Source organism: Gobio gobio, assembly GCF_949357685.1.
Source record: "Gobio gobio genome assembly, chromosome: 6".
NCBI lineage: Eukaryota > Metazoa > Chordata > Actinopteri > Cypriniformes > Gobionidae > Gobio > Gobio gobio.
Window position 1 is genome coordinate 21,664,446 of NC_137102.1, and position 121,896 is coordinate 21,786,341.

Sequence of the window (121,896 nt, forward strand, 5' to 3'; positions counted from 1 at the left end):
GGGTTCGCATCCTGAATTACCTCGACGACTGGCTCATACTGGGTCACTCTCGAGAGCAGGTTTGCGGACACAGAGATTTGGTGCTCCATCACCTAGCCCGTCTGGGCCTTCGGGTCAACTGGGAGAAGAGCAAACTTTGCCCCGCGCAGAGGATCTCTTTTCTCGGTATGGATATCGACTCGGTCGCCATGTGCGCGCAGCTTTCGAGCGAGCGCGCGCAGTCTCTGCTGACTTCCCTTCGTCAAATCGAGGGCAAGAGTGCGGTTCCACTGAAACTATTTCAGAGGCTCCTAGGGCATATGGCATCTGCAGCCGCGGTGACGCCGCTCGGATTGCTTCATATGAGACCGCTTCAGCACTGGCTACGCGATCGAGTCCCGAGATGCGCATGGCGGTCTGGCACGCTCCGGGTACAAGTGACTCGGGCCTGCTTACAGACGCTCACCCCGTGGTCGAACCTCAGCTTTCTACGGACCGGAGTGTCCTTAGAACGAGTTTCCAGGCATATTGTTGTAACAACAGATGCATCATCCACGGGCTGGGGTGCCATGTGCAATGGACAAGCAGCCGCGGGCTCCTGGATTGGACCCCAGCGCCTTCTGCATGTCAATTGCCTCGAGTTACTGGCAGTACGGTTCGCCCTGCACCGCTTCCGAGCGTTGCTGAGGGGTCAACATGTACTAGTCAGGACAGACAACACGGCCGTAGTAGCGTACATCAACCACCAGGGCGGTCTACGCTCCCGCCGTATGTCTCAACTCGCCCGCCATCTCGTTTTGTGGAGTCAGAAGCACCTGAGGTCCCTTCGTGCTGTCCACATCCCCGGAGACCTGAACTGTGCAGCCGACGAGCTCTCACGGTTTCAGCCTCTCCCCGGAGAGTGGAGACTCCACCCCCAGACGGTCCAGCTGATATGGGAACGGTTCGGCGACGCACAGGTAGATCTGTTTGCCTCCCAGGACTCTTCCCATTGCTCCCTGTATTATTCCCTGACCAAGGGCACCCTTGGCACGGATGCACTGGCGCACAGCTGGCCGCCAGGGCTACGCAAGTATGCGTTTCCCCCAGTGAGCCTTCTTGCACGGGTACTGTGCAAGATCAGGGAGGACAAGGAGCAGGTCATGTTGGTCGCCCCGTATTGGCACGGCCAGACCTGGTTCCCAGAACTTTTACTCCTTGCGACAGCCCCTCCCTGGCCTATTCCTCTGAGACCGGACCTCCTCACTCAGAGACGGGGCACCTTTTGGCACCCGCGTCCAGCGCTCTGGAAGCTCCACGTGTGGCTTCTGGACGGGACGCGGCAGGTTTGAGTAGCCTTCCACCTGCGGTGGTCACTACCATCACTTCCGCTAGAGCTGAGTCTACGCGACGTCTCTATGTGTTGAAGTGGAACCTCTTCGTCACATGGTGTAAAACAAGAAGACCCCTGGAAATGCCCGATCGGGTCCGTGCTATCGTTTCTCCAGGAGGGGGTGGAGCGAAGGCTGTCTCCCTCCACCCTTAAAGTGTATGTGGCCGCAATATCTGCCTACCACGATCTCCTGGGAGACAAAAAGGTAAGTCAGCACGACCTGATCATCAGGTTCCTGAGGGGGGCGAGGAGACTGAATCCTCCTCGCTCTCCTCTCGTTCCCTCTTGGGACCTCTCAGTAGTCTTAAGTGCTCTGCAGAGGCCTCCCTTTGAGCCTTTGCGGTCGGCTGAGATTAAGTTCTTGTCTATGAAGACGGCTCTGCTGACCGCATTGGCCTCGCTTAAGAGGGTCGGGGACCTGCAAGCATTTTCGGTTGACGAAGCGTGCCTTGAGTTCCGGCCGGCTAACTCTCACGTGATCCTGAGACCCCGGCCCGGATATGTGCCCAAGGTTCCCACTACTCCGTTCCGAGATCAGGTGGTGAACCTGCAAGCGCTGCCTTTGGAGGAGGCAGACCCAGCCTTGGCATTGCTCTGTCCAGTACGCGCTCTCCGCGCTTACGTAGACATGACGCAGTGTTTCAGGACCTCAGACCAGCTCTTTGTCTGTTATGGTGGAGAGCGGAAGGGAAGTGCTCTCTCAAAGCAGAGGTTGTCTCACTGGATAGTGGACACCATTGTTTTGGCTTACCAGCAGCAAGGTCGACCATGTCCCCTTGGTGTGAGGGCACACTCCACCCGGAGTGTGGCCTCCTCTTGGGCTCTAGCGCATGGCGCCTCGCTAATAGACATCTGCAGAGCTGCAGGCTGGGCGACACCCAACACATTCGCCAGATTCTACAATCTCCGAGTGGAGCCAGTGTCCGACTATGTACTCGCCCCTACGGGTCGCCGGTAATGGGCCAGGCTCAGGTGTCTTCGCTTGCTCGCCATTCCACTCCAAGGACTGGATACTTGCAATATTTTCCCTCAGGTGAGCTCCCCGAGAGCCCTGAGCTCCTCCAGCACTGCTTACGCCGACATCAGTTCAGTCTGCCCTTTCGAGCCCAGACCCTCATGTCCGGCCAGGTGCTCCGTGTGCATGGTTCCCCTCCGGCGACCCCCACACGAGTATTTCCACCGTAAGCCTCCTCAGCGAGCAGGTGTCTTTCCCTTGGCAAGTCCCTGCCGCCCCTAGGGTTAAAAATCCACCTTCGGCTGGTACCCTAGAGATCTTCCATATGCAGCCCTTAGCGGGTCATATGTGTATTCTCTAAGTCCTCCCCACGGGTAGGCATCTTGGCATTCCCTCACTGGGATATGCTTCCCAGTGTACCTTGGTAATCCTGTGATAAGTGGGAGTCCTTCGTCCGTACTAGTCTTACGACAGGGTACTCACACTTACGCAGGGCACTGGATGACAGCTGAGTGGCGTTGTTGTATTGGAACCCCCATTCGTTAGTCACTAACGTACGTCGTAGTGACTGAACGAAAGGGAACGTCTCGGTTACGTATGTAACCCTCGTTCCCTGAGGAGGGAACGGAGACGTACGTTTCCTTTGCCACGTCAGCTGTGCTGTCTGGAACGCGGAGTTCAGTCTTGGCTCCTGCAGCAGTAACATAATGCGATGTTGCCAGCGTACTTCCTTATATACCCACGAGGTGGGGCGGAGTTACGCATGCAAATTCCGCATGCCCATGGCATTGGCACTGCCATTGGGCGCTGTTGAATACTCGAAGATGATTGGCTTCTAAGCGAAACCCCCATTCGTTAGTCACTAACGTACGTCTCCGTTCCCTCCTCAGGGAACGAGGGTTACATACGTAACCGAGACGTTTTTATTTTTATTTTACAGCAGCAGCATGTCTTGCTCACATCAGCGTGTCATGTATGTATTAGCAGTAGCAACTGCGGTACATGCTCTGCAGCAACAGCAGCAATAGCCAACAGCAGCAGCTGCAATAATCAACAGCAGCAGCGTAGCAGATCTATTCTGCCAAGACCAAATATATCAACATTGTCATATCCATTACCATGCCCAAAACTCAGAGAGTTGTCATGACAGAACTGTATTTATTTTGGTACAGACTACCTATATGAATGGTATGGAGCCCATGATAATGGAAAAAATATGAGATGGGAGAAAAAAAATATTTGCATTCTCTCACAAACATTTTGTGTTTCCCCGAGAAACTTTGCTTTCTTTCGCAAAACCTTTGCGTTCCCTCGCAAAAACATTTGCGTTCCCCAGAGAAACTTTCCCTCACAAAGAACTCAACGCAAAACATTTTGTGAGTGAACACAAAGTTTCTCAGGGGAATGCAAACATTTGCGAGAGAATGCCAAAGCTTTTTTCCCCCATCTAATTCCCCCACCACCACAATGTCCCTTTAGGGGCTCTGCAGTAGTTTTCACAGATGCCAAAGTTACTCAAGGACAAAATGACTTATTTATATTAGATATTAAAACAAGAAAAATTATATTTACAAAATGTAATTTAATTCGATTTTCTTGTTTTAAAAGTACACAATCATGTTTTTCAAATAAATGTGTCTTGTTTTTAAGGATGTTTAATAATTGTTATAAACAAGACTTTATAACAATTATATAATTATTTATAATTATCAAGAAAATTATGTTCCCATTCAGTCAGTCACATTCGACGCCATGTCGATGACCAATGAATAGGAATCTCGCTAGAGAGGCCAATCTACTTAGAGTGTAGCTAAAACAATGCATGCGATGATTGCATCAGCTGCTCTGCCTCACAGTGCAAGTATATAACCCTTTGACCAACCATGGAACCAGGTAAGTGTTGCACAGCACACTCAGACCCAGCTGCGGTCCATCTCCAAAATAGAGCCCCCCGATCTAGGTCCCTACATTCCACCTTGCTGCTCCACTGCAGGTACGCCTGTGGTCCCATTTGCACGGTCTCTGCAAGCCTGGCTAGTGCCCCCCAGTCCATCTCGCTGGCTTATTCGGACCATCAGGCTCGGCTATGGGATTCAGTTTGCCCGGCATGCCCCCAAGTTCAGGGGCATCCAGTTCACTCCAGTGAAAGCTGTCAATGCCCATGTCTTGCGAGCAGAGATTGCGGCCCTACTGGCGAAGGACGTGATAGAGCCAGTCCCTCCAGCCGATATAAAGACAGGGTTTTACAGCCCTTTATTGTATCCAAGAAAAGCAGTGGGTTACAGACAATCTTGGACCTGCAAGTTTTGAATCTGAGCCTTCACAAGCTACCATTCAAAATGCTCACGCAGAAACGCCTTTTTGAATGCATCCATCCCTGATATTGGTTTGCAGTGATAGACCTAAGGAACACGTACTTTCATGTCTCAATTCTCCCTCGACCCGTTTCTGCACTTTGCGTTCGAGGGTTGAGCACATCAGTAAAAAGTCCTGCCCTTCTGGCTTTCCCTATCTCCATGTGTCTTCATGAAAGTCGCAGAGGGGGCCTTTGTTCCCATGAGAAAACGCTGCGTTCTCATTCTTAACTATCTCGGCGACTGGCTCATACTAGCACAGTCCCGGGATCAGTTATGCGAACACAGGGACCTGGTGCTCAGTCACATCAGCCATTTGGGTCTTTGGGTCAGTTGGGAAAACAGCAAACTCCCCTGTTCAGAGGATCTCTTTTCTCTGTATGGAGTTGGATTTGGTCAAACAGAGCACACCGTACAGAGGAATGCTTGAATGCGTTCAAAGGCAGGACGACGGTCCCACTGAAATGCGGCACTCACTCGGTGAGCATCACACCGGCATGTCGCCAAAACTTCAGCCCGTGGTCAGACCCCTTGTTCTTCGGGCAGGAGTGCCCCTAGAACAGGCGTCCAGGCATGCTGTTGTTTTCACAGATGCCTCTGCCACGGGCTGGGGTGCCACTTACAACAGGCAAGCATTTTCATTTACATTTATGCATTTAGCAGACGCCTTTATCCAAAGCGACTTACAACTTGGGGGTACAATAAGCGATTGGTCGTGAAGAGTCGAGTGAGCGCAACAAGTGCCTGAAATACTTGGTCCGTGTACATTTCTCAGTGTAGCACAGGCTAGAGTAGGGCGGGAAAGAGGAGGAAAAGATGAAAGGAAAGTTTTTTTTGTTTGTTTTTTTTAGGAGGTTAAGTGCTCACGGAAGAGATGAGTTTTTAGTTGACTTTTGAATGTTGTCAATGAATCAGCATTTCGGATGGCGGTGGGCAGATCATTCCACCAGCTGGGAACGTTGAATGAAAATGTTCTGGAGAGGGATTTTTTGCCTCTCTGTGATGGTACCACAAGCCTTCGCTCCTTAGCTGAACGAAGGCTTCTGGTGGGGGTGTGACGACGTAGAATCGAGTCAAAGTATGCAGGAGCTGAGTGCGTGGTGGCTCTGTAGGCAAGCGTCAGCGACTTAAACTTGATGCAAGCAGTGTCAGAGGTTTGGACGTGCCCTGCATTGGCACATTAAATCAAGCTTCAGCGTTAGTTCAGGCAGGCCACGTAGTCAAGCTTCGCTACCAGCCGAACGTCAAAACATTACGTAACCAAGCTTCGCTATCAGCTGATTGTCAGAATACTACGTAATCAAGCTTCGCCAACAGCTGTTCGTTAAATCCAAAGCCCTCCCATATCAGCTGATGAGATTCTATGCACCCAATGGGCATTCTCAAATAAGGGCGCCTATTTAAACCCAGCGTCAATCTGCTTGCTTGTCGCTTCCACTGCAAGCTGCTTTGCAATGAGACTATTGTATTTTGCAATAACGTTACTTACCCAAGCGCTGATCATGTCTGCCGGCGCTAACGATGAAGATCTGGGGCAAATTGAATCTACCGAAGAAACCCAGCAACAAAGTCAAGTAGAGGAAGTCATTCAAGACGAGATCACAGCTTCCGTTCGTCGGAGCTCTCGTCTGGCGAGTAAATCTTCTTTTCTTCCCAGCATTAATGACTGGGCATTGCCTAAAATACTGGCAACCCTGTACAGGAACGATATCCCGGCTCCGACCGGAGCCACTCAAAAGGAATTGTTTGCTTTACTATGCGAAAAAATTGCATAGTAAATCTTCTCAGTTCCGTCTTCCAGGAACTCTTCATCGACCACTGCGCGGCTGCCTGTAGCTCCGGAGCAGCTGGATGACGTCATAACGGCGACTATACCGAGGAGGACCATGGGAAGTGCAGTTCCTTTGTCCACCGGCTCCCCGTTCTTTCCGCCGGCTGCCGCGATTTCCCATCAATTGAGAAGCCAAATCATTGCAGGTAATGATGTCAGCCTTGTTAAAATTTTACTGAGCTCAGAAATTAGCGAGAAGCGTGTCGTAGATTGCGGCGATGTGTCTGTCGTGCTTAAAGACAGTGATCCACGTTTATCAAAAACTTTAACGCTAGCGGAATTTAACGTGGCATTCGGGGTGTACAGAGATGTTATATGTGAAGTCTACCCATCTCGTAGAGAAGAGTTGGACACATATTTAGCTATTATATCTGACCTGGCTCTGACATACGGAGGAACACTCTTCTATGACTATCACAAATCCTTTTCTGCAAAAGCTGCAATGTTCATCCAGCGTTTCAATCAGAGACTGGACTGGTCTGCAGTCGATCTAACTCTTATTAGCAGGCATTTCACTGGCCACCAAGCACTCTCTTGCTCGATCTGCGGCGCTCACACTCACACTCTCAATCTGTGCCCAAAGTCTGCATCTCTCCAACCTTCTAAGAGCGGTTTTCAACCTGGGGACTCTAAGGTGATGCCAATGGCAACTCCTTTGTGCTTCAATTTTAATGAAAATGTTTGCAAATTCTTTAATTGTAAATATATTCATGTTTGTAGCTACTGCGGGGACGGCCACCCAAAATCTGTGTGCCCAAGACGAACCCGTTTTATGAAAAAGGAGAAAAAGAAATAAAACCGCCAACCCCAGTCAACGTTCCAAAGTTGGGACGAGCATTGAGCAAGCATCCAAATCGCTGCTTTGTGAATTATTTGTTAACAGGACTTGTCCAAGGGTTTCTTGCAGGATTATGTTGGTTACCTAATGTTTCTTTTTTCTGTAACAATTTGCTTTCTGCTTTAAAGGAGCCGGGAATAGTCGATTCATCGATAGAGAAAGAGGTTAAGAAAGGATATCTAATCGGGCCATTCGAAAAATCTCCCTTTTCAAAATATCGCGTTAATCCTATAGGGATCGCTACTCGGAAATATTCGGGGAAAAAGCGACTAATAATTGATTTATCCGCCCCTCATAATGACGATGCTCCGAGTATTAATGGTCTCATTCCTTCAGCCCCCTTTTCTCTGTTTTACGCAACCATCGACAACGCAATTACATTAATAAAACAAGCAGGCAGGGGTGCATGGCTTGCAAAGGCGGATATTTCGGATGCTTTTAAAGTAATGCCTTTACACCCATCGCAGTGGCATTTATTCGGTATTAAATGGAGGGATAAACTGTATTTCTCTGTTAGGCTCACTTTCGGCTGCCGTAGTAGTCCAAAAATTTTCGATACTCTGGCAGAGGCGCTGTGCTGGATTCTCCTCAATAACTGCAAACTGCCGCACGTCCTTCATCTCCTAGATGACTTTCTGCTCGTGGATTATCCAAACGCGGTGCCCGACCGATGCATTTCAGCGCTTAGGCATACTTTCGTCGATTTAGGCGTTCCTCTTTCTGAGGAAAAAACTCGAGGCCCCCTTAAAGTTATAGAGTTTTTAGGTATCACGTTAGATTCAGACCTTATGCAAGCCTCGCTGCCCATTGAGAAATTAAATCGCATCAGAGAAATCATGAGAAACGCCCAGTCGTCAAGGCTTTTTCCAAAAGAGATTTACTTTCTTTGCTCGGCCATCTCAATTTTGCGATGCGTATAATTCCCCAGGGCAGGTCTTTCATTGGCAGACTTCTCGATCTCTCTAGGTCAGTTAAAGATCTCAAGGACATAGTCACTCTGGATTCAGGATGCAGATCAGATCTCAGGTTTTGGTCTCTGCTCCTCGACAATTGGAACGATATCTCTTTCTTTTATCATGACGATCTAGAGTCTTCTGCAGCCCTTAAAATGTACACGGATGCCGCGCCTTCCGTCGGTTTTGGGGGGTTCTTTAATGATCAGTGGTTCGCTAGTGTTTGGCCGAATGAGCTGTTATCCGAGCCTGTTAATACCTTGTCAACTGCGCTGTTTGAACTATACCCTATAGTTATAGCTTGCATCTTGTGGGGTAAATACTGGTCTAGAAAACAAATCCTGTTTTTCTGCGACAACGAGGCAACTGTAAATATTATTAATAAAGGTCGCTCTACGGTTCCGTTAATTAACAGATTTGTTAGACGTATCACTTGGGTATCAGTTATAGGTAACTTTAAATTTCGGGCTGTTCACATTGCCGGTTTAAACAATCAGATTGCTGATTCACTGTCTCGGTTTGAATTTCAGAAATTCCACCTCCTGTGTCCGGACGCAGCACCATCCAGCCTAATCTGCCCCTCCTTCAGTCAAACCGTTCTAGATTAGATACGTCCCTTCAATCTTATTTGCACTCTGCAGCTAAGTACATGCGTAGCGGTCTAGCAAAATCTACATTAAAATTGTACGACTCTGCATGGTCTGACTTCAGTTCTTTTTGCGCCGCCTTCTCTGTATCTGTACTGCCTGTCGACGTTTCATATGTTAGCGCATTTATAGTTCACTGTTATGAGTCCCGGAAAATACAGCCTGCATCCATTAAAAGTCTGGTCGCTGGCATCCAATTCCACCTGCGCTGCTTGGATCCATCCAGCATCAGCTTACTTGGAAGTCCATCAGTTCGTCTCCTGCTTAACGGGCTTCAAAAAGAGAAACCTCAAGGCAATGATCAGCGTCTCCCTATTACACTCCCACTCTTGCAAAAATTAATATCACGTTTAAGAGAGGGATGCTTCGGGCCTTATTCTGATCTTTTACTAGAATCTGTTTTACTCACGGCTTTCTATGGCTTTCTCAGAGGTGGTGAGTTTTCTACACGCACAGATTCTTTTAATCCATCACATGATCTCAAAATATCTGACGTTTCCATTTTTTCCCACCACTTTACCATTTTGTTAAAGCACTCTAAAACTGATAGGGACAAGGAAGGAACGGTTGTTTTTATCTCTGAATCTAATTCATCTTTTTGTCCTCTGTTATCTATGTTGGCCTACCTGAGGAGTCGTCCCCAAGCTGGCTTGCAAGAACCTTTGTATGCTACGGAGAAGGGAAAGCCCATGTCCAGAGCCTGGTTTGCCTCACGTCTCCAGCTGCTCTGCCAATACTGTGGGCTTCCCCCAGATCGCTACACGCCTCATTCTCTGCGTATAGGAGCAGCGACAACTGCAGCTTCCTCTACTCCTGTCCCTATATTAAAGGCAATGGGGCGCTGGTCTTCAGATGCTTACGAACGCTATATTCGGCCCGATGCTCAAGCAATCCTTGAGGCTCAAAAAGCTATGAATTTTGCTTCCTAATCGTGGGTGGAAATAAATAAATAATTGCATGGTTCAGTAGCTGTTAGCTGTTTACTTATTTTACATGCATTTCAATCATTAATTCTAGCTTATACGTTATGCCATCTCATGTAAACGGATCGGTTTACAAATTAAATTCAAGTGCGATTGGCTTTCCGAAACGCTCGTTTAAATCCTCTGCTGGCTCTTCGATTAAGAAGAGCCAGGGAGGATTGCCTGTATGGTCTGTTGGGGGATTTGAGACGCTCTCCCGGTAAGAAGCGAGGATCATCCCCAGAAGTGCTGCTGTTCCCTGTCTTAGCTTTTCATGGAGCTCATGAAAGGACAGGGAATTTAGAACAGAACCATACCACCAAATGTTAATTGACTAAACATTCAAATAAAAAATATTTATAATTAACTCTGTCTATGGTATTTTTGACTTGAGTGGTCCTGTCTGAAATCAAGCTTCAGCGTTAGTTCAGGCAGGCCACGTAGTCAAGCTTCGCTACCAGCCGAACGTCAAAACATTACGTAACCAAGCTTCGCTATCAGCTGATTGTCAGAATACTACGTAATCAAGCTTCGCCAACAGCTGTTCGTTAAATCCAAAGCCCTCCCATATCAGCTGATGAGATTCTATGCACCCAATGGGCATTCTCAAATAAGGGCGCCTATTTAAACCCAGCGTCAATCTGCTTGCTTGTCGCTTCCACTGCAAGCTGCTTTGCAACCCACCTCCGCCCCAGCTCCTCCTAAACGGGTGTTCAACTTAATCAATGTCATACTGTTGTCATTTGATGCACGTTCTGTTCTCAATAGGGGGATTTGAGACGCTCTCCCGGTAAGAAGCGAGGATCATCCCCAGAAGTGCTGCTGTTCCCTGTCTTAGCTTTTCATGGAGCTCATGAAAGGACAGGGAATTTAGAACAGAACCATACCGCCAAATGTTAATTGACTAAACATTCAAATAAAAAATATTTATAATTAACTCTGTCTATGGTATTTTTGACTTGAGTGGTCCTGTCTGAACTGCCTCAAGTTGCTAGCAGTACGTTTTGCACTGAGCTGCCTGAAGAAGCCACTACAGGGCAAGGACATATTTCGGAGTGGCTCAGGTCGACCTGTTTGCCTCTCCAGAAATGTCTCACTGCCAGCTGTTTTATACCCTGACCGAGGAAACACAGATGCACTGGCACACAGCTGGCCCCGCAATGCACAAACATGCATTCCTCCCAGTGAGCCTACTTGCACAGATCCTGTGCAAAGTCAGGAAGGACGAGGAGCAGGTCTATCTAGTTGCGCCCTATTGGCCCAACCGGACCTAGTTCCCAGAACTGATGCTCCTCATGACAGCCCCTCCCTGGCAGATTCCTCTGGGGAAGGATCTACTTTCTCAGAGATGGGGAACCCTATGGCACCCACGTCCAGACCTCTGGAAACTCCAGGTCAAGTCCCTGGATGGGATGTGGAGGTTCTAGGTGACTTACCCCAAGAGGTAGTTAAAACCATTACTTTGACTCAAGCACCATTTGGAGACACGCACAGAGAAGACCCTCAAGATGTTCGATCGGCTGTCTCCCTCCACCCTCAAAGTGTATGCTGCTGCAATATCTGCATATCACGACCCCATAGGTGGTAAGACGGTTGGGAAGCACAACCTGGTCTTCAGGTTCCTTAGGAGGGTGAGACGGTTAAATCCTCCTTGTCCTCCCTCCATACCCTCTTGGGACCTTGCTCTGGTGCTTAAAGCACTTCAGAATGCCCCATTTGAGCCTTTGCCGTCAGTAGAGTTAAAGATTCTGTCTATGAAGACTTCTGCTGCTGATCGCATTGGCCTCTATCAAGAGGGTAGGGGACCTGCAGGCATTTTCGGTTGCGAATCTTGCCTAGAGTTCGGGTTGGGTGACGCCTATGTGGTATTGAGACCCCGGCCTGGCTATGAGCCTAAGGTTCCCACCACTCCTTTCAAGGACAAGGTGAACCTGCAAGCGCTGCGCCGGGAGGAGGCAGACCCAGCCCTGGCTTTGCTCTGACCCGTCCATGCACTGCTACTGTACATGGACCTACTTCAGGACCTCAGAACAGCTCTTTGTATGTTACGGAGGCCAGCAGAAGGGAAAGGCTGTCTCCAAGCAGAGGATGGCCCACTGGATAGTGGATGCCATCACCTTGGCTTATCAAGCACAAGGTTTACCTTGCCCGCTCAGGTTGCGAGCTCACTCTATCAGAAGCGTTGCATCCTCCTTGGTGCTGGCACGGGGCACCTCTCTGACAGATATCTGCAGAGCTGCGGGCTGGGTGACACCCAACACGATCTATAGCCTTTGTGTAGAGCCGATATCCTTCTGTGTTCTCACCTCAAACAGGTTGAAAAGACAGAGAGGCCGGGCTCAATATTGGCTTGCTGCGCCCTGAACTGTTGTGCTTATATTCTCCAGAGCAAAACCTGCAGAGGCCTCCATCACCCTCGGCAGCCATACTTGGCAGAGCGTCTGGTGCCAGGCCTATATCCGTTGTATCCATGAGAAACAGTACTAGGCTGGGTACCATATGTGTGACCCAAGGTGATCCCTGTATTTTTCAATGGTAGCGCCTAAACGGAAGCACGTGTCTTTCCCTTGGGAGAGTCCCCTCTTTGATGAGGTTGGAGCCACCCCCGAAACATTCCATATGTACTTCGGCCCTATGGGGTTAGTCCATCTGTGCTCTACATAACTCCTTTGGGGTAGGATGTGGCTTCCGCTGTGTTCCTTTTCCAGTGGGAAAATCTTTTAAAAGCAGGATCTTAAAACTAAAATGGAGTCCAAATAGAACCCAAATTATTACCAAAAACATTTATTAAGACATTAGCTGGAGACCACTTATTAAGTTTATTATAAGCACTAAGATTCTGGAGACCAAGACCTCCATCGCCCAAACTCAGCTGAGGTTTCAATTAAAGAAAAATCTTGCTTTTTCAAGTGATTTCTCAGCTTGTCTCTGCTTAAACTCCTAAAATAGTTGCCACCTCCATATACAAAAAAATTTGTCTTCCTTCATTCATGTAACATCTTTACTCTCTCCATTGGCATCCAGTATCTGCAGCAAACATTGGGAATTAAGACAGAGGTAAGAGTATGATGTAAATACAGATCTGTCATTGTGCTGTCACTCCTGTACATGTTATATTGCTGTGAACACATCTTTAAAACTTTCCTTATATAGTCACACTCTCTGAAAACTCATCCTCTGCTTTTTTGTAGCTTAGCACTTTTATTACATACCTGACATCAACAGAAGCCATTGCTACAACATACTATATACACATTCTTAAACTCATTACTCAAAAAGAGTAATTTTAAACATAAACAGTGATATACACTCACCTAAAGGATTATTAGGAACACCATATACTAATACTGTGTTTGACCCCCTTTTGCCTTCAGAACTGCCTTAATTCTACGTGGCATGATTCAACAAGGTGCTCAAAGCATTCTTTAGAAATGTTGGCCCATATTGATAGGATAGCATCTTGCAGTTGATGGAGATTTGTGGGATGCACATCCAGGGCACACAGCTCCCGTTCCACTACATCCCAAAGATGCTCTATTGGGTTAAGATCTGGTGACTGTGGGGGCCATTTTAGTACAGTGAACTCATTGTCACATTCAAGAAACCAATTTGAAATGATTCAAGCTTTGTGACATGGTGCATTATCCTGCTGGAAGTAGCCATCAGAGGATGGGTACATGGTGGTCATAAAGGGATGGACATGGTCAGAAACAATGCTCAGGTAGGCCGTGGCATTTAAACGATGCCCAATTGGCACTAAGGGGCTTAAAGTGTGCCAAGAAAACATCCCCCACACCATTACACCACCACCACCAGCCTGCACAGTGGTAACAAGGCATGATAGATCCATGTTCTCATTCTGTTTACACCAAATTCTGACTCTCTGAATGTCTCAACAGAAATCAAGACTCATCAGACCAGGCAACATTTTTCCAGTCTTCAACTGTCCAATTTTGGTGAGCTTGTGCAAATTGTAGCCTCTTTTTCCTATTTGTAGTGGAGATGAGTGGTACCTGGTGGGGTCTTCTGCTGTTGTAGCCCATCCGCCTCAAGGTTGTGCGTGTTGTGGCTTCACAAATGCTTTGCTGCATACCTCGGTTGTAATGAGAGGTTATTTCAGTCAAAGTTGCTCTTCTATCAGCTTGAATCAGTCGGCTCATTCTCCTCTGACCTCTAGCATCAACAAAGCATTTTCGCCCACAGGACTGCCGCATACTGGATGTTTTTCCCTTTTCACACCATTCTTTGTAAACCCTAGAAATGGTTTTGCGTGAAAATCCCAGTAACTGAGCAGATTCTGAAATACTCAGACCGGCCCGTCTGGCAGCAACAACCATGCCACGCTCAAAATTGCTTAAATCACCTTTCTTTCCCATTCTGACATTCAGTTTGGAGTTCAGGAGATGGTCTTGACCAGGACCACACCCCTAAATGCATTGAAGCAACTGCCATGTGATTGGTTGATTAGATAATTGCATTAATGAGAAATTGAACAGGTGTTCCTAATATTCCTTTAGGTGAGTGTATATTTTTGTTTAATGAAAAAGACAAAATTATGACAAGACAAAAACGCAAGATTTTTTAAATTTAATTCATATAATCAAATGGATATTGTTTGAAAGTGCTATACAGAATCAAAGGTCTCAAAGATATATCAAAACATCCCTTATACAAGTGATTCAATGAAAAGTGAATGAGTCTGAAAAATGAAGAGTTTAACCTTTGAAGAAACAAAATGGAAAGATTTTAAACAGTGGATAAAATGATAACTCTATTATCTATAATTATTTATAAAATATCAATGACAACACCAGTAGTGTAAACCTTTTTATGTGTAATTGGATCTCAAATTTTGCATTTAATACATAGCCTATATTGAACATAACCATGTCATAGTGTTTGATAAGCTTAGATGTGGAATTATGTCAGTTATAAGAAAATGTTTCTGGAATTGCATGAATCATACGCTTTTTTAATAAAAAGACTGTTTATGTATTCTGCACACATTTTCTTCCTTTTTCTATAAACTTGTGTATGTAAAAGAAGAATGAAAGAACAGAACAGCAGGAAAATGTCTGCTTTGGTAATCTGATGTAAACATGTACAAGTTCAAGAAGGTTAAAGCTTAATGAGTACAAACCATAATTGACATTAGTGGCATTGCAAAAACAAAGGCAACAGCAAAAACACTCAATTGACTGCCATCGTTACAGTGCTTGTTTAAAGTGTTGCTGAGGTGACAGTGGCATTGTTAGTCAATTAATCATGCTTCATAACTGGTAGACTTATCCATCAAGTGCAAATGGTTAATCATTTATAGTTTTATAAAGGTAATTAAGTACTAACAATTCAAGATGCTAAAAAATAGATAGAAAAATATGTTCATTCTATGTTTACCTTTGTGTTATTAAATTCATAAATCTTAATGGTTGTATTGGCTTGCATAAAAGATTTCTATTTCATACAACAATTAATCCTTGTGTGAATATTTTCATAATTCACCCGTAAACCAAAAGATTATATATCTTTTATACATAAAGGCACTTCAAATATTACTACTATGAAGTATACATCTATTTTAAATAATGAACAATATTAGGATAAAAATAGGATTCATTTTAAGCAAATTTTATTAACTTTTTTTTTGCTTTTGATTTGAATGAAATATGATTCAAACTGCACACTAAATGTTTTGAGAGATTCACCCTTTATATTGTGTTGTTTAAACTACTTTCTATAAATGCAACTTAATTTTTAAGCAAATCATTATATACTGTATACAGAGCCATGCATAGACTGACATGTATGCAAATGAAAAGGCAGAAGCGAGTAACAGAGCAGCCGTGATGGATAGTGAAACAAAGAAATGGACACAGTCTGTGTCAAAGCCTGGGTTCATCAGCATTACCATGGGAAACAATTTAAAGTTTCATAATTTATAGTGTAGTGATGTACTTCCTCCTGATGGGGTTTACCACTGTTCCCAGCTGAAGTCATCTCCACCTCCGAATATCAGGAAGAAACCCAGAATGGTCAGAAAAATTACACAATTGCCTGCCATTACCAGGCCACAGGCACCCCACTGGATCTGCAGAGGAAGAGAGACATTAGTTTCATTCCTGGTGACACATTTCATTCAGTGTATCTGGTAAAACCCATTTGCTATATTATAAAGCATATTCTATCTGTGCATGCTTTTAAATCATTTTGAGGACATGTGAGCACTAAATGCAATCTGAACAAAAATTTTATGAAATTGAATGTGTGCCTCCACAGTGATATTGAAACATTTAAAGGTTTTTCCCTCTTGTACAAAATCTGAATTATTTCTATAATGTCTGATCTATTCTGATAAAAACAAGCAAGGAATAATATTTGAATGAACAGAAGACTTTCTTTTAAAACCATTAAAGGGTTAGTTCACCCAAAAATGAAAATTCTGACAATGACACGAGAACCTCATTCTTGCAGAAGCTCAAAATGTGCTGCATAATACAAGAATGAACGTCATTGGTTCTTTAGGAAGCTCAAATGTGCTGCATAACACATGAATGAACGTCCATGGTTCTTGCTGAAGCTCAAGTGTGCTGCGTAACATGAGAATGAACCTCATTGGTTCTTGCTGAAGCTGAAATGTGCTGCGTAACACAAGAATGAAAGTCATTGGTTCTTGAGGAAGCTCAAACATGCTGCGTAACACGAGAATGAACCTCATTGGTTCTTGCTGAAGCTCAAATGTGCTGCGTAATACAAGAATGAACTTCATTGGTTCTTGAGGAAGCTCAAATGTGCTGCGTAACACAAGAATGAACGTCATTGGTTCTTTAGGAAGATCAGACGTGCTGCGTAACGGGATAATTAACCTCATTGGTTCTCGCACATCATGCAAACATTCTTGAGCTTCCGTTTACCACACCTGATGTGTGAGTGATGAATATTGATGTGTAAATAAAAGCCTAAATTCAATCTTTTCATCATATAAAGCGATCGTGTCTCTTCAGAAAATTTGGACTAATCCACTCAAATCATATGGATTAGTTTTCCGATCTCTTTATGAACTTTTTGAAGCGCCAAATCAATGGTCAATGGATGGACAGAAATCTCTCTGATTTCATTAAAAATATCTTCATTTGAGTTCCGAAGATGTGTGTTTTTGTGTTTTATGGGTTTTTTTGGGTTAAAAGTAATCTGGATATGCTTTTACTCTTTATTGATTATATTGTTAAGCACGATTCATATTACCAACCCTGTCAAAATGTTTAAAATAAAAAAGGAACATAATATGTACTTACCACAGATTTTCTTGCAAGTACAATGGGGAGCCCGTAGGCTGACACCACGATTCCAGTGGTTAAGAAGTATGCAAGCTCCCTGCATGTATTGCTTGACTCTGTGTCATCTGCATGTCTCTTGGCTATTAAATTTGGTATAGGTGACAGGATGTAGAACAACAAGACAAACATGGGCCAGTACTGTCTGTAAGGGAAAAAAGCATAAGTTCAGTATCTTGAATTGCTGCACTTCAGTCAAGTTAAAATCCTTGTGGATGACAAAAACATGGACCTACCCAAACTGTTCCAGTACACATCCCAAAAGGAGAAAGGTCAGTCCAAGTGCACCACTGAAGGACAACGCAACAAGAGCTGAAAATGAATAATAATTCAGGTGAGTCAAAGTCAAGGCTTTGGCTGAATCCAAAATTGCCCCCTATACCCTTAAATAGGGCACTATTTGAAGGGACAGCCATTTGTAGTGGTGTCCGAAACCTACAGTGGACGTTATTGAGTGCACTCATTCTATCCCACATTGCACCGCAATAACGAGTGTACCGCCGATGTACACACAGCGGCTGTCGGAATTCAATCACTCGTTTTCATTCACTCCTTCAAGTGAACTGTATTAGTGGCCTAACGTAGGGAATCGTGATTGAGGGTTTAGGGGGCGATATCGGATTCAGTCTTTGAGTACTGAAACATTACGTGTATTTGTTGCCCCCTTGCGGCAATAGCTCGCAACTGCAAATATGACGTACTTCAAGTAAATAGACTATAAATAAATACATTCTGTCATTTTTAATGCATAAGATAATTTCTTAATTTCACTTTGTATTGGTTAATTATTGAATCTAGAAAAGACCGGAGCACAACAGTAAAAAGTAAGTTACTAAAGTAAACCTACGTAAAACTTGAACCATATTGTTGACAACTTACCCCGAAGCAACATGACAGCTAATAGACTTTACTTAATCTGCAACATTTGCCACCATTTTACTTTGATGCAAAGATTCACGTAACAATCGGTAGATTAAACTCAACAGAGTTTACCAGACTTTTTTAGGTGGCGATCGAAAGCAGATGCACTAGGAAAATGATCGCTGTGGTTTTGTGTAAAATATTATTTAAGAGTTGATCATATCAAGAGCTACGGTTTTAACTTTACCTTTTATTCCTGCCATCACTCACAAACGCCTTTTGTTTTTAGATCTTTGTGCTAAATGTTAAAGGACTGACTTCCTATTTCCTCCTCAACAACTGATCCACTCTTAAAGGAGCAGAGCCTTTAAAATATACGAGATGAGAATCCACTCTGAAAATCCTCTGGAAAATTACAGTACAACAACAATAATAATAATAATTATTATTATTATTGTTAGTAGTAGTAGTAGTAGTTTTGTAGTAGTAGTAGTATTCTTCAGTATTATACAGTATTAGTATCTATCTATCTATCTATCTATCTATCTATCTATCTATCTATCTATCTATCTATCTATCTATCTATCTATCTATCTATCTATCTATCTATCTATCTATCTATCTATCTATCTATCTATCTATCTATCTATCTATCTATCTATCTATCTATCTATCTATCTATCTATCTATCTATCTATCTATCTATCTATCTATCTATCTATCTATCTATCTATCTATCTATCTATCTATCTAATCTCTCTGTCTGTCTGTCTAATATTAATAACGAATATTATAATAATTAATGTTAAAATAAATGGAAATGCATTATCTACGTTAGCCGAATATAGTTTGAATTGGGAAAAACGAACTCTAAAAAAATGAAAGGGAAAAAACCAACTGACAAGATCCGAGAATAGAGAATGCAATATTGTGAATGTCTATGGACATGACACATTTTTTACCGTAACTACATGAGTTTTTCTCTGGAAAATGACGTAAAGACTTTGCCTTAAGGGGTCGGTACAGACCAACTCATGATCAGAGTTACAGTGACAGAAACTCTATTGAATTAAGGGTTAAATAAAGTTGACGTCAAGTGAGGGGAACGTCAAGCAGCCAATCAGAATCAGCGTGTTAGTCACGTAGTTTATCAGAATCTCATCATCAGTTTCTTCGGAAGTGAATCGCGACCTGTGAATCAGATGTTCTTTCGCACTAAACGGTAGGATAAAATTCATTCACATTATTTATATCGTGTATAACTTATCTAGACTTTGCTGTAATAGCCGAAACTATGTTGCTGTCTGACTGATGACATTCAGAAATAATTGTGTAGCTGTAGTCGTAAAGTGAGCGTTTCCTCAAACTTTCAGTTTCTATTAAACTGCCCGTAAAGAAGACTCCAGGTGTTCGTGAAGACATGTTTTACTGTATTTTAAAGAGACAATGTTGTTAAGTGTGTGTGTGTGTGTGTGTGTGTGTGTGTGTGTGTGTGTGTGTGTGTGTGTGTGTGTGTGTGTGTGTGTGTGTGTGTGTGTGTGTGTGTGTGTGCGTGCGTGTGCGTGTGCGTGTATGACATAATATTCATTTTACTAAAGTGTTCTATATTTTTTAGGAATGGAAAATGCCCAGCACTTCATTAAGTTAGTGCTGAGCAGCAGAAAAAGTCAGTCATGGCCTCAGTGATATTACAGGGACTCGAGATCCATTTTTACCTGCCAGAGACACACCAGATTATTCATCTCTCAGGTAGTTTCAGAGCAGAGGAACTGTGTGTTGAAGCTGCCAAGAAGTTGGGTACGTTTTTTAGCTATTGCACAAACTGAACATTGTATTGTGACAGAAAAATGGACAAACTCAATGTTGTTTCATTATTACAGATATATCTCCTATGTGTAGCAGTTTGTTTGCCCTGTATGATGAATATAGCAAGCTCTGGTATCCTCCCAATTACTCCTTCAAGATTGATGAGACAACAAGACTGAAGCTTTTCTATCGCATGAGGTATTCCTGTTCTTAGTTTTTTCCTCATCTAGTTTTACTTCCCAGTTTGGCACAGCAGCGTTTCCCACAGGACTTTGTGAGACTATGGGGTGTGGACTCTCTCTAGGACTGTTAAACAAATGCACTGTAAAATAAATGTAAATTAAAAATAAACATTTACACTACAGTACATGACAATACATTTGTCCTAATTTCTTCATAATTTTAACTTTTCATAATTGTATGGATTTTTTTGTCATAATTTTGATTTTTAATCTCATAACTGTTTTTTTTATCTAGTAATCACACCAATCAGGCATACGATTATGACCACTGACAGGTGAAGTGAATAACACTGATTATCACGGCACATGTTAGTGGGTGGGATATATTAGGCAGCAAGTGAAAATGTTGTTCTCAAAGTTGATGTGTTAGAAGCAGGAAAAATGGGCAAGCGTAAGGATTTGACACGGGCCAAATTGTGATGGCTAGATGACTGGGTCAGAGCATGTCCAAAACTGCAGCTCTGATGGAGTGTTCCCGGTCTGCAGTGGTCAGTATCTATCAAATGTGGTCCAAGGAAGGAACAGTGGTGAACTGTAGACAGGGTCATGGGTGGCCAAGGCTGATGCACGTTGGGAGCGAAGGCTGTCCTGTGTGGTCCGTTCAAACAGACGAGCTACTGTAGCTCAAATTGCTCAAGAAGTTAATGCTGGTTCTGATAGAAAGGTGTCAGAATACACAGTGCATCGCAGTTTGTTGCGTATGGGGCTGCATAGCCGCAGACCAGTCAGGGTGCCCATATTGACCCCTGTCCACCGCTGAAACAGCACACCTTCAGGGTGGAGTCCATGTCTCAGGGGCTGTTTTTGGCAGCAAAAGGGGCACCATCACAATATTAGGAAGGTGGTCATGATGTTATGCCTGATTGATGTATATATAGTATGTTGTAATTTTGACTTTTTATGTCATATTTATGACAATAATGCATAAGAGGTGCCGGTTGCATTCTCAAATGCTATGGCAGGCCATCAGAGTCCAGGCAATTAATGGGAAACACTGTACAGGTACTTTAACTTTTCCACATTTACATTATAATCACATTTTTGGGGCAGGTTTTATTTTACAAACTGGCATGGGAACAGTAAGACGTCTCCTCCAGTGCGCAGACACTCTCTCAAACGAGGGACGGGGACTACGAGCGCAGCTGTGCTGGATGTAGCTTCACTAACTTACCTCTACGCACAGGTACAATGACAAAAACATTGAACAGTGTTAAAGGACATGTTGTTCAAGAAAGTTGCTCATTTTTATGTGATTGTGTTTGACAGAGTCAGAGTGACTTTCAGAGCGGTCTGGCAGCTCTACGTAGCGCTCATGATGAGAATGATGCCCAGCAGATAGAAAATGAGTGTTTGGGTATGGCTGTGATGGCCATCTCCCATCATGGCATTGAAAAAGATCTTCCTGTCACTGAATTTGAGTAAGAAAAAACATTTTTTGGTTACACTTTATTTTAAGGTGTCTGTGTTACATTGTAATAATACATTTATGTACTGAGTAATAATAATAATTAACTACATGCACTTACTAAAGGGTTAGGGTTAGGTATAGGGGTTGGTTTAGGGTTAGTTGCATGTAATTATGCATAATTTATATTTATTACTACAGTAACAACATGAAACGTGTAATAGCGATACTGTAAATAATGTGTTACTATATTTTTCTAAAATAATATATATTTTAACGACTGAGACTATATATTAAAAAACAATCAAGATTTCGATTTATTTTTATTATATTAAGTTTATTTTTGCCATATTGTATGATACACACACACACACACACACACACACATATGTGTGTGTGTGTGTGTGTGTGTGTGTGTGTTTTTATACAGTATAAATACATATTCATTTAAACTTATTTAAATGAATATGGGTTATGGTTATTTAATTAGTAATTAATGTAGTTATTTAATAACAATAAGCTCATATATTTAATAGCTCAATAAGTGACAAAATAACCCTATAATAATAATTCCTATTTACATGTTGTGATTTGTATAGTTACATCGTGTACTAAGACTGACGGAAAATTAAAAGTTGCGATTTTCTAGACCGATATGGCTAGGAACTGTACTCTCATTCCTGCGTAATAATCAAGAAACTTTGATGCCGTACCATGAGTGCAGCAGGCACAATGACATTACGCAGTTATTACAGCGTGTTCCTTTAAGCCATGTTCACAAACAAGATAGTCAAAATGCTTTGTCATGTTGTCAATATAACATTGTACTTTGTCAGTATTTTCAGGTGTAAACTATGGCTACAATTTTGATGACAATGATTGAAAATGCACAATAATGAACTTTATCTGTATGACATATACATTTTAACAGTACAAATGTACACATTACTCTAGACTGGACAGAATTCACAGTTACATTTGTATTGTTGGTCTGTCAAAAAATGACAGCACAATGTCATTGAGATATGCAAAATATCTACAAACGTTTCAATGATTGAGGATGCGGTTATTTTACCAACATTTGACTGCACCATTTGACCAGTCTTGGCTATGGTAAGGTCATGATTGAGAACATGGTCCATAGTGGTCCTTACTTCATCATAGGGATGTGACGGTGAGGAAATTTTCCCACCGGTTAATTGATGTGTGACAACACCGGTAATACCGGTATCACCGGCGGAGGCTTTTAAATCACTAATTCTATCTAACCGAAAGTAACATGCACACGACCGCTCTGAACTGAAAACGCGCCAGTGTTGCGTATTCACACACCGTGAATGACAGCTCGCCTGTAAATGCGCGCTCTGTGAGGCCATGGGTGCGTCTCAATCAGTTCCCTAGTTCAGTAGTCAGGGCACTGATCAAGCATTGATCAGTCTATGATTGAGATGCACGCCATGAATGAATAACAGTTCGTCCGTAAAGCCTCGTTTATACTCGTTGCTGAACTAAATTATTTTATTACTATAAAAAAATCAAAAAGACGGTGGGCGGTGCCACGGTGGGCAAGTGATGTAACCGGTGTTGAGTCTGGACACCGGTAACACCGGCAACACCGACTATCGTAGCAAGCCTACTTCATCATAAACATCTCTTCAACCTTGACCTCTTTTTTGTGTTGTGCTCTGTCTATATATGCTTTCCAACTGAAGCTTCATGAGATGCACCTCTGAGCTATTTCAGAGTACTGGTTGATCTAGCCATTTCATTTTCCTTCATTAGTGGAATTAAAAATTCATCTCCGCAATTAATCAATTCAGGATACTAAAAGAAAAGTATATAAAATATGCTTGAGAGTTTATGACAACTGAATTTTGATCAAAATGACATAAGCAATTGATAATGTAGGAAACATCAGACACTTGTATATAATCAATTGCATGAATGTACCAAAGCTTTTTTAATTTGTTCAAAAGACTGAGAAATTGCTTTTATGATGTGTGCAAGTGACTAGATGATGTGGAGGTTGAGAATTTCAGTTGTGATCTGAGAAATGCCCCAAAGCGACTGAGAAAAACTATAAAAACAAACATACATATAAATGTTATTAGTGTATTATTGTTAGTAAGTATAAATTATTAAAGGGTTAGTTCACCCAAAAATGAAAATTCTGTCATTAATTACTCACCCTCATGTCGTTCGACACCCGTAAGACCTCCGTTCATATTCGGAACACAAATGAAGATATTTTTGTTGAAAGCTGATGGCTGAGAAAGGCTTCAGATAGGCCTCCATTGGCATTCAGTACATTTACACTCCCAAGACCCATAAAAGGCACTTAAAACGTCGTTACAAAGTCCATCTCACCACAGTGACTCTACAATAATTTTACGATGTGACGACAATAGTTTTTGTGGGCAAAAAAAAATCAAAATAACACCTTTATCCAACTTGTTCTTGTCTTCCGTGTGTGCCTCCACGACGCATGCGCGAGAATACGACGTAGCGCCGGGGTTCGGGAATCCATGAAATGCACACTCTAACCCCATTTTGAGAACTACGCCGAGACCTAAAGCACGATCAATGTAGAATTCAACAGCTTAGATACGCGCGTCTTCCTCTGCTTGTAAACAAATCGCTTCTGGGTCATCTGTCCGAACGCCGGATCGGCGTCATATTCTCGCGCATACGTCGTGGAGGCACACACGGAAGACGAAGTGTTATTTTGATTTTTTTTTGCGCACAAAAACTATTGTCGTCGCATCGTAAAATTATTGTAGAGCCACTGTGGTGAGATGGACTTTGTAACGACGTTTTAAGTGCCTTTTATGGGTCTTGGGAGTGTAAATGTACTGAATGCCAATGGAGGCCTATCTGAAGCCTTTCTAAGCCATCAGCTTTCAACAAAAATATCTTCATTTGTGTTCCGAATATGAACAGAGGTCTTACGGGTGTCGAACGACATGAGGGTGAGTAATTAATGACAGAATTTTCATTTTTGGGTGAACTAACCATCATTTGTTATCAAATTAGTTAAACTAAATTAACATATTAAGTTGACTACCCTATTTTTGATATACGTCCATTTAGGCTTTGGTCAGTATTGTTGGAAATGAATATCCTAATCAGCTTTTGATTAAAGTCCCTGTAACTTTCATTGTTACGCTTTATCTTTGTCAGGTACAAGAATTACATCCCTAGGGTCCTACAGCAGTCCATACGTCACAGGAACATTCTCACACGTCTACGCATCTCCAATGTCTTTAAGGTCTTCCTTGAAGAATTCAACAGGAATACTGTGGAAGGCAATAATATCAGTACGCATGACCTAAAGATCAAATATATGTCCACTTTAGAGACTCTAACGAAACACTTCGGCCAGGAGGTGTTTGAACCCTCTTCCCTTACCATACATGAGAATGAGCAAATGCTCACAGACTCCAGCTGTGCTGCTGGTGTTGACCATAAAATCCTGGTGTCTGGCACCTCTGGCATTCACTGGCGTAAAGCCCCCACGGAGGTAGGAAGGCCATAGTACAAATATTAACATAATAATACAATAAAAACTTAATGACTTCTGAATGGTAGTGTACATGCTTGGTTGAAATATCTCTCACTTGTTTCCATTTTGACAGTTTCTAATGTTAAATATTTGTTTCAAAGACCTTTTCAGATTTGTGTACCAATCAGAAGAGATGTAAATCAAAGAGAGACAGTAAGAAACTGAGTAAAGAAGCATCATATGATCTAGAAGAGGATAGATGGACACTCTTTTCAGACTTTAATGAGATAACGCATCTTGTCATCAAATTCTCTGTGGTTACCATCCACAAACAGGACGACAAAAGCATGGTGAGGCTCACTGTGAGAACTGTAATCTGTCAGTTTTGGTTAATTTAGGATAAGTCATAACTTCAACAAACTTGTTTTCTTGATTTTTTACAGGAGCTGACGTTGGCGTCCCATGAGGAGGCGCTGTCCTTTGCCAGTCTTGTAGATGGATACTTTAGATTCACAGTAGATGCACATCATTTCCTCTGCAGGGATGTGGCTCCTGATTCAGTGGAAATCAACCTACGAGAGGGCTGCCATGGTCCAATCATGTTAGTACATACTCATTGTATTTAGAGGAATAGTTCACTCAAAAATAGAACTCACGTAGTTACAAACCCGTATGACTTTCTTATTTTTGTGAAACAAAAGGATGTTTTAAGGAATATTTCAAACTAAATTATTTTTTTCCATTCAACGAAGGCAAACACATACAGTAAAATCGAAAAACCGAAAAATAACTTTTTTGAATAAAAGACCACATTTTTTTTCAATATTCACCAATAATCTTTCCCTCCGCTGTAGCTCTGAAATCTCATTTGCTATTTTGCTAATTACATTTTTCATTACTGTTTGATTTTTTTATTTTTTATTCAATTAATAATTTTATTCCGAAAATTCATCAAAAGTGACAGAAATATACATTTGTAATGTTACAAAATCTTTATGTTTGATAAAATCATAAATTTTCCTCAAAAATATTAAGCAACACAGCTGTTTTTAACCTTGATAAGAAATGTTTCTTGAGCACCAAATCATCCTATTAGAATTATTTCTGGAGGATCATGAGACACTGAAGACTGAAAAGATGCTGAACATTTTGATATATTTTAAAACACAACAGTTCACAATATTACTTTTTGTACTGTATATTTTGAACAAATAAATTCATCTCTGGTGAGCATAAGAGACTTGCAAAAACATTACAAATCTTATTGACCTCAAACATTTCAATGGTAGTGTAATAATTAAATTAAACTATAATTCCTCCCATAATTCATATAACATTCTATAGACCTTATTCACAGCCATCATTGATTTTTTCACGGGAATGAAAGCGGGGCTGTGAGGGATAGACATGCATCTCTTAAGTGGGTTCAAATAGCTGTTATTTAATGTGTTTCTGAGATTGTTCTGCTGACGAAACACTGCAAAAATATCTTTCCAAGAAATTTCAGTATACAAAAAACTTCAGACACTATGAGCTATGAAATATTATAAGTGATCTAGAAGTTGTATACAGATTTTTTACAGTGGATGCCATTGAAAACACAATAAGTCTATCCATCACAGCCTCACTTCTTATACCTGTCATGTTGCTGCTCTGAATCTATAGCTCTTATTAAATTGCTCAGCATGTTTTATCAGCATCTAAAATGTTCTAATGTAACCAATAATCAAAAGACTGAGAAGAATGTCTTTGGACAGCTGATGTAATGATATCTCTTTTGTACCCCTCAGTACTGAATATGCCATCCATAAACTCAAGCAGGAAGGTTATGAGGAGGGCATGTACCTGCTGCGCTGGAGCCCTCATGACTTCGATCATATTTTCCTGACTGTCATATGCAATGAGGTATACACTGTTACTGTACATGCTGCTGGTGGAAAAATATATTTCATGTCAAACAAATGTAGAATAAAGGCCAATTCACACTGTGCTCGGAGCTCATTTTTGCTGATTAAACATGCTGAATCGCATTGGTCAGTCTTGGAATGCATGAGGAGTGGCGTGCTGTAATATGGTGACTGTCGCTGTTGGCCTGCGTCTGTCGATGCAGTGGGAATTGGCTTTTAAGGAACATACGTTATATGAAAATAAGAAATATAACTTTAGTTGAAATGTCACAATTTTTCTGTTTCACTTTGAAAAACTGACCTTTTTCTTTTAGAGGGATTGTCATGGCGGCATCACCAAAGCCTTCAAGAACTTCCAGATTGAAGTGAGCACACAGGGCTTCCTCCTGACTGGGACAGCTATTGTGAAACCCACTCTGAGAGAGCTGACAGACCACCTGTGTGGCCAGCATCTCACAACAGACCAAGTCAGCTTAAGACTTGAGCGTGGCTGCCCACCCCAACCAAAAGGTACTGGAGCTTCCCTCAAACAGTGATACTGCTGAAGCAGATAGCCGGAGATTTTTAATGTTTGTCTTCTTAAAGAGCCCCTATTATGGATATTTGAAAATTACCTTTCATGTAGTGTGTAACATAGTTCTAAGTAAATGAAAACATCATGCAAAGTTTTAAATCTGAAAGTGCACTTTATATAAAGTTATTGTCTCTCAAAAGTAAGAGTCGACTCTGAGTCAATTAAAACGAATAATTTTTCAAACGAGTCCTAAGCCGTTTCGTTGTGACGTCACGATGCCCATCCACTTATTGCGCTAGACCCTGTGCTCTACAATGTGTTTATTGTGTTTCATATCGTGTAGGTATCTGGCTAACCGGCTAACTCACGTTATTACTGTCTCACTGAAATACTACTGTAAATCAGCTGTGGGCTGCAGTATTACCTAAAACTGTGTTTATTAATGCAGATTGTCTGTCATTTTTGCTTCTTTGAGTAACGATAAAGGATGGAGCGAGATTTGTTTTGCAAACGTTAATGTTTACATCAACTGGGCCAACGTATGCACTGATACAGTTCCCACATGTTCACTGCAATACATTAGACACACGCACACACTTGTTAATGCTGATGGTGAGGAATTGCTGTTGAAATATCTCATAATGTACCTCAAACTAAGTAGCATCACTGAGAAACGTCCTGCTCAAGGTTCAGGTTGATTAATTAGTTCTTCCAATGTTTCATCATCAATTCGGACTCGCGCTGGGATTTACAGTATGTAAAATCAACGTAATCATTACTGTCTTTACAGTGTGTACTTTCGCTCAGCTTTAGGAATAGGAAGCCTCCGGACGGAGCTGGAGTTCAGTTATGGAAATGGGTGTTTGTTTGCGAAAAACGCGCTGTACGCTGTAGACCAATCACAACAGACTGGGCTGTCTGACCAATCGGAGCAGAGTAGGCTTGTGGAAAGGAGGGATTTAGAGAGACTGATTCATCCATCGAGTCGTTTGAGAATCATTGAACATTGTGGTGATGTGCAATGTATATTATGAGAAAATGAAAATGTTTTTTGACCTTTGATGCATGTGAACCTGTTGTAGGAGACAAAATTTGTTAACTTTAAAATAGCATAATTGGGGCACTTTAATTAAATCATTTAAAGAAGACCTTATATATGTTTTTACATTTTCAACTTTTGCTGTTTGAGCATGAAAAAGGTCTCTCAAAGTTACAAAACACAAAGTCACTCCAAAGGAAAATATTCTGAACTCCCTGAAATGCCTCGATTGTAGCCTTCTGAGAACAAAGTAACTGTCAAACTCAGAAGTAACTATTCTTAATCTTAACAGAGTGACTAAAATCACCCTTATCTTTTATAAGATGGTAGAGACGTGAATAATCTTCCATTCGCTGCTTCACAGAGCAATCCAACCTCATCATGATGACCAGAAAAGATTCACCGTCACCAGTCTCTTCACTAAACAGCTTCCATAGGATCTTCAAAGAGGACATTACCCAGGTTGGACATCAAAACTGTGTTCTTATGTGCATGATATGAATAAAGTTAATTCTGACCATATAGTAGTTGGTTTTAAACTGCCATTACGTTGCAGTGCTAAAAAGCAAAACAAATCAGCAACAAAACATCCACCAGCTGGCCTAACCAGCTATAATTTTCATTTATTTTCTTAAAGGGGTGATGAATTGAGAAATCAACTTTCCTTTGAGCCTTTGATATATAAAAGTTCATTGTGATATAAGAATATCCTGTAAGTTTCTGCCTCAAGCCCGCCCACCGACTCGTGGAGCTAAACGGGTCACGCTACCCAGCAATAAACATTTTATTTCAAACACATTAAACATAGTGCAACACACTTATGCGAGTAAAACATGTTTTTTAAATGTGTTAGTATTGCATTGTTACAGATCGTTCCCCTTCGAGGGAACTCGAACTGCGTCATCGTGATGACACTTCGGGGAACGCCCCTCGCGTAAAGCGTCTGAAGAAACTGTAGAATCAGCCCAATCCGATTGGTGTTGCGTGATGACGTAGTATGTGACGGCATACCCGGAAGATACAAAGAGACGTCTGAACGTAACAGAGATAGCTTTTTTGCTCTTCAGCGTGAGCGCTCTGTTTGTTCAGTCTGAAGGTGTTGTGTGAAACAAGAAGTGTATTATGGCGAGCGAGCGTTTTAGGCTGTGTGTGCACCCGTGTCCGCGTTACATTACGGGCACGGACACACATCAGCTTTGTGTGCAGTGTCTCGGCGTGCAGCACGCCCCTTGAGGGGGCGGCCTGCGGTGATTGTGAACTGCTGCCGCTGAGGGTGCTGCGCTCGCGGCTGGCCGTCTTCGAGGAGACCGGTCAGCCTCGTGAGCCCCGCGGTTCTGGGCCTGCGTCTGTTGAGGCAGCGCGGCGCCGTAGATCGTGGGGCTCACAGCGGGATTTGTCAAGAGGATATGGGACTGCTGAGGCATCTTCCCTATCCTCCTCTGACGATCCTGATATCCTCCCGCCTCATGTGGAAGCCCGCGATGCGGCTTCTTCCCGCGAGGCGGAGGATCCGGTTCTCAGGCTGTATGACTCTGAGGAGTCAGACGCTTTGAGGATCGATGTGGACAATATGGGGCTTTCGCCACCCCATACGCCCGCTATGGAGGAGCTGGTGGAGGTTTTAACCCACGCTGTGGCCAAGCTGAGTTTGGCCACAAGAAATAGTGGACATCCAGCCGCCATCTAAGCTGGATGAACGCTTTTTCAGGTGTCGAGTTCAACCTCCACGGCGGGGCCTTCCTTTTTTCCCCGATCTGCATAACGAGTTGTGTAGATCGTGGGGAAAACCTTTCTCAGCACGTTTATCTAATCCCCCAGTGCTTGATTTTGCTAATGTGCTGGGGACGGCTGAGTTGGGTTATGCAGCGTTGCCACAGGTTGAAGAGGCGCTTGCGGGCCACCTCTCACCCGGGGCCGCTGCATCACTGAAGGCTCCGTCGCTGCCCACTAAACCTTGCTGCGACACGTCCAAGTTAGTCGGCAGGGCTTTTAGTGCGGCAGGTCGTGCTGCTGGTTGTCTGCACACCATGGCGGTCCTGCAGGCATACCAAGCCGACCTCCTCAAAGAGCTGGATGAGGGCGAGGGACCATCTCCGGATGACGTCACCGAGCTCAGGAAGGCAACGGATTTGTCTCTCCGCATTACCAAAGAGACGGCTCGCGCTGTGGGCCGCTCTATGGCTGGAATGGTCTTCGTTGAGAGGCATCTCTGGCTGACGCTGTCGGGAATCAAGGAGAGGGAGAAACATTTTCTCCTTGATGCCCCGATCTCGCCTTCTGGCCTCTTCGGCGGGGCAGTGGATACTGTCGTCGAGAGGTTTCAGGAGGCGAGGAAGCAGTCAGCCGCCTTCCAGAAGTTCTTCCCTCGCCGCTCGGGCTCTGCAGTTAGAGCAGGCCCGGGTGGGCAGCCCGGACCCTCATCCAGCTCATCGCACCGCGATGTGCAGAGGCAGAGTGTCGCCTCCCGTGCCCCTCCTGAGGGAGCTTGGCAAAGGAGGCGGCGCTCTCGCAGGAAGCCTTCTCAGCCTAAGAGCGACCTGAGGGACGTCATCCAGGCTAAGAAGGCTCCCAAGCGGTCCTAGCTTCGGCAGGACCACTGAGAGTCGTCCCCCACAGGGTGGAGCGATCGAGGTTGTTCCCACTCTGGGACTCTCTGGGAATCGTTGCTGCGCTCCCGCCGTCCAAGACGCTTCGGGCCGCATCGATTCCCTGCGCGCGCGCGCACTGAACCAGTCGCCTCCATTAGGACTTGCGACAATTCAGCAGTCGCGTGCGCCCTGCGGACCTCTTCCCCGACGGCACCCTGCCGGTCAGCCGCTTCAGGGAGTTGGGGAAGAGGCTCGATTAACATCCGAGGCTGGCCTCGAGAGGCTAGTTCCCTTAGTAGATTATCTCGCCGCATGGTCATGCCTTCCGGGTATATCTGCGTGGGCCCTGCGTACTGTGGAACGGGGTTACAGACTGCAGTTCGGTTTCCCTCCCCCGAAATTCAACGGGGTGGTTCGGACTGTGGTCGGTCCCGAGCAGGTGCGGGTGATGGAGCAAGAAGTACGCTCTCTGCTGGTCAAGGAGGCTATAGAACGTATTCCTCCACCAGACAGGGAGTCCGGGTTCTACAGCCGGTACTTCATAGTTCCCAAGAAGGATGGGGGGTTGCGTCCAATTCTAGATCTCAGGCAACTAAACCGGTCTCTGAGGAGATACAGGTTCAGGATGCTCACAATTCCAGCCATCGTGACTCAGATCCAGTTCGAGGACTGGTTCGTCACGATAGATCTGAAGGACGCATACTTCCATATCTCCATCCTTCCAGCTCACAGGAAGTTCCTGCGGTTCGCTTTCGGGGGCGAAGCGTACCAGTATCGGGTTCTTCCTTTCGGCCTAGCTCTCTCCCCTCGCACCTTCACGAAGTGTATGGATGCAGCACTGGCTCCGTTGAGACTCCAGGGCATCCGTATACTCAATTATATCGACGACTGGCTGATTTTGGCTCAGTCGTACGATATGGCGGTTCGACATCGAGATGTCGTTCTAGCCCACATAAGGTGCTTGGGACTCAGACTCAACACGAAGAAGAGCGTGTTGACGCCCTCCCAGAGGACTACGTTCCTGGGGGTTGTATGGGATTCGACGCTGATGCGGGCACAGCTGTCCCCCGCACGCGTGGAGTCCATACTGGCGATGGTCTCGAGAGTGAAACTGGGCCGCAGCCTCACTGTGAAGCAGTTTCAGAGACTGCTGGGTCTCATGGCAGCGGCAGCCAACGTAATTCCGTTCGGTCTGCTCTACATGAGACCCCTCCAGTGGTGGCTGAGAACCAAGGGGTTTTCCCCCAGGGGGAATCCTTTCCGTATGATCAGGGTAACGCGCAGATGCCTTCGTTCCCTCGTCATGTGGAAGAAACCTTGGTTCCTGTCCCAAGGGCCAGTGTTGGGAGCATCGTGTTGCCGGAAGTCCGTTTCAACAGACGCTTCCCTCACTGGTTGGGGCGCGGTCATGGAAGGCCGCTTTTCCAGGGGTCTGTGGGGGACCCGGCATTCTTCCTGGCATATCAATTGCCTGGAAATGCTGGCGGTCTACAAGGCTCTGAGGAGCTTTCTCCCGGACCTCCGCGGCCACCATGTCCTGATACGATCCGACAGCATGTCGGCAGTATCGTATCTAAACCACCAGGGGGGCCTGATGTCGCGCCCTCTTTGCAGACTGGCGCATCAGGTCCTTCTGTGGTCCCAGGGGATGTTATCATCCCTCAGGGCGATGTACATCCCCGGGGACCAAAATCAGGGAGCAGACATCCTGTCGAGGCAGGGGCTGAGGCCCGGGGAATGGCTATGTGCGAGCGGTTGGGCCCGGTGGAAGTGGATCTATTTGCGTCCCAAGAGACGTCCCACTGCCCGCTGTGGTTCTCCCTCACTCATCCGGCCCCACTGGGGCTGGATGCCATGGCACAGATGTGGCCCCGGCTGCGTCTGTACGCTTTTCCCCCGATTGCTCTGCTCCCGGGAGTTCTGGAACGTGTTCGCCGGGAGGGCGTCAGCCTTCTCTTAGTAGCACCCCGGTGGCCCACTCGAGTATGGTTCTCCGACATCATCGACCTGCTGGACGGTCCCCCATGGCAGGCCCCTCTGAGGAGGGACCTGCTGTCTCAGGCCAGGGGTACGATTTTCTACCCCCGGCCAGAGGTATGGGATCTCTGGGTCTGGCCCCTGAGGGGGCTCAGTTCCTAGCAGAGGGCCTGTCGGCGGGTGTTGTGGAGACCCTACTCTAAACCACCAGGGGGGCCTGAGGTCGCGCCCTCTTTGCAGACTGGCGCATCAGGTCCTTCTGTGGTCCCAGGGGATGTTATCATCCCTCAGGGCGATGTACATCCCCGGGGACCAAAATCAGGGAGCAGACATCCTGTCGAGGCAGGGGCTGAGGCCCGGGGAAAGGCTATGTGCGAGCGGTTGGGCCCGGTGGAAGTGGATCTATTTGCGTCCCAAGAGACGTCCCACTGCCCGCTGTGGTTCTCCCTCACTCATCCGGCCCCACTGGGGCTGGATGCCATGGCACAGATGTGGCCCCGGCTGCGTCTGTACGCTTTTCCCCCGATTGCTCTGCTCCCGGGAGTTCTGGAACGTGTTCGCCGGGAGGGCATCAGCCTTCTCTTAGTAGCACCCCGGTGGCCCACTCGAGTATGGTTCTCCGACATCATCGACCTGCTGGACGGTCCCCCATGGCAGGCCCCTCTGAGGAGGGACCTGCTGTCTCAGGCCAGGGGTACAATTTTCTACCCCCGGCCAGAGGTATGGGATCTCTGGGTCTGGCCCCTGAGGGGGCTCAGTTCCTAGCAGAGGGCCTGTCGGCGGGTGTTGTGGAGACCCTACTCAGTTCCAGAGCTCCATCCACCAGGAGGTTGTACAGCCTAAAGTGGAATGTATTTTCCACTTGGTGTAGAGAGCGGGAGGTGAACCCAGTTAACTGCCCGGTGGCTTCAGTGCTGGAGTTCCTTCAAGACCGCTTCTCCGCCGGTCTTTCCCCGTCCACACTTAAGGTGTATGTGGCTGCCATTGGGGCTTTCCACGCACCTTTAGGTGATGGGACATTGGGAAGGCACCATCTGGTTGTACGATTCCTCCGTGGGGCTCGGAGGATGAGGCCTGCGGCTCATTCCAGGGTCCCAACCTGGGACCTGGCAGTGGTGCTCGAGGGGTTGGCTGAGGCCCCCTTTGAGCCACTGGAGTCGGCTGAGGCGAGAATACTGACCTGCAAGGTGGCTTTTCTCCTTGCCATCACTTCTCTGAGGAGAGTGGGGGACCTCCAGGCCTTGGCGGTCACGCCGACTTGCCTGGAGTTTGCCCCTGGCATGGTTAAAGCCATCTTGCATCCCAGCCAGGGCTACGTGCCCATGGTGCCATCCAACAGGGCAAGGTCAGTGGTTCTCCAGGCATTCCATCCTCCACCTCACGTGACGGCGGAAGAGAGCCGACTTCACCTCCTCTGCCCCGTGCGGGCATTGAGGATCTATTTGGAGAAGTCTGCTCAGTGGAGAAGGTCAGACCAGTTGTTGGTGTGTTTTGGCTCACCCAAGAAGGGGCTGCCTGCGTCCAAGCAGACGATCAGTAATTGGATTGTCCAGGCTATAGCCATGGCTTATCAGGTGCGCAACTTGCCTTCACCTTTAGCCGTGAGGGCCCATTCTACTAGGAGCATGGCCTCCTCTGTGGCCCTCCTTTCTGGAGCCTCTATGCAGGAGATCTGCGAGGCGGCGGGGTGGGCCACCCCTCACACCTTCATTCGTTTTTATAGTCTGCATCTCCCTGAGACGCCTGGCGCGAGAGTGCTCGCCCCCTAGTTGTGCCTGGTTTCCAGTTTCACACTGGGGTGGGTATGATTGGTGCGGGATAGTTGGTACTCGTTCCCCGAAGTGTCATCACGATGACGCAGTTCGAGTTCCCTCGAAGGGGAACGTCTCGAGTTATGACTATAACCCTTGTTCCCCGAGAAGGGAACGAGACACTGCGTCTCGTGTCCACCCAATCATCAGAGCGCTCGCTTCATCGCAAAGAACGCTATCTCTGTTACGTTCAGACGTCTCTTTGTATCTTCCGGGTATGCCGTCACATAGTACGTCATCACGCAACACTAATCGGATTGGGCTGATTCTACAGTTTCTTCAGACGCTTTACGCGAGGGGCGTTCCCCGAAGTGTCATCACGATGACGCAGTGTCTCGTTCCCTTCTCGGGGAACAAGGGTTATAGTCATAACCCGAGACGTTTGATATCTATTGATTACATACCTTAGCACACTGTCACAGGCTGGAGAATCCTTTATTTGAGGTGTTATTGGTTCAGTCGTGATCAGACTCAGACTTGTAACGTTATGGGCCAGGGCTCGCAAAGCCCAACCTCCTGGGGCTATGTGTTTTTCAGACGGGCTACCAAAACGTAACACAGCCTGCCGACGGGCTATCTTAAATAGTGAAATAACATTCCTTTCTTGTGCGCGCGCGTGTGTGTGTGTGTGTGTACGGTTCGCGGTTATATTCACTCATCGGGCTGGCCAACTAATAAAAAAATAACATTCCAATCAATCGCGGGTGGATGAGAGATGAATCATTGTGTTTGTTTGATAAAGACATTTTGCGAGTCCTGTGAGCGTTTCCCCAGACACTTTCAAAACAATTCCCACAGGTACTGAGGGGAGCTGAAGCTCTCTAAATCTTATCCAATCCTAGCCATGGGCATTTACTTCCAAGTCTTCAGTGTGGCACGCCCATAGAAACCGAGCGTTTCTTCAGAGAGCCTCAAAACCAGGGTAGAAAATAGCCTATTACTTATTCATTATGATGTTTTTGAATGTAAAAAACACACAAACGTCATAAGTTGAACTCAGACAACAGTATAAAAAAACTAAAAAAGCCAGTTTATGAACCCTTTAAAATTGCCATGGAAGTTGTTATTTGTTTTTGTTTTCTTCTCTAATTGTGATGTATATTATCAGAGCGACACATGTAGGGCGGGACTTGATTTTGTCCATTAGGAATTGATTGGCTCATTTGATATTGAGATTCAAGAGGGTATTTTGATTAAATATGATGAGTGCACATTAATAAAAAAAAAATAATGATGTGCATGGATAATTTATAATAAATTCTAAATAGTTTATAATTTTGATTTCATTGTGACTTTATACAATATTTTTGTTATTTATTATTTTACTTATTTTCTAGTAAAAATCTTAACACCCTTGAAACACATTTTCTTGAAAAAACAAAAAATAAATTTGTGTAAAATAATAAGACTTAATTTAAGCATAAATCTAAGCCATGTTGGTGTTGTATGTTTAAAACCTGAAAAATACATTTAAAATGTGTTCTCTGAAAGCAAGTTTTATGGTCTTATTTTACATATCAAGTCAATTTATCTGGTTTTAAGGATGTTTATTTCTACTGGAAAACTGCTGATTAAGAATGTTTTGCAGTCTTACTGCGGGTTAGACCAGGTTCACAATGGTCTACCAGTTTAGATCAGCTATTGTTTTCTAGATTAGGTTGGGCTTGGGACAACTAGATAACATTTATCTGGAGTGTAGAAATTGTCCGTCTTATGAAGCTGATGCTTGTAAAACAGGAGAAACACCTGGGTCAAGGCACTCGCACAAACATCTATGCTGGGAAGCTGAAGTTGAGAAATGAGGATGATGAAGGTTTTTCGGGCCATGAGGTGGTAGATGTGGTTCTGAAGGTGTTGGGAGCAGGACACAATTACATTTCTGTAAGTGACAACCCATCTTTTGATACATGAGTAAATAACCGGTAATTGCTTTCACAAATACTGCTCTACTTCTCTTAGGCCTTCCTGGACACAGTCAGTGTAATGCGACAGATATCCCATAAACACATGGTTCTGATGTATGGCATATGTATGCACAGCATGGACAGTAAGTGTTCCCGCTCCACTGGGCAAAAATGCAACAAAATTATTTGTATTTTTAAAGTTAAAGGAATAGGTCAGCCTTTTACTGCAGGTGAACTCATGTCTCATTACTGTTGTTCTGCCAGTCATTTTGTTGGAGGAGTTTGTTCAGCGCGGCCCGCTTGATCTGTTCATGAGAAATCATCGCTCTGATCTCACACCCTCCTGGAAGTTCCAAGTTGCGGAGCAGCTTTCCAGTGTCCTCAGTTATTTGGTACAAAATTTAAGTTAAACTTATGCTTATATTCTGTGTAATATTTAAAAGTTTTGGGTCAATGATTTAATGACACTCAACTGTGTATTTAAGTTGTACTCATCTTAAATATTCATAGAAAATTGATTTTTTTAGAATACATTTAGTTTAGATTAAGTCCCAATTAGTGTTATTTTAGTGTTATTTATATAATATTATTATTTTGTATTAGCTTTATTTTTATATTTAATTTAAATTTTATCTTAAATTTTAGTAATTTTTTTAGCTTTTGTCATTTGTACTAGTTTTTTTATATTGATATATATTTCTATTAACAGTAGCTTAAATTTATTTTTATTTCAGTTTTTGTAATTTTAGTTTAGTTTTTAAGGTGTACACATCTACACAAAAATAGTCAAATTAATTTTTAAAGCTAAACCAGTAAAGTTTTAGTGACAGCCCTGGTTAATAATAATTTAAAACAACCTTTTTTCTCCCAAAGAGACAATAATGCATCATTATGCCACACTGTTTGGCAATACATTTTAGCCTTTTATTGAAACTTTTTTTTCTTTATTGCAATCACTGGACAGTTACACCACCTAGACTTTTACTTTAAGATAGTAAAAATGTCAAATGTATTAATTTTAATTCAGAAATTTAAAACCTGTTCATCAAACATGTATTCAAACAAACATGTATTCAAGTCATTGCCTCTATGACTTGCATTTTATTGTATTTTTGTATAACTTAATAATAGATCCAGGCAAAATATTACTGTACTTATTAATGGATCACAATAATAACATGTGACAATTATAACCTACATTTCCCAGTGGATGATTTGACCCATAGAGGTCTTAATAGTAAAACAAGTTGCAAATACATCATTCAAAACTCTCTAATGGAATATTTGGGACAGAAAAAAGAGACTGTATTTTTTCGCTTTCAGGAGGATAAGAAGCTTGTCCATGGCTATGTCTGCGCTAAAAACATCCTGTTGAAGCTGGATGGTCTGGAAGGACAGGGTGGTCCTTTCATTAAACTGAGTGATCCTGGACTGTCTATTTCTGTGCTCAGCCAAAGAGGTAAGACATGCTCATGCACGCTCATCCAGAGAGGCTTTGTTTATTTTTCAGTTTCACTAAATTATGTTTTATTAACAAAGTTCAGGAGGAGCATGTTCAAATGATCTACAAAAATCAGCATAAGAGGAGGCCTATAAATACGTAGTATAATGTTCCTCTACAGTTTTCTCTGCATCTCCTCTACCACCCTCTCTCCTCACAATTGCCTGGTTACTATCCTAACCAGAGGTACAGGGGAGTACTCTGGGTTTGGGCCACATTCCGAGCTCTGAGCCCTCCCCCGGACAGCACTCCAAATATGCATACTCTTTTACTCTATCTAATCATTTGTGAGCTTATGAATACTGAAATACTTCAGCCAGTCAGAACATATATAATAATAATATACTCCAATGAGATATCACTACTGTTCTCAAGTTTGGGGTCAGTAAGATTTTTTTTTAAGTTTCTGAAGTCACTAATGCTCACCAAAACTGTATCTATTATATAAAAACACAGAAAAAACAGGAATATTATAAAATATTATTATATTTTAAAATAACTTTCCTATTTTAATGTGTTAAAATGTAATTTATTTCTGTGAATTTTCAGAATCATATATATATATTTGTTTTAATTTTGGGAAGCATGATACATTTATTTCAGGATTCCCTTTTGAATGGAAAGTTTAAATGTGCAATTTGTAAGATTTTTGCAGTAAAATATCCAAAAACCACAGTGTTATATATTTTGTTCAGTGGAGTACTTACAATATCTCCAAATGTATTCCAAATTATTTGTAAATCGTGAGAAAATTGTGATTTTAACTAAGGAATTGGGACATGTGAGGGAGTCGCCTGTCAATGGCATCATATCCACATTGCCCTCGGTTTCCACTTTTACTGCCGTAGAAACCATGGCAACAGACTTGGACAACTGCGTAACGTCTAGAGCTGTTGTAGTTTCGTTCAAACATTATGGACCATGGCAAGCAGACTTTAGAACAGAGAGAGAAATAAAAAGAGGACCAGTATTGACGTGCCGTTTTCGAGATGGCGTGAGCCATGCAACAAACTTCGACTTGACAGAGATGCTGTTCTTGCATGTGCCTTATTAGACAGGTTAGCAAATGTACAGAGAACAAATCAATGTTATGTAGCTCAACACGATGAAATATTAGAATATCATCAGTATAATGTTCTAATGTTGATGTAGCTTACTGCTAGTCTCATACAGCCAACAAGCTAACACACAGAATAACATTATAACTTTCAACACACTCAAATGCAGTTTAGATAGTGTAGACCAAGTGAAACAGCATTGCGTTTCCTCACAATTTTAATTTGTCAAATGAACTGACCTGTATGAGTAATTCAGCACTTGCGGGTAGTTCGGTAGAATCAAATGTCCTCATTTCTTTATATTCCCCGGGACTCACGTGTGACGCTAATATCTGTTTCTTATTAGTAATCACGGCCTGCTTCATACCACAGTCATGTTAAAAAACATGAATGCATTCACTCATCCATAAATATTATTAGATCCATCGGTATAGCGACAAGTTCCATGATTCCACGCTCATTCACTGCGACATCAATCTATGCCTTTGTTATTGTTCTGAAGAGTTTAGCGACTCCTAGTGGCGAAAAAATACATAGTGCAGCTTTTAAAGAACAGCATTTATTTGAAAATATTTTTTTTTTGCCTCGACTGTCACTTTTCAATCAATTCAATGGGTCCTTGCTGAATAAATGTTTATTTAAAGAAATCCCAAACTACTGACCCCAAACTTTTAAATCGTAGTGTGCCTACAGAAAAATAACTGTCACATGACAGAAAAAGAAACCCAGCATGCAACCGTGTTACAGTGTAATTTTTAAATGTGTTTATATACGAACAATAATTTATATAGTAGCAATAATATTGAAATGTTTTAATATATTTTGACTTCTTCTCAACTTCACTATGTTTTGTAATGTCATTGTAGCGAGGGAAAGGTAAATCAGTGTATTAGCGTTGACTAAGTGTCATTGACAGTTTCTGACAGAGCTCATAGGCTTTATGCCAAACATCACATGAACAAACAGAAAAACAGGTCTCATTGCATCCGCTTGTCAGAGAAAGTGTTAACGACAGTACTGACAAGTGAAGGTATCTTTGAGTAAAACGGCTTTATATTTATTTATAAAAGATCTGAACTGGAAGCGATGTGACCTGTTTTACAGAATAATAAAATGTGTTGCACATAACCCCCATCTTGCACTACTAACACTCATTGTGCCTGTGGACAGAGTGTATTGAAAGGATCCCCTGGATCGCCCCGGAGTGTGTTAAAACCCCCAAAGCACTGAGCATTGCAGCAGACAAATGGGGGTTTGGGACCGCGCTGTGGGAGATCTGCTATAATGGCGAGGTACCCCTGTCTGAAAAGAAACTCTCAGAGGTGCTTGACTCTATCTAATATGTTTCTACATTTGCTTCTTAAACTGTAATGTTTTTAATCTAGCATCTGTGTGTACATAAATAGAAAGAGCGATTCTACGAGGTGTGCGGTACTCTGGTCACTCCCAGCATCAATGAACTGGCTGATCTGATCTCCCAGTGCATGAACTATGACCCTCGGAAGAGACCGTTTTTCAGAGCCATAGTGAGAGAGCTGGGCCGCATCAAAGAGCAGCGAGAGCAGGGTACCTGTCACATAATATCATCCTATGACTAACACAGATACTAGTCTTTAACTCTATTTTAGCCTATGGATTACAAAAAAAAGTTAACTTTTTGTTGTCATCAAGTGCATCAAAAGATTTTATATTTCCCCCCAAAGCTAAAAAGAAAAAATAGGAAAATATTTGGATTTTAAAAAAGCATTGTCATTACTGTTTAAAACCCTCTTTTAAAAACCTTATTCTCATTACTGTAATTTGGGGAAAAAGGTATTTATTTTAATTTTTATAATACAATTGGAAGTATACATGGTAATATTTGTTGTTCTGAATTTAATTAACTTTTTATATTTTATCTACAGAACATCCCATTATGTCAGGGGTAATTCCTCCACAGGAGACTGATCCTGCAGATTTCAAGAGGAGATTCCTCAAGAAAATCCGAAAACTTGGAGAGGTACTGCACTTTTAGTAAAAAAAAAATTTTAACCCGTCCTACTTTTCTGTAAATATTTAGAATTTTTATTCTAGAACATAGTATTTATTATTTAGAATTTGCTTTTCTTTTTATATTTTCAGTTTTTATTTTAGTTTAAGTGTTCATAATTTTGTTATAGGCTTTAGTCATTTGTTTTTTCAAACATTTCTATTTAGCTTTAATTTATATTTATTTCAGTTTTAGGACTATTATGATTACCAATAACCCCAGTAGAACAAAACGAATGTAAAGAAATTTCAAATTAGTATAGTATAGAATTTATAGATTTTTTTTTTATAGGAATATTATATACATTTCTAGGGATTCTAATTGGAAATCTGGACCAAGTTAAACCAATTTCCCACTTGATCCATTCACCATGAGATGAGATCCTCACATCCCTCCACAATCTTATAATCCTTTTGGATTAATGTGTCATTGATTCATTAACTGTTTATATTGTTCTTTATAAATCTTGTCCAGGGGAACTTTGGGATGGTGGAACTGTGTCTGTATGATCCTAATGGAGATCAGACAGGTGAGATGGTGGCCGTCAAATCTCTGAAAACAGAGAATGAGACCAGCAACCTGAGAAGAGAGATCAACACCATCAGAAACCTCTACCATGAAAACATCGTCAAATACAAAGGCATCTGCAATGAAGAAGGCAAGTCGTGAACACACCTTTACACACACGCGCTCTGTTTATACACAGTATTCACATCCGTATCTAATCTTGATGGCTTACACCTTCATAAATAAGAAGATACATCAGTTGCAAAAGATCCTATAGTCCAGTTTTATATACATTCACTGTATTACTTATCGCTTGTGTCACTCAGGAGGAATGAACATCAAGCTCATAATGGAGTATTTGCCCGCTGGCAGTCTGAAAGAATACTTGCCTCGCAACAAATCCGACATCACACAGAAGACACTGCTGCTTTATGCTCTTCAGATATGTCAGGTAATATAGCCTACATGGTTACTTTTAAAAGTAATGCGATACAATATTGCGTTACTCCCTAAAAAAAAGTAACTAATTATGCTACTTTGTTACTTTTTATGGAAAGTATTGTGTTGCGTTACTATTTCTCACCTCTTTTTTTGTAAATGTTTAAAACAGAAATGCATTCAACAACATAGCCTAATAACATACGCCATTATCCTTTAAATTGCCCCTATTATGCTATTTTAAAGTTCCATAAATTGGTTTTGGAGGTCTCCAACAACAGGTTTACATGCATCAAAGGTAAAAAAAAAAAAACTGTTAAATATTTTCATAATATACATTGTGCATCACCACAATGTTCAATGATTCTCAAACTACTCGATGGATGAATCAGTTTCTCTAAATCCCTCCTTTTACTCTGCTCTTTTAGCCTACTCTGCTCTGATTGGTCAGACAGCCCAGTCTGTTGTGATTGGTCTGCCAGATACAGCGTATATTTCGGAAACAAACAGCCATTACCATAACTGAACTCCAGCTCCGTCAAGAGGCTTTTTAAATCTCAGTCGCTATGTTTCCATCCAAAGTTGTGAATGTAATTTATGCGCAAAAATGCAATATCGCATACAACATTTGCGAATAAAGCACCGTTTCCATCCAGTGAGTCGTAGAGAACATAATCATCACTTCCTGATAAACTACAGCTAAAAAAATCACTAAGAAACATAGGAGAAGCCACCATATATAATCATTTTCGTATATAATAAATTATTTGCGTCTCAGAGAAATTTGTGCGTCTCAATAAACTCAATAAACAATAAACAGAGGCAGATGCTGCTGTTTGGGAACGCAGTCATATAAGACAGGAGGGAAATATAACAAGCTTCTTTGACAACAGACTTCTGAATGACCAAAACAGCATTTCAGATGTTTTGCAAACAAGATTTTCCCACTGGTTAGTACAGTTACTTTATCGTATCGGATAGAAAATGTATCCGACTCCAACGAGCGTATACGTTTTTTATGCACATTTTTAGAATTTATGCGCATCTTGGCGTTTCCACTCAGCATTTTTTGATGCGATATCCCAAAATGCGCACACAAATAGGTGGATGGAAACATAGCTAATGATTGTACACACTGTAAAGACAGTAACGATGATGAAACAATGGAAGAACAAATTATACAACCCGAACCTTGAGCAGGACGTTTCTCAGTGATGCTACTCATTTTGAGGTACATTGAGATTCCCTTTCGAGAGGTCTCTCGTATTGCGTATGGGAAAACTCCTTTTCTCGAGAATATGAAGCAAAAACTTTATTCTATAAAGTGTCTATGTAAAACGCAGTGCCGCTGCACAGCCGTGCAGTGGGAACTGCATGAACCTATGGCGAGGCGGCAGAGAGAGCGAACCAATAGGGGTCGCTAGAATTAGCATATCTAAGGCTGTAAAAGACCGTGTTATGCCATAGAAAATCAGATTTAATCTCCTTCAGCGATACCTTCGTTGACCTCCGGAATAGAAGCCCCGCCGTCAAACAGCACTCAGCGGAACTTCTCTGCAGCCCTGAGGACGTCGGATTCCCGCTTGGTCTCCGCCTTCAGCCGCCTGCCGTTCCAGCTGCGCCATCCGGCGATATATCCTTTATTTCTGTCTGTGTTATTTGTGTGTGTTGCCGCTGCAACCCATGCAGCTCAACACCCCTCCAAACCATGTCGCTCCACCTCAGCTCTCGCCAGTCGAGCATACGCCTCCGCTGGCCAAGTTGCTTTGGCGCTCCACACCATGGCTGTCCTTCAAGTGTATCAGGCCAAACTTCTCCGCTCTCTGGACGAGTCTGTTCCTGATTCTGAGATCTTGAGGGACCTGCGCGGCGCCACTGATTTAGCCCTACGCGCAACCAAATCTAACGCGCAGGCTATCGGGAGGACTATGGCCAACCTGACCATTCTGGAGCGCCACTTGTGGCTGAACCTCACCGACATGAAGGACGTGGACAAAGCCTCCTTTCTGGATGCTCCCATTACCTCCTCCGGTTTGTTCGGTCCGGCGGTCGTTGACCGAAGCCGTCCTAGCCGTAAGGGAGAAAAGAAGGTGGCCAGGTCCCGCTTCAGCTGGACCCCCACCACACTCTCTCAGTTCCCTGCAACCAGGTGACTGCCGACTCAGTTTTCGCAGCCAACGAGCCCATTATCAAAAGCGCTCGCCTGCACACAAACGCCGTTCTCACGGCGACCCAAATAAATCTCAAAAAGAGCTTTTTCTATGTAGACAATGTGCCCACAGTACAGTCAGCACCCCTACACTCAAGCACCCGCTCACACAGCTCACACAGCTCACACGCTGTCCTGTGCCAAAAATGTAATGCGCGCGCCCACTACACAGTGCACGCCGCCAAACATAAACACTATCCCCACAGTGTTGCAAGCACAAAACAAACGGGTTACCGGGTCCCTATCACTAAGCGGCCCGCCCCCGATTCAAATTCAACCCCTGGCTTCACGGGCCCAGGCCTGGCAGGCCATCCCCGGTATATCAGATTGGGTGTTGAACATAATAAAATGAGGTTACTCGCTACAGTTCGCTCGCAGACCCCCGCGCTTTCGCGCCGTGGTCGAGACCTCAGTGAAAGGCAGCGTGAGTCACGTGATCCGCGCAAAGGTATCGAAACTGTTAGAGAAGGGAGCGGTGGAAACCGTGCACCCGACACAAAGCGAGTCAGGCTTTTACAGTCGTTACTTTCTCGTTCCAAAAAAGGATGGCGGCCTCCGGCCCATCCTAGACCTCAGACATCTGAACAAAGCGCTTATGACGCGCTCGTTCAAGATGCTGACAGTGAAACAAATCCTCGCGCACATTCGCCCGGGGGATTGGTTTTTCACGGTCGACCTGAAAGATGCATACTTTCACGTTCAGATAGCGCCCCGTCACAGGCCATTCTTGAGATTCGCCTTCGAGGGTCAGGCTTATCAATACACAGTCCTGCCATTCGGTTTATCCCTGGCACCCGCACTTTTACGAAGTGCATGGACGCAGCCATAGCCCCACTGAGGCTGAAAGGCATGCGGATACTCAACTACCTCGACGATTGGCTCGTCATAGCCCAATCAGAGGCACAGTTGATGATACACAAGTCCTGGCTCCTCAACCATCTAGAATGTTTGGTCCTCAGGATCAATTTCGCCAAGAGTTCAATGTCTCCCAGCCAGAATATATCTTTTCTGGGTACAGTCATAGACTCAATACAGATGAGGGCGCGGCTTACGTCACAGCGCGCCCTCTCTATTCAGAACATGGTGAAGTCATTCAAAGCTGGCGCTTGCGTTCCTCTCAAACGTTTTCAGAGGATGCTAGGTCTTATGGCCTCGGCATCAGCAGTACTCAAACTGGGTCTTTTACACATGCGTCCCCTCCAACGCTGGCTAAACTCCCGCGTTCCGGCTCACGCATGGCGATCAGGCCAGTTTCGCATTAAAGTGAACCACAGCTGTGTCAAAGCTCTGGCTCCTTGGAAGGCGACCACCTGGTATCAAACAGGTGTTATGATGGGTACAGTTACGAAACGGAAAGTGGTCTCGACAGACGCGTCCAACCTAGGTTGGGGCGCCCTACACGAGGGCAAGCCAGTCTCTGGCCAGTGGGCAGATACAGAGAAAAGGCTACACATAAACTGTCTAGAGATGAAAGCGGTCATCCTATCGCTGAAAGCTTTCCTTCCGTACATAAAGGGTCACCATGTCTTGGTCCGAACGGACAACATGTCAGTGGTATCCTATATAAATCGCCAGGGCGGGCTGAAATCACGCTCCCTACATTCCATGGCGAATCACCTCCTTTTATGGGCAGAGCACTTCCTGAGCTCCCTGAGGGCGGCTCACGTGCCAGGTATCCTGAATCAGGGTCCGGATATGTTATCCAGAGGCGGTATTCCCCCCGGGGAGTGGTCTCTTCACCCGCAAACGATTCAGTTGATATGGAGCACCTTCGGCGAAGCGAAAGTAGACCTTTTCGCTTCAGAAGACAATGCTCACTGCCCAATATTTTTCTCCAAACGCAGAGATGCGCTGGCCCATGTCTGGCCCAGTCTCCCTCTGTATGCTTTTCCTCCGATCGCGATGTTGCCACAGGCCATCAAAAAGATCAGGGAAACCAATTCCACAGTGCTCTTAATAGCCCCGTTGTGGAAGAATCAAATATGGGTCTCCGATCTGACTCTCATGTCAGACACAGCCCCATGTCCGATTCCACTGAGGAAAGACCTCCTCACGCAGGCGAAGGGGAAAATTTGGCATCCCCACCCCGAACTGTGGGCTCTCCACGTTTGGCCCATCAACCAATACCAATGAACCTTTCTGAAAGAGTTCTAAATACTATTTCTGAAGCTAGAGCACCCACAACCAGGCAGCTCTATGCACTGAAATGGTCGGTATTCTCTAACTGGTGTACAGCACGAAACCTTGACGCACGCTCGTGCGAGGTGACAGAAGTGCTCGCCTTCCTTCAAGAGCTAATGGACGCGGGTCGTTCCCCCTCCACGCTCAAAGTGTACGTTGCCGCCATAGCAGCTTATCACGCTCAGGTCGCGGGACAATCACTGGGGAAAAGCGAACTTATAGTACGCTTTCTTAAAGGGGCCAGAAGGCTGAACCCGCCTCACCCCCCCTCAGTCCCTATATGGGACCTTGCCACAGTGTTAGAAGCTATGAAGGGCTCTACCTTTGAACCGCTTCAGTCTGTGAGCCTAAAGCACCTCTCACTGAAAACCGCTTTTCTGCTGGCACTTGCCTCAGTCAAGCGAGTGGGCGATTTACACGCACTCTCCGCGAGTGCTTCCTGTCTTGAGTTTGGGCCTAACGACTCCAGGGTCGTCCTCAAACCTAGACATGGTTATGTTCCTAAAGTGCTTTTTACTCCCTTTAGGGCACAGGTCATTTCTCTTTTGGCCCTGCCCGCGTCGCAAGACGAAAAGGACGCGAATTTGCTCTGCCCAGTCAGAGCGCTGAGACTGTATATAGAGCGCTCCGCCCCTTTCAGACAATCGGAACAGCTCTTTGTGTGCTTCGGTGGCTGCACTCACTAAAGGCTATGCTGTCACGAAGCAGATTTCACACTGGATAGTGGACGCCATCTCTATGGCTTATAAGTCTAAAGACCTAACTTGCCCTATAGGCATTAAAGCCCATTCTACTAGAGGCATGGCCTCGTCATGGGCATGGTCACGTGGCATACCGCTGGAAGATATCTGTGCGGCGGCAGGCTGGGCCTCTCCGTCCACTTTTATCAGATTTTATAAACTGGGAGTCCCCGCTTTACAAGCTGGGATTATCTCCATTTAATAGGTATTGCCTATGGTTATTAACTAGACCCTATGCGTCTGGTCTCCCTGTTATTCATACATGATAAGTTCTCACAAGCATGTTGGAACTTTCATAGCATGTGTTACACTATATATCTATAAGGCCCGACTATGTCCGGTCATAATTCTATATCATATGGCCCGATTCTATCCGGCCTATATACTCTTAAGACACTTTGTTGGTCTCCTGTGACTCACTGTTACCCATCTTACGTGCCTCAGGCCATTGGGTCAGTTAAGCACGCACAGCGTTTTAAATTGGGTTCCCATACGCAATACGAGAGACCTCTCGAAAGGGAACGTACTCGGTTACTCACGTAACATCGGTTCCCTGAGAGAGGGAACGAGTATTGCGTAACGCGCCGTGCTTGTGCTTCTCAGGGTATCGCTTCAGTCGATTTTTAACCTGATTTCCTATGGCAAAACACGGTCTTTTATAGCCTTAGATATGCTAATTCTAGAGACCTTGTTCGGCGGGAATTCTAGCGACCCCTATTGGTTCGTTCTCTCTGCCGCCTCGCCATAGGTTCGTGCAGTTCCCACTGCACAGCCAATCAGCGCACAGCTCGCGCTGGTCTAACGGCTGTGCAGCAGCACTGCGTTTTACATAGACACTTTATAGAATACAGTTTTTGCTTCATATTCTCGAGAAAAGGAGTTTTCCCATACGCAATACTCGTTCCCTCTCTCAGGGAACCGAGGTTACGTGAGTAACCGAGTACGTTTTTCAACTATAATTCCTCACCATCAGCATTAGCATGTGTGCGTCCATCAGCAAACCCGTGAGTGTGTGTGTGTTTGTGTTTCTAATGTATTGCGGTGCACATGCGGAATTGTATCAATAACAGCACATACGTTAGCCCAGCACTAACGTGAATGACTGATCCAGCTGCTGCAGTGTTTGAGGGGGTTCAAGTTTTCCCTGGTGTCTGCGCCAGGAATAAGTGGACGGGTAATATGCTAATGTTTCGTCTTGACATCACAACGGTTCGTTTAATTGACTCCGAGTCGACTCTTACTTTTAAGAGACAACAACTTTATATATGGCGCACTTTCAGATTTAAAACTTCGCTTAGAGCTATGATACGCACTACATGAAAGGTAATTTTTCAAAAATCCATAATAGGGGCTCTTTAATAACATATATTTTATCATTATATTCTGACCACTTAGAATATTTCCTGACTCTTATAGCTATAGAAAAGATCTCTTAACATTACGGGTTATATTAACTACCGTTTATATTGAATTTTGTAGTGATGCACCGAAATGAAAATTCTGGCCCGAGACCGAAAATAATAATACCAAATAGGCCTAGTATTATTCTTCAAGTTTTATGTTCCATCAAATAAAATTGTTTTTTAACAGTTGTGCAAAAAAAGATCCACAATTATCTGAATAACTGCACACAAAATCACAGAATGGCACTGTTCTCCGGGAAAAATGGCATTTGGGGGGTAAAATATGTGTTTTTTTCCTGGGTCTAAATGTCACATAATTGGGGTCGCTTCAACCCGCGGACAAGGCCGCGGACTTGGCAACACTGCTTGGGGCAGATAAATACCTGCGTGCAATCCGCGCAAGCAATGGAAAGCGGCCTTCGTTCGTGCGCCAGTAGTCAAGGGGATTGTCGCTTCTGGCAATGGGTAGTTCAGCTGCATACGTCTCTATTTGTTCTCATACCGCTGACATGCTTAATCTTTGATAGGCAGACGCGCCGCGTGATAACAGCTCAACCGTGAGTGAAACCTAAGCGTTTGTGCACGGATGGGAGGGGCGGGTGACATTCATTTTCGGTTTACGTTTTCGGCTGTTTTTTTTATTTCAGCCCGAAACCGATAATGCCATTTCTGGCCGAACATTTTTGGCGGCCGAAATTTTGGTCCACCCCTAGATTTTTTAAATTAACCCTTGTGCGTCGTTATGGACATTTTTGTTTTTTTTATGATTTTGATTGATTTGTTGATGCCAACTGCAAACATTTTGGCACAAGTGTGTATTTTTATTGGAATTTTACTATTTAACCCCCATTTCCTTTAATACTCTATTTTACACTAGGTACACAAGATAGTTCCTCTCAGGACCTTAAGGACAAAAATGTCCCCATTGAAACCCATTAAAACTAATTTTAATCCCAGGACCATTTAACTACTAAATAATACTGCCCCTTTAAGACCTAATGATACTGCCCCTTTAATACCTAAAGCTCGGATATGCGTCGTCTTTCTCGACTGTATAAAGTTCACTTAAGGCATATTCAGACTATGTCTGCTAGGATACTCATCAAGATGGACATGTTGACATACGTTTTGTGTGAGTTTGTCCGTTCAAGAGCAAGACTTGAAAGAGAACACAATATTTGCGCGCTGTGAGACGTGTGAGACGCACATTTTCTCACAGCGCGCGCGTCTTCTCATTCGCGTCTTCTGGCACTGAAGACGGCAAAATGGCAGCACTCGCATGCATTGAACAAAGTTTACAAAGAGAGAATTATTTGAAAAATATGAAGGGAAAAAAGGACGTTTACACGGCATCCCTGCTCTCGTCAGTTTTTGTTTCTATATTAGATTGTCATAGATCACTCTGTGTTTAATTTTCAAGCGGTTAAACAAATTCGTGATGTTCCCTTGCGTTGCAACCACTACCATGTGGCAAATCTTGCAGCATGTTTCTGCTGGTCGTCTGATTCCTCGAAGCCAAACTGTTCCCAGACAACGGAGTTGGTTTTGCCTTTTTTGCTCACCAAACGCTGCTGTAACTGCCTTCCTTCTGCCATCTTTACTCGCGCCGAGTTTTTACATTCCAGCGAATGATATGCACACGAGACTCACGAACTGAGAGAGTTTGTGGCTTCAGGAGGAGGGGCGGATGTGCGCGTTTCATTCTTCTTCTTCTTCTTCTTTGGTGTTTATTGGCGGTTGGCAACCTAGCTTATTGGTGCATTACCGCCACCAGCTGGAATGGAATATGGATCTATTTATTTGCTTTTATACAAATATAAATAAACATAAAAAATAAGCAAAACAAATAAACAAACTGGAAATAAAACAGAAAAAAAAATAATTAAAAAACAAACAAAACACTATATTCTTTTATATAATTTACTTTCTTTCATAAATTTAATAATTTCATCATACACCTTAGCTGATTCCATTAACAGACCTGAAAAGGGAAAGACAAAATGTTTTACTTTCTTCAATGATTGAATAAGGTGACATCTCTCAGTGTTATATTTCCTGCAATGGATTAATACATGCTCAACTGTTTCTTGTTGGCTACAATGTATACATTCCCCAGTTGAATGTTTTCCAATTTTATATAGTGTACTGTTAAGTCCAGTATGACCTATTCTCATTCGAGTTATGATACTTCCTTCTCTTCGATTCCTGCTCTCCTTCCTCCCAGCACCAACTTGTTTTTGTATATTGTATAAATGTCTACCGGTTTTATTATCATCCCAATATACCTGCCATACTGATTGTGCATATGTTCTTATAAGTACTTTAGCTTCCGTTTTACTTAATGGGACCTGATAATCTACTTGCTTTATTCTTAGAGATTGTTTAGCCAGAGTATCCACCTTCTCATTTCCTTCCACACCAACATGAGCAGGAACCCAAATGAAATTTGTAGAAATACCCATACTTTCCATATTATACACCTTACAAAATATCTCATTGATAATATCCATCCTAACTAATGACCTGCCAGATCGTATACTTTCAAGTGATGAGAAGCTTGCGCGTTTCATTCAGAACGCAAGACAAAATAAGAGTGTTCTTGCAAAACTGAACATGGCAAAATAATCGTTTTTTTCTCGATTGTACTATTTTGGTGATCGTTGGGAGGCAAAATCGAAATCGAAATCGAAATTCGATTAATTGCACAGCCCTACTTACTGTAAGTGTCCAAATATTTTTTTATGCCACTTATCAGCAGTAATCACTATAAATAACTGCAAGCATCGTGACAGATCACTAGACGTAGATTGAGATGAGATGTAGTTTAAATATTGTGTACTATTACACTTTCCTAATCAAAATATACAGGATTCTTTCTGGAACTTCTATAATATTTGGGAATGTTTTATAAGAATTCATAGAACATTGATTTTTTTTAGAGCTCATTTTAGTTCTCAGTCAATGTTTGTAGTATTATTTATATAATAATAGTATTATTATAGGATATATTAATATTTTGAATTAGCTTTTAATTTTATATTTCAGTTACCATTGTAATTTTAGTTCACAGGTGTACAGTATAGGTATTGCGGGTTTGACGGTTTCCTCTGTGTTCATCAGGGAATGGAGTACCTGGGATCTCAGAACTACATCCACAGGGATCTAGCAGCGAGGAACATCTTAGTGGAGAATGAATCACTTGTGAAGATCGGGGATTTTGGTCTGACTAAGAGCATCAAAGATGATAAGGATTATTACAAAGTGACTGAAGAACAGGACAGTCCTGTGTACTGGTAAAGCAGCAATCATTTCTGCTTAGATTGGATGTTATACGGCTTTAAATATTTTAATCACCACCAGCTTTAGCAACTACTTGTTTTTAAATTGGTTAAAAATTCCTATGAAGGTGGAATGGATTTCTGAAATGTTCCCAGATTAGCCAATGATTTATCCAGTTCCATTCAAAAGTTTGGTGTTATTAAGATTTTTATCATTATGCTTATGCTCACCAAGGCTGCATTTATTTGATCAAAAATACAGTAAAAACAATATTGGGAAATAATATTACCATTAAAAATAACTGTTCACGATTTTAACATATTCCAAAATGTAATTTATTCTTGTGATGCAAAGCTGAATTTTTCAGCATTATTACTCCAGTCTTCAGTGTCAAGTGATCCTTCAGAAATCAATCTAGGATGCTGATTTACTGCTCAAGAAACAACATGATTTCGAATTGATTCTGATATTGTTTAATTCCACAGCCGCTAGCTTACACTGATTGTCCTCTGTCTGTGCAGGTATGCTCCAGAGTGTCTGATTAGTCGGAAGTTCTACAAGGCATCTGATGTTTGGTCATTTGGGGTCACCCTCCATGAAATTATGACTTACTGTGACCGTGAGAGCAGCCCTCCACAGGTGAGCTCCTGGCCATTACAAGCCTGATATTGACTTCGCTGAATACTTCAGGTTAATGCTGGGCGATATAGCCTAAATAAAAAAATCTTAAATTTACGATTTAAATCGATTTTTTTCCCCTCCTACTTAAAATCAATCTGCAGATGACAAAGAAATTGTTCAAAACAAGTTAACTTTATTTAGTAGCACATGGTAGCACATACCTGAGGTCCAAAACTTTCAGCATGCGAATAAACTAGTAAAAGGTTTATGAATCGATATGCAGATAAAATGAACTTTTATTTACAACAGTTATGTGCAAAAAATTATAGGGAAAATTAAAATGTTCTGCTCTTATTAAATATAGGTTACCATTGTTCTTTTATAGTATCACACTGAACTGACAGACAGCTTCAGTGACTATTAACCAAGCTTTTAACACTGTACACGCCTAGACGCAACCTGCGTTCTTCTCAGAGTGGGCTCTTGGTAGTTCCTAAAACTTGGCTTCGCTCTAGGGGTGATAGTGCTTTCTTATCTTATGCCCCCAAATTGTGGAATTCTCTCCCATCTGACATCAGGGAAGCAAATTCATTAGTGAGTTTTAAAATGCATCTTAACTTTTTATTTCAGGATTGCTTTTAATTGCTTTTTATTTGTTGTTTATTTTATACAGTGTTTTTATATATATATATATATTGTTGTGCTTGCTTGTGTTGTAAAGCCCTTTGAGAAAGCAACTTTTAAAGGCGCAATACAAAATTAATGTATTATTATTATGACTTTACCAATCCACTATTGGCTTTTTTATGTAGAAGGCGTGACTTATTCCGCCATATTGCGTGTTGGGCTTTCTCCCATTCATAGTAATATGTGTGCACTATCTTTGTATATCTAAATTGTTTGATGTTGCTGAAAATTGTGTCTCTGGTAGGTTTTCCAGCGGACGATTGGTCGGTCTCAAGGGCAGATGACTATGGCCAGACTGGTAGAAGCTCTTGAGAATGGCTGGAGGATGCCATGCCCAGATTCATGCCCCGACATGGTAAGATACTTGACCTTGGAGAAATAGCTACCCATGGACTTGTGTCTGTGGAGGGGCTGTTATTTGGTGCATTTGCACACAAAATGTACAGATATTATATTATACTGTATTATGGCCAGATTTTTTAATATATGTGTCTGTGGCTGCAGGTGTACACTCAGATGCGCAGGTGCTGGAGTCAAGCCCCAGAAAACAGAGTGGACTTCAAGAGCCTGATTAAAGAGTTTACGTTTCTCCTCTCTAGAGAAAACATGTAACTTTCGTTCATCACATCAAATTCACCTACATAATTCAGATTCATTCATTGTATTTTTCTGTACCTTCCTCATTATACTTAGATATATTATTCATGTAACTTTCTCTTTAAATCATTGCCAGTTAATCACCTACCTCCAAAACACTCTGTGTATTCTTACATGGTTAACACAACAACCTGCACTTAGCATTTAACAATAAAATACTAAAAGCATTCATTTATAAAAGCTGAACACACATCCAATATAATGTGTAAAACTGTATGAATTACTTTATGAAAGGTAAAATGCAGAAGTGCCTTAATATCACAATAGACATATTTGTTGTATTTTTGATGGATGGATAGATAGATAGATAGATAGATGGGGGAGTTGATGAATATTGTCATTTCATTTTACAATTTTTGGGAGTGTAATGTCTCCTAAAGACATTAGATTTATTGTACTGTAAATCCAATAAAATATGCTCAACCATTTCATCAAAGTTTATAAAAAAAGTTCTGCTTTGTATTTATAGGATCACGTGATATTATCTAAATATGTGCTAGAGGTCATATGTCATCCAATTCTTTCAAAGTGAGAGAGTGAGTCCATTCCACCAGTTCGTCCATTTCTTTCTCCCAGTGTTCCCGCCCATCTGAACCCTGGGCAGGACCAGGAATCTGGGGGATCAGCAGTTCTAGTGGGGTACACATAGCAGAAACTTAGGTGAGGTGGGATCTCCAAAAGAACAAAGAGGCCGATCTACAAGACCAATCACCTGGAGCGCTGCACTGCATGTAGAGTCTTCTCATCCGTTCCACACGGGTGCGCTTCACTTTGGTGTCTTTCTTTGGAAGCTTCTGAACAGGGCTGCACATAATGACCGAAAACGTCAAACACTTCACTGTGCTGGTGTTCAGCGTTATACGGCTGTTTCAATATTAAAAAGTAAAGCCCATTAGATCCACTGATTAAAACCAAGCATTGACAATAAGCACGGTTCTTTAATTAATTCTATTCTACAAAATTAGCAAAAACAGTCCTTGGATTGATATCATGAGTATGGAAGCTTATTTCCACCACATAAGATCATGCTTTGGAAATCACAATTATGTCATAAAAAGTCACAACTATTAGATCGAAATTATAAGATACTAAGTTTTAATTTTCATAAAAAGTCGATATGACAGTCATAATTACGACCTAAATGTTTGTCTGTGTGAAATGTACAAAATTTGTTATAATTATGACAGTTTATCTAATAATTTAGACTTTTTGTAAATTTTGACTTTCTAAAATGTCATAATTACCTAAGCCAGACAGCAACATAGTTGCCCTATTTTAACGATCTGAGCGTATAGTCTGACTCTGAAGCACATTTGCAGGTGCACTTAGGGCTTTTGCCAATTTAACGAAGGAAAAAACGGTCGGCACGCCAGGAGCATGGTCCAAATGGGTTGTACCTAGTCTCTTAATGAGTCATGGGTGTGTTTTGGGCGTAATGTGTAATAAACCAGACTCATCTCTCATTCCCTTTAAAAGCCATGTTGCGTATGCAACCAATTTGAATTGAATCGGATTTTGTGAGCGGAAAGACTGAACGCTTCTCCAGAGAGGAATCATTTTATTTGTAATACTTATAAATGTTTGTGTGCTTCTGCGTGTCCCTATGTGTGTGATAAGCAGTGTACATGCGTTGTGCACCCTAGGTGCATATTACTAACGCACCCTTTAAATAACACAAAAAATGCTGCGGGTATTTTTAGACCGGGTTTTTGTTGGTCAATGGTGCAGTCATTTTCAGTTGCCTCAAAATAGCAACGTGCCAACAATGCGCCTGAACACACTTCATTTTCAGACCAGCACACTCATGGTCAAAATAAAGGGGATTTGCTAAACAACGCGGCGCTGGACATGAAAATGATAACTGCCTCATGTAGAAACTAGCAAAAAACCCTTGCGTCGTGCCTGGCACCACATTGTGCAGGGTGTATGATAGGGCCCAGTGTCGGCCCATATCTGGGACACATCTAATATGTGGATTACACCCGTACCAGATCTGGGCCGACACTATGTTTCTGTCTGGGGACATTTTACTTTTTATCTCAAAATTATGCTTGTGGCACCACAAGGAGAGCCTTACACAATAGTCCATACATATAGGAAAAGAGTGATTACAGGACATTACAATAGCTCCTTTATCTCAGAAATGTAAACTATATTTCATTTAAATGAAATTGTAATTTAAAAAAATAATTAATATCTGAGCTTGTTGTGAGTGGACGTGCATTACATCAACTCACATGTTGCACTGTGCTTGAACGAAGTAATCTTTTTCACCACTTGTTAAGCCATAATGGACTGCACATCTCTCTGTATATTTGATGAACTCATCTAAAGCTGTAATAAAAAAAAATTGGCAGACCATCTCCACACATGAGATCATATACATATTTTTTGAAAAATAGCATGTTTCAAAATAGCAAATGAAGCACTACATTAGATTTGCTGATGTATTCCACACCATGACTATAAGTAAAGTCTTATATTAAATCACTTACATTCTTTTCCCGTCAGAAGTTCTCGGTTAGTGGTGGCGATTTTCATCCATATCTCGAGATACTCCTCAAAGGCAATTCTACGTACTCGTCTTGTAAAGAAGAGGAGGTAGTTTATGAAGCTTATATTTTTAATCTATTACAAAACTAGAAAGTACATAGAGTCAAAAGATTTGTGGTCTTGCCTCTCCCTTGACTTCAGTCCCACACTTGCAACAGCATCTGTGATTTAAAAGGTGACAAAATATTGTTTGAAAGTATTGTCATTTTAATATGATTTTTGTAAATGATGTGTAAGGTGGAGTTTGTGGGTTATTCTTACCCTCCAGCTCCTGGCTGTTCGTAATGATTTGTGTTGATGAAGAGCAGGACAGCATATCATATGCTTCCATTTTTTCAGCAGTAGACAAGAGAACAGTTTAAAATGAGTGTGGATTATGCTGACTCATCAAAAGTACTTTATGTACATTTGGCCTGTAACCTGTTGGAATGTGAGGGAAAGTTTTGCTGATCTCGTCTGATAAAATTATTTTTTAAACCAGTAATTATATCAGTAATATCAATAATTGTATCAATAACATTAACAAAGATTAAAAAATACTGTGACAAATGTATTGATTATTGTTAGTTGACTAATGGGACCTAATATTGTGGCCTGAAGTGTAAACCTTTTAACTACACATTAGGTTATTTAACCTTATCAGAAATATATATAAATAACTCTCTCACTAGGTAAATTAGACGTTTATTCATAATTTACTGAATCTAGAGCATAAAACAAATGAAACAGAAGTTGCAACAATGCAATACCATTTTACACAGACATATATTCATTCAATATATAATTTGTATAACAATAATACAGGGAAGTCTAATTTAAGCAGTTTTACCCAACAGTTTTTAAGGATTTTACATCAAAACCCGTAATTAATGAATCATGCACTCAATCAGTGCTGGAATAGCACATTTTATTGTTTTGTAGAAAAAATCATACTCCTTAAATTATATCCGTTATCAGAAGTATAGAATACCCGTGTGACAGCTGCGTCATTTCAGCCAGTATGTTACATTAATTATTACCTGACATCCGTGCTTGTTTATGAGTCCAACGTGTCGTTGTTGGGCAGCGAATTCACGAATACAAGTTCGTTGCTCATGAATGTTAATTAGGTTAAGGCCACGTTGCTAAGCAACCTTCCTGTAACGTCAAGGGACGCAATTAATATTCATAAGCCAAGCAAATGTGAAGTGCGAGAACGGTTGATCAAGGCGAGAACATGCTGCAATTATATATTTTTTTCGCTGAAACAAGCAATTTTTTTGGAGAAAAAAAAAGAATGAAAATGACATTAAAAGTAATCATGTAATAACAGTGGGGCCTCTTCGCCCGGTTCTTTCATGTATCTGTGAAAGCTGCAGGGCAATGGTGACGAGCTCCGCCAGCGCCACCTGTGGGGGAAAAACATCTTATTAATCTAAACTTTTTATTGTTCATTTTATTTTTTATATGGTAAGCAATACATAGGTATGAACGGTTTTAATAGTTCCATAAGAAACAAGTAATAATTTACCTGTGGGTCCTGAAAGAGCTTGTTTACATCTTTCTCATAACTGTCAATATACAGTCGAACTGTGGCTCCGAAACTATCGGTCCCACTAAGACGAAAGATTATGCGAGAACCTCCTTTAAAAATGGTCCGCAAACCCTACAGGGAATGTTTACATGTTCTTAATATTTATGTTGTAATGTTATACAGTTAATTACAGACATGAATCACAATAGGCCTATTCTTTTTCAGAGTGAACTTCCCCCCAAACAAATTAAGCGGTAACCCGCCCAACAACCGATTTAATTGGTAACTCAATCACGAATTCACATGTCAACAAAAGTTCCGATTTGGATTCAGTTTAGAGTTTAGAAAAGTCATGGATCCGATCAAAGCTATACTAAATGTTACTGTTCAGGTTAAAGTCCCAGTGAACCGGAAGTTGCAACCAACTTTATTTCAGTGATTTGACGTATTTCCAAGAGAAACGGAATACTAAATGAGCAGAACAGAGGGCGTGGTTTGTTTTTTCCTCCCTGTGAATTGATTGGATATAGAAACGTAGGCGTTTCATTCAGAAAACGCACCTCCTCGCCATCTCTGTTTATTAGCTCGCGGGCAGCAGACTGTCAGTTGGATGGCATGTCGGTGTCGAAGCCCAAGCCGTCAAACAGACGTCATCAAAAAAGGCCTACCAATGTAGAGGGGAGGAGCATTTTCAGATTTTGATTAAAGATTACGAAGCCAAATAATTTTTTGATGCGGATTGACTTGCACGGATGGATTGTTCACCACAAAACGTCTCGGTTACGTATGTAACCCTCGTTCCCTGAGGAGGGAACGGAGACGTACGTTAGTGACTAACGAATGGGGGTTTCGCCTAGAAGCCAATTACCTTCGAGGTGTTTACCAGCGCCCAATGGCGTGCCAATGCCATGGGCATGCGGAATTTGCATGCGTAACTCTGACCCACCGCGTGGGTATATAAGGAAGTACGCTGGCAACATCGCATTATGTATCTGCTGCGGAGCCAAGATCTGAACTCCGCGTTCCAGCAGCACAGCTGACGTGGCTGAGGAACGTACGTCTCCGTTCCCTCCTCAGGGAACGAGGGTTACATACGTAACCGAGACGTTCCCTTTCGTTCAGTCACTACGACGTACGTTAGTGACTAACGAATGGGGGTTCCAATATAACCGCGCCACTCAGCTGTCGTCCAGTGCCCTGTGTAAGTGTGAGATCCCGCCACTTAAGGCCGTAGGACTCCCACTTATCACAGGATTACCAAGGTACACTGGGAAGCATATCCCAGTGAGGGAATGCCAAAGATGCCTACCCGTGCTGGAGGAGCTCAGGGCTCTCGGGGAGCTCACCTGAAGAGAATATCGCACGTATCCAGTCCGTGGAGTGGAGTGGCGAGCAAGCGAAGACACCTAGAGCCTGGTCCATTACCGGCCCCTCGGGGGGGCGAGTACATAGTCGGACACTGGCTCCACTCGGAGATTTTAGAATCTGGCGAATGTGTTGGGTGTCGCCCAGCCTGCAGCTCTGCAGATGTCTGTTAGCGAGGCGCCATGCGCTAGAGCCCAAGAGGAGGCCACACTCCGGGTGGAGTGTGCCCTCACACCAAGGGGACATGGTCGACCTTGCTGCTGGTAAGCCAAAACAATGGTGTCCACTATCCAGTGAAACAACCTCTGCTTTGAGAGAGCTCTTCCCTTCCGCTCTCCACCATAACAGACAAAGAGCTGGTCTGAGGTCCTGAAACACTGCGTCATGTCTACATAGGCGCGGAGAGCGCGTACTGGACAGAGCAATGCCAAGGCTGGGTCTGCCTCCTCCAAAGGCAGCGCTTGCAGGTTCACTACCTGATCTCTGAAGGGAGTGGTAGGAACCTTGGGCACATATCCAGGCCGGGGTCTCAAGGTCACGTGAGAGTTAGCCGGCCCGAATTCAAGGCACTCTTCGTCAACTGAAAAAGCCTGCAGGTCCCCGACCCTCTTAAGAGAGGCCAATGCGGTCAGCAGAGCCGTCTTCATCGACAGGAACTTAATATCAACTGACCGCAAAGGCTCAAAGGGAGGCCTCTGCAGAGCAATTAGGACTACTGAGAGGTCCCAAGAGGGAACGAGAGGAGAGCGAGGAGGATTCAGTCTCCTCGCCCCCCTCAGGAACGTGATGATCAGGTCGTGCTGACTTACCTTTTTGTCTCCCAAGAGGTCGTAATGAGCAGATATTGCAGCCACATACACTTTCAGGGTGGAGGGAGACAGCCTTCGCTCCAGCCCCTCTTGGAGAAACTCAAGCACGGACCCGATCGGGCAATTCCAGGGGTCTTCTTGGCGGGAAGAGCACCAGGTGACGAAGAGGTTCCACTTCAACGCATAGAGGTGTCGTGTAGACTCTGCCCTAGCGGAAGTGATGGTGGCGACCACCGTAGGTGGCAGGCCACTCAAACCTGCCGCGTCCCGTCCAGAAGCCACACGTGGAGCTTCCAGAGCGCTGGACGCGGGTGCCATAGGGTGCCCCGTCTCTGAGAGAGGAGGTCCGGTCTCAGAGGGATAGGCCAGGGAGGGGCTGTCGCAAGGAGTAGCAGTTCTAAGAACCAGGTCTGGCCGTGCCAATACGGGGCGACCAACATGACCTGCTCCTTGTCCTCCCTGATCTTGCCCTGACCCGTGCGAGAAGGCTCACTGGGGGAAACGCATATAAGCGTAGGCCCTGGGGCCAGCTGTGCGCCAGTGCATCCGTGCCGAGCGTGCCCTCGGTCAGGGAATAGTACAGGCTGCAGTGGGAAGAGTTGTGGGAGGCAAACAGATCTACCTGTGCGTCGCCGAACTGTTCCCAAATCAGCTGGACCGTCTGGGGATGGAGTCTCCATTCTCCAGGAAGTGGCTGAATCTGTGAGAGCTCGTCGGCTGCACGGTTCAGGTCTCCCGGGATGTGGATAGCACGAAGGGACCTCAGGTGCTTCTGACTCCATAAAACGAGATGGCGGGCGAGTTGAGACATACGGCGGGAGCGTAGACCGCCCTGGTGGTTGATGTACGCTACAGTGGCCGTGTTGTCTGTCCGGACAAGTACGTGTTGACCCCTCAGCAACGCTCGGAAGCGGTGCAGGGCAAACCGTACTGCCAGCAACTCGAGGCAATTGACATGCAGAAGGCGCTGGGGTCCTGTCCAGGAGCCCGCGGCTGCTTGTCCATTGCACATGGCACCCCAGCCCGTGGAGGAGGCATCCGTTGATACAACAACATGCCTGGAAACTCGTTCTAAGGACACGCCGGACCGTAGAAAACTGAGGTTCGACCACGGAGTGAGTGTCTGTAAGCAGGCCCGGGTTATTTGGACCCGGAGCGTGCCAGACCGTCATGCCCATCTCGGGATTCGATCGCGAAGCCAGTGCTGAAGCGGTCTCATATGTAGCAATCCGAGCGGCGTTACCGCGGCTGCAGATGCCATATGCCCCAGGAGCCTCTGAAAATGTTTCAGTGGAACCGCACTCTTGCTCTCGATTTGACGGAGGCAAGTCAGCAGAGACTGCGCGCGCTCGCTCGTAAGCTGCGCGCACATGGCGACCGAGTCGATCTCCATACCGAGAAAAGAGATCCTCTGCGCGGGGCAGAGTTTGCTCTTCTCCCAGTTGACCCGAAGGCCCAGACAGGCTAAGTGGTGGAGAACCAGATCTCTGTGTTCGCAAACCTGCTCTCGAGAGTGACTCAGTATGAGCCAGTCGTCGAGGTAGTTCAGGATGTGAACCCCGCAGGTCGATCGCTGCAAACCAATCGCCGGGACAAACGCATTCGAAAAGGCGTTTCGCTGTCAACATCTTGAACGGAAACTTGTGAAGGTAACGGTTCAAGATGCGCAGGTCCAGGATTGGTCTCAACCCACCGGCCTTTTTGGGTACAATGAAGTAGGGGCTGTAAAACCCGGACTTCATCTCGGCTGGAGGGACAGGTTCGATCGCACCCTTCGCCAGTAGGGTGTTAACCTCTGCTCGCATGACAGGGGCATTGGCCCCGACCATAGTAAAGCGGACTCCCCGGAAACAGGGAGGAACCTGCGCGAACTGAATCGCGTAGCCGCGCCTGACTGTCTTCGCGACCCAGCGGGACAGCCCTGGAATCTGAAGCCAGGCTCCCAGGATCTGCACCAGCGGGGTCATTCGGACTACAGACGTACCCGGTGTGGGGCAGCGATGCAGCGTTACCGACCCGGACAAGGGATGCTGTTGGGCGTCCCGGTGTGGGGGTGCGGTTAACTGCTGCGTCCTGACAGAGGAGACCAGGGAAGGACGCACGTTCCACTGGGGTCTGCTCCGCCAGGAGGCTGGCGACAGAGTGGGATGCGAGTGGCGGGACCCGTGGGTGGCGCGCACTGACATCACCGATCTCTGGGGGCTCAGGGATGGGAGTGTTAATTCTTTCTTTGACCAGATTAGGGTGCTGCTGACCCGGGGGCCAGCAGCTAAACAAAGGATTCTCCCCCGGCCCTCCACCGGGGGAAGGAGTGGTCCTGCTACCATCTCCTCGAAACAATTTCCCATCCCTGAGCCGTCCGTCTCAGGAGCGCCGCTTGGCCTGGCGTTTAGCGGGGCGCGGGGCGGCCTGAGGGGACTTGGACGCCTTCCTACGGTTTCCTCCGCGACCCGGCCCGGGTGAAGGCTGCTGCTTGGACCGGGTGGGAGGGGCGGGAGCCTTAGGAGGGCATCCTCGGCGGCGAGCAGGCTGAGGCGACTGCCGGCGGCTGGGTGGAAGCAGCAGCTGGCCGCCGGGGCAGTACATGTTTTAGAGCGTCAGTCTGCTTCTGGGCGGTTGAAAACTGTTGGGCGAAGTTTTCAACCGTTCCGCCGAAGAGGCCAGCCTGGGATATGGGGGCATCGAGGAAGCGTGTTCGCTCGGTGTCCCGCATATCGGCCAGGTTTAGCCACAAATGTCGCTCCTGGACCACATTTGTGGACATCACTTGACCCAGGGAGCGTGCGGTCACCTTCGTCGCCCGGAGAGCGAGGTCGGTGGCGGCACGCAGCTCATTTTAGAGCCCCGGATCAACTCCACCCTCGTGCATGTCCCTGAGGATCCTGGCCTGGTAGACCTGGAGGATCGCCATGGCATGCAAAGAGGCGGCAGCCTGCCCCGTAGCTCTGTGCGATTTCGCCACTAAGGTTGATGTGAATCGACAGGCTTTGGAGGGGTGCTTAGGGTCGCCTCGCCAGGTCACAGGGGACACAGTTGCATCGCAACAGAACGTTCAACCTGGGGGACCCCAGTGTACCCTTTGGCCGTGGCCCCATCAAGGATGGAGAAGGCGGAGGAGACTGCAGACCGGTCACGGGAAGACAACGGGGACTTCCAGGACCGGGCAATCTCCTCATGCAGCTCGGGAAAGAAAGGTATTGAGGGCGGGGACTGACGTGAGTCAGCGCGGGCTCCCAAAAACCAATCATCGAGCCGCGAGCGTTCGGGACAGGGCGGAGGGTTCCACTCTATCCCTAGACTCGCGGCTGCCCGAGACAGCATGGCTGTCAGCTCTGGGTCCAACTCGGGCAATGCTGGCGCGCCCGAAGGCGGCAGCACAGCCGAGTCATCATCCTCAGAGGACTCAAGCCCACCTTGTGATGCGGTGACCGACATCGCATCATCCTCTGGAGCGCCAAACGAAATGCGCGCGGGAGCAGGAGCTGGCCCCGCGATTTCAGCCTGAACGCTCACGGGTTGCGGAACGCTAGAGGGGGGTGTGGCCCGAGGCATGAGCGTCGGGGCTTTGTTCCACACCGTAACCCTCAGGTCACCCTGACCACCAGCCGAAGTACCGGCCATGGGGGGCACGGTAGATCGGGGTGTGGTTGAGGGGACTCTCACTTCATTACGAAGATCCTTGAGTCTTGACCGCAGGACCGCGATGGTCATGTTCCCGCAGTGGGAACATGACTAATCCACGAACGCTGCTTGAGCATGCTGAACGCCCAAGCATACCAAGCAGAGATCGTGCCCATCAGAAGAAGTCAACGACCGGCCACACCCAGAAGTACACGGGCGAGACATCCTGAAAAGGACGTGCCACGTGTAAGCTCTTTTAGGAGAGGAAAGCTTCGCAGAGACGCCGAAGCGCCCAGGGACCACACACCAGCTGTCAGACGGACCACTGCGCAGATCAGCAGGCAGGCAGTATGCGATCACTGGAACGCGCCGTAGATCCAACGCCTCTGGAAAGCTGCTCGTCTCGAAGGCTTGACAAAGACTCAGTTGTAGGCTTGAAGGAGTGAAGAGGTACTCTTGGCTCCAAAGCAGAAACATAATGCGATGTTGCCAGCGTACTTCCTTATATACCCACGCGGTGGGGCGGAGTTACGCATGCAAATTCCGCATGCCCATGGCATTGGCACGCCATTGGGCGCTGTTAAACACCTCGAAGGTAATTGGCTTCTAGGCGAAACCCCCATTCGTTAGTCACTAACGTACGTCGTAGTGACTGAACGAAAGGGAACTAGCAATTTGCGCTAACAAAGTAAATATGATCAATTTTGATTTCAGGAGGACTTTAAGGTTAGTGCTTGTTAGGGGTTTTCAACTGGGCTCCGGAGACCCAGGTGCTGGTCTGTGGAAAAGTTTAGACAAACAATGCAATATAAAATGTATTTAAATAAACAACAAAGTTGGGTAAAAAAAAAAAAAAACTTAGATAGGGGAGAGCGGGGCACAACCTAAAACTTTTTAACTTTTTCAGTTTTCACAAACTAAAATATTTTGTCTATAAAATACAATTCTTAACTTTTTCATATAAAATAATGCCGTTTTTAAAAAAATGTTTAAATAAACTAAATAAAAAACACACCGCAAAACAGCATAGTTCGAAACGTAATAATAATCAATAATTTCTAAACATTGACTCTAAGTCTTTATTCACCTTTTTCTTATGGTTTCTCGAATTCATAAAAGTATAGAATATAATAGCATAGTTCTACACTGTAAAAAATCTAAATGGAAAATGCAGGCTACTGGTAATTTTCTGTCAGGACAGGACATTTTCCGTTAACCCTTAAAACAAAAACTAATGCAATGTGTAATTCAAAACACCAGTAAGAAATGTAGTCTACTTTTGCTATGGTTAAATAAATGTTAAATCTTCCAAAGATTTTTTCATTTTGGCACAATTCTTTCTTTTTATAGTGTTGATATAGCAACTAGAATACACTAAGTTTCATCATGCTGGCATGTGTGAAAAGTTTTAAACCATGTGTGTTACAACTAACCCCGCGTTAGGTTGTGCCCCGCTCACCCCTAACTTAGATGGGTCTTAACATGAATATAAATAGCTGGCCTTTACATTTTAAGATTGGGGTCCCTGCATGACAATGATCATATTTGGGGGTCCGTGGCATCTATTTTACAAGACAACGATGTTCTAATAACGGAAACGTTTTTCCTTTGCATTTTTCTTGTACAGAAGTCAACATTGTCCAAACCATCACCGTTCACACGGATCTGCGAAAACGCTGTATTCTGCTGCCAGTCAGATGGCGATGTCACTTTGTAAAGAAATCCTACGCGCCTATAGACTGAACATGTATAGCCTACACTGTAAATTTTTTTTCAGTACAATCAACTTGGATGTTTAAGTAATTTCAACTTGAATTACACTAAACTGACTAATATTTGAATCTTGTACCTTATAAATAAAAATAACTTATTATGATGAGTTAAAGCAATGTTAAACCATGTTGTCATAATTTATTGATCACATAATTTTTTTACAGTGTAATATGCATGTGCATGACATCCCCATTTTCACAAATTTGCATATAGTTGCAGAGACGATAACGGTCTCTTTTCAAAAACTTGCACTTTGAAACCCTTTTTAAAAAGTTTGTGTTTGCAGGCTCCCAAAACGTTGTTGACATGTAAATGAACAGCCAAAACACTTTAAAAAGTTTTAGTTGAAAACGATGCTGTGTAAGCTGCCCCTAAAAGAATGAAAACCCCTGATGAAGACAATCAGCACTGTCATTGACATGACCAATGAAATCATTAAAATCGATTACTGGGCTTAAGAGTTTGCGCTTAACTGGTTTGGAGAAATTAAATTAAGTTCCTTTGTCAAAATGAAATATTTAGTATGTTAACATTTTATTCGGTTCCATGAATCTTTCTGCAATGAGTCTCAACAAACGGCTAATAAACAAATAGTTTTTAATAACAATTAAATAGCTAAATGCCTGCTTTTTTGGTGTTTTTTACTTGTATAATATACTCAACAAGGAGAATCTACTATACCTGATTTCTTGAAATGGTTCCATCCACAGGGTCACTGTACTCAAAATTGTCTGCTGCCTCCACTTGGTATTTCTTTTCCCCCACAGTAAACACTTGCCCAATGAATGCCTTGTCTGAAACCACCAGCTCAAGATCCAACATCATCTCCACAGCCGCATCTAAATCCACCTCCTCATAATCAAATCTGTCATGTGTACATACTGTATGTCATCAATATGAAATGTCTGACTAGACTGTATGTAGAAGTGGTCTTTTACTGATAGTACACCTGGTGTAGTAGTTCCTCCCGTAGGTTCTCCAGTGGTCTGTCAAAATGTCCTCTACACTTTGCCTTCTCACCGCTAGGATGGACAGCCATGCTAGCACTGCCCAAAGCCCATCCTTCTCCCGGATATAGTCTGAACCTATCAAGAAGATTTAGCAAATTTAATAATATCTTTGTTGCTATATTTTCTGTTGTGGGTGTTTCTTTAACTTTGGTCACTTTTATGTCCAAGCAATAAATAATTAATATTTTGTCAGGTCACATTTGGGCAGTCAAAATGCCTTTTTTGTATAGATTTTAATGTTGCTGTATTTAAATTTAATTAATAAATACTGCACTTAAAATTTTAAGTGCAGTAATTAATTAAACAAATTCAATGTTTATTTAAAATGTTTTATATCAAAGTTAAAATAACCTTTTTTTATATATCAAAACTGTTTAAAATGCCATTAATTTCCTCAGAATGTTGTGATGTGATCTAAATGTTCATGACTTTTAACATACTGTATATCTACTGCTGGACTTTGATGGTAGATAGTGATAGTGTGTTTTAATAGGGTTCTATTGTGGGGGTTTTTCTTTCTTTGGTGTGTAATGTTACTGTTCGAGCATGAAAAAGATCTGCTAAGTTACAAAGCTCAAATTCACTCCAAAGGGAGTTATTCTATATATCAGTAACTCGTTCTGGACTCCCTGAAACGACTCAATTGTAGTATTGAGTTTTCTTCCGGGAATGAATACGTCACAATATTCCCACCCAAGCATATGCAAGTATAAGGGAATAGGCCTGGTTGAGTTGCATTTGTAGTGTGTTATGGTAAGGTGCGTGACATTTCCGAAACACATTCAAAGCAGCTGACCATACTGCAACATATATCGCAACATACTGATCCAGCCGACCAATCAGAGCACATTGCAATTTTTCGAAGGAGAGGCTTCATAGAGACAGGAACTAAACAGAGCTTTAGTGACAAACTGGGAAGAGAGGTACAACAATGTCAAATATGGGAAAAATAACGTGTTTTTTGAACATTCAAGCATGAAAACCTATTCTAGTAGACCCCAAAAACAAAATTAAGACTTTGTAAAAGAGCATAATAGGTTCTCTTTAAGAGATTTTATTGTTTGCATCGCCAAAAGTGGCCATTGGGGGGGAAAAAAATATTATATTATTATTTTTATATGTCTTGGTACTGTAGATTCATTACCTGTGCCAAAACTTTCCTCCCCACACAGTGAGAGATGACCTGCGTCCATCAAGCTCCCAAAAAACTTCCATCCAGTTGGAGTCTCATATAGTTGGATCTTGGTGGCCCTGGCCACCCTGCATAGAAGAGCAGAGTGAGTCGAGATGCAGATGGTCCTGGTAAGTGTACATCTTTAATAATGTAGGAACATTTAGGAACAATATTCACATGTCTAGAGCTGCACTGGTGGGCATACTCCTAGCAAAGCCTCTTACTCCTGTGTGCTGGAAGTAAGGAATGCAGAAGATGTTTGCAGCAATGACGGCAACTGAGTCGGAGGGGTTTACAAAGAAGCCATGCTTCCCAAGGATCATATTACGGTCCTAGAAAGAGAGAGACAGAGCGACTGAGTCAGGGCGGGGCCAAGAAAATATTATGCTGACTGTCACTTGAGCACTTTCGCTTGGGTCAAAAGGTTGTATAGCAAGGTTGTGATGTCTCAACACCTACACCGTCACCATCAAAAGCAGCTCCAAAGTCATACTGTCCACTCTTCATTGTCTCAACAAGGTCTGTGGCATAGGTCAAGTTGGGGTCTGGGTGGCAACCTCCAAAGTTCTCCAGAGGTACACAGTTAATGGCTGAATTTGCAGGGGAGCCCAGCTCCTCGCACAGGATCTTCTTCACATATGGCCCAATCACTGTAGAACCAATGGAGGTTCAACAATAAAAGTTCAGAGTCAGCAGTTTTAATGAGACCCAAGACCAAGTTGTACATATGATTCATACTGAGAACCATCCTTCCTTTATCTGTTAAAGCATTTTCATTGATTAAATTTGAATAAACTAATTCTTTAAATTAATGTTCTGGGTTCAATACAATTTAAACTGCATCTACAGAAACCATGACAATCTGTTGATTACCAGTCCTAAAACAAGTAAATATCGCATTTACAGTCATGCAATTGCAATGGAAGTCATCCAAAGATTCCTATATTCCTATAATTTCAAGGGACTCATCAATGTGGAATGGAGTTACTTCTTGAAAGAGGAGAGCTGTGCTTGGTTTTAATATTATATCAGATGGTTTGTCTTTAATCATTCAGATCACTGCATGTACAGTATGGAAACTCAATCTCGTAGAGAGAGAACAGCAGTGCAAGTCTAAACTCATTCCTATCCAATTGGCACACATGGAAGCATCTTCGGGCCCATTAAGTAGATGCAGCTGCTACTCTAAATGCTCTTTTCAAAATGTGTAAAATGAACTTGATGAAGTGTCGGCTATGGTGGTAACTCAATGGCTAGGTCAGTCTGTTTCTATATCAGTGAAAAGAAATGTGGTTCCTCACCTCCATGCATGGCATCTAAACGGATTTGTATGTGGTTGTCTCCTGATAGTAACTCCTTAAGAAGAGCAAAATCGAAGATGTTCCTCAGAGAGTTGGCATAGGATTCAACTGGGTCCACAATTTCTACTGCACAACAGAATATCGACAGGACGTTCTGTTTATTTTTCATAAAAAGATGACATTCTTTTGAATCAACAGCTGAGCACAAATGCAGTGGCAGCTGGTCAGCGCCGCCCCCATCAAAATTCCAAAAATATACATGTATACAAAAATGAAATAAAAGTGAAATAAAAATAAAATAGTTTGCTCATACGATGTGCTGGATGTTAGTAAAAGCCTCAGCATTTAATAAAAACTGTCTTTGATGGGTTAACTATTTTATATGTTCTTCAATATGTTTCATGCGGTTTCATGCGTGAGGGACGCCGGACAAATGGACGTCTATCTGAGTCTAAAAATATACGGGCAGCATGTGACCTGAAGCTGGTCTCTAATTGGTTCTTAAAGATCCTCCTCCGGATGCAGGTCGTTGCGTCCCTGGCGAATCAGAAGTGGATGCGTGTTATTTTTATCCAATCTGATTGGTTCTTGTCACCTGTCATTCAACTTTACACTCTTGGCCACTAAAGCGAAAGTGCGCGGGCCACACAGTCACTCCGACTCCACCAAAACCTTTTTAGGATGATCACTTTCGTAGAGATGGCAGCAGTTAAACCAAATTCTTTCACAAGGCATTCGCTGGAAGAAAAAAAATGATAAAGGATCCCGAACCGGACCAACGCGATTTACAAATACAGCAGCCGGCCAGTGACAGGACGCAGCTGCACTCGGAGCTTCACGCGCTTGTTATGAGAAACGTAGGTGGCTGGCTGGATGTGTTGTTAGCAATGCCCTTTATTGCTTTCCCTGTCTTTTATTTCTAAGTGTCGGTACTGAAGTTTTGAGGACAACAACGGGGGTAAGAGACCTCAAATATCTAACTGAAAAATGCAAACGTCATGACACTACTGAGATGACTGACTTTAATCAGAGAGTCATTGAGAAATTTGCTGGCCAGAAAGAAAGGAGAGCAAAATATATGTTCAAGTAGTCAACATGCTTTTTTATTCTTTTGTTTTTCCTTTCCTCATTAAATTATATGTGGGAAATGAATGTGTAAAAAGATAAAAGTGAAGACACTGTTTTCTCTTTAATGCTTGAATTTAGTCAACATGCATCTTGATACTGCCCCCCCAGAAATAATTATCACCAGCCGCCACTGCACAAATGTTTTTACCTGTAAAAGGTTTGAATTTGTTCTCCAGGTCGAAGGATTGCTTGCCAATAGTCCCCAGATCAACTCTGAGTTCAGGACAGATGGCATACTCCTCTATGATTCTGCTCATTTGGAAGATTTTATTTGTGACAGTCTCTGGAGCTGGACCTGCATTGAAGATTTACAATGATAACACAAGGGGGAAAAAACCTTCACAACCACACATGAGCTATTTTACCTCCATTGGCAGTATTAAATTTGATGCCGAAGTCTCCGTCAGGTCCTCCAGGGTTGTGACTGGCTGTAAGAATAATCCCACCAATGGCTTTAATTTTCCTGATCAAGCACGACACAGCCGGCGTCGACATGATGCCATTCTGACCAATCACAACACGACCCACCTAAGAAATTCATCAGCCCCGTTGAATTAAACATGTTACTGGTCATCATTTTAGGACATCATGTACAAATTTCAGCTGGACCAACATTATATGAGAAATGATATAGTGTTAATGTGTTTGCTGTAAAAAGTGAATTGAGCAAAAAGTCAATATGTTCTTTCCACCTGTGTCAGATCAAATTTGCAAAAGTAGAAATCTATTAAAGATTGTGTCACTAATATGTTCTCGGAATGTTTTGCTAATGTTCCCATCAAGAAAACATCAAACTAAAAGAAGGTAGGCCTATAATAAACTACAAAAGATACAGTGCAGTTCTCTTGATACATCTGGGAAGAGAGCCAGGTGTCTATAACGATAACCTGGAAGAGATTTAGAAGCATATAGTGGTTCCTCATAAGAAAACAACTGTAAGAATTCCAACTGACCCCATTAGCAGCAGCCATCTGCACTATGACCTGAATTGCAGTCGAATTGAAGTAGCGTCCATCTCCACCCACTACCACAGTGGAGCCCTGCCTATCCCGCAGGTCAATGGAGGTGAAGATGCACTGAACAAAGTTGTGCAAGTAGTTCTTTTTAGACTGGAAAACATGGACCTTCTTCTTCAGGCCGTTGGTTCCAGGCCTCTGGTCAGGGTACGGAGAAGTAGGCAACGTCAGCACTTGCAAGGGACTATCGTTCATTGCTCCAAACCGTTGAGGAAGAATGAAGGAGAAGCTGTTATCTCCTCTTAGAGGAGAGAGAGAGAGTGACGGGAGGAAAAAGAGGAAAAGCCTTGTGCCCTTATGGCATTCCCGAGAGTTGGATTGAGGCTGTTAACGGGCTAAAATTAAACTTGGTAACTGAAGACGGCTTCTCACACATGTGCATGGGCATCACTGTCAGACACGCTTGCCTCCAAAGGCCTGTTGAGGCAGATGCATAAGACAGCCAACAAGGACTCATTCATGTGCACTATTTGCCCAGACATTTACTCAGAGGCTAAATAGAGCTGATTCTGAGTGAATAAGCCCACGATGATCTGGCGGTAAACACTTGTTGTTTTGACATATTCTAAATCTCCTAGGATCATTCAAGATCCGAGCAGCTTATTAAAAAACGTGCCATATAGTTTAATAACAGGATGGGGTTTGGGGACAGTCAGGGGGGTTTGGTTTTTGACTGCAGCATGTCTAAGATCCTTACGGATGAAATTTCTGTGTTGATGTGTTGATTGTAACAGGTGGTTTAGCTGGTTCCAGAATAAACTGAATAAAAAAAGACTCAGGGTAAGGCCTTACTGCAACAAGACCAGGGCAATTGGGATAGAAAGAAAAGCTGTGTTTCCACATAAATAACCTGGAACAATTTGTCCCCGGAACTTTTCCCCCCAGACCTGCTGTCTGCATTTCCATCGCGGTCTAAAGTACTGTGAATATTATGAAAATTAGTACGGTGACGTAGGACTGCGCACAATTTTCCAGTTCCCGTTGGGTTTCGTTCTCTTTATATAAGCTTAATAAAGCCTGAATCTCATTGTCGGTCCATCGGCCGTATTTTTTAAACTTAATTTTCAAACAACTCTCAAGCCTGAAGTTTACTTCATTTTTGCACAGTCTAACAAAGTATACTTGTGGACGTGTACACAGGCATTCGACGCATGCGCATTGCAACAAGCTACAATACCTCTCCTGGCCTACAATGGAGGAGAAGGACATGCTGCTTTGCTTGTTGGTACTGGAAGAAGAAGAAATAACAAAAAGAGAAACAGAACATGGTCTGTGCGACCACTGAACCAGCATAGAACGAGGGATGGCAAATGCAGTCAAATGGTGACAGAAATGCGTAGTATTGACGAGGAGAAGCATTGTCAGTACTTTGGCATGTCTGCCCTCAGATTTGACAATTTATTGCGTCATATTGCTCCCTACATCAAAGTAGTACATCAAAAAAACTCAAAGTCCTCAAAGTCAAAGTCCTGTAAGGGAAGCAGAAAGGATAGCCGTGACTTTGCACTTTTTAGCAACAGGATGTTTGCATATGGAAGAGTCTGCAGCCCAAGTTTGTCGCTTTCCCATCGCAAACACAGTGGGTTATCGCAAATGACTTCTGGAGGATCTGGAACTTTCCACTCTGTGTTGGTGCTATCGATGGAAAGCATGTAAAAATCAGAGAGCCTCCGAACTCCGGGAGTGACTACTTTAACTACAAAGAAGAAGTTTTATTTATTATTTATATAGCGTCTTTCCATAGCTCAAGGTCGCTTTACATAGTGCTATACAATCCATTTGACCACCCACATACACAATACATAAATATATAACACATTTGGGACCTTGGCTTCTCGGTGGAGAATATTTTGCCGGCCTATTGGTTGTAGTACAACAAACACTGTAGACATAGTCAAAGCTTGTTGCACAAATGTTTGACCTGTATGGATGTTGCAAACCCTGGGAGTACCAAATACATTCCTGCCAATTATACAGACACCACAAAGTTCAATGGAGACGTCCGGGAGACTGGAGAAGATTAGTGGAGGGAGACACTAATCTCCTAGACCCGAATAATCTATCTACTGCCAAAGCAACATGAACTGCTTTGCTTGCAAGGCACAATTTCAAAAACTTCTTCCAAACTCAGCTAGGACAAGTACTGTGGCAAGAGGGAATTGTGAGAATGGGTCTACTCAATTAAGTCAGCAAGCTTTAACTGAACTATTACTACTTGTTTGTCATTGCCATCACTTTTTATGTGTAATGTATGAATTAATGAAAACAAATTTTTTAATACCAGTTGTTTTGTACATGTGTTTTATTGTGCAAAAATGCAACTAAAGTGTTTATGTACACATGGTATTGTAGACTTTCATTGTAAATAAAGTGCACAGCAGAAAAAAAAGTCAGTGACAACAAGTACAGAAATAAAGATAACTGTGGTATACGTGCACCTACACACCCACACACAGGATACATTAAGGTACAAAAAAAAAAGTTTAACAATTTCACTAGCTTTTTCACCACCATTTTGCCAAAACAAATGCCTCCATGGTTGATACTCTTCTCTTCATCGCACTTGCTTAACCAGGCCATAATCGCTTCTTGTACCGGTTGGAGCTGGTCCCTCTTCCGCTTCTTTGAAACAGGCGGAGAGGGTGACGGGGAGGCAGTTGAAGGCCAATCTAAAGGCTCAGAAGACAATGGGGATGGGGGTGGTAAAGGGGATGTGGACAGGGGAGTCACTGGTAGATGGGCCTGGGGCAATGCACTCAAGGTTCAGCGTGATTATAGTGTCAGTGTGATCACTGCACTTTTCTGAAACAAGAATAAAAAGGATCAGAAATGCACGATACTGCCAGCAAAAAAACAGCCATAGCATATTGAAAATATGAAATAAAAACATTTAACATAAAAGTGTTCGAGTTATCTTCAATATTTGATGGTACTAAGCTTAAAATTGCAAGGCACTAAGAATACTTTGAGCTGAAACTTTTATAAAACTTTGAAACTTTGAGCTAAACTTTTTTTTACAATGCACTTAAAACAACATGTGAACTGAACTTACTAGTTTTTCAACGTTCGACTCTGTCTCTCTGTGTTTGATGAATGTCGACAGCCATCCGAGCAATTCCACAATCTGGGTTTTTTTTTTCTCCTGCATCACTACTCCGTCCCTTCACACTTTTTTTTAGCTCTTACATATCTGTTGCGAAGATATTTCCACCTTTGTCGACAGTATCATGATTAGACTCCCCCAGGCACGGTTGCCCCCTTGTGGATAAATAATAAATGCAAAAAATTGAATGTGCATGTGCAACCTGAGTGTACAAAGTGCAAAGATTTTTTTACAAAAATCCAGCGGTGAGGATATAGTATGCACATATTGTTCTGATGAAAAAATTTGCGTCACGCACACTGTACATTGACCTTCGCGTAAAAAGTGAAGTATACTTTGGGTTTCACTGTATGCACCGCAGCAGACTTTTAAAAATGGTGTTTGAAATAAAATACTGCGTGGAGTCAAAAATCCGGTGGTGCACGTATAGTACACGTGTACTGTTCTTATGACAAAATTTGCGTCACGCACACTGTACGCTAACCATCATGTATGCTTAAAAAGTGAAGTATACTTTGGGCTTCACAGCACGCACCGCAACAGACTTTTAAAAATGGTGGTTGAAATATAATGCTGTATCGAGTCAACCAATCAAAATGCTGCATGAACTCAACCAATAAGCATGTTCTGCACCCAAGTCCCACCCCCAAAAGTTCACGAGCAGGGACTTTCTGAGGGGGAAATTTTTACCCGGAACTTCATTTAGACCCTGGTACCTGTAGTCGAAACACACAGAGTAGTGTTTCCCTAGTTGCTGGGGAAATTTCCTGCGGACCGGTGGAAACACGGCTAAAGCCGGGTGCACACTGTGCGATTTACAATAGTCCTTCACGATTGTTCCTTGTCAGACTGTACAAACATGATCCACGCTAGTAAAACTAGTAAGCCATGTCACACTGTAAGATCTAAGTTGTCATTAATGTCAGACTGTACCATAGTCAAGATGTGCTAAAAACGGACGCATGAAAGAAAACTTGTCTGGAGTTTTATATCATCATCATCAATCAATGACGCATTCAGTGACAGTAGGCTGCATTACACACGGGATTGAAATGGTGGCTACAAAGAAATCTCAAGCGCTCATTTTGGTCATAGTTTGTCTTGAAAAACGAAGATAATTTGATGGTCATCGTAGGAGAAGTCACACTGCAGGATTGTGCGACAAATCTTCTGTCACTGCCAGAATTTCGTCTGAGGTAAAATTTTATCAGAGTGGTCATTAATCGGCTGATGGTGAACATGTCAAAGACTTCAGATTTTAGCAAAGGATCAGAGGAATCTTTTAGGATTTGCTAAATTTGTCTCAGTCGGCCAAATTGTGGCCAGAATCGCACAGTGTGCACCCGGCTTAAAGAAAAAATCCTTTAAGATCCAGATCTTTTAAGTCCTGCAAGTTGCGAGGTGGGGCCACCATGGATTGGATTTGTTTGTCCAGCACATCCCATCGAATGTGTCAAACTCCAGTCCTGGAGGGCCACCTTCCTGCACTCACCTTTATTAGCTGGTTCAGGTGTGTTTAATTAGGGTTGGAGCTAAACTCTGCAGGAATTGAATGATAGGCTGCGTCCGAAAACCTAGGCAGCTGACTCGTTGCCTCGCTGCCTTATCAGACAATAACTTGTAAGGCAGCATTTGTGCATGAAGGCACCTCACAAAACTCATTTCGGACAGACTTCTTAGGCAGTGTAACAGCTTAATGATCTACAGCAAAATATAGGGAGCTTTGGTGAGAACTAAACAAATATTGAATTACTACATTAGTTATTTCTCGCTAGAAATGACATCAGAAGTGGAAAATGTTGATAAAAAAAGTACATTTACACACAAACTGACCAGCAAACACGACTTTCGGAGGCCATCTTTTTTTTCCAGCTCAACTTTCACAGAATGGAACGCATAGGATTGTGTGGCAGGATCAAATACAGCAAATCGAGCAGATGAAGGTATCTCAGGAGACAGGAAGTGAAGCTCACATTAGATTTGGATGTGTCTTGATGCCTTCCTACCTTGAAATGTGTCCTCCGAAGGCAGCATTTTCCAGGTTTCGGACCCAGCCATAGTCTCTCACAAGAGCCAACATTGTGTTAAACTCCGTACCCTGACCAGAGGCCTGGAACCAGCGGCCTGAAGAAGAAGGTCCATGTTTTCCAGTCTAAAAATAACTACTTGCACAACTTCATTCACTGCATCTTCTCCTCCATAACCTGTGGGATAGGCAGGGCTCCACTGTGGTAGTAGGTGGAGATGGACACTTGCTACTTCAATTCGACTGCAATTCAGGTCATAGTGCAGATGGCTACTGCTAATGGGGTCAGTTGCAGTTCTTACTGTTGTTTTCTTATGAGGAACCACTATATGCTTCTAAATCTCATCCAGGTTATCGTTATAGACACCTGGCTCTCTTCCCAGATGTATCATGACACCTGCACTGTATCTTTTGTAGTATATTATAGGCCTACTTTATATTTTTGTAGTTTGATGGCAAGAAATAGGTCTCCAAATAGAGACAGTGTAAAATAAGCAGTGTGATGAAATAATACAACCTTCTTCCATTGTTCCATGATCCAGTTCTGATGCTCATGTGGCCATTGTAGGCGCTTTCGGCAGTGGACATGATCTATGTGATCAGATGGGCTAGCCTTCGCTCCCCACAAGCATCAGTGAGCCTTGGGCGTACATGACCCTGATGCTGGTTAACTGGTTGTCCTTCCTTGCACCACTTTTGGTTGGTATTAACCCTTACAAATTTTTTTATTTTATTAAGTATACTTTATTTAGTAAGTATACTAATATCAATGTACTAGAGGTATACTTGTAAGTGTACTGTTTCAATACTACTTGAGACTAAATTGGCAAACTTTTTAGTTTAAAAGTATATTTTTTAAGTATACTATAAGTGTAACAGTAGTAAATTTTGAGTGCACAACAAGTTTACAACTAAGTTTTTCATTTGTACTGCAACCACACTACACATGAACTTATAGGTATACTGTTAGTTTACTAATACTTCAAATACTTGTTTTAGTTTATGAAAGTACACAAAGTATACTCAGTAAACTACTAGGTTAGTAGTTTTATACTATATATTTTTAAGTGAACATAACATCATACTTGTAGTTTACTATTTATATTTTATCTTTGTACTTTAAGTATATTGCTATGTTCCTATTTATATTGCTTTATACATCCTTTTTTATCAGCACTTTTTATATTATAAAAAAGCAACAGTCACATTTTGTGTCAAAGACTAAATCAAAAATAGATGGATTAAAACTATATAATAGAGTTCATCAACACCCCCGAAGCTTCACAGTCGTTTCCTCTTCATGGGTTCAACATTTCATTCTGTAACATTAGGCAGTTTTGATTTATGCTGTTTAATTGAAGATGATCACATTGTTTTACATTTATGTATCTTCTATTGCTTGTTTGTGCTTTTTCTTCACCTGTGTTTTGATCAGGAGATTCTGTTCTTTCAGAAGATGCTAATAGCGCCCCCTATCGTATAACAATAAAAACATGGATTGCAGGAACATTCAGTTAGTGGAGGGGAAAAGAGTTAAGTAGATTTGAAGTAAATCCCTATGTACGCCACCAGTGGACTAGCCTACACAAAAAATCAGATACACAGATTAGGAACATATCTGTCTTCTTTAAAAATCAAATACAAATAGTACACTTAAATAAACTTATTTTTCATAAGGGAACCTCTGCATACTGGGAAGTCACCGTGATTTTGCCAAGTAACACATGGTTCATGACCTGGAGCAACATATTTGGTTGATCCTGGAACAACATTCCTGTCTGAAAATTTAGTCCTAACCATATCCCTACCCCTAACCTAGTCTCAGCCTCAGACCGATGGACCATCTGATGCATATGGCACACTTATCTGGAAACACTTCAGTAGTTTCGAAGTCGTCATCTGATTGGTTGAATTCTACAGGATGTCCGCAAGACGAGCGTGTTGCGTTCTTTAACGGTCTGCCTAGACTCTAAACTCCATTGTGGAAGAAGAATGCTGTCAACGCTTACCATGATCAACAAACACTGGATTTTCCAAAAGTATGTGAAGTTCGCGGCTCCATTGTTGCAGTAGACTTGAAAAACGTTCATGAAGGAATAATTGTAGATGCACACCGGCTGTTATTGCAGGGACATCGACTTTACATTTTCACGCCCCTAAACATGACGCGGAAAAAAATGAACTGTGACTGGTTGCATTACATATCAGTCAAACGTCCTCTTGGGTGGTCCTTGACCAATGAAAGCTACGATGGAGTCCAGACCTTCTGCCGTCAGTCTGAAGGCTACGCGAGACTACCCCTAACCTAACCCTATATCTATAAGTTATCCCTAAAATCAGAGGGTAATGATAGATGCATAACATTGATGTAGAAGCACCTAACCCTGGTTATAAGCCTAAATAACAAACTTTAAACTTGTCCCTCAAATCTGATTGGTTGATTAGAATGTTGTTCCAGGATCAAAAAATAATCTATCCTAATATATAGTCTGCGGGTTCCATAATGCAATTATTGGCAATGCTCACAAGGGGGCAACGTTGGATCAGCTATACACAATCTTCTCTCTCTCTCTCTCTCTCTCTCTCTCTCTCTCTCTCTCTCTCTCTCTCTCTCTCTCTCTCTCTCTCTCTCTCTCTCTATTTTATTTACATAAGATGTTTAAAAACAGCAAATTAAAAGCCATCAAATTAATTTAAATGCTTTAATTGAAATATAATTAAAATGATAAAATAATGAATAATGAATAGAAATATTTATTTATTATTTATTTTTTATTTATTTATTTTAACATTTATTGGAAGTAGTTCAAATATAGCAAATGACAAATGCTGTACAGCTGTGCTGATGACATCTTGAAGTCAATGTGACTCATTTAAACACATGGAAGAAACTGGCTCTCACAAGGTTAAATGAGAGGTTTCCTGGTTGGACTCAATTGCAATGTAATTAAGATTGGTGGAGAAAATGAATCATATGGAGTCCAGCGGCCTAATCGTGTAAATGTCCCACTTTTACTGCATCATATCGATATGTTCATACCCAACAAACATTGTCATGTCCATTAAAAGGTTAGGCTACGTTGTAAAAACCAGTATTCAGTTGTTCAGCATGAATGTGTATTGAAGCTCTGATAATCCCATACTGTGTGTTTCTGCACATGCTGTTGATATTAAGGGGTTTGTGGCTTTGTGAGATGACTAATGGAGATTTTTGAGGACTTGAAGCTGGTGGTTCCTTTGCCAGGTTTCCAGTGGGTTCCCTTTTTACGAGGTCTGCTCTGAATACACTTGCCATTCAGGTTAATGTCGCCACAAATGCTAAACCACCACCCACCTAAAGGAAACAGCAGCAGTCGTGTTCAGAAATACACATTTAGTTTGCTATTTCCATGCACACAAAAGCATATTATGCAAAAAAAAAAAAAAAAAAAAAACACTGGATTTTCTCAAAATAGGCTCTTTAGGCACAGGTACATGCAAAGCAGGTACTATATTAGTTTTGCACAGTTCTCAGAACCTTCTGGCTGGGTTCTCTCAAAGTTGTGAATAAACATTCTCCCAGTAACATTAATGGAATGTTTGTTCAAAGCGCACATCTGGTCTTTAATAATGTTCTTAACAACGTTTTAGATTGTTGTTCACCTAACATTTCTTAAATTGTTACTACGTGTATGTTCCAATAGTTTGTAAATTTATATAATGGAATGTTCCCTTAACATTTAAAAAAAGAACATTCAAAAATAACGTTTTCATAACTTGATGGGAACATTAGCAAGATGTTCTCACATATTTGTGTTGGCTGTAAATGATGGCATGTACTGTACCTGTGTAGTCTTGGGCACAGTTTGGATTGTGGTTTCCATCGTTGTGGTCTTTAGTGGAGAACCTGAAGCCAGTGTGTTCGTCCACAACAGAGCTGGACTCGGCCGACTGCAGCTTCAGATGGATGGTGTAGTTGGAGGCAGCATCCTCCAGGACATACTGATAAACCATGAAATGCTTCTCTTTCCTCCAGTCATCTATCTGGACATGCAGGAGAGAATGTCCCTGACGGGCAACAGCATAGATCTTCTTCAGCCCCAGCCAGAACTCACCTATCAAAAACAGACATCTGAGACATGTAGCTCTCTGTATAGTAATATCAATTGTAATATTTATTTGGAATATTATGGCATTCCAATATCATATATAGTTGATACAATTAGGCTACAATAGGCAATTTTTGATAAACATCACTCCTTTTAGTAGTGCTATGCAGCTTAGATACAATTATTATTCTTAAATGTAGGCTACAGTATATCAGCCAATATGCATGCAACCATTTCATATGATTTTAAATGGTTGTTTTGCTCTTGAAATGAAAATGATGTGTAATTTTGTTTCCCCGAAATGTTTTATGTATTATTCTGAGAAAATTCTGAATTTGTCTTTGCCACTCACTGTCTTTTCAATGTTATGATATTTCTGACATAATTTTTGTGGGTCATTTCTAATCATGTTTCAAACAGGAAAAAGTTTCTGAAACTGAAATTTAGCATTTGTTTTTGCATATGAAGTTTTACTTTGAAACCATTTGAGTAAAATTTTGAAGTAGAAAGACTGAAATAGTATTCATGCTCCAATATTTTATTTACAACTTCAAATATTTACCAAACACACTGTAAAAAAGTTCAACTTAAATTACATTACACTGAATAAAATTTAAAAAAAGTTGAGTCTTGAATAACAAAAAAGTTGACGATTGCTTAAATGATTTTAATGCGTTAAAGCAATGTAAAAATATATGTTGCCATAACTTATTGATCATATCATTTTTACAGTGTACTGTCTGTGGCACAAGGCTGTAAACACACTGTAAAAAAAAAATCGTAAAATAACAGAAAAGGTACTGGCAGCTCATTATCATTATCCAGAAATTTACATAAACCCTAAAACACAACGCATTGAAGTGCAAAATTAAAAAAACGATTGTTAAAAAATAAATATGGAAAATTCTGTTAAATTAATACAGTCCAAAAAGTGTGCCCTATTTCTACAGATTTTTTTGGGGGAGTGTATATTTCTTCAGTAGGTATTCTGAAAGATATTATGCCTGGATTTCATGAGAACAGATTAGGACAAGGAAACGCAACATTATAAAAGTGGAATGCTGGTCAAATTGGACATACTGTGAAATTATGTAGTAAAAAGTGCTACTAAAAGTAGGACATTAAGACTTTCTCAACACCAAACACAGAGCATTCCATTGTGTTCCACACTATAATCACAGACTGAACACATTTACTCGAGTTTATGAGCACAACATCCTTGATTTAACTCACTGCTGAAGTCTCCAAATCCATCCTCATACTTCTCCCAGGACTGGTCAAAGTCCACAGAGCCATCATGTCTGCGCTGGAGGACAGTGAACACTCCCTCTGTAGATGACAGACCAGTGCGATTGTCATCTCAAAGTTTAATGAATCTTTTTTGTTGAAGGGAAACACCTCTTGCTGTTTTATGAATTCAGAGATGTGAGAAAGAAAATATGCTTTATTCTTACCCTCGGTGAATTCACAATTCACAAGAAAGGTTTCTGACATGTATGGTTTAATAGCATACAGGCCGCTGATTTTCTGTCCTCGGCTGAAGACCTCGCCGCAGTCTTTTGGAAGATCTACAGTACAACACAACATGACATGCTGGTATACAACTGAACAGATACAGTAAAATTTTTCAACGCCATTCATTCCTGCATCCCCTACCGCTTGAGAAGCTCCCATCGAATGTGAAGTATGGAAGGTATCCTGAGAGGCTGTTGGTTTGGCGGTTCCTCTGCAAGTTTTCAGCAGTTTCCTGGACGCTGAGCTAGATAGAATTACACAGAATTACTCAAACTTCCTAAAGGCCATTCACACCAATGACGATAACTACAGTAACTGTAACAGTACACTGTAAACCCGAATAAGTAAGCAGAACTTAAAAAAAGTGAGGCAATCAGTTGCCACAATTTTTTTAAGTTCATAAACTCAAACATTTGAGTACATCATCACTTATATTTTTGGAGTTTATTTTAAATATAATTTTAAATTATAATTAACTTAAATTTACTGATTAAGCAAACTCAAACATTTTCAGTTTCTGCTACTCAGAATATTTATTCATCTTTCTCATTGCAATAATTCAAGAGAACTTAATCATTTCAAGCATGAAAACTCAGAATTTTTATGTTTCATGAACATAACATTTATTAGTTTTTTCAATCAATCTTCTGATTACCCATAACTCAAAAACATAGACTTGTTACAACTCAAAATCATTTACCTCCAAACTTAAAATTTTGAGGCAACTGAGAACCAGCACGGTTTCAATCAGAAAAGCTGAATAAGTTATATAATAGATTGTATGTTAAGTACTTTGATCTCCTGTGAGATTTACTCACATACAGACATCAAGAATCAGCCTATGAATCTCAACCATGGTGACACGCTTCATGCCGCAATGTATTATGGGAGCCATGGATGAGTTTTGCATGATGCACCCAGAATGCATTGCGGCATGAATCATGTCACCATTGTTGAGATTCATAGGCTGATTCTTGATGTATGTGTGTGAGTAAGTCTCGCAGGAGTTAGAAGTGCTTATTGTGTGATGTGTTAAACCGGAGAACAAAACTTATGTACACGTTTTAAAAATCGTTTAGTTTATAGGCTATATTAAACTGATGACAATAAAAATACAATAAAATAAATACATTTTGTCTTCCACTAACGCATTTCAGTTTGCCCCAATTAAATTGTTTTAATAGGCTATGGTTGTAATTTATTTGTTATGATGGATTTTACTTATTTGGTTAAGCACTCTGAGATTTTATTGTATTTTAGCATGTGCTATATAAATTAAGTTTATTTTTAAATCATCTCTATTTGAAACAACAGAAATAACAGGACTTCATCATTCTTAGCATGTAATTACTTAATTCTATTAAGTTGTACTTAATTTATGTTTTTAACTTATGCTTACTTATTCACAAAAAAGTTCCATTTAATCAAAAATTATTAGTTGAAATTACTCAAAAGGAAGACCATGTTACACCAACTTGAAATAATTAAGTTAGTAGAACTTTTTCTAAAACTTTGAGTATACACTACTTAATCTATTTAATTCATATGAACATTCGGGTTTACAGTGTAGTTTTGATAATTATTCTAATTCTATGAGAATAGCAGTCAACTACGCAGAGGAACAATATTGTTGGAATCACTTTCAGAATCTGATGAAAAATAAAAACATTGACAGCCAATCAGAATCCACCCTGCTTTCACCAAGTCACCATGCATGAAATCAAAATGGACAATTGTTATTTTTTTATGGAACATTGTTTTTTTTATCATAAATGATTTATTCGTGCACATATCGTTTTTTTATTCATGTGCCCTCATAATCTTTAATCAAAATAACTTATTAACAGCGACATCATGTCTTCACTGATGATGCGTTTACTGGCATCCAATCCAATCAATTCCCAATCAACAAAATCAAGTCCCACCCTATTTATCATCTTGTTCAAGAAGACATTTCACTTAGACATACATCATATTAAGAAATGACTATCACAACTCACAATTCATGGCAAATTTAAGATGACAGAACTGCAGCGTGCTTATAATAAACAGAACATTATTGTGTGTTGGTGTGGACGCTATAGTTATCCCTTTTTGGTGTTAAAAGGTCTTAAAGGGGTTTCCAAATCCCATATCTGGGCCGAATCCTGCTTTCATTATAGGTCTATGGGGTATTTTTGCTCATTTTATTGTCTGCTGGATGAAAAGTCCCATCACTCAACAAAGTAATAGCATACTTCACTTCAACAAGCCGCATGATTTAAAATAGGCTATCATTCACTTTTTAATTGCAAACTGTGCAGGATGGGTTACATGCTGACAGCACATATCCACAGTTGTAGTTATCTTTCTTAAATGGTATCTTAATACTGTACTTTATTTTCCAGGCCCTTGATCTTGGTCCTTTGGTTGTTGAGCTGATCACTTTGCTCATTCACAGCCTTCAGCAGATCAGTGATGCTCTTTTCCTGGGTCTGGATTATCTCCTAATAGACAACAACAACAACAACAACACCTCAGCATCTTTTCAACCTCCTGGCCATGGTATGGACACTTCTCTGCGGTCTTGGGTCAAACATAAATGGTATGTTTGGTACTGAGGTAGCAAACAATATATTTCAAATAAGATTAAGAATGAATTAATGCATGTGATAAAGTGATAAAATGTATACCTGGAGTGAAATGCACGCTCTAAAAATGTACTATATGTTGAAGGTTGTATCATTATATATTTTGTGTCGTGTTTTTTTAACTTAATGGAAAATGTATTGCCAGAAAATTACCAGTACCTTCGTTTTAGCTGGTTCCCAAACTTGTAGGGTCTAAATTGTTAGCACCCTCTATAAAATGCTAAAATGTTAATTTGACTCTGTTTAACTTAGTTTAGAGAAATATTTAGGTAACACTTGATTTTACAGTGTCTTTGTTACACGTTACATATTTACTGTAGTAATTATATTATGCATAGGCAACTAACCCTAAACCAACCCCCATAACCCTAAATCTATAGTAAGTACATGTAGTTAATTAATATTACTCGGTACATAAATGTATAATCACACTATAACAAGGACACCTTAAAATAAAGTGCAACCAATATTTATAATCAGATGTGGGAAACAAATTACATATCAGAATATAAATAGTCATATTTTGTCCAAAACTTAGAGTAATGAAATCTGTTATCATTTAATTTTTTTATTGCAATTGAGTAAATTCCTTTTTCCTGTCTTTTCAAATTCCACTTCAACACATGGAAAACACGTGGCCGATTAAATTCAAATTCACAATCATGCATTAAAAAAAGAGACGGGTCTTGCATCGTGAACCCTGGAACCTAAATAAATGTCAGAAAACTCTTTACACGCACCAAATGAAAACAAGCAAGATGATTTAGATGTTAGGTGTGGCACCTATAAATCATCGTTTGTTTTGCATTTGAAACAGACATGAAAAACTTTACTGATCTGATCATACCTTGAGTGCAGAGATTTCTGCCACCTGCTCAGCTGAGAAAAAACTCAGGGACAGACCACTTAACTTCTCCTCCAAGCCGCCCACCTGACTCCTCAGATGGTTCCTCTCTTTCATGATATCTTCCACTTTGGAGTTGATCTCCAGTGACAAACTCTTTATTTCCTCATTATTTGCCTTTAAGATCACTGTGGTTTTCTTCAGTTCTTCCTCCTCCTCCTTGATTTCACTGGCCAGCACAGAAAGTTGGTAGAAAGATTTGTCAAAGATATTGAGCTTTTGGAATATGTCATTGATCTGATTCTTGGTATTCTGCACAAAGTCCCTCAGGCTATGGCCCAGCTGTAGGAGGCCGTTTGCCAAAAGTCGAACTTCGTCCAGAGCTGCAAAGCGTGACCGAGTTTCTGTCTGATGTTCAGGCATGGGCTCTGCAGGGAAGGAATGAGACTGAGATGACACCAGAAGGAGCGACAGTAAAAGCAGCATCATGGTTGCTTCTTTTAAGCTAAGACTGCTCTGGTCCTCACTAGAGTAAGACACCCACAGTTTTGAATTTTATATGCCTCCCCCTGTCAGGCTGTTGATCATTAAACAGGATGATTGTGACCTCATATAGACCTTTATAAATCCCAACGCTGTCTCAATAAGTAAATAAAGGGGTGAAATGCACAAATACCACAACATTTCAGCTATATTCACATCAATGCATCAACATCATCTGTCAAAAGGTTTAATGACAAATAAGACTGACCATGATAAATAAAATGTAAAAATCTTTTGAAAATGTAGTTATGCCAACACTTATGCCAAATTCATTATTGTTATTTCTCTTTGTATTCCTGTTGTTTTTTAAACATTTACTTAATTTTTTTTGTGTAGTCATCTAAATGTATGTATGTGAATGTACACAACTTAATCATTATATCCTCCCCCAAAAAAACTTTTAATAGTTGCACAAATATTATATTAATATTTTCTTATAAATAACAATAAATGATCATGTCAAACTATTAGTTATTTTCAAGAATTACAATTATTATGATATACATAGTACAGCTGGCCTACTATTAAGTATATTTTCAATTCATTATGTAGTATTTTAAATTGACATTATGTAGACCACGTCTGTTTGTGAGCTATATTGATTTAGGTGAATGACCGTCAGTACCAGATTGTTTTGACAAGATGCACTTTTAAAAATAAAGGTGTTTTGGCGGGGTGGGTGGTTCCATGAAGAACCTTTAATATCCAAATAACCTTTCCAGTGCACAAAATGTTATTTGTAGCGCAGAAAGGTTCTTGGAAAGAAAAAAAAATGTTTTTTTAAATAACCTTTCACAAAACAGTTCTTCAGGGAACCAAAAATGGTTTTCTATGGCATCGCGGTGAAAACCCCTTTTTGGTTCTTCCTTGCACCTTCATTTTTAAAGGGGACATATTATGCCCCTTTTCACAAGATGTAACATAAATGTGAAGTTTCAGCTCATAATACCCCTCAGATCATTAATTATAGCTTGTCAATTTTGCCCCTGTTTGGGTGTGAGCAAAACGCGCCGTTTTGTGTGTCCCTTTAAATGCAAATGAGCTGCTGCTCCCCGTCCCCCTTTTACACGAACTTCGGATACATCAACAGCAAAACGAATCTTACTCAGCCTAAATGTCAGAAAGAACCTGTTGTGGAGTGCAGCTTTACATGTTTGAACCAAGCCTGTAGTGCTTCTCTCAGAAACTGAAGCCTCTGCGCCTCGATCGCCCCCCAGTGGCTGATCCCAGTATAGCTCCTAAACCCCACCTCTCCATGTATTAGAAAGGACGCGAGACACACTAAACAATTAAATTACACTTCAAATAATTGTTTCCAAAAGATGGTTTCTGTCATTTTAGGTAGTTTTTATCACGATGATTTCATTTAAAGTGTTCGTTTTTTAAATAAGTTTAGTTTTAGTTAGTTATTTGATACTATAAAAACGGGTGGTGTGACGTCATGAGTGACAGCTGATATTGACGGCTTCTCTGAGTGTAGTTGTCACTGAGGCACTAACGGACTTTTTCTGAATTTTTGGGAGGAAATTGGAGCTTTAGCTTTAATTTCTCCTTTTCTATAACTGTTTATTTCACACCAACATAATTAATTGTTCTGCATCTATGAGAGTGTGGGCGGGCTTTTGATAATCGCGCCTCTACTTCCTGCTCTCTACTGCGCAACTCCGGTCCCGAGATGTCAGTGCCGTGTGCGGCCTACGAAAGCTTCAACTCTGGTCAGCGGAAGTCAATGAAGTTGCGTCGTCCATATTTTTTTACGGTCTATGGTTTGAACCGGAGTTCCACACGGATGAGAGACTCAGGAAGAGGTTGCAATTTTTAGACTGCACCTGGATGTTTCTGAATGGTTAGTCAGTGGATATTAAGTTGATTCAACTCATCGACTAGCATGTACCGTCATGTTAATCTACTGTTGTATAGGTGCTCGTGTGGGAACGTAAAAGTCTGTCACCCGACTATACAGGGCATATTAAATGTGCGTTTATGAATTACGCAGACGGTGAGCGTTTTCGGGATAAAACTACCATAGCTCTAGTCTCTGTGAATACACTCAGAGACTATGGTAACTTTAGCCATATTAGCCGTACAGCATTGTAGAAAGATCATTCATTCAGAGAGGAAATTTGCAAACATTCACAAAATATGAAGTGCCATTCTTAAAGGAACATGCCATTTAAAAAAAAAAAAAAAATAGGCTCATTTTCCAACTCCCTTAGAGTTAAACAGTTGAGCTTTACCGTTTAAGAATCCATTCAGCCGATCTCCGGATCTGGCGGTAGAACTTTTAGCATAGCTTAGTATAGATCATTGAATCTGATTAGACTGTTAGCATCTCGCTCAAAAAAATGACCAAAGAGTTTCCTATTTTAAACGTAGTTTAAATACTAGTACTAAGACCGACGGAAAATGAAAAGTTGCAATTTTCTAAGCCGATATGGCTAGGAACTAAACTATACTCTCATACCTGCGTAATAATCAAGGAACTTTGCTGCCATACCATGGATGCAGCAGACGCAATGATATTACGTAGCGTAATATTAGCAGAAGAAAAAGTAAGGATTTCTTTTCAGCCATAAACATCTCTTCTAGAATATTAATATACCGCACACTATGAAAATGTATAAGGCAGACAGTAATTTGAATAGTTGGCTAGCTTGGATTTGACTGTAGCAGATTGTCATTCCACAAAATGGGAAATAGCAGAACAGTTCTTCGAGGATCAGTGAGATTTTTGTTCTTTTTTTATTCTTCGAATGGGGTTTGACAATTTTACAGTTTTGTTTTTTCACATAAAACAATCAAATGAATTCAGAAGATATTAAATAATTTGTGATTTTGGAGCTTGATAGTTACTGAAAAGTGAAAATTAACTTTAAAAAACGAAGAATTATCTGCCACATCTCAAAAGACAGCCACACCACCACTTGCGAACTGTCACAAACTGCTCTGAGACTTGAAGATCCAAATGCAGTTTTACTGGGACCCATATCCAAAATCATAATCCATGTAACAGGCGGAGGGTCAAAACCAATACAAACAATGACAGAGTCCAAGACACAGGCAAACGGGAAGAAGATCAAGACCATAAACCATGACAAGGGAAACAAAAGAGAGTGCTCAGAAATGCAGTGACACTAGCAAGACTTCGCAAAGAGTGAGAGAAAACGCAGGGCTTATATACACAGACAAGCTAAAGACACACGGGTTGATGTAATCACACAATAATGAGTCCAGGCAAAGGTTTATGGGAAATGTAGTTCATGATGGAATGGTATTGGCACTTCGGCTGACAGGCGTGACACGAATAAGGGACACCGTTTTTAGAAGGAGCGTCAAGTGAAAAGTACTTCAGCTTTTGACATGCAATGCAACTAATACATGTCTGTTTCAAAACAGTGGACCAATCAGAAGAAGCTGTGGGGCGGGGTAAGCATCCCCAGCATGAGTAAAACTAAAGGCTGAATTTGGAATAGCAAACTACCATACTAATACATTCTTAAGTCTGAGCAAAGGAAAGGAAAAATATATTTTTTTTCTCGACGAGATGATGCAACACTATTTATATTTTTCCATTAATTCGAAATTCAAGTGGCAGCTTGCCCTTTTAAATTATGGAGAAGTGTGCACTCGATTTGACACACTGTGGTCACTATGACAAAATAACCCTCCATTTACCAATGACAGCTTCTTTGATTTTGAAAATCAAAACAGATCAAAACAACAAGGTTGCCCAAGACCGTGTGTGTGTGTGTGTGTGTGTGTGTGTGTGTGTGTGTGTGTGTGTGTGTGTGTGTGTGTGTGTGTGGAGTCATTGGGCTATGCTATGGCTGCTAATATCATTAGCTCTGAATTCATACTGTTGCTCTCCAGTGTCCTACTCTTCAAAACACAAAACTATCTATTAGCTCTAACTACACCGCTGTCCGTTGCCATGTGGCAGTGAGAATATTTCCTATTTTCCTGAGATCATTCTGTCTCCCTGTGCCCTCTATTTAAGCTGAGACTCAAGATGGGGTGACCTCTGAATTTTTAATGACTGTCAATGTTTTTCAATTGGGTCTAAATTCAGAGTGAGCCAAAGAAAACACAGATGATTTTATAATAGGGCTGATCCCTACAACTTCATGAACGTTTGTCATGACCTTCACAACTTGAGGTCTAAAAATAAAAATGTGTGAGTTCTGTTGAAGTCAAAGCAGTTTTCCGATAAACATAAATCAGAAAGCTTTTGGCCTCCTCCAGTTAAACGTTAACTTGCAAAGGTTGACACAGTAGAAACAACAAACCCTTACCTCCATTTCTGTCCAACACAGGGAATACGTTTCTGTTTGATAAGGTATAGCTACAAGTACATGAACAAATTTGTGTGTGTGTATCTTGGGTTTATCAATCATACTTTTGTTGTTTAGGACTTGGATTAATGCTTGAATTTCTCATGGACCAACAATCAATCTTTATCCCTAGTTTGCGGTTTGTTTGGTTTATGGACTCTTTTGAAGAAGGATTGATAAGGCCATATTTGCTTCCTAAATATGCGGATACTTTAGAAGAATACACACAGATTGTATACAATGCACATGATTTACAACCTTCTCTTACATCAATGCTGACTCAACATGTGGTACACAAATGTGCATACACGCATACACAAATGCTAGTGCACATACTGTAAATATAATTGAGCATAACCCTTTGGACAAAATCTGAATACAATTACGAAGGAAACTGAAATAGTAAAATTACAGTCATTTCAACAGTCTATAATGTATGTTATGATTTAGCTAGTAAAATAACCATATAAGTGAAGAATGTATTAGCATGATAAATCAAAAGACTTGGTTCAGACTTGGGTTTATTTTATTATATTTATTTAGGGCTCCACAAATGTACATTTATTTTCCTGGAGGCAAACACATATACAAGTAACTAATCAAAGCATTGAAATGTTTTATATGATAATATAGTTTCCTCTCTCAGAGACACCATTTTAAATTGATTCCATTAAAATAATGAGTTTGCAGAACTGAAAGCTTTTGAAAAGTGTAAAGCTTTTCAGGAAACGATGCCGTTGGTGCCTTTTCCCACTCTTAGACCCAAAGTACACTGTAAGCTTATACAGGTTGATTGAACTTAAAAAATTTATGGAAACTCGTTGCCCTAAAAAAGTTAATTTTGTCTTGTTGAAAAAACAAATTGATGTCTGCATGTTTTTAAGTAATGCCGTAGATTTAAACCTTTTGAGCACTACATGGTTTTAAAATCTTGAATATTATTCAATTACCATAACAGTGCTGGATCTCGTGCTATAGAATAACATTAATAACATCACGTAAACACAAAATTGATAACACATTACCTCTATAAGCAGAACATTTTAGTGTGAATGAGATTAGTGATTCAGCCTCTACATGATGATGTCATCATCATCAATAAGTCAAAGTCACCTGATCACATTTTCTCTTTGGCTTGTCTTGGCATAACTAAAGTGTTTTTTTAAACACACAGTTAAAGCAGCCAAAGAAGAAAAAAAACTAATGTTAAAGAGCCAAGGGTCAACTAAAACAAACACTTATCTCCATCATGGTCAGACAGAAATAAAGCCAGTCTGGTTAGTGATGTGTGAAGCTGGTAATGCTGTTGGTGGAGTTGTTTAATCCTCCTCTGCTGAGATCTTCAGAGATTTAATGTCTTCTTTTATCTTCTGTTGATTTATTTAGTTATTTCAAAATGAAAACCTTAAACAAAATAAATTGTTTAAATAAAGTCAACAGTATCGTAAAATAATTTTTTTAGTGTAAACACAGCCTAAACTTACATTTTGTTTTACTGGCTAACTGTTATACATCTAATTTATTAGGGATTAATAATGTATTAGCTGTTTGAGACCAAAATGTAAAGTTACAAGGCCTATACTGCAGCAAACGTTGATAAAACTGCGTGCAGCTGCATCCATGCCTGACTTCAGTTCAAAGAGCCAATCAGCATCTTCCTTGTATTGCGTTGTATTGACAACCGACTAAAATAGGCTTCTTTAAGTACATTTAATCTAAACAATTAAATAGAATGAAAAAAATCATGCAAATCATACAACAAACGAAAAACATTTAGTCATTGAACAAATCTGTTGGAGTTTATGTTTATTGTACCTAAATAATTTGAATTAAAACAATTTCAGGGATAACAGTGTACCAGGGCTATAAACTGTCCGAGACATTGGGGAGACACCAGTGATATATGGCAAATTTCTTAAAATATTATGTGGCTATAGCCTCACACAAAGAGTTTTTATTTAAATATAAATCACATTATTTCAAAGTCGTACTTGAAAAATACATGGTTTATTTAATTTACATAATTCATAAATTATATGATCTCTAAATGTATCACTGTTTTTTAAAGGGGGGAAAGTCACAACATAAGGTTGAGCTAAAAAATTTAGGACAATTTTAGGCGACAAAACTATAGTAAAAATGCAACAAAAAAAAAAGTCCTTCTATTCGATCAAATAACACATATGGTGATGAACAGGGACTTGCAAATTGCCTTATAATCTGATGATCTTTTATTTATATAATCTTTTATTTTTTTATGTTTTGCTTTACACACTGTACTAAACAGTGTTAAGTATATCAAATAAAAGATAATTACAGAAGGTACGGGGAGACAAATCGCACCATTTACTGAAAATGACAAACTGGCAAAGGCAACTGGCTATACTATTAGCAAAAGGAAAGTGGACCAGCATGTTTCTTTTGTTAGTGATAGTTGTGGAAGTCTAGTTATGGACGCTTGTTCCCATCAATCATGCAGGACCACCTCAGAGGACTGAAGTCGTTCTGTTTGGTGGGTGTCACATGCAAGCCGAGCATTTTCTTGTGGCCATTTAATGTCCCATAGTACATGTTAGTCAAACTAGATATTATTGTTACTGTAATTTTCATAGTTAGGAAAACTTGACTTTACACATTATATACTGTATTGGTATAGAGTCTATATATAATACTAATTAAATAAATGGCCACTTAATTGTACCTGCATGAGAGTACACTTTCATGACACTCATAAGTACACTTTTAAAAGTGCACTTATTAATAATGTCAAATTAAAAGTTTTACTTAAAAGTTTTACATTAAATAATTGTTTTAATAATCTTTTGTCATGCTTTAAAGTACACTTATCTTGATGTGTTGACTAACATACTAACTGCTAAAGTGCTTGATTAAAATTTTACTATATAGTGTGACATTTGATATATGATATTCAAAGTTAATATACTTTAAATGTACTAAATTGCAACTAACAAATGTGTAATTACAAATGTATTAAATAAATAATAAAAAATACATAACATAGGCTACCAGGCTCAATAAAATTATTAAATTTAAATTCATTAAAGTATATTTTAGTTTACCATCAATGCTTGTCAGTACATTCGGCAGTACACTTTAACCATATTTCAAAGACAATAAAAGTAACTAACATGCAATAAAGTGTCTGAAAACACACAGAAAGTATATTCTTTTAAAGTATTTTATATCTATAATAAGTACTCTTTTTAAGTATGCTTCTTCACAAGGGAAACTAAAAAGGGGGAAAAAAGAAAATTCCTTTTCAGCATTTTAATTAGTTGTAAAAGTAGTCAGCCTTTCTTGTTTTCTATAAGCACCTGGTTGATGCTGATGTTGAAAATCTTCAATAATACTATTAAAAAGAAGACCAGAGGAGAAAGGAGATACATAAAGAATGAATGGCATGTCCCGAGGGAGCCTCAAACACTCTGTGCCCTGAACTCATAAAAAGCCCTGCACTATTTTCATGATTATAATGGATGGTGAACACTATGTTACAGTGGATTGAATTACACTTAAAGTGTGTGGGTGGGCATGAGTGTGTGTGTGTGTGTGTGTGTGTGTGTGTGTGTGTGTGTGTGTGTGTGTGTTCTGTGAGATTCTGACAGGCTACTTCAGGGTCCTCTTTCACCCAGTTTCACGTGGGAATAGTTTTGTGAGTGCCCCAGTACTTCTCTAGTAAACTTGGGCCCCCTGCCATCACATGGATCCTGTTTTGAGAAACATCCCTCAGTTGCAGTTATGCACAAAGCCCCGCCCATCTCTCAGTTGTTCAGCCCGCCCTATTTCTTTCATTGGAAGAATTATGTAGATCGCCTCCCACCCACTAGCTCTGATTGGACGGGGCGGAGCCATGAAAGTTCCAAGTGCCTACATCCCACCTCCTGTTCCACACAATAACACTGCTTATGTTTTGCAAGAATTTTACATTGGCATTGCTTGAATGTCTTTTGTCTGCCTTCCCCTCTGAAGCCTCTCAGATGAAGGAGAAACGTGAAGAGGTGAACAGGCTACACTTCAGCATGGAGAAGACACAATGGCACACATGTGATATTTAAGGTAAGATACAGCCCTAAAATCTAGATTTAATTCTGTCTCAATGCATAAAAAAACTCAGAGAAGTAAAGTCAGAGTTTGAGCAAAAGTCTTATGGTATCTTTCATTAAACTCTGGATGTCTCATTAAATCACATTTAGTATATTAGTATAGTGCAAAAAAAGAAAAAGAAAAAGAAAAAGATTTAGGGTAATTTAGGTGTGTTATTTTGTTCATTTTGCACAAACAAATGCTCAGGAAGTCCTTTTTTTGGGTGTCTCAAATGAGATTCAAAGACTTTCCTCTGATGTAATGTAGTGATTGTTTCGCTAAAACAATAGAGAGACGTCCTGGGTTGCTTAGTTTGTGTGACAGGAGGTTTCAGATGGTGACTTAAAAAAAATATATATATATATATATATATTTTTTTTACATTTTCTCAGGCTCTGAGTGCTGAATGTTTCACATGTGTTTGATTATACGGTGAGTCTGAATTTACTTTGCTGCACACATGTCTTCTCATGTAACTAGTGTGCGTGCACATATTGCTGTTGGCAGAGAGCCAAGATTGTCAACATGGTCCAAATACTGTGGACATGGAAAAAAATCCCACAGAGGAAGAGATGAAACAACACTAAAGATGGATGGATAGACAGACAACAGACAGAACATATCGTTATTGGTTCGCCATGATGGTTTTGAAGTGCTTGAAATATGATTAGAATCACTTCAAAAAAGGAAAATACAGTTAAGTGCAACATGTGCAGCAAGTCTGTCATAATTGGACATGGCTTTTAATGGTGAGACTTTTGTTTTTGTAATCAGACTCAAAAATCACTCTACTTTTTTTCACTTCTACTAGATTTACTGGCCAATATATCAGTTTTCGACTTTCAAATATAAAAATTCAGCCAAAATGTTCATATTGGTGAATCACGATAGACAGACAGACAGACAGACAGATAGATAGATAGATAGATAGATAGATAGATAGATAGATAGATAGATAGATAGATAGACAGATAGATAGATAGATAGATAGATAGATAGATAGATAGATAGATAGATAGATAGATAGATAGATAGATAGATAGATAGATAGATAGATAGATAGATAGATAGATAGATAGATAGATAGATAGATAGATGATAGATAGATGATAGATAGATAGATAGATAGATAGATAGATAGATAGATAGATAGATAGATAGATAGATAGATAGATAGATAGATAGATAGATAGATAGATAGATAGATAGATAGATAGATAGATAGATAGATAGATAGATAGATAGATAGATAGATAGATAGATATATGTCTCTATTCTGACAGTAGTCCTTCTGAAAACTCCAGTAGCAGAGATTCTTCACCACACCCTCTCTCCATAAAGTGAAAGGGTGATGGGGGTCAGAGAGCAGAAGAACCAATCTTTGGCTTCAGTCATCCAGCCAACTCCAAACAGAGGAGAAAGAATGAGGATCTGAGCCAAGGAAACCACACTGCTTACAGGGCCAAACAGGAAGCGTGAAACTTCTGTCTATTGTGTGTTATAAATGTGAGTGAGTGAGAAAGTGTGCAGGACCAGCAGTCTGTTTTATGTAAAGGTGAATCAGGCTCACTTGAGTTGTTAAATGTGCATGTCAAAACACAGCTAGCATAACATATGCTATTCAGAGAAGAAACAGAGAACAGGTACTGTCATCTGACACCTATTTAGTGAGAAGAGATATGAAGAAAAAAGAAAAAACTCACTTAGAAAAGCCACACAGTCATTTATAATTTATATTTTTCCCTGTATATGACGAAAAGGAAATTCAAAGTAAAAACTTCAAGTTGTAGCCGACTAGTTTGAAACTCTCTGCAGGATAAAATGTTTGTTCCTCTCAAGTCTCCAGTTTGGTCTTTTTTCCATCCTCCAAGTCTGACCTAAAACCTGAAATTGTCCATTCCTTTCAGAGGACACAGTGTTTCAAATTTTGTTCTTACAGCGGTAGCAGTTTTTAGTTTGTCATGAGTTTCAATCCAATTTGTGGTGTAAGAAAGAATGCTGTGGAGAGAAATGCATTTAATGAGAGGCATTTTTTTTTCCCTGAGTGCTGCAAAAAAGGAAAGTGAACAATAATCATTACTGTGAAATGGAGTGTGCCGTACTGAGTGAACACAGACTTCATTGTGAAAGTGACCAAAGAAATCCCAAATCTACAACAGTGGCTGATTTAAGATTCTTTATGAAAGTTGTTTGTATGCTAGAAACAATTAAAAGCACTCATAATGATAGTGTTTATATTACAGCTTTTTATAATAGTGGTACAAATTCATTTCCAGGCCAGAAATATACTCTACACAAGTAGCCTAAACATGTCAACAGTGTAACTTTCTTTAACTAAACTAGCAATTTTCAAACTGCAGCTCCGCCTAAAAGTTGACCTGAAAGAGAGAATGAATGTAGAAGAACAATTTAAAGTAGCTAATGTGACCCCTGCAACAAAGCTGAGACATTTAGCTGTGTAGCAAAAAATATTTGTGTTCACACACTTGTATATCGAGGTTAGGGGTGTGCAGCAGAGCCAATATCTGTATCTTTAAAAATTACAAAATTATTTGTATCTGTATTGACCAATTTACAGTTTGTAAACATACAGGATGCGCGCACAGCTAGGTTGTAGAAAACCAAGGGGAGATGGCATTTATGTATAGAAAATTACATGGATACGGTACAAAATTGTTAGATTTAAAAAGATTATAGATTATTTATAGATATATATTTATAGATGACTATAGATTATTAGATGTTATTTTCAAAATGTTGTCCGCATATTACAATAGTTTGTCACCCAGCGATAGGGCTGTGCGTGACAACCGCACCACCGGCGCTGGTGACCAAAACACTTTTTTTTTTTTTTTTTTTTTGTGAATGCTGTTTTACGTGAATATTATGACACGAGTGAAGCACAAACATTTATTTAAAAAATAAATAATGGGTTTGTAATTAAATGTTACATCGCAGCCATGAAAACATATTATATTCATGCCAAACAAGAGATAGGCTTTGTGAGGTGAGGCAAATTTAAAGGAACTGTGTGTAGGATTGTGGCCAAAACTGGTACTGCAATCACTTTTAAATTACTGTAGAGCGGTGTATCCCCTCTCCCCCTCCTTAGACATTTTTTATCCAAAAAGTTTGTAGCTTCAACTGTGGTAACTAGATCAGAGCTGGCAACCCGGATGCCGAAACACTACTGACTTCGTGATTGGTAGATAGGTGGAGGGTGGCGCTTCAGGCCAAAACACAACATGTCAACATCAACATCAGTTGAGGGCTGCAACTTCACTTTTAAATGACAATATCCTGGCCGGACAACTGTTGTCAGTGATAGCCTATAAGAATTTTAAATTAACATGATTTCTTAATGTCTAGTGACATATCAGGGCCATTTTGTGATTAATTGAAATACATTTCTTACATACAGTTCCTTTAAAGGTCCCATGGCATGGATTGTTTTTATTATTTTATAATGTTTCCTGAGGTGTACTTATATTGTTAGTATGGTTTTTACATCAAAAAATGTCATAATTTAGAAATAAAAAGCATTTTTTTCTATACTGATATTAGCCCTCTGGCTTGAATGCTCTGTTTCAAGGGGCGTGTCTGCTGTGATACTTCAGTGAAAACACCCACTGTTGTGATTGGCTGACATCTTTGCATTTGAAATGAGTATTAGATTATGTGGCGGAGGGGACGTGGTTTAGCGAGGTCTGCAAGCGCTGCTAGAGAGAGAGAGAGACGGACTGCATGTGGACCAGAGAGACCTGGAGCAAGATAGCTGAGAACGTTTTATTGTACCGAGTTGTTGAGACCGCAGGTTTATTTTGTTTGTATCTGGGAGTTCTGAATAAACACGAGTCCCAGTCACGCGACCCTGTCTTCTTCCTACTTATTCTACGAACTTTGTAACATGTGGAACGATGCTTTCACCACAACTAACAGCAAACACGACATCGACCGGAATACTGTAAGAGCTTTGTGCAGCATAACAGCATCATTCATTATAACGGCAGTTTGGGGAAGTGTGCTGATACACTCGCGACGTGTGATTCACAGATCCGAACATTATCAAGAGAGTGTTCTTTGATCGCTCTCTGTAATCATTTAAATAACGGATTTGTTTCATGCTACAAACAGAAACGTTGTGAAGTTGATCGTTTTAGTCACTGGCTTGATTCACTGATGCATTACGCTTAGGGCATCAAGACGGCCAGCGGCGGGACTGACAGTATTAAACGATTTAGAAAGAAAGTCTGCGTGAACTTGAATGATTAGCTACACATCAGAAATCACTGATCACAGATCAGGCATTAATGAACACTGTTACTCACTGTTTGTGGCGGTGCTGTCGAATCCAAATAGTAAAAGTCTGTTTGTAAAGCCTGTGCTGACATCGCGAATCCATTTTCTCCAAATTCTCTGGGCGGGCAAAACAGAGGAAGGGGAGGTAACCGTTCCCCGTATGACGACATACAGGAAAGATTCCATTTTCTCATTTTACTCCACTCTCATTTTCTCAAATGCAGAGCAGGACACCCAGAACTCGGATTTCACCTATCAAAACTTCTAGCCACTTGGGGACCATATACAGGCTAGGGGAACTCATATTAATGTTAAAAAACCTCATAAAATGAAAATGTCATGCCATGGGACCTTTAAGCTTTGCCTAGGCTACGTTTTGCGATCTGGTCACCCAATTTTCCACGAATTTAACAATAGGCTTACCCCATTTTATTCTACTGGACATGGAATCTCTTATTTACTTTCCTTAATCTTCATTTACGTCTCTCACAGGGGATTATATACACGTTTCTTTCTTGTTTGCTTTTAATTAGGAGTTTGCATAATTTACTGTGGTAAAGTAGAAAACGGTGTAGGACAGATACATTTTACTTCAAACTATTTACAGTTTTTCTCCATTGGTTTGGCTCATTTCTTGAAACAGAAATTACATTCTCAAAACAACATGGACAAATCTCCAAACCACTTGGCAATTGTTCACAACAGAATAGCATTCATTTCATCAAATTGCAAATGTCTAAGTACATGTCTCAATGTCTCAGTGAATCTTTGCAAATGATTAAGTACAGGTAGCCTACATTTAGCATAATTTCCAAGTGAATAGATCTTGTTGATCTAAACTGATTGTTTGATTTTCAGTCTAATGGTCGTTCGCTCCAAAACGTATCAGCGTCATTTCATTGTATAAGTCATCACATGCATAATAGTCTGTTCAATTGTCAAAATGAGTCAAGAACATAATACCATGAATACCATATATGAATCCCTTGGAACATTTGATAAATTTATTACAGCAATTGACAGTCAGGTGAAACTAGAACTTGACTAATGAAGGAGGACTTTCACACATCTTAGATGACCAATCAAACAGTATGTTTAGTTACCTGACAGGTGCTGTCCATGACTGTGAATGCTGTCAAACATATATGTAAAGAGCTTGACCATGCAGGACCAGTACAATTTCTGAACATGGAGGCACCTGGCCAAGTAAATGTACATGGGCAACTGCCTGCTCGAGGAAGAGGAAGAGTGAGGATGAGAAGGGGAGCCCGTGGAGGAAGAGGGGTAGAGAGGGGAAGAGAGGGGAAGGGGGATGAGAGGGGTAGAGAGGGGAAGGGGGTAGAGATGGGTAGAGAGGGGAAGAGAGGGTAAGGGGGGATGAGAGGGGAAGAGGGGGGTAGGAAGAGGTAGCCCTGGAGTAGGATGTGGCCAAAGAAGATGGGGACCAAATTTATCAGATGCGATTCTGCTGAGTACCCATGGGTTGACATTGAGAGAGGCTGGACAGAGACTTCAGCTCAACCTCAGCAGATATAAAAAACAAACCTTTGAAAATGCATGAATGAATCGAATGATTTTACAAATGTGGAGAGAAATAAATATTTTCATCAATATGCAGTACTGCTCTTGTGTGTACTGTTTGGTCAATATATTCACATACGTTACTCTAACAATATCTCTGAAAAAAATCAAACCCAGATTATATAATTGGAAAAGTAGAAATTTTACAAGTGTAGTAAGATTGAGAACAGCAGCGTGTATATAGCCAGGAGGGTGAGGACGGTAATTTTCATTGTTTTTTTGTTTGTGTGTTATATTACTGTATTTTATACTGTATACATTTTCTTTTTACTCTGATGTATGGAAGTTACTTACAGTAATGTGTGTGAATGGTAATGGTTACAATTTCCTTGGCAGTATGAGTGCAATGTGTGATGTCAAACCTTGGAGGCTACTCTTACCCTATAATCCTATTTCTTTTTTTCAGTTTTATACACAATTGTATTCTGTTAGCTAGACAAAAATGAAGGACTGGGCTAGACTGAAAGGTGGACATGAGGGAAATTTCAATGGTCCTCTGCCATAGTGACAAAATATCTAACCATTTTGACTCGCAGTGCTTACACAATGCCAAAGGGACGAAGCATTTTGGGGGCACTGAATGTTTAAATGAGAAGGAAATTTAGTTTTGACACATGAGTGAACTGTTTTGGGAGAGGTATGAGCTTTTGCAGGTGAACCATGGTGTTGTGCCGAACCATCCACGTTATTTTGGCAAAAGCACCAAGAGGGTTGAGAACGTCCGGTCTGTTTCAAGAAATGAGCCAAAGCAATTGAGAAGGATCTTTGCCATTTTCGTGGCACTGACTATTTATGTGGGAAAGGAATTCAGTTCTGAAGCATGAGTGAACAGTTTTGGGAGAGATATTAGCTTTTGCAAGTGAGCTATAGTTTTGTGCTGAACTGTTTTGCCAAATGATCTTATAATTTTGAGAATGTAATTTCTGTTTCAAGAAATGAGCCAAACCAATGGAGAAAAACTGTAACAGTTTGTGCTTGTTCTTAAACTTTATAAAGTTTAAAGGTCCCGTTCTTCGTGTTTTTTTGAAGCTTTGATTGTGTTTACAGTGTGCAATATAACATGTGTTCATGTTTCGCGTGTAAAAAAAAACTGTATTTTTAACACAATTTACTTATCTGTACACCGCTGTTTTCACTGTCCTACAAACGACTGAAGACTTCCTTTATTCTATGAAGTCCCTCCTTCAGAAACACGTAACGAGTTCTGATTGTGTCAGCGGTTCCCGTGTTGCGATTTGACAGCAGCTTAGCGAACGTAGCACGGTCCTGTGTTGTGATTCGACAGCAGCTTAGCGCACGTGGAAAGGTCACGCCTCTTAACGGGAGATATATACGCGCTTAATAATCTCTACAGCGTCCCTGGGAAAGCCAAACAAAGGTGATTTGACTCCGGGATGAAAATAACAGCGTCTCGACGACATGGCGACAAACACACTGAAACGCAGCACTTCCTTTTCTCCACGACGTCCTCTTCTTCTCCACGTGGGACAGCAACAAGACCACGCCCCCTTTTTTCGCGTTTTCTTGTGGGCGGAGGTTAGTCTGTTCTACTGCTTTACTGACGTAATTAAAGCAGGAAATACCAGGATGTAGTCCTAACCAGCCGTTCGCTGTAGGCTTTGAAAGGGAACTTCTGTTAAATAAAATATCTCGCTTGGCATTGAACTTTGAGCTTTATCATTTTACAGGTATTATTTATGCTCTAGCAGCAACATTACACACTAACTAAAGTTTGAACAATGGGATCACGAAGAACAGGACCTTTAATAAAGTTTATGTGGCTATAGCACATTTCATACATCATGCCGGGTATTTTTAGTTTCGCTTTCTCTCACTGGGCATTATCAAACAAAGCCTTAAGTTCTTGACCCTGCAGAAGATAATTTCGTTCTTCACACTTTTTACTACAACTATCAGTTTTTGAACATCAGAAGAAAACATGAAGATATTAGAAAAGCAATGCTCTCTTTCCTGCTCGTGATACAAATTACAGACTTCTACATGCTTTGTAAGTGGGCAAACCTGCAAAATCGGCAGTGTATCAAATACTTGTTCTCCCCACTGTATATATACAGTCAAGCCCGAAATTATTAATACCCTTGGTAAATATGACCAAAGAAGGCTGTGAAAATAAATCTGCGTTGTTAATCCTTTTGATCTTTTGTTTGAAAAATTTATAAAATTATAACCTTTCATTGGAGAATAAGAATTTTAAATGGGGGGAAAATCTTATCATGAAATAAATGTTTTTCTCTAATACACATTGCTCACAATTAATCATAATCCTTTTATTCAATACTCTTTTTGCCAAGATAACAGCTCTGAGTCTTCTTCTATAATGCCTGAGGAGTTTGGAGAACACCTGACAAGATATCAAAGACCATTCCTCCATACAGAATCTCTCCAGGTCCTTCAGATTCACAGATCCATGTTGGTGCTTCTTCTCATCAGTTCACCCCACTCATCTTCTATAGTGTTAAGTTCAGGGACTGGGATGGCCATGGCAGAAACTTGGTTTTGTACTCAGTGACACATTTTTGTGTTGATTTTGATGTTTGTTTTGGATCACTGTCCTGTTGAAAGATCCAACCTTGCCCCATTATAAGATTTCTAGCTGGGACAGTCAGGTTTTAATTTTTTATCTGTTGGTATAGAATCCATGATACCATGTATCTGAACAAAATGTCCAGGATCTCTGGAAGAAAGATGGGCCCACAACATTAAAGATACAGCAGAGTATTTCATTTTACACACAGGGTACTTTTTTATCCCTGTGTGCACCAAACCCATCTTGAGTGCTTGCTGACAAAAAGCTTTTTTTTTTTTTTTTTCATCTGACCACAGAACATTTAAAAAGTAACTGACTGGAACTTCAGACGGGACCTGGTTCTGTGGTCAGATAAAAAATAAAAAATAACAAAAGCTTTTTGTTAGCAAGAGCCTACTGTCTCTGTTCTGATAAATCCAGAAGTGGGTGGGGCCATGTAAATGTAAATATGCCTTATATAGCTCATAAAATATTGATTTTTATAATAATTATAAAATGTATTAAAAAATCCTCTAATTAAAACAATAACACTTCTAAATGTTAAATAAAAGGAAAAGTTTTTTTTTTTTTTTTTTTTTCTAGAGGAACAGCTATTCCAAAACCTCAAATAAAAGGAATCTATATAAAATAGCTGATTAGAGAAAATGGAATTTGAAGGAAAATATTCAGTGGTTAAAATTAGCTAAAACAACGTTTACTATATGCATACAAATGAAAAATCTAAGCAAGTTACAAATGTTTGCCGTTGGGGAAAATATATTGTACAATGTTTAAACATTTAAATAAATCATATCAAGTAGAAAATGTGTAAGATGTAGTAGTTTAGTTGATATCACTCTTGTCAAAGCTTTGGTTGAGACGCACAACGTGGCTTTTGCTATATTTGCGATCGCACTTTGCTGCTCACTTCATTCATAAAGTTTACAATCATTCACTTCACACACTCATTATTGCGTAGTGATTTTAGAGGTTTATGTATGAACTTGTGCTATGCTATCCGCTGGCTAACCTGTTACCCAAACACGAGGAGGGAATAGATCTGCAGAATATTTGTTCCTATTATTTGGTAGAATTTGTTATCATTTTGAAGATATTGTCTGTGCCTTTTTGAATAAGGTATTCGGCTTCAGGCACATCCCTATAGTACAGGTGATGCTGGGGTCATGACAGTGTAGCTACACAAACATTATATTATCAATAAGTTATGACAACATATGTTTTTACATTCCCTTAACTCATCAAAATAAGCAACTTTTTTAATGTTATATAAGATTCAACAAATTATTTTAAGTCCGTTAAATGTAATTTAAGTTGCACTGACTTAAACATCCAAGTTGATTGTACTTTTTTTTTTTTTTTTTTTTACAGTGTATGTGTGTCTTTAAGTAAATGTGCATGTACTTGTTTATGTTAAAAATGTGTGTCTAGTCTTGCTCATGCAGGGCTACTGTTACCTCGAATACGCCTGTCTAGAAGTTTCTAGTCATCCCGAAGACCTTGATTTACTGGTTCAGGTGTGTTTAATTAGGGCTAGATCCAAACTCTGCTAGAAGGTGGCCCTCCAGGAGCAGGATTGAACACCCCTGGCTTACTGGCTATTTATGGATTTTCAGGATACAGGAAGCATTTGTCAGGAAACTTTCTATGAGTGTGTTTCAGGCAAGAATCCTGCAGCCCCATTTTCCTGTCAGCAGAAGACAGTATCAGCAATGCAGTTTTTTGTCTGACAGGGCCCATATACCTTGCTTGTTATATCAGTTCCTTCAGATCAGTCTGCCTTAGCAGGTACTGAGGTATCTCATAACCAAAAAAGATCAGCCCCTATTTCTGTGCTGTCTGGCAGATCTCAATCGATAGAGTAGAAAGGTGGGACAGACAGGTATGAAGGAAGGACGGCTGCAATTTTGATAAGAAGCATTTCTTCAACTAGTGCGAGCTATGCCAAGGAGTGCATCTGTGGTTGTGTGTATGTGAGCCAGTGGAAGTGTTTGGTCTTAGCTGTTTGTGTGTTTACTGCATAGTTCACATTGTTTGGGCTGTGGCTGCTGCTTCTGTGGTGCCTTGAAAGTGCTGCGTGGTCAAAGAGAGATAGAGAAGAGAGACAGACAAGAAAGAGTCTGGCTCTATCAATCTGCTGAATACTAATGCACAACCTACTCTCATCTCAACTTGTGTTCCCAACATTTAGAAGTGCTTGATTCTGTTTGATTCAACACATCAGAGTAACAGAAGTGTATCTTTGTCCTCAGGTGGTAAGAGACACAAACCAAAAGCCACATGAAGCTGAAAACAGACTTATACTAAGAACAATGGATTCCCAAAAAGGTATGAATCATCCAGTTTTTGTTTAGTTGGAGCACATTGTGCAACATTTCTAATGATCTGAATATATTTGGACCAATTTGCGTACCATGCATCACTTCTACAACACACCTTTGCACTGTAAACCAGAGTAAGTTGGCAAAACTCAAAATATTAGAGGTAATCAGTTACATAATTTTTTTAAAGTTCTAAACTAGCCTAACAAAACATTAAACACTACTAAATCTTAACATTAATCTTGCTCAAAAAACATTATATAACACTTAATTTTAGTATTTACTCTACCCTTTGAGTGTCATGACAAAGCATGCTGGGAAATAGAAATCCCAGCCCAGTTTCAGTTTCAGTTAAATTTAAGTTTGTCTAAATTACAGTTTTTCTCAGTCGCTTTGGTACATTTCTCAGATCAGAATTGAAATTCTCAAAACTACCTGTTCAATCTTCACATCATTGTGTCACTTGTGCACATCAAAAAAGCAGTTTCTCATTTCTTTGAATAAGTTGCAAATGCTTTGGTACATCCATGCAAATGATTATGTACAATTCTCTGCTATTTCCTACATTATCAATTGCTTACGTCATGTTGATCAAAATGTACTATGATGGGTCTCTGTTGAATAGTCTCACCCCCCACAACATTTAGCCATTAGTTCATAGCATAAGTCTTTACATGCAAAATGGTTGAACAAGTTGTCATAATATGTCAGCATATTTCTATACATTTCCATTAGACGTTCAAATTTCTACTTTTGTTTTTTTTTGTTTTTTTTCTTTGTGCTATGCAGTGCTGTCTTTTCCTTTCTGTATCGCAATGACATGGTCTGTCAACAAATTACAGTACAAACAGTAAAAGCGTAAATGTGAATCTTGTCCAGTCTCTTGCAATCAAACTCCCACATACACTAAGGTGTAACCTACAATTTACAATAATTGTCATCAAAACTTTAGCCATATTTACATCAGAACATCCCTCCAGTGTACACGGTTATATTGACAACATGACTAAGCAATTTGACCGTCTTATCTGTACACAATGACACAAGGACGTGTCATTCTGATGGCACTGACATGTTCATTGACTTTTGAGAGATGAACTAAGGATTTTGAGCAAGAGACTGGCTTTTGCAGGTAATCCATGGTGTTTTGCTATTTGTACGAATTGTTTTGAGAAATGCACTTACTATTTTGCAAATGTCAAGGATGATTCGAGAAATGTACCAAAGCGACTGAGAAAAACTGTAAAAGAAACAAGTTCATAAAACTCAAAACAATGAAACAATTCAGATTACTTAAAATGTGTCAGTTTTGTGAACTCAAAAGAAAAATATAGTTCTAAATACTCATAAAAGTTAATTTGATTGAACTAAGTTCTTTAGGGTTTACAGTGTGTGTTTGTCTTTTAGTGAATGGCATCTCTCCAAAAGAGAATGGGAGCCAAAGAAGACCACCCTCCTATTCTGTAGAGACACCCTATGGATTCCATCTGGACCTGGACTTCCTTAAATATGTGGATGACATTGAGAAGGGCAACACCATGAGGAGGGTGCAAATGCAGCGAAGGCAAAGAGGGCGAAATAATGGTGCCCTCTCACGTAACTTAAGCCTTCCGGGTTATGGGTGCAGAGCTACAGAGTGGAGTTCCATCAGTACTTTATGGCCCAAAACCAAACTAGGAGACTCTACACAACATTTTGAGTTTCGATCTAGTGACAGTTTGTCTGCTGGCAATGCCAGGAGGAGAGAACCCATCAACAAGTCCTTCACATCTGCAGAGATGTATGCTAATATTCAGGCTTTTGATGAGCAGCCTTTGGGACATTACGTCAGGCCAAATCTTTTGAGAGCCTCCAGTTTACCCTTGACTGTTTTACTGAGAAAACACTCTGAGTCAACCGATGATCCAACCAGCCCCAGCAGCCCCAAGGAATATCTAATGCAGGAAAATGGTTCCTCTGAAGATGTATTCCATGCACCCGACAGCAGGATAGGTAGGGCAAACGTGACCCTCCAGCGGCTCACTGCAGCACTTGAACGAGTTGGGGAATTGGAAGAGGAAATCAGAGTCATTCCTGAGCTTAAGGCTCAGATATGTATTTTGCAGGAGGAGCAAGAGATGCTTTTACTCCAGTTGCATTCCCAAAACAAAACCACTGGGCCACTGAATGTTCCTTCTCTACACATAAATAACTGGGACAGTCCCTCATCTGCCAGAGAAAATCAAGACAAAACAAGTGATGACTGGATGAATCGAGAATATGACCGGCTTGAGGAAAATGTCAAGGCTTCTTCTGAACAAGTTGACACAGTTGCAATGCCTTCAACTAGAATTCTTCCAGAGGCAGAAAGACGTAAGACAGTCTCACGAGAAAAAGATCTCTTAGATAATGGAGAGAAAACCAAGTCTCTTACTGAAACTCTCCAGAGGAAAGTTGTTTTGTTGGAACAGAAACTTCATGAACTGGAGGCAGAGCTAGATAAGACAAGAACTCTGCTGAAGCAGCAAGTACAGGAGAGTCGTCTCAAGGAAGAGAAGATCAAGCAGTTGACTTTACAGCCTGTAATGGGGCACACACTGGCCAGGGTGATTTCATCTGAGAGCTCTTTAGTAATTACACAAAATCTTGAACCTGTGGTAGAATTGCAGGAACCACTAATAAGTGAGCAAGAGATGCCAACAGAGGAAGGAATCCCCCCTCAAGTTCTGGATCAACCTCCAGTATCACATGCAGACATGGAGCACCATGTGAAAAGATTGCAAGAGCTCCTTCAGGAGCAGTGGGAATGCCTTTGCAAAGGCGACTCATCAGGACAAATGTCTTCCGATCACTTGCCTCCAAGGGTCTGCACCATTCAAGAGCAGTTAGCAACTTTAGTCACCCTTCTAACCCTCTATGTGTTTCCTGCTGGTGATGTTTCTCAACCAGGTATGACTCTACATTCAGTCGTACCTCTAAGGGTACAACAACTTGTCACTGGGGCAGTACCCTCAAAAGGTACTAATATGCAACCTTTCGGGGAAGATAAGCTAAAATGTTGATTTGTTGAGGGTACTGTCCTAGAGATAAGCTGCTCTACACGCACTTTTTTTTCTGACTGTATATAATGATGAAAAATATTATTCCCAATCTATGACATTTATAAATGTTTTGTCTTTTCTGGCCTTTCTGTGGATTTCAAGACTATAAAATGAAGGATATTCTTCCTGTAGTGGAAGAAAACCTCAAGACAGAATATTTGAAGAAAGACAGCACAAGAGACAGGTAAATACATATCTCCACTATGTGCACTTTTTACAGACTGATTCATTAAAACAGTAACTGCAGAATACTAATGCTCTTTGGCCTTCAATTTTCTGAAGTGGGAGTGTGGAGACAGAGGGAGTAAGTAATGCTATCAAACTACAAGAGCATACCGAAGCGAATGCTGACCACAAGAAGAATACGACAAAGGTAGAAGGCAAACTATGGACCACATGGACAATGGACTCCATTGTAGAGACACATCAAAGTAAAAACAGGGAATTCAATCAAAAAGTAGATGCCATGGATGTAGAGACCACAAAAGAAGATGATCTGCACAAACTAATGAGCCTGGGAAGAACTCTAGAGGATCAGATAGAGGAAGAGAGGAAGGATCGTAAATGTTTGAGAGTGGGCTCGGATCAGAAATCCCTGGCAAACAGGTGAGCTGAACGGAATTCATCTTTAGATTTTACAGCAATATCTTTCAATAGCTTTCTTATTAATTATAAACACAAATGGAAAACAACTTTTTTTGTTTTCTAGGGACGCTGTTAATAAAGATTTCATAGAGGCATGTTGTTTCCTTAAAGACCATATGGATAAAGTGTCAGAACCTGATGATGAAACGGTAATATTCAAACTAACTAGTTTATGTCTAATATTCCCAACTTGCACATTAATGACCTATTTTGGGCAGTGTTTTTGCAGTACTAGCTTGAAGCTAGTAACCAAAAGGGTCCCCTGCAGGGATTGAGATATGAACCATCACCACTGGTGTTATCAGACCTGTAGATCGTTTGTTTTGTTCTAAACCAGGGATTCAAATTGTTACAATGTTGCAATTTCTTCTTGGTTCTCTTCTCTTTCACAAGGCAACATTTCTAAACTGACCAAAATTTGTTAATACACGTCTTGTGCGAGTAACCTGTCCTCTCATTAGTCCGAGTGCACCTGTTAATGTTTCTGGGATTCCGCTCATCATCCATCAGGATAGAGAGACAACAGCTTTGTCGTCGTGTGGCACTGTTCCATGGAGCGATTAAAGCCCATCTCTTGAGACTTTTGCTAAACACCTTGTAAACGTTGTTATTTTTATACGTTTTGGACAGTTCTAAAATACAGTCGTGCTCAAAAGTTCACATATATACCCCTTGCAGAATCTGCAAAATGGTAATTATTTTAATATAATACAAAATGCATGTCATTTTTTATTTAGTACTGTCCTGAAATAGATATTTTACATAAAATATGTTTACATTATAGTCCACAAGACAAAAAAAATAGCTGAATTTATAAAAATGACCCCGTTCAAAAATGTACATACCCTTGATTCTTAATAATATGTACCCTTGATTCTCAATACTATGTCATTACCTGGATGATCCATTGACTGTTTTTTTGTTTAGTGATGGTTGTTCTTGAGTCCCTTTTTTGTCCTGAGCAGTTAAACTGGCCAATGCAATGCGATGCATTAAGAGGCGGGGGCGAAAACTTTTGACCAGGATAAAGTGGATTATTTTTGATTTTTTTTTTAAATATATTTTTTTTCAGTTAGTACTGCCCTTCGGAAGAAAACCGAAGATACTTACATGTTTCCTGGAAGACAAATTAAGTACAAATTACTTTTATCTCTAAATTCAAAAAGTTTTCACGGCCCTTAATGCATTGTGTTTCCTTCTGGAGCATCAGTGAATGTTTGAACATTTAATAATCGTGTTTGAGTCCCTCAGTTGTAAAAGATGGATCTCAAAATCATACAGTCACTGTTGGAAAGGGTTCAAATATGCAAAAGATGCTGGAAAACTGAAGAATTTGCAGGGCCTGAAGGATTTTTCTGAAGAATGTTGGGAAGTTTAACTGCTCAGAACAAACAAGGGTCTCGAGAACAACCATCACAAAAAAAACAAAAAAAAAACAGTCGTGGAACATTTAGGTAACAACACAGTATTAAACACATGCACAGGATTAAAATCAATATGTAAACTTTTGAATGGGGTCATTTTTATAAATTCAGCTTCATTGTTTTTGTCTTGTGGACATCTTTTATGTAAAATATCTTATTCAGGACAGTATTAAATAAAAAATAACATTCATTTTGTATGATCCCTCTTATTTTGTTAAAATAATTAACATTTAGCAGATTCTGCAAGATGTACCGTAAGTAAACTTTTGAGCACTACTGTATGTTAATCCGACTTAGGCTCTGTCCCAAATGCACACTTCATATGCACTTTTGGTCTTGTGGACTTACAATGGCTGCTGCGTGCACGTGTCTGTTAAGTCCATGAGACTGTAGGGTGTACCATTTGTCATTATAGGTTTCAGAAGGGTGCTTAGCAGTCGATATGTGCCCTCAATGTGCACATCGTCAAAGTGGCGTTACATCAGTGCAGACTCGTGGTAAGACCGTGAATGTTTAGGGTGCCATTTGGGACAGGGCCTTAATCTAAGTTACTTTAGTTACATTGGATAAAAGTGTCTGCTAAATAAATATGTACTTTCTTTGCTAACATTGACTTGAGAAGGTGCCAGATAACAAGTTTTTCAATCCTAACAGTACCATGTGTTTGAAAATGATTCTGTTGTTTAGTTATATTGCTGCATTTCTTTTTTGAGTGGTAACTACAGTACTGGTCTTCTTCTTTGCTGATTTGCAGAGCCAGGCTCTCACTGTTGTGTTCCAGCAATGGTTTCACGTCTCTGCTGAAGAGGGGGCATGTGCCGACATTGTTGCTTTGTATCTCAGTGAGGTTAACTCACAAGCACCTACAGTCCTTCAGTTCTTGGTCAACATGGTGGATGATAATGGGAACACCGCCCTGCATTATAGCGTGTCTCATTGTAACTTCAGCATCGTTAAGCTCCTTTTAGACACAGGTTAGTGATAATATGTTAACTGTTTTTTGTTTCCTTTTTTAACTGCTTGGAAATAAATGTTTTAAAACATGTCTTGTATACTTAAGATGGAAGAGTCACATTCTGTTTTCACAGTGATTACAATCAACAACTATTCCAAAACCTACCTAGAAAGCATTTTATTCCTTATAAATCGGTACTGACAAGTATCAGTTTGGGGTAGGAATGAGTCCTAAAAGTCCTGTTAGCATTTTTTGAACTTCTGGATCTATCGTCCCGAAGTCAATGGATGTATTTGAATAGGGTTTTGGTTAAATGCCGGACATAAGATCTGTAGTTAACACAAGCTCAAAATATTAGCATGTTTATTCTATGACTTAAAATACATCAGTAATACAGCAAACTGGATTTTTAAACTTTTACACCTCTTGAAAAAGGTGGTTAGTTGCTAACAAGCAGCTATGAGAAGATAGATGTTGTCACACTAAGATCTTTTCACCCTCCCTAACATAAACTTTCCAACTTGAAGATTTTAAATAAAAATTGAAAGTGTTGAACGCTTGATGGTGACACTGAATTTGGGTGACCATGGTGTAAGCTAGTTTGTTCATAGCCTTACTTCAGCTTTTCATTTCCGGAGATTATATTATGGCTTCCCAATTCATAAAAGTTAAATTAATTTGTGAATATTATCAAGATGAACAAAATGTGAATCAGTAAGAGCTTTATTGCCAAGTGTGCTTGCACACACAAGGAATTTTTTTTGGTGCTGAAGCTTCCAGTGCACATATACAATACAAACACAACAAGAACATGGTAATACAAATTCTAAGAATAAAAATATGAAAATAGCATAAAAAAATATTAGGTCACAGTTACGTTTAGTCAGAATATACATTTACAGATTATAAACATATTTACAGTATGTGAGTAGTATGAATAAGTATAAATATAAATATCTCCCGAGTTTAGAAGATATTGCACTAAACAGTGGGAGTATTGCACTTACAGGCATATGCCTTGTGGGGGTATTTTAACTGTTCAAGAGGGAAATGGCCTGTGGGAAGAAACTGTTCCTGTGCCTAGATGTTCTAGTGGCCAGTGATCGGAGTCGCCGTCCTGACGGTAAAAGTTAGTGGAGTCTGTGATGACTTTCCCTGCTCTCTTCCTCACTCTGGAAGAGTACAGGTCCTGGAGGGTTGGCAGGGAGGCACCAATAATCCTTTCTGCAGTCCAGATTGTGCGTTGTAGTCTACTGATGTCAGATTTGGTAGCTGAACCAAACCGGACAGTGATGGAAGTGCATAAAACAGACTCAATGACAGCCGAGTAGAACTGAAGCAGCAGCTCCTGTGGGAGGTTGAACTTCCTCAGCTGATGAAGGAAGTACAGTCTCTGCTGTTTTTCACAATGGAGTCAATGTGATTGTCCCACTTCAGGTCCTGAGAGATGGTAGTGCCTAAAAAAATGATTCAAGCCCTTCATAGATGTGACACATTTAAATTCTGTTCACTTTACTTAAACATATCTAATTTTGTCACAACTTAATTTAATTGTGTTCAATCAACCTAATATTTTTAAAACTGAAGTTTACTTAATTCAGTTGTGTTAAAACTACATTAAATATTTGTGTTGACATAACTAACTGGGCAGTTCCCAGCATGCTTTGCAAGGGACTCCATTAGGAGAGTAAATTTAGGGATTAGAGTGTTATTTATATGTTTTTCTGTAAAGGGAATGATGTTGTTAGTAATGTTAGTGTTTAATGTTCAGTTATGTTGGACATTTAGAGAGGTTTCTGTAATGTTTTTTTAATTTTGTGGTTACCGTTATTCTGAAAAATGTGGCACTCAGTGATCTATGCTAATGTCAAACCTCTTTTCTTATATATTCATTATATACATTGTGTATGATGATGAATGAAACTGCTTATAATTGATTTTCCAATTAATTTTTTTAATTTAAGTTTGACAAGAAAAAAAAGTAATGTTATACGTATATAAATATCAATTAAACTATTAGATAAAATTGAGTTGGACCAACTCAATTACATTTCATTGTATGAATTCGTTTTTTATGAGTTGGAGTTACACATATTTATTGGATGGAAAACCTGCCCTCAAGTAAATTGAGTTTGTCCAATGAGTTATTTTTTTGAGTGTGCATGTTCATTTAACTTAACCGATTTAAGTTACAGGGAAGCAATTCCACTAAAATTCCATTAATGTTAATAAAAAGCAATTTGCTTGTGTGGAACCACTGTCCATAATTAAATTAAGTAAGTTCAAAGAATCATTTTTTTGAGTGAATGACTCCACTGCTTCCACAGTGCTGTTCATGATGGTGAGTGGGGGGAGAGCTGGGCAGTTCCTCCTGAAGTCCACTATCATCTCCACCGTTTTAAATGTGTGTTGAGCTCAAGGTTGTTATAACTGCACCAGACAGCTAGCTGTTCAACCTCCAGTCTGTAAGCAGACTCATCACTGTTTTGGATGAGGCCGATGACAGTGGTGTTGTCTGCAAATTTCAGGAGCTTCACAGGGGGGTCTTTAGAAGTGCAGTCATTGGTGTACAGGGAGAAGAGCAGTGGGGAGAGAACACACCCCTGGGGGTGGGGGGGGGGATGGGCAGTGCTGGTAGTGAGAGTCCTGGATGTGAGTTTCCCCAGTCTCAAGAGCTGTTGTCAGTCTGTCAGGAAGCTGGAGATCCATTGACAGATTGAGGATGGAGAGCTGGGTCAGTTTAGCTGAGAGAAGATCAGGCATGATGGTATTGAAGGCCGAACTGAAGTCCACAAATAAGATCCTTGCGTAAGTCCCTTACGTAAGCTGGTCAAAGCCAGTCTGTGAACATTCAAGAGCAAGTTGACAGAGCGTCTGTTACAGTAGATAGACGCATGTAGGCTATGAATATCTATACCTGTAAAAGACTTAAGCAGAGAATTTTGCTAAACTAACACATTACAATAAGACGAAGGTGTCAACACAACAAGTTACAATAGTAAAAGTAAAAACATTAAAAAGTACCATAGTACAAACCTGTAATGTTGACTATATATAGCTATATATTAAAACAAACCAACACATTCTCACCTGTAAAAGGTTATCCCATTTTTTGAGAACTTAAATATCGGCAGTTTCACATTCACAACCAGAAGTTGTGCAATGTTGTGGCATCATTGATTCTTATTGTGAGTGACGACGCGCTGACCGTTCCAAGATGGCGGGCGTGGCGAAGTGTCTGGAGTGGAATTTACATATACATACAATCTATGGGCTTTATATCATCATGGACAATGGATTATTTGTATGTGCTATTTCTTTTGTGCTTTTTCATATAGCATGGTTAGCTTAGCAACATGCTAACATCAAAATCTTGATAAACCATTTGTCAGTTGTGTCTCTTTTGTGCTTCTTGCTAGTATAGCTATATTTTTAGTGTGGTGCACATGTTGCTGCTTATAGAGTGTTCCAAATGTGTCACTTGTGGAGTTCCATTACATTTTGGATGCTGCCTTATAAGGTGGTAGACAGGAAGGCAGCTCTCTAGCACTTAAAGCAGAGCTAACTTTCTTTGAGCTCTGAGGTTAGCCTGTTTCCAGCTTTATTTTATTTTAGCATCCATTATATTTTTAGTGATGCAAATTGAAACTTTACAGTACAGTACAAAAAGTGCCAATATTTACAAAAAGAATAACTCCTAACCTAATATAATAGACACTTCCTGTGCTTGCTTGACTTAGGTGTATGTGAAGTGGACCTGAGAAACAAGTCTGGCTACACCGCTATCATGCTGGCCTCCTTGACAGCTGTCGAATCACCAGGGGACATGAAAGTGGTCCAGCAGCTGATGGAGCTTGGTGACGTCAACGCCTGTGTTGGACAGGTGATGGGTGTTACCAGCCAGTTGGCACAGTGTGCACTTTATATCAAATTAATTGTTTGAAATGGAGGGCCTGTTTGCACAAGATTTGGCATTTTCTGTAATGTTTCAGAAGATGGATGTTTTTGCATCTGTCTTTAGGTCGGACAAACAGCCCTCCATTTGGCAGTAAGACATGGACGTGTCCCAATGGTGCGTCTCCTGCTAGAACAGGGAGCGGATCCTAATTCCCAGGATCACGCAGGAACCACTCCACTGATCAGCGCCTGTGATCGGGGACATGTCAACATTGTGCAAATTTTGTTGGAGGAAGTAAACTGCAATGTCAATTTAAAAGACAAGGTAATTTCTCTTGCATGCTAGCCCAAACGTTAACAGAAAACTAAAAACACCTACCTGGACGTTCACCAAACAGTTGTCCCACGGCTAAAAGGATAACATACGGCTCCAATAACACACGTTTGTGGGGTTTAAAAGCAGAAATGTGCAGCCTCACATGACATGGCTGCGATTGAACTAAAACAAAGGAACGAGTTAATAAAATGTGGCCACGATTTGATAAGTCTTGAGAAGGAATTGTTCATTCATAGGCACAATATATTTTTCTTCCACATGTCATATGCAGGCCTCCAAAGAAATGCTTATATTATTGCTATAATAATTATTCTTCATAATCAACACTCAACCAAAGGTATAAAGATTTGAATATTTTTATACAATAGTTTAATTTATGGTTAGACATTTTTTTTCCTCTTCTGAATGGTTATTAGGTACAGGTGCTATTCCATTTTTAATGTCAGGCTTAATATAATGTCCTATTTATACATTAGATGTTTATGTTGTCAAATTACTAATTTATTATTTTAGAATACAAATTTTAATGTTGCTACTGAACATGAATGCATATATTTTTTGCTTATTTGTCGTTAAAAATTAGTATATGCACTGAAACAAAAATATAAGCTGCACATTGTTGCTTTAACATTGACTTCCAATGTAAGGACATTGCACACACGATTCAGAGACAAGTCAATATGAATGACTGTGGAATCATCATCTGTGTCTCTAAATTTCATAAAAATGCTGTTTTTGTCTGTCTTTAATATTTTTTGGGGGAAAACAATGAAACTTTGTGGGAGAAAGACAACAGCTCTTTAGAGTATGTTCAGTGTGGGTTGACGGAGTGGTTTCTGCTAGGCATCTGACCTGTATCAAGGTGCCACCTAGTGGACACAATCCTGTCTGAACTCCGGAAACGGTCATTTCATGTTAACATGATGTCAGCCTCACTCTCTTCATAACAACAACAGAAACTGACAGCCATACCCTTAAAAATAAAGTGCCAGGAAGAACCAAATAGGGGGTTTCACGGTGATGCCATAGAAGAACCATTTTTGGTTACCTGAAGAACCTTTTTTTTACAGTCTAAAGAACCTTTCTGCGCTACAAATAACCTTTTGTGCAATGGAAAGGTTCTTTGAATATTAAAGGTTCTTCATAGAGCCATACACCCAGCCAAAGAACCTTTATTTGTGACAACTCTTACAAAGTACAGCTCTGGAAAAAATTAAGAGACCACAGCAAAATTTGAAGTTCCTCTGGAATCTTTATTTTATGTATATCAGTAAAATTTATATTTTTGATTTATTTTACAAACTACTGACAGCATTTCTTCCAAATTTCAAAAAATTCTTGTCATTTAGAGCTTTTATTACAAAATAACAAAAAAGATGTTTTCAGACCTTGAATAATGCAAAGAAAACTAGTAATTTATAAACAACACAATACTAATGTTTTTAAGAAATCAGAGTTCAGAAATCAGTGGAATAACCCGGATTTCTAATCACAGCTTTTGTGTGTCTTGGCATGCTCCCTATCAGTTGGTCACATTGCTGTCGGGCGACTTTATGCCACTCCTAGTGAAAGAAATCAAGCAGCTTGGCTTTATTTAATGGCTGTTGACCCTCTTGCTTACATTCCAGAGGTTTTCAGTGGGAAAGGTCTGGAGATTATGATAGCCATGACAGGATCTTGATCTAGTGGTCCTCAATCCACACATTGATTGGCCTGGCTGTGTGGATTGGAGCATTGTCCTGCAGGAAAAAAAAACAATCCTTTGAGTTAGGGAGCACAGCAGAAGGAAACATTTTTCTTTCAGGATAACCTTTTATGTGGCTTGAGTTGTGCACCCTTCGCAAAGACGTATCTTCCCAATCGTAGCCTTACTGAAGAACCACCAGATCACCACCAATCATACCTGTCAACAGACTTCTGAGCGGGGGGTGGGGGGTACTGGATGGCAGAGGCAGGCTAAATACTCATAAATTGTGCAGATATCAACATGAATTAATACATAATTTTTTAATATAGATGAATAAGTTTCTTACTTTTTTATTATTGCTGTCAATCAATGAAAATAATTAACTAGATTAATATTTTTTCTGTGATTTAATCATGATTAATCGCCATTAAAACACTTTTTAAAATATATTTGATAATGTAATAATTTCACATTTAATCTCCAAATGAATGTAGAAACAACAAAGACAGAATATTTTTTAAACGTTTGTTTAATGGCTTCTTTTTATGAATGAAGGCCAGTATCACTGATAGTAATACAGCTAATGATGTCTCTATGAAATAACATGAACAAGCTTCAAAAAATATAACAACTTTTAATTTAAGTGAATTTAAAAACAATCATTACACAAACCCATAATAAATGTCCTATCTACCTGTATAACAAGTAGGAAATATACAGAAATTGAAAAGTTATCAGTTGGCACTGCATAAGTTAAATTGATAAATAATTACTTTTGTTCTTTACATTGTTATCATAAGTGGTTACTGATATATAATTGTGTGTGTGTGTTATTGTTAGTTCAAGGCTAAGCGCGAAAGAGAACTCGAATCTGGCATGCTGTCTGTGCGCGAGCTTTCCATGTGTCGTGTGTGTCACAGACAGCTTGTTCTCTTTGCCTTGTCGCTCTTGAATGGTTTAAAAGCATTTGCTTGAATAAAAGCGTGATCATATAATGTAACGCTAGCCAAAGGATGACAGAAAGACGGATGCTGCGTTAAAAATTCTCCTCCCGTTTCAACCAGTGATGCTTGATTCAACTTCCCGCGTCTACTACCTGCGCAGAGATCAACAGCGCAACTAGGTTGTTGGTTGACAATGGGTTAAAATTTGTATGACTCAAGCCATGGACAAGGTTATCCTGGAAGAAAACATGCCTCCTTCTGCTCTGACAATCTTGCCCAATGTTGGATTAGTTTTTCCCGCAAGACAATGCTCAAATCCAGGCCAGGCCAATCAAGGTGTGGATGGAGGATTTGGCCATTGCAATCTCCAGTGGTCTTCCAAGTTGTGAACTATTTGCATGCTATGCCTACCCTATGAAAACCCAAGTAAACATTACTTGACTGGTTTGTATGGAGTACCATTTTGCCAAAGCAATAAAAAAAACAAAAAAACAAACGGAATGGCAAAGTGTTTTTGAGGCGCCCACAAAGATGGCAATATCCGAAATCCTCATCCTTGTGGGGACATTTTTAGGTTCCCATGAGGAAAACATCTTATAAATCAGACTAAGTGATGTTTTTTGAAAATGTAAAAATGCAGAATGTCTCCTGTGATGGGTAGGTTTAGGGGCAGGGGCAGTGTAGAGGGATAGAATATACAGTATGTACGGTATAAAAACCATTACGCCTATGGAAAGTCCCCATAAAACATGAAACCCTAACGTGTGTGTGTGCGTGCGTGCGTGCGTGCGTGCGTGTGTGTGTGTGTGTTTTAAGGATAAGGATATATAACATATCTATAGTTCATGTCAAATAGTGATCTTTTAAAAAAATGCTAATATTTATGGCATAATTTTTTAATTGGGTTGATATGATCCCTCTATATTTGTGACAATAGCATTTGACCATGCTTGAGTCACACACACAGACTTCAACATTCAGCATGCTAAACACAACTATGGTAACAAGGTACAATGGTAACATTTTATTTATTTTTTAATTTTATTTATTAATAATACTTTTACAATTTTATTTGCTATGGTTATTGGGGTTATACTGACAAAAGACAAATGGTAAAATAGTCAAACGAAGCAATTAATTTATTCAAGTCGCAATGCACTCTGGGAGTACACTTCCTCAGATCACAGATAGAATTAAGTTGACAAAACTTAAACGGTTTAAGTACGAACAACTTAATGCAATTAAGTAATGATTAATTGAATTAAGGCAACGAGTTTGAACAATTGAATTAAGTAAACTGAACAAATTTGTTTTTACAGTGTGGTCTCTTAATTTTTTTCCAGAGCTGTATATTTGAAAGACCGCTCAAGAATAAGGCAATGGTCCAATCACTTTCTGTGTAGAAGTCGAAATGATCCCACACAGATGTGCCTTTATCACCTCTGTGTGAGTGAATGAGAAAGAAAAAGAAAGTGAGAGAATGTGAATGCATGTAAGACTAAATTAAATCTTTGACTAAAACTGTACATTCTCTCCCCTTTCACTAACCCTACCCCTAAACCTACCCCTCACACAAAACTTTCTGCATTTTTTACATAAAAAAAAAAACTCATTCTGTATGAATTATAAACTTGTTTCCTCATGGGGACCACAATTGAGGTCCCCACGGTGACACGAATCCCCATGAGTCAGTGTGCATTCAGGTTAAAGTCCCCACCGTGATAGAAAAATATGAACACACACGCACGCACTCATAGGTTTTTTTTGCTATCTAAGTGAGGACATTCCATAGGCATAATGGTTTTTATACAAACTGTATATTCTATCCCCCTACACTACCCCTACCCCTAAACCTACCCATCACAGGACATTTTTAATAAAACATTGTTTAGTATGTTTTTAAAGCTATTTTAAAAATGAGGACATATGAAATGTCCTCATATTTCATGTTTACGTCATAATACCAGTGTAGTACCCGTGTCATTATACAAATTTGTTCTCATAAATCACAAAAACAAACATACACACACATAAAGGGGGAGAAACTGATTTGAGCCACATTTTACCATGATGTGAATGTAGCCTTTGACTAGTCTTGTAGTGTACTATGATACAGACTAAAGACAGATGATATCCACATGCTGGTTAGATCTGCTATATCTCATGCATTGTTGTCAATCATATTCATACATCTGTGTTTTGTCTCTAGGGTGGTCGCAGTGCGTTATCTCTGGCAACACAAGCCTCTCATACAGAGATAGCAGACCTTCTGAAAGCCCGCACAGAAACCAAGAGCTCAGACAAATGCAAGGTGTCTTAGAATGGAGCGTGGTTATCACAGTCAATTAAAACATTCATGTATAGTTAGTTACTGCTAAAAAGACCAGCAATAATATGTCAATATTATAATTTATAATATTAGTAGTAGTTCTCTAATGTAAAGCTTGTCAATGTAAATATAACAGCCTAAAAACTGACAACAAAATGTAACTCTGGTCAGAAAAAAAAATGTTTTGTAACCAACCCAGTTTCATTTTCAGTCATTTTATGTCAATGAAATAAACTATTCTCTAAAACTAGTCCAATTCCTTTGGGTGGTTGACTGTGTATCTTAAGACAAACATAATCTGCATATTCATTGAAAGCAATCCTTATGGCATCTTCAAGTAACATGTTTTGCTTAAAGAGGATTCAGTGTGGTAAATCATCTGAAGAGAATCCTTCATCATGTACATCTAAATATACATGGTGTTCACCGTGGAAAAATGCTGTTAATATTATGTGTTATACAACAGAACACAGAAGAATATTTTGAGCTAGTGGTATATTAAAAGAAAAAACTTTTCACTGTAGCGACAATTCCTGAGACAGTCCAACCAGACAGTGTCCTAGAATGGAAGCCTCAACACCATATGTCTTGTTTGAGAAAGAACAGATTCTTAAGTTAAGCAATGAAGGATTATATAACTCCTTGTGAAAAACCTCACTCTTCCCACATTTTTGTAAAACAAAAAAACGTAATACATTTTGACGCTTGTATCGTATAATAGCTCATCACAGCATTGCCCTTAAAGGGATAGTTCACTCAAAAAGGAAAATTCTGTCATCATTTACTCGCCCTCAAGTTGTTCCAAACCTGTATGAGTTTCTTTGTTCTGCTGAACACAAAAGAAGATATGTAGAAGAATGTTTGTAACCAAGCAGATAGAGCAACCATTGACTGCCATGGTATTTTTTCCCCTACTATGGTAGTCAATGGTTGCTCTATCTGCTTGGTTACAAACATTCTTCAAAATATCTTCTTTTGTGTTCAGCAGAACAAAGAAACTCAAACAGGTTTAGAACAACTTGAGGGCGAGTAAATGATGACAGAATTTACATTTTTGGGTGAACTATCCCTTTAATGCGTAGCGCCCAGTACGGGTCCTGTGAAACACTAAAAAGCAGCTAAAAGGGTGTGGTTTCTTCAGTGTTTTTATCTCATGTTTGCTTTTGTTAACACTATCGGTTTAGGGTTAGGTTTAGAGCAGACACTTTGTTTTTTCCCAAACGTTTTAACCTTTTAGCATCTCTTAGGACGCATTTACATTTTCCTCCCATGTGGCACAGATCTATGGAAACATGTGGGTAGCAATATTCAATTAGA

At 40.9% G+C, this 121,896-nt stretch overlaps 5 protein-coding genes across 8 annotated transcripts; 2 read left to right on the top strand and 3 right to left on the bottom strand.

Annotated features, from left to right (window-relative positions):
* Window positions 1-14,463: 14,463 nt before the first annotated feature.
* On the bottom strand, window positions 14,464-18,452 carry leprot (leptin receptor overlapping transcript). The gene is made up of 4 exons (XM_079820365.1): window positions 18,331-18,452; window positions 17,459-17,534; window positions 17,184-17,367; window positions 14,464-15,979 (listed from the first exon to the last, which is right to left on the bottom strand). The coding sequence occupies exons 1-4, from the start codon at window positions 18,344-18,346 to the stop codon at window positions 15,863-15,865; spliced, it is 393 nt and encodes a 130-aa protein (XP_079676491.1). The 5' UTR covers window positions 18,347-18,452; the 3' UTR covers window positions 14,464-15,862.
* Window positions 18,453-19,219: 767 nt separating this feature from the next.
* Window positions 19,220-54,531, top strand: LOC307127392 (tyrosine-protein kinase JAK1-like). The gene is made up of 24 exons (XM_079818592.1): window positions 19,220-19,305; window positions 19,699-19,880; window positions 19,964-20,087; window positions 21,182-21,314; window positions 21,398-21,549; window positions 24,717-25,056; window positions 25,200-25,388; window positions 25,482-25,639; window positions 26,829-26,943; window positions 27,260-27,455; window positions 28,863-28,960; window positions 36,612-36,755; window positions 36,834-36,921; window positions 37,043-37,170; window positions 38,102-38,237; window positions 40,508-40,659; window positions 40,744-40,903; window positions 41,242-41,336; window positions 41,841-42,024; window positions 42,200-42,324; window positions 51,965-52,137; window positions 52,645-52,762; window positions 53,676-53,786; window positions 53,936-54,531. The coding sequence occupies exons 2-24, from the start codon at window positions 19,757-19,759 to the stop codon at window positions 54,041-54,043; spliced, it is 3,351 nt and encodes a 1,116-aa protein (XP_079674718.1). The 5' UTR covers window positions 19,220-19,305; window positions 19,699-19,756; the 3' UTR covers window positions 54,044-54,531.
* On the bottom strand, window positions 54,081-57,061 carry LOC307127394 (uncharacterized protein). Its single transcript, XM_079818596.1, has 6 exons — window positions 56,903-57,061; window positions 56,766-56,802; window positions 56,584-56,672; window positions 56,326-56,422; window positions 54,801-54,892; window positions 54,081-54,719 (listed from the first exon to the last, which is right to left on the bottom strand). Exons 1-6 carry the CDS (start codon window positions 56,970-56,972, stop codon window positions 54,592-54,594), a joined length of 513 nt encoding a protein of 170 aa, XP_079674722.1. The 5' UTR covers window positions 56,973-57,061; the 3' UTR covers window positions 54,081-54,591.
* A 245-nt stretch (window positions 57,062-57,306) lies between these two features.
* Window positions 57,307-86,154, bottom strand: LOC307127393 (phosphoglucomutase-1-like). Of its 4 annotated transcripts, XM_079818594.1 has the most exons (16): window positions 85,561-86,118; window positions 84,459-84,569; window positions 82,225-82,327; window positions 82,023-82,136; window positions 81,802-81,897; window positions 80,305-80,574; window positions 70,701-70,863; window positions 70,484-70,630; window positions 69,208-69,333; window positions 68,366-68,556; window positions 68,084-68,238; window positions 67,877-67,992; window positions 66,672-66,807; window positions 66,404-66,587; window positions 58,152-58,286; window positions 57,307-58,029 (listed from the first exon to the last, which is right to left on the bottom strand). In XM_079818594.1, exons 6-16 carry the CDS (start codon window positions 80,341-80,343, stop codon window positions 57,940-57,942), a joined length of 1,482 nt encoding a protein of 493 aa, XP_079674720.1. In that variant the 5' UTR covers window positions 80,344-80,574; window positions 81,802-81,897; window positions 82,023-82,136; window positions 82,225-82,327; window positions 84,459-84,569; window positions 85,561-86,118; the 3' UTR covers window positions 57,307-57,939. The 4 variants fall into 4 exon arrangements, 3 of the variants coding, with proteins under 3 accessions (XP_079674720.1, XP_079674719.1, XP_079674721.1); XM_079818593.1 differs by lacking the exons at window positions 80,305-80,574; window positions 81,802-81,897; window positions 82,023-82,136; ... (1 more) ...; window positions 84,459-84,569; window positions 85,561-86,118 and adding an exon at window positions 71,289-71,561; XR_013816634.1 differs by lacking the exons at window positions 80,305-80,574; window positions 81,802-81,897; window positions 82,023-82,136; ... (1 more) ...; window positions 84,459-84,569; window positions 85,561-86,118 and adding an exon at window positions 71,289-71,614 and having other exon boundaries at window positions 57,311-58,029; window positions 58,152-58,236.
* Window positions 86,155-94,340: 8,186 nt separating this feature from the next.
* On the top strand, window positions 94,341-120,837 carry LOC307128388 (KN motif and ankyrin repeat domain-containing protein 4-like). The gene is made up of 10 exons (XM_079820217.1): window positions 94,341-94,508; window positions 105,213-105,288; window positions 106,689-108,209; window positions 108,464-108,545; window positions 108,644-108,967; window positions 109,071-109,155; window positions 111,185-111,404; window positions 115,126-115,268; window positions 115,407-115,607; window positions 120,460-120,837. Exons 2-10 carry the CDS (start codon window positions 105,273-105,275, stop codon window positions 120,568-120,570), a joined length of 2,703 nt encoding a protein of 900 aa, XP_079676343.1. The 5' UTR covers window positions 94,341-94,508; window positions 105,213-105,272; the 3' UTR covers window positions 120,571-120,837.
* The last annotated feature ends 1,059 nt before the right edge of the window (window positions 120,838-121,896 follow it).

Excerpts from the sequence above, each read along its gene's own strand:
- leprot (XM_079820365.1), bottom strand. Across the intron at positions 17,368-17,458 it reads TGTGTACTGGAACAGTTTGG|ACAGTACTGGCCCATGTTTG; the intron begins GTAGGTCCATGT and ends TTTCCCTTACAG. Across the intron at positions 15,980-17,183 it reads TACTTGCAAGAAAATCTGTG|ATCCAGTGGGGTGCCTGTGG; the intron begins GTAAGTACATAT and ends CTTCCTCTGCAG.
- LOC307127392 (XM_079818592.1), top strand. The coding sequence starts at position 19,757 with ATGGCCTCAGTGATATTACAGGGACTCGAGATCCATTTTTACCTGCCA. Across the intron at positions 27,456-28,862 it reads CTGCCCACCCCAACCAAAAG|AGCAATCCAACCTCATCATG; the intron begins GTACTGGAGCTT and ends GCTGCTTCACAG. Across the intron at positions 40,904-41,241 it reads CAAAGAGCAGCGAGAGCAGG|AACATCCCATTATGTCAGGG; the intron begins GTACCTGTCACA and ends TTTTATCTACAG.
- LOC307127394 (XM_079818596.1), bottom strand. The coding sequence starts at position 56,972 with ATGGAAGCATATGATATGCTGTCCTGCTCTTCATCAACACAAATCATT. Across the intron at positions 54,893-56,325 it reads GTTCAAGCACAGTGCAACAT|CCCTGTTCAGAAGCTTCCAA; the intron begins GTGAGTTGATGT and ends CATTATGTGCAG. Across the intron at positions 54,720-54,800 it reads CATGCAGTGCAGCGCTCCAG|AACTGCTGATCCCCCAGATT; the intron begins GTGATTGGTCTT and ends GTACCCCACTAG.
- LOC307127393 (XM_079818593.1), bottom strand. The coding sequence starts at position 71,546 with ATGAACGATAGTCCCTTGCAAGTGCTGACGTTGCCTACTTCTCCGTAC. Across the intron at positions 68,239-68,365 it reads CTGCTTTTGATGGTGACGGT|GACCGTAATATGATCCTTGG; the intron begins GTAGGTGTTGAG and ends CTCTCTTTCTAG. Across the intron at positions 67,993-68,083 it reads ACCAGTGCAGCTCTAGACAT|GGTGGCCAGGGCCACCAAGA; the intron begins GTGAATATTGTT and ends TCTTCTATGCAG.
- LOC307128388 (XM_079820217.1), top strand. Across the intron at positions 108,210-108,463 it reads TGGTGATGTTTCTCAACCAG|ACTATAAAATGAAGGATATT; the intron begins GTATGACTCTAC and ends GTGGATTTCAAG. Across the intron at positions 111,405-115,125 it reads TAAGCTCCTTTTAGACACAG|GTGTATGTGAAGTGGACCTG; the intron begins GTTAGTGATAAT and ends TGCTTGACTTAG.